The sequence below is a fragment of the Carassius auratus genome, chromosome 36, assembly GCF_003368295.1.
Source record: "Carassius auratus strain Wakin chromosome 36, ASM336829v1, whole genome shotgun sequence".
In the NCBI taxonomy this organism is placed as follows: Eukaryota; Metazoa; Chordata; class Actinopteri; order Cypriniformes; family Cyprinidae; genus Carassius; species Carassius auratus.
Window position 1 is genome coordinate 16,155,152 of NC_039278.1, and position 144,179 is coordinate 16,299,330.

At 37.0% G+C, this 144,179-nt stretch overlaps 5 protein-coding genes across 5 annotated transcripts in view; 2 read left to right on the forward strand and 3 right to left on the reverse strand.

The window, feature by feature from the left end:
* Nucleotides 1–3,498, reverse strand: part of LOC113055647 (mucin-5AC-like) — a 4,224-nt gene extending 726 nt beyond the window's left edge. The window contains exons 1-5 of the mRNA XM_026222054.1: nt 1,511–3,498; nt 987–1,108; nt 548–612; nt 255–457; nt 1–66 (exon numbers count right to left, since the gene is read on the reverse strand). The exon at nt 1–66 is cut by the window's left edge and continues 100 nt beyond it. Of these exons, the coding sequence (XP_026077839.1) occupies nt 1–66; nt 255–457; nt 548–612; nt 987–1,108; nt 1,511–3,182 (2,128 nt within the window). The 5' untranslated portion in view covers nt 3,183–3,498. The remainder of the gene's footprint in view (nt 67–254; nt 458–547; nt 613–986; nt 1,109–1,510) is intronic.
* Nucleotides 3,499–6,576: 3,078 nt separating this feature from the next.
* LOC113055648 (mucin-5AC-like) lies at nt 6,577–26,192 on the reverse strand (the record flags this gene model as incomplete). Its single annotated transcript, XM_026222055.1, has 5 exons — nt 6,577–6,610; nt 7,036–7,181; nt 13,482–13,682; nt 19,953–20,000; nt 26,082–26,192. Coding segments are annotated over 5 exons (540 nt in total), but the record flags the coding sequence as incomplete, so codon positions are not given.
* Nucleotides 26,193–34,505: 8,313 nt separating this feature from the next.
* On the reverse strand, nt 34,506–37,994 carry mrps16 (mitochondrial ribosomal protein S16). Its single transcript, XM_026222056.1, has 3 exons — nt 37,973–37,994; nt 34,753–35,013; nt 34,506–34,633 (listed from the first exon to the last, which is right to left on the reverse strand). The coding sequence occupies exons 1-3, from the start codon at nt 37,992–37,994 to the stop codon at nt 34,506–34,508; spliced, it is 411 nt and encodes a 136-aa protein (XP_026077841.1).
* An 8,761-nt stretch (nt 37,995–46,755) lies between these two features.
* Nucleotides 46,756–102,754, forward strand: LOC113055420 (paired box protein Pax-7). The gene is given in 11 exon segments (XM_074559843.1): nt 46,756–47,184; nt 48,208–48,443; nt 48,742–48,886; nt 49,084–49,212; nt 69,351–69,550; nt 78,117–78,282; nt 79,233–79,429; nt 97,027–97,185; nt 97,187–97,237; nt 97,239–97,278; nt 100,185–102,754. Coding segments are annotated over 11 exon segments (1,524 nt in total). The 5' UTR covers nt 46,756–47,099; the 3' UTR covers nt 100,301–102,754.
* An 18,319-nt stretch (nt 102,755–121,073) lies between these two features.
* Nucleotides 121,074–126,642, forward strand: LOC113055650 (uncharacterized). Its single transcript, XM_026222058.1, has 4 exons — nt 121,074–125,213; nt 125,463–125,523; nt 125,824–126,013; nt 126,637–126,642. The coding sequence occupies exons 1-4, from the start codon at nt 121,316–121,318 to the stop codon at nt 126,640–126,642; spliced, it is 4,155 nt and encodes a 1,384-aa protein (XP_026077843.1). The 5' UTR covers nt 121,074–121,315.
* The last annotated feature ends 17,537 nt before the right edge of the window (nt 126,643–144,179 follow it).

Below are 144,179 nucleotides of genomic sequence, written 5' to 3' on the forward strand. Positions count from 1 at the left end.
CAAGCTCTACAGTTAAGCTTGTAAAATTCACAGTGCATTGCACAAACTGATGTAGATCTGAAATATCTACATGCAACAAAGATAAAAAATAAATAAATCGGATTTTCAAATGAAAGATCTCTCTAAATCAATACAATAGTCATTTGAAGCCATATTACACATATTAATCCATGTGTCCCTTAAGTTAAGTCATGCTTTTTTGAAAATATATTAAATCAAGGTCATCTACCACCACCCTAAAAAAAGTAACTTACTTGATATTTCTACTGTCGCCATGATAATTTGGGCATTTTGGATGGAAGCATTGCCGAGAGCTATGCTGAGACTTTTTAACGAATCTGAGTCATTAAAGATTTTTTCCAGGGTGGGACCCAAATCGTTATTTAGAAACATTATTTGTGAGTTGTTGTTGGGATAGTTATACAATGCAATACTTTCAGCAATGACACTTCCTTGTCTAGATGAGAAAAATACATGCCACATATTAATTCGTTTTTTGCTTAGAAAATACTTTTAAATGTATGAAATTCAAGAGAAATCAACTTACCTTAGACTACGTATTTGCACATCCTTGAAATTTTTTGCATCTGCTCTTTTACAAAGGATTGAAAGCTGTCAGTAAAAGATAAATAAATACAATTTAGCAAATATGCAAATAAAAAATATAAAGTATTACAAAATAAGCTTCATGATGACATGAAACACTTTGATATATGTCTTGAATTAGATTACTAAGTAGGGTTGTCCAAGTTAACGTATGCATTATTGCAGTAAATACATTTATCTAATTTGTCTTCAGATATTTTTCACTTCTATTAAGTTTTAAATGCCTTTTAAAGTTGTCTACTGCAAATATCAGTGATACATTTTATAGTGTGGCTTAAGAGTCTGACTACTTCTGAGCCAACTAAAACACAATGTGAAATAATTGTGAGCAAATTTGTGATATTTAAAGTACTTCAGGAAAAGGAACTAGAAAACTTTACCTCACGTTTTAAGATGGAAATGAGTTTTTTTGATTCTGGAGAGTTCACATTTTCATACGCTTTAAGATATTCCATCATAATTCTGAGAGAGATATTTGCATTCCTTGTTGGTATGCTGTCAGCTGCAATTAAGTTGTAGATTTAAAAAAGATGTCAACATGAGTGTGCTAGAAATTTAGACAATTGTTGTGCTAAGTATTTTTGTGATAAAAAAAAAAAATGGATGTCTGTGGGTTGTATCATGTTTTAGCTCTAAAGCATATGCACAAATGGTTTAGCTAAAATGTGACACAACCCACAATACAACTAACTTAAATTGTCACACTTCACAACTTGTTAACATGTTGTTTCCAGTGTTGGGTGATAATCTAATCTAATATTGATTCAGTTACGCACAGCACAGTTAAAAAAAATAAAATACAATAATATATATATATTTACAATAAATATGTAAAACAAGAAAGAAATTAGAGAACACAAAGTGTATTAATGATCATTTATGAATAGTGTGATTAAATACTCACACAAAGTAACCGTAGTGTCATTTGCAAAATTGCAAGTATCTCCAAAAGTGAAATCTTTGCATTTACACTGACATTTCCGAGATGTGACATTGAAGATGCATGGGGACCCGTTGCACTGACAATACTCCAGACAGTTTGGAGTTGTTGAAACTGAGTTGACAGTTGTTATGGATGAATGAGGTTCTGTTGATGTTGATGAGGTTTTCTGGGTACTAGTTTGAGAAGAAGGGCTTGACTGAGCTGAAGTAAAATTGCTTAATGTTTGGGCTGTAACAGTTTGAGTTATTGTTTGATGTGAGATTGGATTGGGTGAAGCAGACGAGCCTGGAGATATTGATCCAGTGGTTTCAAGTGGTGCAAATGTTGAATTAATTGACTGTGTTGAATGTATTTCTGTGCTTGAAATTGAACTAGTTGATTGTGTCTGCTGACTTGTTTGTTCAGCAGGACTTGAAGATGGGATTGATGAGGTAAATGATGAAACAATTTGGCCTTCTGTGGTAGAAGATGATTTTGTAAATAGAGATTGAACCATTGTAGACGATGGTGAAGATGGAGTAGTATCTGTTGTGGATGATGTTAATTCCAATGTTGAATCACTTTCTCTTGTAGATGACTCTACAGTGGCTGTGCTCTTATGGGACACATCTGTTGTAAATGTTGTTGGAGCTGTTGCTGTAGATCCTGATTCTGTGTTAGAAGTATATTGAGTAGTGGGTTTTTGCTGGGTCATTGTTTGTTCTACACTAGATGAGGATATCGCTGTTGTAGATGGCGTGAATTCTGATGTACTTTGTCCTTTTGTTGTGGACGATGGTGAAGATGGAGAAGTACCTGTTGTGGATAATGTAGATTCCGCTGTTGCTCCACTTTCACTTGTAAACAACTTTATTGTGGATGTGCTCATAAGAGATACAGCTGTTGTAGACGATGTTGATGGAGAAAAGGTTGTAGATTCAGATTCAGTAGTAGAAGTATATTGAGTGGTTTCTGTCTGCTGGCTTGTTGTTTGCTCTAAACTAGAAGAAGATATCTCTGTAGATGAAGCAAGTTCTGCTGTTGTCTGTCCTTCAGTTGTAGCTGATGGTGAAGATGGTGTAGAATCTGTTGTAAATGATATTGTACCCAGTGTTGAATCAGTTTCACTTGTAGATGATTCCATTGTGGTTGTACTCATAGAAGATGCAGCTGTTGTAAATGTTGATGGAGCTGTTGTTGTAGATTCTATTTCAGGATTAGAAGTATATTTAGTGGTTGGTTTCTGCTGGCTTGTTGTTTGCTTTAAAGCAAATTCTGATGTTGTCGGGCCTTCTGTTGTAGACGATGATGTAGATGAATCTGTTGTGGATAATATAGATTCCGCAGTTGGTCCCCTTTCAAGTGTAGATAACTCCATTGTGGTTGTGCTCATAGGAGATACAACTGTTGTAAATGTTGATGGAGCTGTTGTTGTAGATTCTATTTCAGGATTAGAAGTATATTGAGTGGTTGGTGTCTGCTGGCTTGTTGTTTGTTCTACACTAGATGACGATATCTTTGTTGTAGATGAAATGTATTCTGACGTTGTCTGTCCTTCAGTTGTAGAAGATGGAGTAGAATCTGTTGGGAATGATGTCGTTCCAAGTGTTAAATCAATTTCACTTGTTGATGATTCAATTGTGGTAGTGCTCATAGAAGATACAGCTTTTGTAAATGTTGATGGAGCTGAAGATGTAGATTCTGTTTCAGTGGTGGAAGAATTTTGAGTAGATTCTGTCTCCTGGCTTGTTGTTTGTGCTGCAGTGGATGGAGATATTGCTGTTGTAGATGAAGTGAATTCTGCTGTTGTTTGTCTGATTGTTGTAGACGATGGTGAAGATGGCGTAGATTCTGTTGTGTATGAAGTTGTTCCAAGTGTCGAATCACTTTCAATTTTAGAAGAATCTACTGTGGTTGTAGTCCTAGAAGATACAGCTGTTGTAAATGTTGATGGAGCTGTTGTTGTAGGTTCTATTTCAGGATTAGAAGTATATTGAGTGGTTGGTGTCTGCTGGCTTGTTGTTTGTTCTACACTAGATGAGGATATCTCTGTTGTAGATGAAATGTATTCTAGCGTTGTTTGTCCTTCAGTTGTAGAAGATGGAGTAGAATCTGTTGGGAATGATGTCGTTCCAAGTGTTGAATCACTTTCACTTGTAGAAGAATCTACTGTGGTTGTAGTCATAGAAGATACAGCTGTTGTAAATGTTGATGGAGCTGTTGTTGTAGATTCTATTTCAGGATTAGAAGTATATTGAGTAGATTCTGTCTCTTGGCTTGTTATTTGAACTGCAGTGGATGGAGATATTGCTGTTGTAGATGAAGTGAATTCTGCTGTTGTTGGTCCGATTGTTGAAGACGATGGTGAAGATGGAGTAGATTCTGTTGTGTATGAAGTTGTTCCAATTGTCGAATCACTTTCACTTGTAGAAGAATCTACTGTGGTTGTAGTCATAGAAGATGCAGTTGTTGTAAATATTGATGGAGCTGTTGTTGTAGATTCTATTTCAGGATTAGAAGTATATTGTGTTGTTTGTGTCTGCTGGCTTGTTGTTTGTGCTGCAGTGGATGGAGATATTGCTGTTGTAGATGAAGAGAATTCAGCTGTTGTTTGTCTGATTGTTGTAGACGATGGTGAAGATGGCGTAGATTCTGTTGTGTATGAAGTTGTTCCAATTATCGAATCACTTTCACTTGTAGAAGAATCTACTGTGGTTGTAGTCATAGAAGATGCAGCTGTTGTAAATGTTGATGGAGCTGTTGTTTTAGATTCTATTTCAGGATTAGAAGTATATTGAGTGGTTGATGTCTGCTGGCTTGTTGTTTGTTCTACACTAGATGAGGATGTCTCTGTTGTAGATGAAATGTATTCTGACATTGTCTGTCCTTCAGTTGTAAAAGATGGTGAAGATGGAATAGAATCTGTTGGGAATGATGTTGTTCCCAGTGTTGAATCACTTTCACTTGTAGATGATTCTATTGTGGTTGTGCTCATAGAAGATACAGCTTTTGTAAATGTTGATGGAGCTGAAGATGTAGATTCTGTTTCGGTGGTAGAAGTATTTTGAGTAGATTCTGTCTCCTGGCTTGTTGTTTGTGCTGCAGTGGATGGAGATATTGCTGATGTAGATGAAGTGAATTCTGCTGTTGTTGGTTCGATTGTTGAAGACGATGGTGAAGATGGAGTAGATTCTGTTGCGTATGAAGTTGTTCCAATTGTCGAATCACTTTCACTTGTAGAAGAATCTACTGTGGTTGTAGTCATAGAAGATACAGCTGTTGTAAATGTTGATGGAGCTGTTGTTGTAGATTCTATTTCAGGATTAGAAGTATATTGAGTACTTGGTGTCTCCTGGCTTGTTGTTTGTTCTACACTAGATGAGGATATCTCTGATGTAGCTGAGGTGTATTCTGACGTTGTCTGTCCTGCAGTTGTAGAATATGGTGAAGATGGAATAGAATCTGTTGTGTATGAAGTTGCTCCAATTGTCGAATCACTTTCACTTGTAGAAGAATCTACTGTGGTTGTAGTCATAGAAGATGCAGTTGTTGTAAATATTGATGGAGCTGTTGTTGTAGATTCTATTTCAGGATTAGAAGTATATTGTGTTGTTTGTGTCTGCTGGCTTGTTGTTTGTGCTGCAGTGGATGGAGATATTGCTGTTGTAGATGAAGAGAATTCAGCTGTTGTTTGTCTGATTGTTGTAGACGATGGTGAAGATGGCGTAGATTCTGTTGTGTATGAAGTTGTTCCAATTATCGAATCACTTTCACTTGTAGAAGAATCTACTGTGGTTGTAGTCATAGAAGATGCAGCTGTTGTAAATGTTGATGGAGCTGTTGTTTTAGATTCTATTTCAGGATTAGAAGTATATTGAGTGGTTGATGTCTGCTGGCTTGTTGTTTGTTCTACACTAGATGAGGATATCTCTGATGTAGCTGAGGTGTATTCTGACGTTGTCTGTCCTTCAGTTGTAGAATATGGTGAAAATGGAATAGAATCTGTTGGGAATGAAGTTGTTCCAAATGTTGAATCACTTTCACTTGTAGAAGAATCTACTGTGGTTGTAGTCATAGAATATGCAGCTGTTGTAAATATTGATGGAGCTGTTGTTGTAGATACTATTTCAGGATTAGAAGTATATTGTGTTGTTTGTGTCTGCTGGCTTGTTGTTTGTGCTGCAGTGGATGGAGATATTGCTGTTGTAGATGAAGAGAATTCTGCTGTTGTTTGTCTGATTGTTGTAGACGATGGTGAAGATGGCGTAGATTCTGTTGTGTATGAAGTTGTTCCAATAGTCGAATCACTCTCACTTGTAGAAGAATCTACTGTGGTTGTAGTCATAGAAGATACAGCTGTTGTAAATGTTGATGGAGCTGTTGTTGTAGATTCTATTTCAGGATTAGAAGTATATTGAGTGGTTGGTGTCTGCTGGCTTGTTGTTTGTTCTACACTAGATGAGGAAGTCTCTGTTGTAGATGAAGTGTATTCTGACATTGTCTGTCCTTCAGTTGTAAAAGATGGTGAAGATGGAATAGAATCTGTTGGGAATGATGTTTTTCCCAGTGTTGAATCACTTTCACTTGTAGAAGACTCTACTGTGGTTGTAGTCATAGAAGATACAGCTTTTGTAAATGTTGATGGAGCTGAAGATGTAGATTCTGTTTCGGTGGTAGAAGTATTTTGAGTAGATTCTGTCTCCTGGCTTGTTGTTCGTGCTGCAGTGGATGGAGATATTGCTGTTGTAGATGAAGTGAATTCTGCTGTTGTTTGTCTGATTGTTGTAGACGATGGTGAAGATGGCATAGATTCTGTTGTGTATGAAGTTGTTCCAATTGTCGAATCACTTTCACTTGTAGAAGAATCTACTGTGGTTGTAGTCCTAGAAGATGCAGCTGTTGTAAATGTTGATGGAGCTGTTGTTTTAGATTCTATTTCAGGATTAGAAGTATATTGAGTGGTTGGTGTCTCATGGCTTGTTGTTTGTTCTACACTAGATGAGGATATCTCTGATGTAGCTGAGGTGTATTCTGACGTTGTCTGTCCTTCAGTTGTAGAATATGGTGAAGATGGAATAGAATCTGTTGGGAATGAAGTTGTTCCAAATGTTGAATCACTTTCACTTGTAGAAGAATCTACTGTGGTTGTAGTCATAGAATATGCAGCTGTTGTAAATATTGATGGAGCTGTTGTTGTAGATTCTATTTCAGGATTAGAAGTATATTGAGTGGTTGGTGTCTGCTGCCTTGTTGTTTGTTCTACACTAGATGAGGAAGTCTCTGTTGTAGATGAAGTGATTTCTGCTGTTGTTTGTCTGATTGTTGTAGACGATGGTGAAGATGGCGTAGATTCTGTTGTGTATGAAGTTGTTCCAATTGTCGAATCACTTTCACTTGTAGAAGAATCTACTGTGGTTGTAGTCATAGAAGATGCAGTTGTTGTAAATGTTGATGTAGCTGTTGTAGATTCTATTTCAGGATTAGAAGTATATTGAGTGGTTGGTGTCTGCTGCCTTGTTGTTTGTTCTACATTAGATGAGCAAGTCTCCGTTGTAAATGAAGTGATTTCTGCTGTTGTTTGTCTGATTGTTGTAGACGATGGTGAAGATGGCGTAGATTCTGTTGTGTATGAAGTTGTTCCAATTGTCGAATCACTTTCACTTGTAGAAGAATCTACTGTGGTTGTTGTCATAGAAGATACAGCTGTTGTAAATGTTGATGGAGCTGTTGTTGTAGATTCTATTTCAGGATTAGAAGTATATTGAGTGGTTGTAGTCTGCTGGCTTGTTGTTTGTGCTGCAGTGGATGGAGATACTGCTGTTGTAGATGAAGTGAATTCTGCTGTTGTTTGTCTGATTGTTGTAGACGATGGTGAAGATGGCGTAGATTCTGTTGTGTATGAAGTTGTTCCAATAGTCGAAGCACTTTCACTTGTAGAAGACTCTACTGTGGTTGTAGTCATAGAAGATACAGCTTTTGTAAATGTTGATGGAGCTGAAGATGTAGATTCTGTTTCGGTGGTAGAAGTATTTTGAGTAGATTCTGTCTCCTGGCTTGTTGTTTGTGCTGCAGTGGATGGAGATATTGCTGTTGTAGATGAAGTGAATTCTGCTGTTGTTTGTCTGATTGTTGTAGACGATGGTGAAGATGGCATAGATTCTGTTGTGTATGAAGTTGCTCCAATTGTCGAATCACTTTCACTTGTAGAAGACTCTACTGTGGTTGTAGTCATAGAAGATGCAGTTGTTGTAAATGTTGATGGAGCTGTTGTTGTAGATTCTATTTCAGGATTAGAAGTATATTGAGTGGTTGGTGTCTGCTGGCTTGTTGTTTGTTCTACACTAGATGAGGATTTCTCTGTTGTAGATGAAATGTATTCTGACGTTGTCTGTCCTTCAGTTGTAGAAGATGGAGTAGAATCTGTTAGGAATGATCTCGTTCCAAGTGTTGAATCACTTTCACTTGTAGATGATTCTATTGTGGTTGTGCTCATAGAAGATACAGCTTTTGTAAATGTAGATGGAGCTGAAGATGTAGATTCTGTTTCGATGGTAGAAGTATTTTGAGTAGATTCTGTCTCCTGGCTTGTTATTTGTACTGCAGTGGATGGAGATATTGCTGTTGTAGATAACGTGAATTCTGCTGTTGTTTGTCTGATTGTTGTAGACGATGGTGAAGATGGCATAGATTCTGTTGTGTATGAAGTTGCTCCAATTGTCGAATCACTTTCACTTGTAGAAGAATCTACTGTGGTTGTAGTCCTAGAAGATGCAGCTGTTGTAAATGTTGATGGAGCTGTTGTTTTAGATTCTATTTCAGGATTAGAAGTATATTGAGTACTTGGTGTCTCCTGGCTTGTTGTTTGTTCTGCACTAGATGAGGATATCTCTGATGTAGCTGAGGTGTATTCTGACGTTGTCTGTCCTTCAGTTGTAGAATATGGTGAAGATGGAATAGAATCTGTTGGGAATGAAGTCGTTCCAAATGTTGAATCACTTTCACTTGTAGAAGAATCTACTGTGGTTGTAGTCATAGAATATGCAGCTGTTGTAAATATTGATGGAGCTGTTGTTGTAGATACTATTTCAGGATTAGAAGTATATTGAGTGGTTGTAGTCTGCTGGCTTGTTGTTTGTGCTGCAGTGGATGGAGATATTGCTGATGTAGATGAAGAGAATTCTGCTGTTGTTTGTCTGATTGTTGTAGACGATGGTGAAGATTGCGTAGATTCTGTTGTGTATGAAGTTGTTCCAATTGTCGAATCACTTTCACTTGTAGAAGAATCTACTGTGGTTGTAGTCATAGAAGATGCAGTTGTTGTAAATGTTGATGTAGCTGTTGTAGATTCTATTTCAGGATTAGAAGTATATTGAGTGGTTGGTGTCTGCTGCCTTGTTGTTTGTTCTACACTAGATGAGGAAGTCTCTGTTGTAGATGAAGTGATTTCTGCTGTCGTTTGTTTGATTGTTGTAGACGATGGTGAAGATGGCATAGATTCTGTTGTGTATGAAGTTGTTCCAATAGTCAAATCACTTTCACTTGTAGAAGAATCTACTGTGGTTGTAGTCATAGAAGATGCAGCTGTTGTAAATGTTGATGGAGCTGTTGTTGTAGATTCTATTTCAGGATTAGAAGTATATTGAGTGGTTGGTGTCTGCTGGCTTGTTGTTTGTTCTACACTAGATGAGGAAGTCTCTGTTGTAGATGAAGTGTATTCTGACATTGTCTGTCCTTCAGTTGTAGAATATGGTGAAGATGGAATAGAATCTGTTGGGAATGATGTTTTTCCCAGTGTTGAATCACTTTCACTTGTAGAAGACTCTACTGTGGTTGTAGTCATAGAAGATACAGCTTTTGTAAATGTTGATGGAGCTGAAGATGTAGATTCTGTTTCGGTGGTAGAAGTATTTTGAGTAGATTCTGTCTCCTGGCTTGTTGTTTGCACTGTAGTGGATGGAGATATTGCTGATGTAGATGAAGTGAATTCTGCTGTTGTTGGTCCGATTGTTGAAGACGATGGTGAAGATGGAGTAGATTCTGTTGCGTATGAAGTTGCTCCAATTGTCGAATCACTTTCACTTGTAGAAGAATCTACTGTGGTTGTAGTCCTAGAAGATGCAGCTGTTGTAAATGTTGATGGAGCTGTTGTTGTAGATTCTATTTCAGGATTAGAAGTATATTGAGTACTTGGTGTCTCCTGGCTTGTTGTTTGTTCTACACTAGATGAGGATATCTCTGATGTAGCTGAGGTGTATTCTGACGTTGTCTGTCCTTCAGTTGTAGAATATGGTGAAGATGGAATAGAATCTGTTGGGAATGAAGTTGTTCCAAATGTTGAATCACTTTCACTTGTAGAAGAATCTACTGTGGTTGTAGTCATAGAATATGCAGCTGTTGTAAATATTGATGGAGCTGTTGTTGTAGATTCTATTTCAGGATTAGAAGTATATTGAGTGGTTGTAGTCTGCTGGCTTGTTGTTTGTGCTGCAGTGGATGGAGATATTGCTGTTGTAGATGAAGTGAATTCTGCTGTTGTTTGTCCGATTGTTGTAGACGATGGTGAAGATGGCGTAGATTCTGTTGTGTATGAAGTTGTTCCAATAGTCGAATCACTTTCACTTGTAGAAGAATCTACTGTGGTTGTAGTCATAGAAGATGCAGCTTTTGTAAATGTTGATGGAGCTGAAGATGTAGATTCTGTTTCGGTGGTAGAAGTATTTTGAGTAGATTCTGTCTCCTGGCTTGTTGTTCGTGCTGCAGTGGATGGAGATATTGCTGTTGTAGATGAAGTGAATTCTGCTGTTGTTTGTCTGATTGTTGTAGACGATGGTGAAGATGGCATAGATTCTGTTGTGTATGAAGTTGCTCCAATTGTCGAATCACTTTCACTTGTAGAAGAATCTACTGTGGTTGTAGTCCTAGAAGATGCAGCTGTTGTAAATGTTGATGGAGCTGTTGTTTTAGATTCTATTTCAGGATTAGAACTATATTGAGTACTTGGTGTCTCCTGGCTTGTTGTTTGTTCTACACTAGATGAGGATATCTCTGATGTAGCTGAGGTGTATTCTGACGTTGTCTGTCCTTCAGTTGTAGAATATGGTGAAGATGGAATAGAATCTGTTGGGAATGAAGTTGTTCCAATTGTCAAATCACTTTCACTTGTAGAAGACTCTACTGTGGTTGTAGTCATAGAAGATGCAGCTGTTGTAAATGTTGATGGAGCTGTTGTTGTAGATTCTATTTCAGGATTAGAAGTATATTGAGTGGTTGGTGTCTGCTGGCTTGTTGTTTGTTCTACACTAGATGAGGAAGTCTCTGTTGTAGATGAAATGTATTTTGACGTCGTCTGTCCTTCAGTTGTAAAAGATGGTGAAGATGGAATAGAATCTGTTGGGAATGATATTGTTCCAAGTGTTGAATCACTTTCACTTGTAGAAGAATCTACTGTGGTTGTAGTCATAGACGATGCAGCTGTTGTAAATGTTGATGGAGCTGTTGTTGTAGATTCTATTTCAGGATTAGAAGTATATTGAGTGGTTGGTGTCTGCTGGCTTGTTGTTTTTTCTACACTAGATGAGGAAGTCTCTGTTGTAGATGAAGTGAATTCTGCTGTTGTTGGTCCGATTGTTGAAGACGGTGGTGAAGATGGAGTAGATTCTGTTGTGTATGAAGTTGTTCCAATTGTCGAATCACTTTCACTTGTAGAAGAATCTACTGTGGTTGTAGTCATAGAAGATGCAGTTGTTGTAAATGTTGATGGAGCTGTTGTTGTAGATTCTATTTCAGAATTAGAAGTATATTGATTGGTTGTAGTCTGCTGGCTTGTTGTTTGTTCTACACTAGATGAGGATGTCTTTGTTGTAGATGAAGTGTATTCTGACATTGTCTGTCCTTCAGTTGTAAAAGATGTCGAAGATGGAGTAGAATCTGTTGGGAATGATGTTGTTCCCAGTGTTGAATCACTTTCACTTGTAGATGATTCTATTGTGGTTGTGCTCATAGAAGATGCAGTTGTTGTGAATGTTGATGGAGCTGTTGTTGTAGATTCTATTTCAGGATTAGAAGTATATTGAGTGGTTGGTGTCTGCTGGCTTGTTGTTTGTTCTACACTAGATGAGGATATCTCTGTTGTAGATGAAGTGTATTCTGATGTTGTCTGTCCTTCAGTTGTAGAAGAAGCAGTAGAATCTGTTAGGAATGATGTCGTTCCAAGTGTTGAATCACTTTCACTTGTAGATGATTCTATTGTGGTTGTGCTCATAGAAGATACAGCTTTTGTAAATGTTGATGGAGCTGAAGATGTAGATTCTGTTTCGGTGGTAGAAGTATTTTGAGTAGATTCTGTCTCCTGGCTTGTTGTTTGTGCTGCAGTGGATGGAGATATTGCTTTTGTAGATGAAGTGAATTCTGCTGTTGTTGGTCCGTTTGTTGTAGACGATGGTGAAGATGGCATAGATTCTGTTGTGTATGAAGTTGTTCCAATTGTCGAATCACTTTCACTTGTAGAAGACTCTACTGTGGTTGTAGTCATAGAATATGCAGTTGTTGTAAATGTTGATGGAGCTGTTGTTGTAGATTCTATTTCAGGATTAGAAGTATAATGAGTGGTTGGTGTCTGCTGGCTTGTTGTTTGTTCTACACTAGATGAGGATATCTCTGATGTAGCTGAGGTGTATTCTGACGTTGTCTGTCCTTCAGTTGTAGAATATGGTGAAGATGGAATAGAATCTGTTGGGAATGAAGTTGTTCCAAATGTTGAATCACTTTCACTTGTAGAAGAATCTACTGTGGTTGTAGTCATAGAATATGCAGCTGTTGTAAATATTGATGGAGCTGTTGTTGTAGATTCTATTTCATGATTAGAAGTATATTGTGTTGTTTGTGTCTGCTGGCTTGTTGTTTGTGCTGCAGTGGATGGAGATATTGCTGTTGTAGATGAAGAGAATTCTGCTGTTTGTCTGATTGTTGTAGACGATGGTGAAGATTGCGTAGATTCTGTTGTGTATGAAGTTGTTCCAATTGTCGAATCACTTTCACTTGTAGAAGAATCTACTGTGGTTGTAGTCATAGAAGATACAGTTGTTGTAAATGTTGATGGAGCTGTTGTTGTAGATTCTATTTCAGGATTAGAAGTATATTGAGTGGTTGGTGTCTGCTGGCTTGTTGTTTGTTCTGCACTAGATGAGGATATCTCTGTTGTAGATGAAGTGTATTCTGATGTTGTCTGTCCTTCAGTTGTAGAAGAAGGAGTAGAATCTGTTAGGAATGATGTCGTTCCAAGTGTTGAATCACTTTCACTTGTAGATGATTCTATTGTGGTTGTGCTCATAGAAGATACAGCTTTTGTAAATGTTGATGGAGCTGAAGATGTAGATTCTGTTTCGGTGGTAGAAGTATTTTGAGTAGATTCTGTCTCCTGGCTTGCTGTTTGTGCTGCAGTGGATGGAGATATTGCTGTTGTAGATGAAGTGAATTCTGCTGTTGTTTGTCTGATTGTTGTAGACGATGGTGAAGATGGCATAGATTCTGTTGTGTATGAAGTTGCTCCAATTGTCGAATCACTTTCACTTGTAGAAGAATCTACTGTGGTTGTAGTCCTAGAAGATGCAGCTGTTGTAAATGTTGATGGAGCTGTTGTTGTAGATTCTATTTCAGGATTAGAAGTATATTGAGTGGTTGGTGTCTGCTGGCTTGTTGTTTGTTCTACACTAGATGAGGAAGTCTCTGTTGTAGATGAAATGTATTTTGACGTCGTCTGTCCTTCAGTTGTAAAAGATGGTGAAGATGGAATAGAATCTGTTGGGAATGATATTGTTCCAAGTGTTGAATCACTTTCACTTGTAGAAGAATCTACTGTGGTTGTAGTCATAGACGATGCAGCTGTTGTAAATGTTGATGGAGCTGTTGTTGTAGATTCTATTTCAGGATTAGAAGTATATTGAGTAGTTGGTGTCTGCTGGCTTGTTGTTTGTTCTACACTAGATGAGGATATCTCTGATGTAGCTGAGGTGTATTCTGACGTTGTCTGTCCTTCAGTTGTAGAATATGGTGAAGATGGAATAGAATCTGTTGGGAATGAAGTTGTTCCAAATGTTGAATCACTTTCACTTGTAGAAGAATCTACTGTGGTTGTAGTCATAGAATATGCAGCTGTTGTAAATATTGATGGAGCTGTTGTTGTAGATTCTATTTCATGATTAGAAGTATATTGTGTTGTTTGTGTCTGCTGGCTTGTTGTTTGTGCTGCAGTGGATGGAGATATTGCTGTTGTAGATGAAGAGAATTCTGCTGTTGTTTGTCTGATTGTTGTAGACGATGGTGAAGATTGCGTAGATTCTGTTGTGTATGAAGTTGTTCCAATTGTCGAAGCACTTTCACTTGTAGAAGAATCTACTGTGGTTGTAGTCATAGAAGATGCAGCTGTTGTAAATGTTGATGGAGCTGTTGTTGTAGATTCTATTTCAGGATTAGAAGTATATTGAGTGGTTGGTGTCTGCTGGCTTGTTGTTTGTTCTACACTAGATGAGGAAGTCTCTGTTGTAGATGAAATGTATTTTGACGTCGTCTGTCCTTCAGTTGTAAAAGATGGTGAAGATGGAATAGAATCTGTTGGGAATGATATTGTTCCAAGTGTTGAATCACTTTCACTTGTAAAAGAATCTACTGTGGTTGTAGTCATAGAAGATGCAGTTGTTGTAAATGTTGATGGAGCTGTTGTTGTAGATTCTATTTCAGAATTAGAAGTATATTGAGTGGTTGTAGTCTGCTGGCTTGTTGTTCGTTCTACACTAGATGAGGAAGTCTCTGTTGTAGATGAAGTGTATTCTGACATTGTCTGTCCTTCAGTTGTAAAAGATGGCGAAGATGGAGTAGAATCTGTTGGGAATGATGTTGTTCCCAGTGTTGAATCACTTTCACTTGTAGATGATTCTATTGTGGTTGTGCTCATAGAAGATACAGCTTTTGTAAATGTTGATGGAGCTGAAGATTTAGATTCTGTTTCGGTGGTAGAAGTATTTTGAGTAGATTCTGTCTCCTGGCTTGTTGTTTGTGCTGCAGTGGATGGAGATATTGCTGTTGTAGATGAAGTGAATTCTGCTGTTGTTGGTCCGTTTGTTGTAGACGATGGTGAAGATGGCATAGATTCTGTTGTGTATGAAGTTGTTCCAATTGTCAAATCACTTTCACTTGTAGAAGAATCTACTGTGGTTGTAGTCATAGAAGATACAGCTGTTGTAAATGTTGATGGAGCTGTTGTTGTGGATTCTATTTCAGGATTAGAAGTATATTGAGTGGTTGGTGTCTGCTGGCTTGTTGTTTGTTCTACACTAGATGAGGATATCTCTGTTGTAGATGAAGTGATTTCTGCTGTTGTTTGTCTGATTGTTGTAGACGATGGTGAAGATGGCGTAGATTCTGTTGTGTATGAAGTTGTTCCAATTGTCGTATCACTTTCACTTGTAGAAGACTCTACTGTGGTTGTAGTCATAGAAGATGCAGCTGTTGTAAATGTTGATGGGGCTGTTGTTGTAGATTCTATTTCAGGATTAGAAGTATATTGAGTGGTTGGTGTCTGCTGGCTTGTAGATGAAGTGATTTCTGACGTTGTCTGTCCTTCAGTTGTAGAATATGGTGAAGATGGAATAGAATCTGTTGGGAATGGAGTTGTTCCAATTGTCAAATCACTTTCACTTGTAGAAGAATCTACTGTGGTTGTAGTCATAGAAGATGCAGCTGTTGTAAATGTTGATGGAGCTGTTGTTGTAGATTCTATTTCAGGATTAGAAGTATATTGAGTGGTTGGTGTCTGCTGGCTTGTTGTTTGTTCTACACTAGATGAGGAAGTCTCTGTTGTAGATGAAATGTATTCTGAAATTGTCTGTCCTTCAGTTGTAGAAGAAGGAGTAGAATCTGTTAGGAATGATGTCGTTCCAAGTGTTGAATCACTTTCACTTGTAGATGATTCTATTCTGGTTGTGCTCATAGAAGATACAGCTTTTGTAAATGTTGATGGAGCTGAAGATGTAGATTCCGTTTCGGTGGTAGAAGTATTTTGAGTAGATTCTGTCTCCTGGCTTGCTGTTTGTGCTGCAGTGGATGGAGATATTGCTGTTGTAGATGAAGTGAATTCTGCTGTTGTTTGTCTGATTGTTGTAGACGATGGTGAAGATGGCATAAATTCTGTTGTGTATGAAGTTGTTCCAATTGTCGAATCACTTTCACTTGTAGAAGACTCTACTGTGGTTGTAGTCATAGAAGTTGCAGTTGTTGTAAATGTTGATGGAGCTGTTGTTGTAGATTCTATTTCAGGATTAGAAGTATATTGAGTGGTTGATGTCTGCTGGCTTGTTGTTTGTTCTACACTAGATGAGGATTTCTCTGTTGTAGATGAAATGTATTCTGACGTTGTCTGTCCTTCAGTTGTAGAAGATGGAGAAGAATCTGTTGGGAATGATGTCATTCCAAGTGTTGAATCATTTTCACTTGTAGATGATTCTATTGTGGTTGTGCTCATAGAAGATACAGCTTTTGTAAATGTTGATGGAGCTGAAGATGTAGATTCTGTTTCGGTGGTAGAAGTATTTTGAGTAGATTCTGTCTCCTGGCTTGCTGTTTGTGCTGCAGTGGATGGAGATATTGCTGTTGTAGATGAAGTGAATTCTGCTGTTGTTTGTCTGATTGTTGTAGACGATGGTGAAGATGGCATAGATTCTGTTGTGTATGAAGTTGCTCCAATTGTCGAATCACTTTCACTTGTAGAAGAATCTACTGTGGTTGTAGTCCTAGAAGATGCAGCTGTTGTAAATGTTGATGGAGCTGTTGTTGTAGATTCTATTTCAGGATTAGAAGTATATTGAGTACTTGGTGTCTCCTGGCTTGTTGTTTGTTCTACACTAGATGAGGATATCTCTGATGTAGCTGAGGTGTATTCTGACGTTGTCTGTCCTTCAGTTGTAGAATATGGTGAAGATGGAATAGAATCTGTTGGGAATGAAGTTGTTCCAATTGTCAAATCACTTTCACTTGTAGAAGACTCTACTGTGGTTGTAGTCATAGAAGATGCAGCTGTTGTAAATGTTGATGGAGCTGTTGTTGTAGATTCTATTTCAGGATTAGAAGTATATTGAGTGGTTGGTGTCTGCTGGCTTGTTGTTTGTTCTACACTAGATGAGGAAGTCTCTGTTGTAGATGAAATGTATTTTGACGTCGTCTGTCCTTCAGTTGTAAAAGATGGTGAAGATGGAATAGAATCTGTTGGGAATGATATTGTTCCAAGTGTTGAATCACTTTCACTTGTAGAAGAATCTACTGTGGTTGTAGTCATAGACGATGCAGCTGTTGTAAATGTTGATGGAGCTGTTGTTGTAGATTCTATTTCAGGATTAGAAGTATATTGAGTAGTTGGTGTCTGCTGGCTTGTTGTTTGTTCTACACTAGATGAGGATATCTCTGATGTAGCTGAGGTGTATTCTGACGTTGTCTGTCCTTCAGTTGTAGAATATGGTGAAGATGGAATAGAATCTGTTGGGAATGAAGTTGTTCCAAATGTTGAATCACTTTCACTTGTAGAAGAATCTACTGTGGTTGTAGTCATAGAATATGCAGCTGTTGTAAATGTTGATGGAGCTGTTGTTGTAGATTCTATTTCAGGATTAGAAGTATATTGAGTAGTTTGTGTCTGCTGGCTTGTTGTTTGTGCTGCAGTGGATGGAGATATTGCTGTTGTGGATGAAGAGAATTCTGCTGTTGTTTGTCTGATTGTTGTAGACGATGGTGAAGATTGCGTAGATTCTGTTGTGTATGAAGTTGTTCCAATTGTCGAATCACTTTCACTTGTAGAAGAATCTACTGTGGTTGTAGTCATAGAAGATACAGTTGTTGTAAATGTTGATGGAGCTGTTGTTGTAGATTCTATTTCAGGATTAGAAGTATATTGAGTGGTTGGTGTCTGCTGGCTTGTTGTTTGTTCTGCACTAGATGAGGATATCTCTGTTGTAGATGAAGTGTATTCTGATGTTGTCTGTCCTTCAGTTGTAGAAGAAGGAGTAGAATCTGTTAGGAATGATGTCGTTCCAAGTGTTGAATCACTTTCACTTGTAGATGATTCTATTGTGGTTGTGCTCATAGAAGATACAGCTTTTGTAAATGTTGATGGAGCTGAAGATGTAGATTCTGTTTCGGTGGTAGAAGTATTTTGAGTAGATTCTGTCTCCTGGCTTGCTGTTTGTGCTGCAGTGGATGGAGATATTGCTGTTGTAGATGAAGTGAATTCTGCTGTTGTTTGTCTGATTGTTGTAGACGATGGTGAAGATGGCATAGATTCTGTTGTGTATGAAGTTGCTCCAATTGTCGAATCACTTTCACTTGTAGATGAATCTACTGTGGTTGTAGTCCTAGAAGATGCAGCTGTTGTAAATGTTGATGGAGCTGTTGTTGTAGATTCTATTTCAGGATTAGAAGTATATTGAGTACTTGGTGTCTCCTGGCTTGTTGTTTGTTCTACACTAGATGAGGATATCTCTGATGTAGCTGAGGTGTATTCTGACGTTGTCTGTCCTTCAGTTGTAGAATATGGTGAAGATGGAATAGAATCTGTTGGGAATGAAGTTGTTCCAATTGTCAAATCACTTTCACTTGTAGAAGACTCTACTGTGGTTGTAGTCATAGAAGATGCAGCTGTTGTAAATGTTGATGGAGCTGTTGTTGTAGATTCTATTTCAGGATTAGAAGTATATTGAGTGGTTGGTGTCTGCTGGCTTGTTGTTTGTTCTACACTAGATGAGGAAGTCTCTGTTGTAGATGAAATGTATTTTGACGTCGTCTGTCCTTCAGTTGTAAAAGATGGTGAAGATGGAATAGAATCTGTTGGGAATGATATTGTTCCAAGTGTTGAATCACTTTCACTTGTAAAAGAATCTACTGTGGTTGTAGTCATAGAAGATGCAGTTGTTGTAAATGTTGATGGAGCTGTTGTTGTAGATTCTATTTCAGAATTAGAAGTATATTGAGTGGTTGTAGTCTGCTGGCTTGTTGTTCGTTCTACACTAGATGAGGAAGTCTCTGTTGTAGATGAAGTGTATTCTGACATTGTCTGTCCTTCAGTTGTAAAAGATGGCGAAGATGGAGTAGAATCTGTTGGGAATGATGTTGTTCCCAGTGTTGAATCACTTTCACTTGTAGATGATTCTATTGTGGTTGTGCTCATAGAAGATACAGCTTTTGTAAATGTTGATGGAGCTGAAGATTTAGATTCTGTTTCGGTGGTAGAAGTATTTTGAGTAGATTCTGTCTCCTGGCTTGTTGTTTGTGCTGCAGTGGATGGAGATATTGCTGTTGTAGATGAAGTGAATTCTGCTGTTGTTGGTCCGTTTGTTGTAGACGATGGTGAAGATGGCATAGATTCTGTTGTGTATGAAGTTGTTCCAATTGTCAAATCACTTTCACTTGTAGAAGAATCTACTGTGGTTGTAGTCATAGAAGATACAGCTGTTGTAAATGTTGATGGAGCTGTTGTTTTAGATTCTATTTCAGGATTAGAAGTATATTGAGTGGTTGGTGTCTGCTGGCTTGTTGTTTGTTCTACACTAGATGAGGATATCTCTGTTGTAGATGAAGTGATTTCTGCTGTTGTTTGTCTGATTGTTGTAGACGATGGTGAAGATGGCGTAGATTCTGTTGTGTATGAAGTTGTTCCAATTGTCATATCACTTTCACTTGTAGAAGACTCTACTGTGGTTGTAGTCATAGAAGATGCAGCTGTTGTAAATGTTGATGGGGCTGTTGTTGTAGATTCTATTTCAGGATTAGAAGTATATTGAGTGGTTGGTGTCTGCTGGCTTGTAGATGAAGTGATTTCTGACGTTGTCTGTCCTTCAGTTGTAGAATATGGTGAAGATGGAATAGAATCTGTTGGGAATGGAGTTGTTCCAATTGTCAAATCACTTTCACTTGTAGAAGAATCTACTGTGGTTGTAGTCATAGAAGATGCAGTTGTTGTAAATGTTGATGGAGCTGTTGTTGTAGATTCTATTTCAGGATTAGAAGTATATTGAGTGGTTGGTGTCTGCTGGCTTGTTGTTTGTTCTACACTAGATGAGGAAGTCTCTGTTGTAGATGAAATGTATTCTGATGTTGTCTGTCCTTCAGTTGTAGAAGATGGAGTAGAATCTGTTAGGAATGATGTCGTTCCAAGTGTTGAATCACTTTCACTTGTAGATGATTCTATTCTGGTTGTGCTCATAGAAGATACAGCTTTTGTAAATGTTGATGGAGCTGAAGATGTAGATTCTGTTTCGGTGGTAGAAGTATTTTGAGTAGATTCTGTCTCCTGGCTTGTTGTTTGTGCTGCAGTGGATGGAGATATTGCTTTTGTAGATGAAGTGAATTCTGCTGTTGTTGGTCCGTTTGTTGTAGACGATGGTGAAGATGGCATAGATTCTGTTGTGTATGAAGTTGTTCCAATTGTCGAATCACTTTCACTTGTAGAAGACTCTACTGTGGTTGTAGTCCTAGAAGATGCAGCTGTTGTAAATGATGTTGATGGAGCTGTTGTTTTAGACTCTATTTCAGGATTAGAAGTATATTGAGTGGTTGGTTTCTGCTGGCTTGTTGTTTGTTCTACACTAGATGAGGATATCTCCGTTGTAGATGAAGTGATTTCTGCTGTTGTTTGTCTGATTGTTGTAGACGATGGTGAAGATGGCATAGATTCTGTCGTGTATGAAGTTGCTCCAATTGTCGAATCACTTTCACTTGTAGAAGAATCTACTGTGGTTGTAGTCCTAGAAGATGCAGCTGTTGTAAATGTTGATGGAGCTGTTGTTGTAGATTCTATTTCAGGATTAGAAGTATATTGAGTGGTTGGTGTCTGCTGGCTTGTTGTTTGTTCTACACTAGATGAGGAAGTCTCTGTTGTAGATGAAATGTATTTTGACGTCGTCTGTCCTTCAGTTGTAAAAGATGGTGAAGATGGAATAGAATCTGTTGGGAATGATATTGTTCCAAGTGTTGAATCACTTTCACTTGTAGAAGAATCTACTGTGGTTGTGCTCATAGAAGATGCAGCTGTTGTAAATGTTGATGGAGCTGTTGTTGTAGATTCTATTTCATGATTAGAAGTATATTGTGTTGTTTGTGTCTGCTGGCTTGTTGTTTGTGCTGCAGTGGATGGAGATATTGCTGTTGTAGATGAAGAGAATTCTGCTGTTGTTTGTCTGATTCTTGTAGACGATGGTGAAGATTGCGTAGATTCTGTTGTGTATGAAGTTGTTCCAATTGTCGAATCACTTTCACTTGTAGAAGAATCTACTGTGGTTGTAGTCATAGAAGATACAGTTGTTGTAAATGTTGATGGAGCTGTTGTTGTAGATTCTATTTCAGGATTAGAAGTATATTGAGTGGTTGGTGTCTGCTGGCTTGTTGTTTGTTCTGCACTAGATGAGGATATCTCTGTTGTAGATGAAGTGTATTCTGATGTTGTCTGTCCTTCAGTTGTAGAAGAAGGAGTAGAATCTGTTAGGAATGATGTCGTTCCAAGTGTTGAATCACTTTCACTTGTAGATGATTCTATTGTGGTTGTGCTCATAGAAGATACAGCTTTTGTAAATGTTGATGGAGCTGAAGATGTAGATTCTGTTTCGGTGGTAGAAGTATTTTGAGTAGATTCTGTCTCCTGGCTTGTTGTTTGTGCTGCAGTGGATGGAGATATTGCTGTTGTAGATGAAGTGAATTCTGCTGTTGTTGGTCCGTTTGTTGTAGACGATGGTGAAGATGGCATAGATTCTGTTGTGTATGAAGTTGTTCCAATTGTCGAATCACTTTCACTTGTAGAAGACTCTACTGTGGTTGTAGTCCTAGAAGATGCAGCTGTTGTAAATGTTGATGGAGCTGTTGTTTTAGACTCTATTTCAGGATTAGAAGTATATTGAGTGGTTGGTTTCTGCTGGCTTGTTGTTTGTTCTACACTAGATGAGGATATCTCCGTTGTAGATGAAGTGATTTCTGCTGTTGTTTGTCTGATTGTTGTAGACGATGGTGAAGATGGCATAGATTCTGTTGTGTATGAAGTTGTTCCAATTGTCGAATCACTTTCACTTGTAGAAGACTCTACTGTGGTTGTAGTCCTAGAAGATGCAGCTGTTGTAAATGTTGATGGAGCTGTTGTTTTAGATTCTATTTCAGGATTAGAAGTATATTGAGTGGTTGGTGTCTGCTGGCTTGTTGTTTGTTCTACACTAGATGAGGATATCTCTGTTGTAGATGAAGTGATTTCTGCTGTTGTTTGTCTGATTGTTATAGACGATGGTGAAGATGGCGTAGATTCTGTTGTGTATGAAGTTGTTCCAATTGTCGTATCACTTTCACTTGTAGAAGACTCTACTGTGGTTGTAGTCATAGAATATGCAGTTGTTGTAAATGTTGATGGGGCTGTTGTTGTAGATTCTATTTCAGGATTAGAAGTATATTGAGTGGTTGGTGTCTGCTGGCTTGTAGATGAAGTGATTTCTGACGTTGTCTGTCCTTCAGTTGTAGAATATGGTGAAGATGGAATAGAATCTGTTGGGAATGGAGTTGTTCCAATTGTCAAATCACTTTCACTTGTAGAAGAATCTACTGTGGTTGTAGTCATAGAAGATGCAGCTGTTGTAAATGTTGATGGAGCTGTTGTTGTAGATTCTATTTCAGGATTAGAAGTATATTGAGTGGTTGGTGTCTGCTGGCTTGTTGTTTGTTCTACACTAGATGAGGATATCTCTGATGTAGATGAAATGTATTCTGAAGTTCTCTGTCCTTCAGTTGTAGAAGAAGGAGTAGAATCTGTTAGGAATGATGTCGTTCCAAGTGTTGAATCACTTTCACTTGTAGATGATTCTATTCTGGTTGTGCTCATAGAAGATACAGCTTTTGTAAATGTTGATGGAGCTGAAGATGTAGATTCCGTTTCGGTGGTAGAAGTATTTTGAGTAGATTCTGTCTCCTGGCTTGCTTTTTGTGCTGCAGTGGATGGAGATATTGCTGTTTTAGATGAAGTGAATTCTGCTGTTGTTTGTCTGATTGTTGTAGACGATGGTGAAGATGGCATAGATTCTGTTGTGTATGAAGTTGTTCCAATTGTCGAATCACTTTCACTTGTAGAAGTCTCTACTGTGGTTGTAGTCATAGAAGTTGCAGTTGTTGTAAATGTTGATGGAGCTGTTGTTGTAGATTCTATTTCAGGATTAGAAGTATATTGAGTGGTTGATGTCTGTTGGCTTGTTGTTTGTTCTACACTAGATGAGGATTTCTCTGTTGTAGATGAAATGTATTCTGACGTTGTCTGTCCTTCAGTTGTAGAAGATGGAGAAGAATCTGTTGGGAATGATGTCATTCCAAGTGTTGAATCATTTTCACTTGTAGATGATTCTATTGTGGTTGTGCTCATAGAAGATACAGCTTTTGTAAATGTTGATGGAGCTGAAGATGTAGATTCTGTTTCGGTGGTAGAAGTATTTTGAGTAGATTCTGTCTCCTGGCTTGTTGTTTGTGCTGCAGTGGATGGAGATATTGCTGTTGTAGATGAAGTGAATTCTGCTGTTGTTGGTCCGTTTGTTGTAGACGATGGTGAAGATGGCATAGATTCTGTTGTGTATGAAGTTGTTCCAATTGTCGAATCACTTTCACTTGTAGAAGACTCTACTGTGGTTGTAGTCCTAGAAGATGCAGCTGTTGTAAATGTTGATGGAGCTGTTGTTTTAGATTCTATTTCAGGATTAGAAGTATATTGAGTGGTTGGTGTATGCTGGCTTGTTGTTTGTTCTACACTAGATGAGGATATCTCTGTTGTAGATGAAGTGATTTCTGCTGTTGTTTGTCTGATTGTTGTAGACGATGGTGAAGATGGCGTAGATTCTGTTGTGTATGAAGTTGTTCCAATTGTCATATCACTTTCACTTGTAGAAGACTCTACTGTGGTTGTGCTCATAGAAGATGCAGCTGTTGTAAATGTTGATGGAGCTGTTGTTGTAGATTCTATTTCAGGATTAGAAGTATATTGAGTGGTTGGTGTCTGCTGGCTTGTTGTTTGTTCTACACTAGATGAGGAAGTCTCTGTTGTAGATGAAATGTATTCTGATGTTGTCTGTCCTTCAGTTGTAGAAGAAGGAGTAGAATCTGTTAGGAATGATGTCGTTCCAAGTGTTGAATCACTTTCACTTGTAGATGATTCTATTCTGGTTGTGCTCATAGAAGATACAGCTTTTGTAAATGTTGATGGAGCTGAAGATGTAGATTCTGTTTCGGTGGTAGAAGTATTTTGAGTAGATTCTGTCTCCTGGCTTGTTGTTTGTGCTGCAGTGGATGGAGATATTGCTGTTGTAGATGAAGTGAATTCTGCTGTTGTTTGTCTGATTGTTGTAGACGATGGTGAAGATGGCATAGATTCTGTTGTGTATGAAGTTGTTCCAATTGTCGAATCACTTTCACTTGTAGAAGAATCTACTGTGGTTGTAGTCATAGAAGTTGCAGTTGTTGTAAATGTTGATGGAGCTGTTGTTGTAGATTCTATTTCAGGATTAGAAGTATATTGAGTGGTTGGTGTCTGCTGGCTTGTTGTTTGTTCTACACTAGATGAGGATTTCTCTGTTGTAGATGAAATGTATTCTGACGTTGTCTGTCCTTCAGTTGTAGAAGATGGAGAAGAATCTGTTGGGAATGATGTCGTTCCAAGTGTTGAATCATTTTCACTTGTAGATGATTCTATTGTGGTTGTGCTCATAGAAGATACAGCTTTTGTAAATGTTGATGGAGCTGAAGATGTAGATTCTGTTTCAGTGGTAGAAGTATATTGAGTAGTTGGTGTCTGCTGGCTTGTTGTTTGTTCTACACTAGATGAGGAAGTCTCTGTTGTAGATGAAGTGAATTCTGCTGTTGTTGGTCCGTTTGTTGTAGACGATGGTGAAGATGGCATAGATTCTGTTGTGTATGAAGTTGTTCCAATTGTCGAATCACTTTCACTTGTAGAAGACTCTACTGTGGTTGTAGTCCTAGAAGATGCAGCTGTTGTAAATGTTGATGGAGCTGTTGTTTTAGATTCTATTTCAGGATTAGAAGTATATTGAGTGGTTGGTGTATGCTGGCTTGTTGTTTGTTCTACACTAGATGAGGATATCTCTGTTGTAGATGAAGTGATTTCTGCTGTTGTTTGTCTGATTGTTGTAGACGATGGTGAAGATGGCGTAGATTCTGTTGTGTATGAAGTTGTTCCAATTGTCATATCACTTTCACTTGTAGAAGACTCTACTGTGGTTGTGCTCATAGAAGATGCAGCTGTTGTAAATGTTGATGGAGCTGTTGTTGTAGATTCTATTTCAGGATTAGAAGTATATTGAGTGGTTGGTGTCTGCTGGCTTGTTGTTTGTTCTACACTAGATGAGGAAGTCTCTGTTGTAGATGAAATGTATTCTGATGTTGTCTGTCCTTCAGTTGTAGAAGAAGGAGTAGAATCTGTTAGGAATGATGTCGTTCCAAGTGTTGAATCACTTTCACTTGTAGATGATTCTATTCTGGTTGTGCTCATAGAAGATACAGCTTTTGTAAATGTTGATGGAGCTGAAGATGTAGATTCTGTTTCGGTGGTAGAAGTATTTTGAGTAGATTCTGTCTCCTGGCTTGTTGTTTGTGCTGCAGTGGATGGAGATATTGCTGTTGTAGATGAAGTGAATTCTGCTGTTGTTTGTCTGATTGTTGTAGACGATGGTGAAGATGGCATAGATTCTGTTGTGTATGAAGTTGTTCCAATTGTCGAATCACTTTCACTTGTAGAAGAATCTACTGTGGTTGTAGTCATAGAAGTTGCAGTTGTTGTAAATGTTGATGGAGCTGTTGTTGTAGATTCTATTTCAGGATTAGAAGTATATTGAGTGGTTGGTGTCTGCTGGCTTGTTGTTTGTTCTACACTAGATGAGGATTTCTCTGTTGTAGATGAAATGTATTCTGACGTTGTCTGTCCTTCAGTTGTAGAAGATGGAGAAGAATCTGTTGGGAATGATGTCGTTCCAAGTGTTGAATCATTTTCACTTGTAGATGATTCTATTGTGGTTGTGCTCATAGAAGATACAGCTTTTGTAAATGTTGATGGAGCTGAAGATGTAGATTCTGTTTCAGTGGTAGAAGTATATTGAGTAGTTGGTGTCTGCTGGCTTGTTGTTTGTTCTACACTAGATGAGGAAGTCTCTGTTGTAGATGAAGTGAATTCTGCTGTTGTTTGTCTGATTGTTGAAGACGATGGTGAAGATGGAGTAGATTCTGTTGTGTATGAAGTTGTTCCAATTGTCGAATCACTTTCACTTGTAGAAGAATCTACTGAGGTTGTAGTCATAGAAGATGCAGTTGTTGTAAATGTTGATGGAGCTGTTGTTGTAGATTCTATTTCAGGATTAGAAGTATATTGAGTGGTTGTAGTCTGCTGGCTTGTTGTTTGTTCTACACTAGATGAGGATGTCTCTGTTGTAGATGAAGTGTATTCTGACATTGTCTGTCCTTCAGTTGTAAAAGATGGCGAAGATGGAGTAGAAACTGTTGGGAATGATGTTGTTCCCAGTGTTGAATCACTTTCACTTGTAGATGATTCTGTTGTGGTTGTGCTCATAGAAGATGCAGTTGTTGTAAATGTTGATGGAGCTGTTGTTGTAGATTCTATTTCAGGATTAGAAGTATATTGAGTGGTTGGTGTCTGCTGGCTTGTTGTTTGTTCTACACTAGATGAGGATGTCTCTGTTGTAGATGAAGTGTATTCTGACATTGTCTGTCCTTCAGTTGTAAAAGATGGCGAAGATGGAGTAGAATCTGTTAGGAATGATGTCGTTCCAAGTGTTGAATCACTTTCACTTGTAGATGATTCTATTGTGGTTGTGCTTATAGAAGATACAGCTTTTGTAAATGTTGATGGAGCTGAAGATGTAGATTCTGTTTCGGTGGTAGAAGTATTTTGAGTAGATTCTGTCTCCTGGCTTGCTGTTTGTGCTGCAGTGGATGGAGATATTGCTGTTGTAGATGAAGTGAATTCTGCTGTTGTTTGTCTGATTGTTGTAGACGATGGTGAAGATGGCATAGATTCTGTTGTGTATGAAGTTGTTCCAATTGTCGAATCACTTTCACTTGTAGAAGAATCTACTGTGGTTGTAGTCATAGAAGTTGCAGTTGTTGTAAATGTGATGGAGCTGTTGTTGTAGATTCTATTTCAGGATTAGAAGTATATTGAGTGGTTGATGTCTGCTGGCTTGTTGTTTGTTCTACACTAGATGAGGATTTCTCTGTTGTAGATGAAATGTATTCTGACGTTGTCTGTCCTTCAGTTGTAGAAGAAGGAGTAGAATCTGTTAGGAATGATGTCGTTCCAAGTGTTGAATCACTTTTCACTTGTAGATGATTCTATTGTGGTTGTGCTTATAGAAGATACAGCTTTTGTAAATGTTGATGGAGCTGAAGATGTAGATTCTGTTTCGGTGGTAGAAGTATTTTGAGTAGATTCTGTCTCCTGGCTTGCTGTTTGTGCTGCAGTGGATGGAGATATTGCTGTTGTAGATGAAGTGAATTCTGCTGTTGTTTGTCTGATTGTTGTAGACGATGGTGAAGATGGCATAGATTCTGTTGTGTATGAAGTTGTTCCAATTGTCGAATCACTTTCACTTGTAGAAGAATCTACTGTGGTTGTAGTCATAGAAGTTGCAGTTGTTGTAAATGTTGATGGAGCTGTTGTTGTAGATTCTATTTCAGGATTAGAAGTATATTGAGTGGTTGATGTCTGCTGGCTTGTTGTTTGTTCTACACTAGATGAGGATTTCTCTGTTGTAGATGAAATGTATTCTGACGTTGTCTGTCCTTCAGTTGTAGAAGAAGGAGTAGAATCTGTTAGGAATGATGTCGTTCCAAGTGTTGAATCACTTTCACTTGTAGATGATTCTATTGTGGTTGTGCTTATAGAAGATACAGTTGTTGTAAATGTTGATGGAGCTGTTGTTGTAGATTCTATTTCAGGATTAGAAGTATATTGAGTGGTTGTAGTCTGCTGGCTTGTTGTTTGTTCTACACTAGATGAGGAAGTCTCTGTTGTCGATGAAGTGAATTCTGCTGTTGTTTGTCTGATTGTTGAAGACGATGGTGAAGATGGAGTAGATTCTGTTGTGTATGAAGTTGTTCCAATTGTCGAATCACTTTCACTTGTAGAAGAATCTACTGAGGTTGTAGTCATAGAAGATGCAGTTGTTGTAAATGTTGATGGAGCTGTTGTTGTAGATTCTATTTCAGGATTAGAAGTATATTGAGTGGTTGTAGTCTGCTGGCTTGTTGTTTGTTCTACACTAGATGAGGATGTCTCTGTTGTAGATGAAGTGTTATTCTGACATTGTCTGTCCTTCAGTTGTAAAGATGGCGAAGATGGAGTAGAATCTGTTGGGAATGATGTTGTTCCCAGTGTTGAATCACTTTCACTTGTAGATGATTCTATTGTGGTTGTGCTCATAGAAGATGCAGTTGTTGTAAATGTTGATGGAGCTGTTGTTGTAGATTCTATTTCAGGATTAGAAGTATATTGAGTGGTTGATGTCTGCTGGCTTGTTGTTTGTTCTACACTAGATGAGGAAGTCTCTGTTGTAGATGAAATGTATTCTGACGTTGTCTGTCCTTCAGTTGTAGAAGAAGGAGTAGAATCTGTTGGGAATGATGTCATTCCAAGTGTTGAATCATTTTCACTTGTAGATGATTCTATTGTGGTTGTGCTCATAGAAGATACAGCTTTTGTAAATGTTGATGGAGCTGAAGATGTAGATTCTGTTTCGGTGGTAGAAGTATTTTGAGTAGATTCTGTCTCCTGGCTTGCTGTTTGTGCTGCAGTGGATGGAGATATTGCTGTTGTAGATGAAGTGAATTCTGCTGTTGTTTGTCTGATTGTTGTAGACGATGGTGAAGATGGCGTAGATTCTGTTGTGTATGAAGTTGTTCCAATTGTCGAATCACTTTCACTTGTAGAAGAATCTACTGTGGTTGTAGTCATAGAAGATGCAGTTGTTGTAAATGTTGATGGAGCTGTTGTTGTAGATTCTATTTCAGGATTAGAAGTATATTGAGTGGTTGGTGTCTGCTGGCTTGTTGTTTGTTCTACACTAGATGAGGATATCTCTGTTGTAGATGAAATGTATTCTGACGTTGTCTGTCCTTCAGTTGTAGAAGATGGAGAAGAATCTGTTGGGAATGATGTCGTTCCAAGTGTTGAATCATTTTCACTTGTAGATGATTCTATTGTGGTTGTGCTCATAGAAGATACAGCTTTTGTAAATGTTGATGGAGCTGAAGATGTAGATTCCGTTTCAGTGGTAGAAGTATTTTGAGTAGGTTCTGTCTCCTGGCTTGTTTTTTGATCAACACTAAATGAAGAAGTCTCTGTTGTATATGAAGTGAATTCTGCTGTTGTTTGTCTGATTGTTGTAGACGATGGTGAAGTTGGAGTAGATTTTGTTGTGTATGAAGTTGTTCCAATTGTCGAATCACTTTCACTTGTAGAAGAATCTATTGTGGTTGTAGTCATAGAAGATGCAGCTGTTGTAAATGTTGATAGAGCTGTTGTTGTAGATTCTATTGCAGTGGCAGAAGTAAATTGAGTTGTTGGTGTCTTCTGGCTTGTTGATTGCGCTGCAGTGGATGGAGATAATGCTGTTGTAGATGAACTGAATTCTGATACACAGACACAGTTAGACAGTGTCTGCTCTATTTACAAATAATTTATATATACAGTACATAAAAACACATAAACCAGTGGGATTACAAGATGGAAATATACCGTATTTTCCGGACTATAAGTCACACTTTTTTTTCATAGTTTGGCTGGTGCTGCGACTTATTGTCAGGTGCGACTTTTTTATCTGAATTAATTTGACATGAACCAAGAGAAAACATTACCGTCTACAGCCGCGAGAGGGCCTCTCTCGCGGCTGGAGATGGTAAGGTTTTCTCTTGGTTCTTGGTTCTAAATAAATGCTACTTATAGTCCAGTGCAACTTATATATGTTTTTCTCCTCGTCATGACGTATTTTTGGACTGATGCGACTTTTACTCAGGTGCGACTTATAGTCTGAAAAATACGGTAGACTAGAAAATATATTTACACTTGCTCTACCCTACGTCCATTACACTGACTCACTGCGGAGTTGCAAGTTTTAACCTTAACAGCTCTTAATTGAAATTTTTCTTAATCTAACCATCCAAGTGCGCCGATTGTGCACTTGGATGGTTAGATGCATGATTGGCTAGTATAACAGTAACTTAATGTCTTTCCAGCATTAAGATAAGTTGATTATTATATTGTATTTTTTTTAAGTAGGATTGTCTCTATTACAAATATGACCGGTCAATGATAAAGAATGATAGCTCCTTTTGTACTGTATTGCATATCAGGGATGACAGATTGATAAAAAGACATGCTAATTATGACTAGATGTAACTTTTATACTTTGCGGTAAATGTGGCTCTCAGTTTCACTTTGCCTTACCAGTGCGGCTAGCATGGAAAAAAAAAGTGAAGACCACTGACAGTCTTACAAACATTTATATACTGTATCCGGTATAAGAATGATATGTTACATTTTGTTATTATGTTACTTTTTCACGGTTTACAATGGCAGGGCCTGCCATGTTGACTTTTTGGCTTGTTGCTTCTGATTGCTCTTTAACCCCGAAGGGGGAAATCCAGATCAAATCCCAGAAGGCGAAATCAAAACAAAATAAATTTAAAAGTTGTTTTGAACAATTTCTTTGTCATCTGAATATTGATTTTAGGTGGGGGGTGGGGGGGGGGGGGTTTGATCAATCTTAAATCGTAAATATTTTTTGTGAAAAAATTTGGATTTTTTATTTTATTTTATTTTTATGCCATATCCACCAGCCCTACTTTGATCTGCTGTGTTGTTTTTTGAAGGATGTGCTTATGGGAAAAGTTAAAATAGTTGTTTGTGTAGATTATTATTGTTAAAGTGAGAATCAGTTTGGGAAGTTGTTGTAACTGCATCATTTTAAAAGTATATTTTTTGTTTAAATTTGACTTTATTTAATTTCCTTATTGACTTTTTAGTCTTGCATGGAGTGTTTACATGTCTTTCATAATTAAGATATTATATATATATATATATTTGTATTAACATTTGTCCAAATACACTAAATTTACATCACAGAGCTTTGTCAGTATTTGTATATTTGTCACATACCACTCTTTGAGTATTTATAGCATGGGTGCTATGAATAAATCGTCAGTGTTTGTGTACTACTTTACTTGATTAAATAACAATTTGACTGTTGACATGTCAAAGATTTTTTAGGCAATTTGTAAGTCAGAGACATTTCATAAAGATTTTGAAGTGCAGGAATATGTGAATAATATTTTTTTCCACATGTTATATACATGATATTTAATATCAATTAAGTTTTAATATCAATTAACTTTTAGCCAAAGCGACTTACAGTGCATTTTTTTTACATTTTAATATTTTTTACCCACAACCTGACACAATGCTCTACACTTGAGCCTCAGGAACTTCACAAAGTAATTAATTATGTTCTGTTATATATCATTATATATTTCAGTCAACTACAGAATATGAAGATGCAATCACATTTTTATTTTACTGCATTAAAATAATGCAGTGTCTTTCTTTTTTCCGTTTAATTTTCTTTTTTCTTCTTTTTTTTTGCCAGCTATTCACATTCTTTAACAAAATGCCAACATATTTGCTGCTTGTTTTTTTTATTATTATTAATCAATTTAATTTTAAACTAAATAATTAAAGCTTTAAATTCTTACCTGAAAATACCAGCAGGACTGAGGCAATAAAGTAATTATTTTTCCAGAAATACATGTTGAGATTGTTCCCGTAGATGGTTCTTTGTTTCAAAATGATTAAAAATAATAATAATAATAAAAATACTTTTGAAGTTTTCTCTTTCCAAAACAATTTGTTAGAAAATATTCAGCCAAATGCACCTGCCATCAGTGTTTCTCCTCTGTTAAATCTGAACATCAACCTGATGATGACGATGTGTGTGTGTTCCCTGCAAACAATAAATGTCATCAGGTATGGGCACTTTTGTGTAAAAAAAAAAAAACTAAGTTCACACCTTGAGTAAACCACACTGATTGGGAGTGAATGTAGTTTTGAAATGCCTGAACAGTTATATGACCTTCACCTGTTACACCCTTCCCAATAAATTCTTAGTACGACCATGCAATAAATCCAAGAGAAGAAAATAAACTTTCTCTTTCATTTATGTAAAACAGATATCAGGTAAAATTGTGTACATAATATAAAATATCCGTTTCAAGTGGCTATTCAAGTTCATGCATTGCAATTTGATTTAAAACTCTCTTTGTGCTTGTACTGTTATCTAACATTTTGTCACTCATGATAAATCTTTTAAGAAAGGGAATAAAACCTAATAATACCTAGTTTATCACTACAGACAAAGCCAAAGATTACCTGAAAGTTCTCAGATCCAACTCTCTCCAAAACGAAACAGGCAGGAGATGAAGCGGACTGGAAGCTGTGTTTTGAGTTGATGCCTTTCTTATTTTCTTAAGTTTTGTTATAGCCCATTAAGTGACGGAGTGGAAAACAATGGTTTTACACTATCATGTTCCATTCTTCATAAACGCATCAGTTTAACAGTTAAACTAAGTCCTGCTATGGAAACAGAAGCTAGTTGGCACCAGTCTTAATAAAAGAAATAAACAAATACTTTGCTATGAGGTTGCTAGGCTATGCATAAATATGGCTTGGGGCACTTCTTCTGTGTAGGTCTATAAGATTGTTTTCCACATGTTTTATCGTCTGCCAAAAAATGAGTCATACATCAGTTTGCTTAATAAATTAATGGCACACCTTTTGTCAACAAGCTGCATGATTTGAGAGATCAATCATGTCCATCACACAAACAATGAAGGACAAGTTATGTGCTGAAATTTAATACTTGAGGCTAGCAACCTTGGTTTGATTTGTTCACGTAACATTCTATAAATAGTGACTTTGTGTTAATCAATATTATATGGCAACCACATGAAAACAATGACTCTACAGTAGGTGTAGAATATGTTCTTGACCTTAGGTCATGTCTTCCACACCTGTTTCCTCAGAAAGATTTTTAAGTCATAGAGAATGTTCATATGCTTTACATAAAACCAAAGGGCACATCCATGAAAATGTCAAGCATAGCATGGAGAAAAAAAAAAAAAAAAACTTTCAAGCTGCACTACATTAGAGTGATATATATATATATATATATATATTTAAAGGAAATTAGATAATTCATCCACTACATACAATGTGTGCTCAAAAAGTTTAGTTAATTGTATTATTAGGCATTTTCAAGAAAGACATGTCTGATCTGGTTTGCTGGTTTTAACTGTAGCCACTAGTGTTTAACTGGTAAACTTAATTTAATTTAACTGGTAAACTTAATTTAATTTAGCTGAGCAGCAGACCAGTCTGAGACTATCTGGAGAGTTTCTTCCTTTTTTTCCAGCATGGTATACAGCAATTTTTATTATTCCAGTAATTGCTTTTTTAAAAAAAAAAGAAACTGGCCAGAGCAAAACCCAGACCTGAACAACTTTTAGCTGGTTTGAAACAGCGTGACTGATTGATGATTTTGACATTAAACTCATTTTTGTTGCATGGAAATCTCTAAAATGAAAAAAAATCACCCTGACTATTAAAAATGCACTATAAACCTGTTTTTAATACACCATCTTTTGTAGCCGGCTTTTATGAGGCATAATAAAAATGTTCTGTACAGATCTGCAGGGTGTTACACATCATATTAAACACAATCCTGAAAGTGTGTAGCAACTTTTGACATCCACTAAACACACACTACACTTACTTTAGTTTTTTTTTTTTTTTTTTTGTCGTGTATGAGACCTTTTCATAATTTCAAGTTTAGTTTGATTAGTTTAAGGCTCCAATGGATTTTATGTTTTAGTGGTCAAAACCTGCAGGTTTTAAAGCATTCTATATGTAGTGTGTTTTCAATAATCATCATCTTTTCTTTTTTCAATTATTAAGCCAAACTGACATCAATGAAGGGGAAAAAAAAGGATGGGTTGTTATAAATCTGATTCATGTTTCCTCATTCCATGTGGACGTGTTACTATGTGCTTAATTTTAATAAAGCAAGCGATTTTTAATAGTGCTTTTAGTTGAACAATGTAAAATTTTTAACTCTTTCAAAATTGTAAATAAAACATTATTGGACTGTTTTACAAGAAAATACTATTTTAATGTTTCTACTTCAAAATGTCATGTTTAATTCAATATGTTGCTTGCAGTTTCTTTGTAATTAGTTGCGAAACTTACCTCTAAACGGCCACATCACTAAATTCAAATAAAAGTATGTCAAGAATTGCTAAAAAAAACATTGATTAATTTTTTTAATCGTACACTGTATAACACAGCTCATCCATAAAACCTTCAGACACGCCATTGATACATTTAATTAAACTATACATAACTTTTACAGTAAAGGAGTTGCACAATTGTGTGTAAACTTTTATAGGTTCTGATCCATTGACCTGTAATGAAACGAGGAAGACTCTTCATTTAAACTCTCAGTGTAGTTTCCTGAGGCCAGATCATTTATTAATTTCTTTTGTTAGCTGATCATTGGTTCTCAGCGACAAATAGATTGAGATAAAGTGTGTTTACAGCAGATTTAATGATTAAAGAATTCACTTTCAATGTCTACATACCCTCATTCATCTTTCAAACTGTGCTCTATTGTATTGGGTAATAAGGAAATTTTAATCAAGTCTGGATGTGTCTGGATGTCTGGAGTTTCAACCTGTGCTGAAGCATATAGCCAAACACTTTTATAACATAAAAAAATCTCAGTTTAACAGAGAAGTACAATGCCATATTATCACTTCTGAGATGCACATAAATCATGAACACTTTATTTTGCATTTACAATGTTTCCTTCTGCTCCACTTGTTCTTGATTGTCTGTTGTCACTTCTTCTATCGAAGCTGCTTTCTGTCTCCGCTCCGCTTCTGTTATTGTCATTGGATGCAGTGGGAAAAATCCAGCCAATCCTATTCAGAGAACACAAGGATCAAAATGTGAGTTATGTGGTAAACCGGTGACTCGCTTACTGCTGTCATCATCTTATTAAAGGAAATAATGAGTAATAAATCTTTAGATTGATGCTCACCTAGAAGTTTGGCCACTGGTTTTGTCGTATGAGCCCCACATGCAATCCAGTACTTGATTCTTTCGTAATTGAAGGCGACAAGTTTTTCATTGTGTATGTTGGGGAGAGGGTCATATGAGCCCAGCTGCTCAATATATTTACTGTCTCTCGCCCGTTTATTATAAGCAGCCACAATGCGGTAGAAAGGTCTATTAGTGGCACCTCCTAATGCCAGCCTGATGACCACATGCCCACCATGATATTTTTTGAGCAGGAAAGATGCTGAGACAAATGCATGAACATGATGTAAGTTTCACACTGGCAATGTTTTTATTGTGGCTTTAATTCAATAACAGTCAGACTACTGGTCCTAGAGGCCTTAACTTATGTCTTCCTAATTTAAACAATTAAACTTGAGATGATGAGTTGAATCTTGTATGTTAAATTAAGAATCAAAATTACCAATAGCTACTTAATAAGAGTAAGAGTAATAAGTAAGTGCATCAAAAATACTTACATAAATGGACCATGATTGACAGATTCTCTGTTGACGACAAAATATAGCCTAGTGAGTAGAAAATATTTTTAGAATCGTCATATATAACCAAATCCTACACTTTAAAAAAAGTCAGTCTTTATAAGAGCATGAAGTTGCGTTCTAGCTATTAAACATATTTCGCGTAAAAATAAAATAAAATAAAATAAAAACCACATACCTTACAAATCCTGTAACTTCATGTAGAAACGGCTGTGATATTGTTTAATATAAGCGTAACGTGCTTGTAATAGGGCTCAAACACAAATAATTATCTACCAAAAGTCAACAACATGACATTCGCAAGGGCGCTGACATTTCTTTTCTACCTCACCGGAAACGTGTTGGATTTGCTCATGAATATTAAGTACGTTACGTCTGTACGTCATTAATATTCATGTGCTGCACTGCGTCAACAGTAGGTGTAATATAATCTTAGCCACTAGGTGGCGATTTTGTTCTATGAAGATCTATTTTGTGTTATGTTTTTTAAATACAAGAATTCACAAATTGTTTGTTTGTTGTTGTTGTTTCATATATATATTATTTTCACACTTTTCTGGCAACCAACTGCACTATATCAAACCAGATTAGACCAGCATGGGAATTCATGCTTCTCTAATTTAGTGTTTTATGATGAAAGCTATTACCATTTTACTTTTAAGGTTAATATTAAAAGTTATAATCATTAAACTTGCCCAGGAAAGCGGAAGTAAGTAAATAAATGAACAGACACATCACAGTGCTTTGATTCAGGGCAAACCAAATGCATCTTGTATGGTGAATCAGCAGAGAAAGTTGAGCTGAACACTCTCATTCTTTTCACTTGTTGGCTGAAGATCTTGTGAAGATCTCATGCTCCTGTGGACTGTAAGACAAGCTTTTACAGCCATAATCATCCGTGACTGTCCTGTCGAGCTTGCTTGGATGAGCAGATAAAATATCAGAAAAAATAGGATTCCCCACTTAAGGACAAAGTCCGTTTAAAACAAGCAAGATCTTGGTATTATAACTATAAGTTTATACATGACAAGGATATAAGCGACTGAACCAGTGCCAAATCATTAAGATATTATGTAATCTATGATCATCCTAGAGGTTCTTTGCTGGGTCATTCTACAGAAATGTCCATTTTAAAATAAAACAATGTGTTGTTTGAACAATTAGACATTCTTGCACCATAAATGTGGCAAAATTTGTTTGTAATTAATTATAAAGAATTCCAAGAACCACAAAACTGCTTCTCCCAACAGCTATGTACAGGGAAAGTGCTTTATTTTGCAGTCAAAATCAGGGTTTTCCATTTAAATTATAATCAAATATAACAACTATCAAATTTATGATATATATGGCATAATAAAATAAAATGCTCAATAAATATTATAAAATATATAATGAAAACAGTGGTCTCCAGGATTTGTGTCAATTGTGTTACCATTTGACAAAAATCTGTCATTTTGTAATAAAAATCATACTGATGACATCTCTTGACTTCCTCCTTCCTGTTTTATAAAGATCTATGAAAAAAGCCCATTTTAAATCCACTGTTTCTTTTCAATTGTCAGAAATTGTCTCATTTAACTCACGATTTCATATGAAGCTTTTAGTTGAGATCACTGGAATGACCTATTTATTGTTAGGGAATTGTAAAAAAAAAAAAAAACTATAATAAAAATGGATTAAACTACTTAATTTAGTAAGTGTGTGCAATGATTGACAACATATGGTTTGATACCTTACAGCAGACATCTCTTTATTTCTTGCATTTTCATTATTTTTCTGTAACTCTGACTACATGTGCTAAAAAAAATCAAGAAAAAATATTTAATAAAATATTTTTTATATTGATAAAGAAGGTAACACCAGTGAAAAAAAAAATGGTTCATGTGGTCTTGAAATAATTGCACAAAAAAGCTAAAGAGAAAAATAATGAAGCTGTCATTTATGTGTTTTCATAAAGTCAAAAGGTAATCTAATAATGTGGTCTAAGTCTAAATGTTAGAAAAATAAAAACATTTTAAGACATTTTGCCATACCAAAAGTGAACGTTTCTGTAGAATGACCCTGCTAATGATACCTCAGAAGAGATGGAAACTAATTTAAACATGCATCAGAAATTTGCTTAAATGAATATAAATACTTTTCAGACCTTCAGAATTAGTTTTAATGCTGATATAGAACTGCACGTTTTTTTTCTGTAGGCTACCAGTTAACTGCATCATTAAAAAACAAAAACGAGAATAAATAGAAACAAACTCAGTTTTGTGTTCAGAACTGTTTTAAATTATAGTTTAATATGTTGGTTAAACAAGTGAACACAGTGGGTCCTATTCAGAATGGAGGTTAAGGGAAAAATTTGAGTAAGTTGTTAACCCTGAAATGAGGGGAAACTCTGGGTTTTCCTTTTCAGAATGGGAGGTTTGTCAAACCCGAGAAAGTAGGTTATATCAAGCCCGTTTCTGAAAGAGAGGTAACTTAGAGATAACTTGGAAGTCATGGCCTAATCAGCGCCGCCGCTCCCACCACGCGCATCACGCACTGTGTATAATTATTTCATTAGCCTATAGAAATATTAGCCACATTTTAGCCATGTATATGTAACAAAAAAGGGGGAACAAAAAATATATTTAATAATATAATTTTGTAATAATATAATTACATATCTAGACTCTCTTATACTCAGAGTCAGTTAACATGATAACTTACTGGTATCTTTTGCCGAGCTCATTCTTCTCAATTTTTCCATCACATATAAAATTAGAAATTATTTTCAATAAAAATAAATAAAGTGTTCTTAAAGTGGAAGTAAAGTGCCTACGAGTGTTTAATAATAATAAAAGTAGTTAAAAGTAGTTACAATAAATATAATCATTTACAATCTGTTATTATAGCATGCTCTTAATGTGCTACAATACTGAGGTGCAAATAGTAGCCTATGTAGGCTATCTTAAAGTAAAAAGTATAATTAGCATCTAATTATTTTTTTAATTAGCCTATTGCAAAGAACTGCTACTTTTAGGCATACGTGGTAAATACAATGTATCATGATTTTCAGTGCAGGCCTAAATAGCATCTTCACTTCATCGTAGTTTTTGCAAAGGGTCCATTTTGTTGAAGTAGAGTCAAAAAACCTTGCTGATTGTTTGTAAAAAATGGTACATTTACTACACCAAAGTGATTTGAACACACCTGAAGCTGTTTAATTATGCCTGTGCAACTAATAATTACGAACTTCCCGGAGGATCTGATGGCAAGGGAAGATCGTATTGTGAAAACATAGGCCTGTATAGTCTTTGCTTTGATGGCAAAAACATGGAATAAGACAGTTTTGGTTACTGTTGTGACACTTCTCATGAATTCAACTGATGATAAATACCTTATTTCATTTTGTTACCTGTCTGTTTTACAGATTTAACTCTTTTAACTGTGTGTGTGTGTGTGTGTGTGTGTGTGTGTACTTGTTTTTCTATTCTGGTGGGGACTGAATACACACAGACTCATGGGGACTCGTGTAACGGTGGGGACCTTAATTGAGGTCCCCACGGGTAAACAAGCTAATAAATTACACAGAATGAAGTTTCTTGAAAATCTAAAAATGTAGAAAGTTTCCTGTGAGGGTTAGGTTTAGGGGTAGGGTTGGTGAAGGACGATAGAAAATACGGTCTGTACAGTATAAAAACCATTACACCTATGGAGAGTCCCCACAAGGATAGCTGACCAGACAAGTGTGTGTGTGTGTGTGTGTGTGTGTGTCTGTGTGTGTGATTTTGTTATTTCATGTAGGGTGAGACAGAGCTCTGGCCTCACATGTCAGGGATCAAATGATCTGTTTTATCTGTTATTGGGTTGTAGACAGATTCACTGAAACTAATTCAGACTGCATGCAAAATGTATCCTGCCACTTTCATCATGGGTAAACAGAGAGTTTCCTTCATTCTGATGAAAAGAGGGATGTCTTAACTGATTAAGACATGTCGGTATGTTTATCACATGCCATTAAGGTTTGTAAGAGTCTCATGACTGCTTTTTATTTTTATTATTATTATTTGAAAACAAAATATAAGCTTAGACTTTAATGTTTGAAAAATGTTTAAGATGTAAGGCCTACATTTCTATATCAAGGGTGCAAACTGAAAATTACATTATTACAGCATTTTGTACATTACACTGAAAAAAAGGTACATACAATTTTCACTCAGAAACTGCTAGTAAATTTCAAAAGTAATTATAAAGAAATGCTTAACATTGATTTAAACATGACATTTTTGAAGTATTAAGCCTTAAATAAAAAAAGTCTTTGTTTTTATATGCAACTTCGAAAATCCTTTTTCTTTCTTTCTTTCTTTCTTTCTTTCTTTCTTTCTTTCTTTCTTTCTTTCTTTTTATGTAGGCTAAGCAGGGGAGGATCTACCGGGGTGGCATGGTGGCAAGAAAGCCTTGCCACCCCTGCTTCCACCCCAGTTGGCAGCAACGAATTAAAGGTTAAGGGCCAATTTGAAAATTTACAAGCGCGAACCTTTCTTGATTCGTGATCCCGCTCCGAACTCCCGAACTGATTCAAATGATTCGTGATCCCGCTCTGAACTACCGAACTGATTCAAATGATTTGCGATTCCCAAACTGACTCAAATGATTCGCGATCACGCTTTGAACTCCCGAACTGACTCAAATGATTCGCGGACCCGCTACGAACTCCCGAACTGACTCAAATGATTCGCGAATCCGCTCCGAACTCTCGAACTGATTCAAATGATTCGCGATCCCCCTCTGAACTCCCGAACTGACTCAAATGATTCGCGAACCTGCTCCGAACTTCCGAACTGATTCAAATGATTTGCGATCCCCAAACTGACTCAAATGATTCGCGAACCCGCTCCGAACTCCCGAACTGACTCAAATGATTCGCGATCGGGCTCCGAACTCCCATACTGAATAAAATGATTCGCGATCCCCATAACTGATTCAAATGATTCGCGATCCCCAAACTGACTCAAATGATTCTCGATCCCGCTCCGAACTCCCGAACTGACTCAACCTGCCTAGGGCACCAACTCCCAGAGGGGGCACCATCCCAGTTGCTCAAAAAAAAAAAAAAAAACTTCCTCCATTCTCCCATCCGCGCTTGCGACCGCTCGCAACTTATGTTTGCGGCTGAATGTTCATAATTGATGGATGAATCCTTAACCCCTGAGGCTAAGTAAAGATTAAATATGAAGTGATGGCATGTAAACCAAGCAACTGTCATAAGAACATGAATGACCCCACAAAATGACACTTTTGTTTCTTTTTTAATTACACCCACAAAAACTCCTCAAATCCACTCAGTTGTGTGTGTGTGTGTGTGTGTGTGTGTGTGTGTGTGTGTGTTCCAAGTTCAAGTGTGACAAAAGTCACAAAGCCTCATGTTATTCCAATGGTCACTCGATTTTTAAACAATATAACTTTAAACAATGAGCTTTGTGACATTTTGACCCAAGGGATGGAAGAGAGTTTAAGCAATGTGCAGGTGACGTGAATTATATGTTGAAAGAAATGTAATACATGTTTTTGAGATGCCACATTTAGATAATTGTAAGTGGCCTTATACAGAGCTGCATAGATTTGTTCAGGAAGATGAGGGAAACAAATCATTCTCATTTACTTTATCAAACCAGTATCAAACCATTTAGATTTAATGCAATTAAAAGTCAATAATTAAAATATTCTAACAGAAAAAAGAAGCTAATAAGACTGTTGGTCTATTGTACTAATGGCAGCATCTTTGAAAAAGCTGTAATTTTGTAACATTACAATTAAAAAAAAATGTTTTATACTTATATAATATAAACAGTGTTAGTGGCCTTGTATTTTTTTCTTGGAGGATGATGGAAACATCTTTCTCATTCACTTCAATAAAGCAGTGTCAAACATTTAAGATTTATTGCAGTTATGAGTAAATTATGAAATTAATTAAGCTGTAATTAAGTCTTGATTAAGTCTTAAAGCTATAAGACTACTAAAATGTCAATGAAAATCATTACATTTGTAACATTTACTTAATAATCGCTGTTTCTCGTTATGTAACCATACATTTAACTTCATATGAACTTAAAAAATAGACTTTATCAAACAATGTTCATGCGAAAGATTCCTGAGAAGCCATGATCAGATCAGTGTAAGTGGCCTTATATACATAGATTTGTCCTGGAGGCTGATGGAAACAAATCATTCTCTTTGACTTTAAAGGGCTTTATGGATGTAAAAAGCTTTTTTTGAGTAAGGCAGATTAGATGAGCTCTCCGCTCCTCTTCATAATTGGCCTTTAGCTGAGAGGGGCGTTCAGGCCAGACAGTGGCAGCATAGGATAGTCACACTTCATTAAAGATAAGAGCTTTCACCCCGATGTTTAAGAAGGATTCTTAACTCACTGTGACCTCCCTGCTGGGTCGCGACCTGATCACACTCTGGAGTGTCCAGACCCTGCTTGAGCGAGCAAGTTCAAGAGGTCAGACTCCTGTTTGCAAGACGCAAGAGGATCTGGCGCGAGCCTGTCTGTTTGGTTGAAGTTTCTGAGATCACAAAGAAAGTTTTGTAGAAAACCAAGGTCGTATTCTTCAAAAACATGCATAAATCTAATGACTGGAGTGCTATAAATCTTTCTCATACCATGAGAAAAAGATGAAAAGAGCATCTATGGTTTGAAAAAGATTGAAAAGAAGTCTGCTTTTGCTTCTTTATCGTGCCACAGATTTCTTAGATTTTTAAATATCTGACAGTTTTTTTAAAACAGAATAGAGTGGGTTCATTTTAAAGAAAATTGCAATTTTATCCCACCACAAGGATGTCAAAAGGGGTAATCAGGAACCCAGCAGGATCTTAATTTGGGTCAATAGATCTTGATATCAAAATGTAATTAAAATATTCATGAGCATGTCGCAATGAAAACATGCATTTGGGTTGATTTTAGTATGCTTATTTATTTTTCTGAGAAAAAAAAAAAAAGTAAAAACAAAGCTACCAGACAAAGCTGGATTGTTCTGTTGGGCACTTCTGGTAATAGAAGTTTAATGTTGCGCCAATATGTCAATATCTGCACTTAATATATTTGCACATTTTGAAGATTATTAGTGCAGGGCATTGCCTTTCTGACTTTTTAAGCAATATTGGATTCTGCTGGTCTTATAGCACAAACAAGCTACTTTTCCATTGCTCACTCTAAACATGGTCTAAAGAAGCACCCTGACATTCCATATAGATTTATACATATTAAGCTAGATTCATTTGAAATATCTTTGTATTTAAATGACAAAGACAGGTGACACGTCTGCTTTCAGGTGATAAGGCATTTTGGCAATACAGAGGACTATCTTTTCAACTGCTGTTTACCAAGAAGTGTCTAAAATGTCTGCAGCTTGCCTTGATCAGCCCCCACATTCCTGTTCTCCTTAAGGAGTCCCCTCAAACACGAGGGGTTCTTCTCCACTACTCCAATCCATCTCTGCAATCCAGCAGGCCTCCTACTGCGCCTCCTCTAAAGCCTGTCAGAGGGGGTGTCTCCAGCTAGCTGCATGTGCTTGCAGGCATGTAAGTGTATACTTCTGCCTTCAATATAAACTCTGTTTGCTTAGGAATTGCAACATCTACTTTTTTTAAAACTGCACATGCTCCAAAACAATGTGAACGTGAGAAATGATGCATGTTGCAACATGGCAATGGCTTCACTTTCATAGAGAAGTCTGCAATACTTTTGTGAGCAAACTTGTAGTTTGACTCAAATTCATGGTGGATTAAGAAACAGGTTAAAAACAGAAAAGAAAAAAGGGATAGATTTAGCCTGAATTAGCCATCCTGTTGCTCAAACATTAGAGCATGTTGCCAGCCAGGGTCATGGGTTCGATTCTCATAACCCATGTCCCATTTTTCAAAACGCTTATAAATCATACAGAATGAGTTTTTTTGAGAAAGTAAAAATGCACAAAGTTTCCTGTGAGGGTTAGGGTTAGGTGTAGGGTTGGTAAAGGGCGATAAAATATACAGTTTGTACAGTATAAAAACCATTACGCCTACGGGATTAACACACTTTTCACCAAAAAAAAAAAATAATAATAATTGTGTGTGTGTGTGTATGTGTGTGTGTATATATATATATATATATATATATATATATATATATATATATATATATATATATATATATATATATATATATATATATATATATTTAAATATTATTAGCTTCTATTTTAAACCAATTTAGTTTTTATTTTAAAATATTCAGTTTTAGTTACCAAATGAAATATAGTTTTTAAATTTTATTTTATTGCAGTTAACGTTTATTTCAAGTAATGAAAATGCATTTGTATGGTTTTATATAACTGTAATAACTGTATTAAATTTAAAGTATTAAATTCAAATTATAGCTAGAAAAAGCTCTGTATGAACCATTGGATGGGGTGGCCATGCAAAATTCAGTTCGAGTACATTCTTTAGTTTTTGACATAGTTATCAGCTCAATCTTGCTTCTGTAATACTTGCATTCTTCCTTGAGTCTGTGTATGTGTGTGCATTTTCATGTGCCTCATTCCTCATAGAGAGAGAAACTGTGAAGTTAAACAAGCAGCAACCCTGTCCACACACCCAACTCCTAACACACTTTCGCTCTCTTCGTCTGATAAAATAATTCAGCTTGGGAAGCAATAACACATTGTGATAATTCTCAGCAGATGTGAGCATGCCATAGCAAGTTAACAAGAGTCTGTGGGGAGTGTGGACATGGTGAAGGAGAGAGGAAGAGGCCTACCAGGCTGCGGTTGTGTACCGGGTTCCCCAGTGCTTCTTAAACCTGGCAGCAAATACTGGAGCTCATCCAGTGTCTATATACACATTCACCTCAGATCCAGCACAGGTTCCTCAAATGTATGAAAGGCTGAAGATTCCTGGAGTTGAGAAAATGACCGCAAAACACAGAGCCAAAATAGCCTGTTCTAGTTCTGGTTTCTTTTGCCCATTGCTTGTGCTATTAAGAAACGTGCTTCAAGTATCAAGTATCACACATTATTTTTAAAGAAAATAGAAAATGTTTCCATTGCAAGCAGGATGTAAAACCGATTTGCACCATATTTTGTGACAGTTAAGCTATATCGCCTGCTAGTGGACATGCATTCATTTACACTATGCATTCTATCCAATAAGATTGTCAAAGATCACACATGTGATCTTGCTTTATTTCAGCATTTGAAAATTGTAACAATTAGGCCTAACGCATACATAATCCACAGTTGTTTAAAAGCTTTATTTCGATAAATTAGATAGTTTTGGTGGCCATACTTTATTTTGTTATCATGAGTTGCATCCTAGAAATATATATTTTTATTTTTATTTTTTTAGCTTTGTTCTTTTAGATTCATTTTGGCCTGTTTTCAATTGTCTTTCCACTTTACGTGATAGTAAGCTTCTTAAACGAGTTCATCCACTCTTTAGACAAAGATTTTTTTTTTTTTGAATGTTTAGATTATTGCAAAAATCTTCATACTCGTTTGAAAACGTATAACTTTTTTCTTTTCTTTTCAATTGTAGGAAATATTCCGGAATGGTATGTTTAAAATAATAACATTACAAATAGAGATTTGTAATGTTAAAGATAAAGCTAAAATATATCCTCTAAATAATCCACTCAAGGATTGCATATCAATTATCCACGCTCAGCTCTACCGGATATTAACTTTAAAGTTTCATGTTTTCCTAGCATTATCCATGACATCACAAAATCTGAGCATTTTCACCGGCATGTCATTGCTTTTACTTTTTCTAACTGTAGCCTATTCCAAACGAACTAACATCTGCATTCATAGCAGTGTCAAACATTGCAGCTACAACGTTTTTCTATGATCATATTTCGTTATATGTTGTCAAACAATTATTTTATTCGCTTTGGAGAGTTAAATAGCAACGCTTTAACAATATCATACAAGAAGAGATACATGCCAGTAAGTAGCTGTGTCATTTGTGAAAAGTTAACTTTTCTCAATCCAAATCCTGGAGTTCTGTTTTACAGTCATCAGTATGCTGCACCTAATCAGCAGTGCGTCTCTGACCCGCGCGCAGCTCACCAGACCCGGACACTGCGGGTCAGAGCTCCGCTGCTGGGCACCAGGTCCTTCCTTACCGGCGCATCTGCATGTGAAATCGCCATTTCACCCCGCCACACTCCCTAATTGTTGTAAAAATTATTTGTGAAATTGCTTTCCACCAGGAGTGTTCGCCACGGCAATTTCCACACAATCTGAGCGCGCGGCGGTCCCACAGAGCTGAACGCACGCACAGCCATTCAACCTAAAGAATCTGGAGGTGTTTGATCATATGTGCTGTTAAAAGACTCAGATCTCACGGGAATACAGGTGAAGCGACTCACACTCTTAAAATGAAGTTTTAATTAAGGGGTTTCTGACCATAAAGAACATGTTATTCTCACGCTCTTTAGAAAAAGCATTTGTTCTGGTGTTTCAAAGTGCCTAGAAACTAAAATACTGATCTATTCTTTATTCTTGCTATGGGAAGTGTGTTATTTGCTTCTAAAAAGAGCCACCTTTATTATGTGCGTTATTATTATCATTTAGTAATGCTACTATGACATTTTCTTTAATTAAACCCTGTCACGTGTTGATGATTAATTTCCACATTGAATATGTCAAATGTTTCAGCCCAAATTTCCTCCGTTTTTGTGCATAATCATGACTCTCTTTGACCTCAATCTCAGGTAGGTGTGCAGTTTTGGATCTTGTTCCTTCTGTTCTTTCTTCACTCAAACATAGCACAATTACCAGATCCTTTACTTATGACACAACACTGTAAATTGAAGGATTTCCGTCATGTTTCTCTGTATTTATGCACACAAAAATGACCTGACCTGACCTGACTAATTTAATGACGCTAAACAATTTCACACAACGAATCTAAAAAAATAAATAAATGTAAGTTATGGAATACGCACAAAGTCAAGTTGAAATACACGATGACAATCCTTTAAAAAAAAGATAACAAACATGTTTCAGGAGAACGTGTTTAGGATAACACCGAATCCCTTCCCACTTCAGTGAATTAATGTTATTTATTTTTTATTATTTTTTTGCCTTTTATGGCTCATATTAAAATTAGTATTATATTATATTATATTATATTATATTATATTATATTATATTATATTATATTATATTATATTATATTATATTATATTATATTATATTATATTATATTAAAGATAAATGCCAACGTTATTTATTCCTATGGTCCAGAGATTGTCCAAAGCATTAAACGGACGTTTCAGTTCAAGTGAGAGATGAATGAAAACTCTTTGTAACATTTTCTGTGTTGACTTAGAGAGAATGGGAGGGTGGTGCATGTGTGTGTTTTCGGCAAAGTTCCTCAGGATTGGACGGCAGGTCTTGGGCATTACCCTTTCTCTCCACGACGAATAAAAGAGCCTATCGTTACGCGCGCTTCCTCCTCCCACTGTGTGCGGCAAAGTTGGCCACTTAAACTCCTCTCCGGCAGCTAACAGGAGCTGTAATCAAAACTAGCAGAACCTCTCACTAATATTTTCTCACAGTTGCTTCAGAGCACATTTCAAGCTTTACTAGGCTCATCCTGCTGTTGGTTTTTGGTATCCACTGTAAGAACTTTTTCTTCTGCACACTTGGCATTGTGCTCTGGTGCGTGTCTATGTGTGTTTGGATTTCTTTTTAGATTCTTTTGGACCTGTTACAGTTTCCACGGCACAAGCAACACTGGAGCTTTCTGTGTGATTGATTACTTTTAAATTGTAAGTGAGAGTTTCAATTGTTTGGGAGTAGCTGGAATGGCTACTTTCCCAGGAACAGTTCCTCGAATGATGCGGCCAGCACCAGGCCAGAACTACCCACGAACCGGATTCCCATTAGAAGGTACCGAGACTTGTGCTTTTCTTCTCCTTCATCTTCTTAAAAACATCATTTTATCACATATTTGTAAATTAATTTGTAATTGATAAAAAAAATCAAAATCAAAAATAATTTTGGATATGCTGTCAAACGTGAAAGCGAAAAGAAAATAATTTAATAACTAAATTATATGACCGAACAAAAAACTTTAAAAATTGAAGAGACTGTTTTATAAAATTTGTGAAATTTTAATAATTGACAATAAACGTTCTTTTAAAATCTTGCAGCCTCAGGTGTAAAATGTTCTGAACTTGGTATTTGCGCGCGCATTAAATGGAGAACTCTTTCCTAGATCGAGTGAATTCGTGCTTAAGAGCAGTTTGACGAAAGCCTACCAACCCACGAATCCTGCAATCTGTGGGATTTGCTGAAGTGTCTCGCAGCAGTGAAGGGAAATAAAACACACAGCTGAGAGCTGGCTCAGAGCATCACACTAATATTTGTGTTGCATGACTGGGAATAATCGAGGTTTAAAGAGGCACGTCTTTAGTGCCTCTTGAATGGCAATTAGTGTCCTCAAGTGTTACATCCTCTCACAACACATCAGATAGACTGATAGTATAGAAGGATACAGGAAAGAAAATGTGTGAGGATGAGGTTTTTGGATTAATTCATTATTCGAATCTTCCAGTAGCTAAACACGAATAGTTTCAAAATCTTCCCTTACATATCACGAGATAAATTATACGATCTGATATGATTAATTAGAATGACAGCATGTAGATTTTTTGTGATAAATCCTGTAGAAAGCCTGGAGGACTCACTTACAGAATTTACCCCTCAAAACTCAAAGCCATCAAATTAAACACAAGTGAAGCGCACTTTATAATGTGTATTATTTTACATGCATAAAACTCGTGCGTAATCCCAAGGTGTTCAACCAAATTAATACGTAATATAATCCTATAGTTGACAAGGATGTTTAATCTCTGTCTGGTATGATATTGTTTCTTTTCTTCCATTTTTTTGGCCTGAATGTTTTTACAGTCTCGACGCCTCTGGGTCAAGGTCGAGTGAACCAGCTCGGTGGAGTTTTCATCAACGGAAGGCCTCTGCCAAATCATATTCGACACAAAATAGTGGAAATGGCCCATCACGGCATTCGACCGTGTGTGATCTCCAGACAGCTGCGGGTCTCACACGGCTGCGTGTCCAAAATCCTCTGTCGGTATCAGGAGACCGGTTCCATTCGTCCGGGGGCGATCGGTGGAAGTAAACCGAGGGTGAGTGAACGATTCCAGCTGCACGCTGTCGGTATTAAAGCCATGTTTAGATTTATAAACATCGTAACGGGGAGTTTATGAATAATATTTTTTTTACAAAAAAAAAAAAAAAAAAAAAAAATAATAATAATAATATATATATATATATATATATATATATATATATATATATATATATATATATATATATATATATATATATAAAATCTGTTTTGAATTTATAGTAAACAAAATGTCGTTTCTTGTGCTTTTTTCCCTACACGTGTTTTTTTTTTGTTTTTTTTGTTCTACACAAAAGCAAGTTGCAACACCCGATGTTGAAAAGAGAATCGAGGAATACAAACGCGAGAATCCAGGGATGTTCAGCTGGGAAATCCGGGATAAGTTGCTGAAGGACGGGGTGTGTGACAGAGGCACTGCTCCTTCAGGTGAGGCCTCTTCCGGTAAGCACCATTTCTTTCTTATTGACATAGAGAGGACGTTACGCGCTTCACTGCGTCTGCTTAAACATGGAAAAAAAAATATTTTGGAGTGTTAGTACTGACCTAAATTTAGATCTCTATCAAATATTACATTCACAATCACTTTAATGTTTATTGATATATTGGGTTAATACAGTGATTGTTGTCTCTCTTTATAGTTAGCTCCATTAGTCGGGTTTTGAGAACTCGTTTTGGCAAGAAAGATGACGATGACGAGTGTGATAAAAAAGATGAAGACGGAGAAAAGAAAACCAAGCACAGCATCGATGGGATTCTCGGGGATAAAGGTCAGACGCCGTTATATTTACGATTGTGTGCGAACAGATGCGAGGAAACGTGCTGCGTAAAAGTTGTGCATTATAACTCAAACTCTGATGGAAGATGGTTTTGAAGTGAACGTGTAACGTGATGGACTGGTGCTGTAATTGCTGCTGTTGTTGAAGTTGATATTTCATGAGCCATGTTATTTGAAAGAGACAGACGCTTCAGTCCTTCATTCTCGCCAGGGGGAATCTTTGCGCCCCCTTGGTAAAAAAAAAGAGAGGCACAAATAGCTCTCATTATTCATGCTGCTAGTTGTTCAGTACTTACTCAATTATTTATGTGAGCGCTGACGTCAGGTATTTAGCCGGGTAAATTAATTTGTGTGGCACATTCCATTTCCCTTGCGTTTTAACGACCCCCTAAACGACAACTGACAGGTTGACCCATTTGAGAACCCATGTCAGTTTAAACAACTACGAGACACGTGGACCCCGTGGACGTGACTATATTTTGGCAACGTTTATACGAATTATTATTATTATTATTAAGATCGTTCGATAGGCTAAATGATCATTTGAAAATTTTTGAATTTAATTGTATAAAGATTTATATACATTAGTATATCATCGGTTTATATATTGTGATATTTATAAATATATATATTTATATATATATATATATATATATATATGATTTATATATTATTTTAAATATATTAATGAAAAAAATAATTTTATTTAATTCTGCTAAATGAATAAAATTGTATTTATTTATTTGAAAGAAATTATATATATATTTTTACATCATTTGTATTTAAGGACATGTATTTTTGTTATCCATAATAGCCTGTAATTAAACATTATCGTGCTATTATAACTCGAAATATAATATTATAATTCGAAACGGTTATAGTAATACGAAATCGATATATATATTATTTTAAATTTACGGCAGATGACAATAAGTTTTTGCCTTTTTAAAACGCGGTTATGAACAATCTCGTTTTAAGCTTTTGTAACCTTTAGACTGAAATACAAAAGAGAAAGGGCTCTGGAGTCGGGCAGCAAAAAGGGTAACTGGACCGGTGACCCCCATTCAAAGATCCCAGAAAAGAGGGGAAAACTTTGTACAAAGGGTAGCAAAAAAAAAAAAGAAAGGCAGATAAATTATTCAGTGCTCCCTGCTGCTGAATAGTTTTGTAATATGAAGGAGCATTTACAATTGTAAGCTCAACATTTCATGGTGCAAAACGGCGCCTTCTGTGCGGGTTTAGTTGTGCGTAACTGCGCAGTTGCTTTCTGACAATTTAAAGATTTACACACATATATATATATATATATATATATTATATAATTGGTATAATGATAATTTGAGATGGATGAATCAATCATTGTGCTAAATAAAATTATCCGAATTATCCATAGTATTATTTATGTTTTCTCCAAATTATATGATCTAAATTATGCCAAAGTTATACACTCAGATTACCTCCCTCATAATTAATTTTACGTGCATTATACACGGGTCAAAACTGATATTCGTTATTAAAGAAATGCAAGAAAAACAATCTTTCTGTTGCTGTCCACTTGTAGTTGTTAATTTGTTGGGAATGTTGTGAGTGCGTCATCTCTGGGTTAATTATTCCATAAATCTGTCATTTATGGTGCTCATCTTCACCGAATTCAGTGTTACATTCTTTGAAGGGATTCTTTAAGTTTACCATCCGGATAACATTTAATGATGTTAAGACTTATTAGAGCTGCTGTGTGTTGAATGGGCGTCTGTGTTGCTGAGGAGTGTAATAGCTCGGAGGCACCAGTGAGAAACACACTGATCCTCCAGCAGCTCTCGCGCCGGGGTTTCGCGCACAAACGTAATGTAGAAGAGCTTTTAAGCCCTGATTAAACTGAGCCCCTTTATTTCTTTTCACTTTCATCTCTAAACGGCTCACAGTGACTCGCCCACGGCGTAAATTCATGAGGTTTGGAGTTTAGTTTACATGATATTTATTTATTTATTTATTTATTTGGCGATTACATTTATGGGGTGTACACAATACATAATATATTCATTTCTTATTGCATGTATTTTAAGGTGGTAAATTGATTACTATGCAGTTAATCAAAAAAGGCTGACCTCATATTTTTATTGACTTGTTTTGGCATACATAATGCAAATGTATTTATTTATTTATTGCTTGCGTTAATTTAAATAATTAAGTTAATTAATTAAATAAGTCAGACCTCAGGTTTGGTTGACTTGTTTTGTCACAAATGGTTTTGGTCTTAAAATATATTAGACTTCATATGTATATATATATTATTTCTAGCCATACTTAACTTATTTATTTATTGATTTATTTATTTATTTATTATGCAGTCGACTGTTTATTTAATAAAAATGTCAGACCTCAGATTTTTGTTGACTTTGTTTTGCCATACAAAAATTATTTATTTATTTATTTATTTATTTATTTGTGGCATGTGTTTATTTGGTCGACTGATTACACAGTTAGAATCTGGTAGATTGTTATGTATTTGTTTGTCGATTTATGACATAATGTTAAACATTTTGAAAACAAACAAACGTCATAAACGTTGTCTGTGTCTCCTACGCCCTGAGCAGATCCCCAAGTGCCTAACCTTAATAGCCTTAACTATGACTTCCGCTTTTGGTTGAGTGGCCATTACAATAATAATAATCTTGTGCACCTGCCGTCCTCGTTACGGAAATAAAACATATGATGAGCGACAGCAGAGTTAGCACAAACCTGCCAAACTTCATTAGTGTTTAATGGGTCCCAGCCCTGCGTCTGACAGCTCACCTGGTGCTCTGTTTGTCTGGAGGAGCATCAGTGAAACGCGACCACACGTGTGGCACTGGACACTTCAGCAAATCTCTGGATTACCTGAGCTTTTCAGACCAATCAAACAGACTTCAGTCGGGGGTTTGAGAGAGTGTTGTTATGGGATAATATTAATAATAAATAAATAAAAAAATAAAAAACAGTAGGCGAGACGGATGTGAGCGATGCGCATTCTCGGTTTTACTGTACAAACGACCTCAGTGATATTTAAACAAAGCACAAATATATACTTCTATAATGGATCATTTCACATAAGATATAGCATGTGCGTATAATTGTGTCGCCCTGGACGCGCAGCATGCATTTTCGATCTTGCTTCACATTTATATGAAAATAAAGCAGATACTTTCGAGCCTTAAGCCGCACTGAAAGAGAAGCATAGGGAGATATTTAAAAGAAATCCATCTGAAATAGAATATGTTACAGACACACACACACACACGCAAACACAGAGGAAGATTAAGTGAAAGTAAGGGGAAGTTATTTAGCTATTAATATTTTTTTCTCCTCAGGCGTCGAGAGTGACTCCATCTGCACTTTCTTGCAGCTATTTTGGCTGGGCTGAAATTGTGGGAGACCCAAATGTTGGGCAGAGATAACATAACCATCAGAGTGTGCACCATCACTGCATTAAACACGGATTAACCTCTTCTCTCCCGTCACCCTGTCTCAACACAACTCTAGAATGTGACTGGCGAGGGATTTTCTGAGTGTATAGAGTCCAGGGTTTTATACATGAACACAAACACAACACTATATAGACTAAATAAATATATTATTATCATTATTTATAATTGTTCTTTTTATGCTCTGTTGTTATCCATTTTTGTTGACAGGGATAATAAGTTGAACAGATAAGCTCTTAATAATGTTACACTGCTGCTGCTTATTATACAATTTTCGCCATTCCAGTGCTCCTTACTTAAAATCCGCATAAAGACCCTTTTAATTCCTGGAACCAATCAAATTTGACCGAACCAGATATCATGATTTGCATTCAAGCATTGATGATGGTGACATTGTTTGTTTTTGTTTTTTCAGGCGTGCATTCATTAGTTCATTTATTCATTTATTTGTTTGTGTCATAATAACAACAATAATAATTGATATCCTGTAAAAAAAAAAAAAAAAAAAAAATATATATATATATATATATATATATATATATAGCCTATATATTATGTCTTTCTATTTGTGTAAAATAAAATAAGTTTTTTTGGTAGGCTAGTTTTTGGGAAGGGAACTGCTGGGAAGGTAACAAGCCCCAATGGCACGGGTATATATTTAATGATAGGTGAGGAAGTGAAAACTATTCATGATCCAGCTTATATTAGCTATTGAATTGAACTGGCTATTTTTAATGGCTTTTATAGACTAGTTTATAATAATGTCGTTTTTAGACCGCGGATGACCTGTGAACTCGAAACAGGGCCTGCATTTGAAGATCTGAGATTTGATGTGTTTCAGAGAAGTTTAAAAATAACCAAAACTGGTAAGGATGATGTGAATGAGGGCTCGGGTAGTTCAGGGAAATTGAGGAGCTTATGATCTTTGATCCGTGAATGTCTTCTGCTTATCAGAAACACTTGAGACGACTGCAGAACAAAGCGACTTCATATTACTGCTCGACTATGTTCATTAAATGCGCTTTGCCATCTGGGACAGTGTAAATCTCTGCACAGATGTTATGGAGAATATCATTCTCTTATATCTGAGAGAATTCTTGTAATAGTGCGGTTTCAACACTCCCCAGCTGTTAACAGAGCGCGCAGCAGACTTTTACGCACATAACGCTTTTATTATCTGCTCCCGCTAATAACCAGAGAGGATTTCATTTTTCAACTTTTAAAGGGCTTTGGAACCCAAATGTAATGTATGAATCACACATAATATATCTGCGTAGATGTGTGCTCGGTTCTTTGTGCGTAATTCCCTCTCCATGCGAGCAATGGATATTTGGTGCGTTCGTATCTGGTTAATGTTTGCAATGGGGGCTTAAATGCACAATTGATTTTGACATGTAAATTGTCATTTCCGTTTTAGCCATTTGATTTGTGAAGGCGGGACACACACAAGCTGTGATACAGGCCTCATTAAACTGTGTGTGTGTGTGGGATTTTGGGAGGGCATTAAATTTTTAAACTAAAATTTGTGCTTTTATTTGCTAAAATATTGTATTTTATGGCAGCTGAATTGTAATTAATAACACATGGATAGCCTATTACAGACGGAGTGCGCGCAACATTCTCAAGTGCAGTGTAAAAATAATTATTTATGTGATGGAAACCGTGGTGTTTATGCCAAATGATGTGTCAGAAGACATGCCTCCTGAGATTATAATTTAAGAACCTTATGCCCACATCGATGATTAGATTTAGGATTATTATCCAGACATTTAATTTATATGTATGCCTTCGAGAATATAAAAGGGCGTAATAATTGTTCATTCATTATTTGTAGTATGTATAGTTAATATTGCTGTCTGTTCCGTTGTCTACTTTACGTATTTGTCTCCAATCCTTACGCACTCTTTTCCTGCGCGGGCGTGTGGATTTAACTAATGGAGCGTTTCGGTCTCGTTGGTCGGTGTTTTAGAGATCCGTTCAAGTGGCTTTCAAGGAACAATAGTGGATCCCGGGACGCGGTAAATGGCAGTGACCGGTAACCTCTCTCACACTCGGGCAGGTCATCGCGCTTCACTAAACACAGTTTATAGAGCTGAGAAAGTCATCTCAGCAACAAGTGATTCGCAGAATTTATAGAATTCTACATCCGAAACTCAAATCGCCCGGATCGAACATTTACTGGAATTACCCTACTAGTACTGAATAATAATTATTTTTTTGGTTACATTTAAATGCATCTGCAGCAATGTAACATACACAAACATGAAATACAAACTAAAACAAAACAAAAAGAATACAATTCTATAATTGTATTTAACTACAGCAAATATTTTATTATGTAACATTTTATCCTTTCATTCGTAATATGTATTATTATTATAATTATTATTATCACCATCATCATCATCATCATCATCATTATCATTATTAGTAGTAGTATTTTTAATAAGCTGAGGGGGGCACGTTGTGTTTGACTCGGAACTCAAAACTTGACCAGAGACCGAAACGAACGCTTTGAACTTGTCAGATCAAATTAAACGCTTCCTTCACAAACAGCACAAACAGACAAAAACGATTATGTATTTTATTGCATTTTCTCTCCTGTATTATTATTTTTATTCGTTATTTTGTTTATATATGCAGATATCTAAATTTAATATAGCCTATATATATATATTGTTGTATTATTTAAAATTCGTTGCTTATTATTATTATTAGTAATATTAATTTATATTATTCATTATTTTTTTAATCGGAGGACGAAAAGCGCAGCAGTCAGTAGTTTTGCACCTTGCATTTAATGGGTGTGCGCCCTGTTAACTTAGCAAGCAAGTTTGTGAATTTTTTGGAGTTGTTCCGGACCCCACAGGAGAGAAGGGAAGACCCAGCTTGGACTGTGGCGATCTGTTCTAATTGGCGATGAAATTCATTAGAAAATACTTTGTTTTCCACCCATTTTCAGAATGGTTAATGGCTTATAGCCAATACTGAAATGTATTGCCTTTTTAAAATTTGTCCTGCCTGTCTAAGGGGTGTCAAAGGAAGCACTTAGAAAAATGAACAAATAAAGTGTACTGTAAAGTGCATGCAGCCATGCATGAATGAAGCAGGTGATGGTTTATTCATCTTTTTTGTTTTTATAGGCTAATGTAATTTGATATGATCTCTTTCCAAATATAGTAAGCTCATTTATAATGATATCCTTTTTAAAAAAGAAGAAAAGTCTGCTCTTTGTGCATTGTGAACATATATTTACTCTCTGTTTGTATTCTCACACTTTGTGTGCGTTTGAATGTGTGTTTTCTCTTTTGGAATAAGATATGAAGCGATGCTCGGATCATCCTCTCACTTTTGAATGGAAGAGAAATCAATTGTCCCCTTCCCCTTTATGGAAAGCATTTTGTTCTTTTAATTGAATGCTGCCTTTTTTCCTTGTGTTGGGCCTAAGACTCCTCTGAAGTCTAACAGCCTTCTCTTTCCATTGTCAGAGAAACCGCTCCTAAAAAGGAAAAAAAGAAAGAAAAGAGCAGAAGTAAATAGAACTCTGTTATTTTCTGTCTTGAGATTCAGTGCACAGGCTATTCAGGCCAGTTGATGAACTCCTTCAAAAAGTTTATTAAGGGTATGAAAACAATGTGAACTAAAGCCTTTGGGCTCGCGGGCAGACAGTTTATAAACTAGCGGCCATTGTGCCTCGAAGGCAGATGCATGAATACTTTTGAATGGGGGCTTCAAACTGACACGATGGGGCTGGACAGCAGCCTGTTTAGTGAAGAGGGCCCAGTGTGTTGTCTGCATTAATGTACATCTGTAGGGACTGGGGGTGAATCCCCACTCCAACACACTGAGATGGAGAGCCAGCGAGAGCTGCTTCTGCTTGGGTCCCTTTGGGAATTTGTGCTGTGCTACATTTAGGTTTACTCAGGAGAGTAAAATCAGCCAGCTTAAATATTCTAGATGTTTTCTGTGTAGATGCATGGGAATGAACGCTGATGTAACGATGACACTACAAAGAACGTTATACGTGAGGTGGGATCAGAGACTTCTAGTGGAGATGCATCTATTTTGCATTATTTTCTATTTAATTTTATATGTTGCATACTTTTCCAAACTGATGATCATGTTCTTGGAAAAATTGACAAATAAGTACAGATTCCTCAATCAGAATACATTTCAAAGTGATTTTAATAGATTCAAATCTTTTGTAGTTATGGTGCATCAATATCTGTGAATGAATGTGAGGTCCAAAAGACTGAGACTACTAGTGAAAATGCATCCATTACGCATTATATTCTAATTCAAGCATATTTTATATTATATTGCAGAATTTCTTAGTGTTTGACAAAACCTCAGCAAATGAGTACAAATTCATATTCATATTATATATGAGGTGAGGTCCAAAGCTCTGATCACTTGCATCTAATTTGCATTATCTTCTAATTAGTTTAACAATGTTTAAATTGCAGAATGTCTTAGTATTCGCTATGACAATACGCACATCATGACAAAACCTGATAAATTATGTTCTTGAGCATGATTCCAAAATACATGTTGTGCTTTAATTAAAGAAAATCAGTCCGTATATACAAAGTCACATGTTACTCATTTGCTTATTTAATTAAAGATTTGTAAATAGTGCAGAAAGTTAAATGTCATGCGCTTATCTAGGTTTCAATGAAACCAGCATTTAAAGGTGGCCTCAGATTTTGTACCTGTCTGAACATTTATGTCACATAGCTTTATTAGTCACATTTATTAATGTTGTCATGTTTCCAAGCCTCCAATATGAAATAATAGATACAAAATAGCCTTCCAAAGTCCTTTTCAACTTTTTGTGTGGTTATGTGGTTGGTTCCCATAAAGTATTTGTAATCGTCCTGAAGAGATCCCGTTTTTCGAGGTGATTTGCATCAGGCTGCAGCAGGCACAAACAATCCTCACTCCTCTGGCAAGTGTCAACATTAGCAACACAATTGGCTCTTGGAGCCTCACTGTAGAGAGACGGCTAACTTTAACTGTGTGAGACGCCATGAAAAGAGGGCCATGAAGAGGTTGTGGAGGGAGATTATACTTTGAGACAGCTATTAGTGGGGATGAGGCTTTTCTAAACAAACAGCCGAGAGAAAGAAACCCAAGAAAAGATCAATAGTGTGTTAGTTTTGTAGGCTAAGCCATGATGGATCTGAAGTACCCATTTTTTCTTTTTTATTATTATTATAATTTTTTTCATTCTTCTTAGAGATATTTTTCTTGATATTATAGGTATTGGCAATCCAATTTGGGTGCAAATCATAAGAGGCGTTTTGTGAAATTCGGCTGATTATTTGAACATGCTCTGCGTGTTGCATGTGTATTTCCAACGCTATCTCACGACCAATTCGTACGTATTTTACGAGGTTTCTTATTCGTACGAATTTGTATGACCTCACTCGTACGATTTTATACGACCCCATTGACGGTTAGGTTTAGGGGCGGGGTTAGGTGTAGGTCATTAGTACAAATTCATACGAATTGTGCAAATCGTAAAATACGTACAATTTGGCAACAATCGTATGAATTTGTACGAGGGTGGTCGTACGAATTCGTACGAATAAGCCACCTTGTGAAAAATGTACGAATTGCCGTGAGATCGGGTTGGTATTTCTGACACATGTAGGGTGAATAAATTGTTGGAAAGGTTTTTTTTCAGGTTTTGGGCTCAGAAGCCTTCTCAGTTAACTTTGTTTTGTTAAAATATACAGAAAGAAGTCAATCACTGGCACACAGTTAGAAAGCTATAAAATTAATGTGAATAGCAGATCAGATCATTGACTCATTGAGAAATGAGTTCATAATGAATTTTCTGGAAGAATCTGAGAAGCTGGAGACACAAGTAAAGGTCTCCATTATGGTTTTTTTATATAATCTCATTGATGTCCAGGTTTAAAAAAATATGATATCATCTATCTACATGTATATTCATCTGACTGTAATGTCTTTTTTCTGCAGCGCAGGACTTTTTGAAAACTTTGACAGTTTCCATAATCGTAGGCAGTATTCGTTCTCGGTCATGTGTCAAGATGGTGTCTGCAGGTCTCCTCTATCTTTTGACGAAGGTAGGAGGAGACATTGGTAAAGGAATGAGTTGACATCCGGGTTGCATTTTTTTGTAAGTGCTTGTGTTGACGAAAAACAAGCTTTCCAAAAGTCATTTATCTATCTTTCTATCTGTGCTCGTCTGGTAGATCTTGACAGTGCCATTGGAAAGGACAAGAGCGCTCTATAGTAGGTCCCATGGGGCTTTGACTCAATGTTTTTCCTAGAGCGAAGGCAATTTTGCTTTAATTGGTTGTTTTAGACTCCTTTCTTGTCACACACTCAGGATGGCTCTCCAAAAACAAATAGAAAGGAAAAGTGTCTCTTGTTTTCTCCAGGGTTTTATGTGAAGCACATCGTCCAAAGTGAGGATGTTGATTGAATTGTCTGGTTTCTGCTTTAAATATCCATTTCAACACAGATAAAACAGATGAATCCATTCACATTTAGTCTTGAGAAAAAAATAAATGTTCTTTGTTTTGTAACTGGCTCTTTTTTTATTCAATTTTCACAACTGCTTATTGCAATAGTCTGTTTATCAGTTGGTGAAAACATGACTTCATTCACATTGCAGACCCGCATCAAGTTTTCAGTGCACTTAAAGTCTTTTTTAATTTGCTGCATTGTTAAAATAAAGACCCAACAGTGAATGTTTAGTCTATTTTACTCATACTATATGAAGAGTAAAATTTGGATTGCAAATACGTGTGTAAAAGTGGTAGATATATGACATTTATAATTCGTCAGTAAAATCCTACAATCACTGAAAATTCCTATCTAAATATTAAACAGCGATTTTGTAACGAAGTCACTAAGATAAAACTAGAACGCCTAAACATCTTTTCACCCATCCTCCATCTGTCATCATCATATCACTTTTACCCTTGTAAACAAAGCAGTATTTTTTAAAGATGGGCTAGTTTGGCTTTGTTTTGATTGGATCTGGTGTCTCCTAAGATCTGTGTGGTCTATTATATTGTGGTATATTTATTTTTATCCACTGCTTAGGAAAACATTCAGCACATTATGATTCCTTGACTGATAAATCAGAAGGGATTCGCTTGAAATGCATGCCATATTCAGTGACAGACATAACATCAGAGTTCTGTTTTCTTCACAACCCATGTTTAAAGAAAACACAGGATCATAACAGAGCTAAATGTCTAAATGTTAAATGTCCCGTTCTTCCTGCCTGCCATAGATGTTAAAGTTTTTGACAGTTGGCACAGACACCACCGGATTATTGTCATCCTCCGTTACACCAAGGCGTGTTAGAAAGTACAGCAAGCATTCCACTAATTTTATTACAATGGAGAAAATACCACACATAATGTGCAACACTAATTAAGTTTAGAGCCGCGTGCCCAGTCGGAGAGCTGATGAATTAGAGCCATTCACACCATGCTCGACTGCTTTAAAATCACCATTAGCCCATGCTACTTATGCCCATAACATCACTCATTTTATGCCTTTGACCTGCTTTGCAAATGGATTCTTCATTATTTTCGTGTACGTATACGTGTGGCCGCTCGTTTCTAAAGCTGTACAGAAAGACAATAAACACGTTCACAGACTGTTGCAAATCAGAAATTTGTTTCGTCTTTCCACCAAGTTAAAAAATATGCAGTCGTTAACTGGTGAGCGTAGAGAGACAGCGAGCATTGCAAAGTGAGCAATCCCTGTAACATCAAAGGAAAAAGCAGAGCCTTCCATTTTTAACTAATGGGTTTATTTAAGGCGTCCCCTGTCAGACCCTCCCTAGGGAATGTACACTCTAATTTGAAATGCCCTTACGGTCCAAAGACACAATATAGAGTGCTGATCTCTAACTTTACCGTCCTCTGCTGTGAGCGCGAGCTAATGTAAACTCAGAAAACAGGAAATTTTAAAGACTTCTTGAAGTCCATGAAGTGTCTACTGGATCAAAAGCGGTATGACTCTATAGTTAGGGACTGATGTTTTTTTTAAATAGTTTTCAATCTTTTCAATATCTCGTATCAGTAATTAGAAATTGTATTTCAGATAGAAATGTGGGGAAAAAAAATCAGATTTTCACTGGACTCTCCTGCTTCTCATATAGTGCTATGAAAAAGACTTGATTCTGCAATTAAAATGTGAGAGATCTCAATATGAACATTCCTCGTTCAGTTGTTCTGAACTCTGTACTTTTCTTATTTCTATTCATTCTCTTTTTTTCTGTTTTTTGTAGAATTTCAGGAGGAATAGGAAAAAATTTAAGGTACATAGGCTCTTAAAAATAAAGTTTTTCTCTAGCATTGATAAAATCCATGAATCCATTGAACTTTTCAATGCACAAAAGGTTCATTTTATTGAAAGTGGTTCTTTATATTTCAAAAATATTCTTTATGCTAAGAAAAAAAAGTGTTATTTTACGAATGGTTCAAAATGGTTCTTCTAGCCCCACTTTTGGAAACATTTCTTTTTAAGAATGTAGAAGAAGCGTAACAGTGCATCTCCAGCAGATCTCCTGTACATCTTCTGGGCTTTGAAAGAGCAAGCAATGGGTCATGCATGCAAGTTTTGTACCTTATAGTACTCCGATAAGCCACGAACACCATCTTTTGATAAGGTAAACCCAGCAGTTGGTTTAGAAATAAAATAAAAAAATCCCAGAATGCTGCCCCCAAAAAGTATGGCGATAACCAGTTTTGTCTGTACTATATAACCACTTTATGATGAAAGAATTATATGCCTTGACTCCGGAGCCGTCCTTCAGGCACATATCTCAATTCTTGAGTGCATTCCGTCTCCTACCTAAACTTCTTCCTTTTACAGTCTGGATAAAATAAACAGGCGCTTCTTAGCTCAGAGTTAGTATTTGATTTCCTGCATTGCTTTTTCCTTTCAAGCCTTCTGAAGGGGCTTCTGCACTACTGGCACAGACCCCATGGGTTCCCTTTTGCTTTGTGGTCCTTCTTAATTTCATTACTTTAGCTGTGACCTTAATTAGCAGGGACCCAACCCCAGGAAACGAAATCCCATTTTGGCAAAAAGGAAGGTTGTAGAAAACTAAGCCCTGCTCCCTCGGAACAGAGGTAGGTAGGGTGACCCTCAAGAAAACGGCTCAGGGAGGCATCCTCCATTTCTCATTTCTTTTGCTCCCTATGGTGACAGGAATTCAAAAGGATTCTCTTGAAAATATTCCTGCTTGGACGGTGCTTATGTGAGTACGTATAGAGTCATAAATGGCATTCTCTTAATTTTTTTCCCTAAAGGATTAATGAAAAAATCGAAATGCAATTTCAACATCAACCACTAAAGTAAGGTGGTCATTAAGGGAATATTTTAAAGAATTTATTCCCCATTTTTTAAGGGGCTAAAAAAGTGTGAGAGTTATTGTTTAAACGATTAGTAGTAAATTTAGCAAATAATTACAACGAACCAACAAATAGCACATTGAATTAAACATGACATTTTGTGGAACTTTTATTTAACACAATTTTTTTTGACTTCTAAAATACTATTTTTTGAATAGAATTAACATTTTAGGATTTTTAAAAAAAAAAAAAGCCATGTAAAATTAAGGGGAATTTTTTTAAAAATTTAATCAAATGTAATATAACGTGGATTAAAATTGATCATGTGACACCTTGCTGAAGTTACTATGATGATAATATAAATTGCAATGAAACAATAAATGTAAAAGAGTTGTGTTTTTTTTTTCTTGGTCTCAATCAGATTTTGAACACCACTGTATATTGTAGCAATGTTTATGTATAAAATACATACCTACCCAGTTTTGCAAACAATTCCAAAGAATCAACAATTAACGCTTAAATTAGTTAAACATGAAATTTTGTAGAACTTCAAATAAATTTTTTTTTATTTTTATGACTTACAGTGTGGAAATAAATAATAAATAAGTTTAAGGATATTTACAATTTTTTAAAACAAAAAAAAATTGTAGAATAAAATTAAGAAAATATATTTAGTCACTAATTTAAATGTCAGTTAGTAAAACTCCTCACTGAAATTCTATAAATGCTGATAAAATGTGATGGGGAAAAAAATCAATTTAAAAGAGCTGCAGTTTTTCAATTGGTTTTGATCAGACTTTTGAACACTGCTGTATATTTATATCAATGTTTATGTATAAAATCCCACCATTCAAGTCCTTCACGCTCTCATATTTCGGCACGCCTGTCCCCTGGCGCTGGGGCATAGGGAGTCAATATGTCAGCATTTATCGATACCCCACTGTGCTACGCGGGGTTGTCAGGGACCTATTCAGGCTCTAATGGCCCCCTGAGGTGCAGCGTCTATGCAGGCTGAAAGCGAAAGAGGCCCGGGCCCAGCCTGTTGTTGGACGTTAAGCGTGTGTTCCTATGGCCGCCCTGTGCCTTCACGCACATGACAAGAGCTATAAAGAACAACGCCTTTGCTGCTTCTTCTGCCCTCTCTTAAACTGCTTTTTTCAAAATCTTCTTGAAAGAAAAAAGGTCTAATTGTTTGTTGTGGGAGCCAAAGATTAGACCCTCCCCTCCTTTTGCACTTTTTTTTCCCCTTTCGTCTGTTTTCTTTGGGCTCGTCTTTCTCTCCGGCGTTCTCGGTCATTTCTAAAGGATGTAATTTTTATCCCAAATGTTGTGAAAAGGGCAGCAAAAGAAGAAAGATGCTGTGAGACTGCTTTTGACAATGGCAATGAGACACAAGAGACTGTTCAACTAAAGTGGAATCGTTGGCTTCCATTGGTTACTTTGTATTAATATATACTTTTAACTCTTATTTGCAAATTTCTTTTTGCAAAACATAAAAAACCGTATGCTGAGTTACGAGTTACAGTATGTTAGCATTTGGTTATGTTTGGTTTGGAGTCTTTTTGACTCAATAAGAAAATAGAGCAACATAATGTTTTTGCATGCATGTTTTTGAGTAGTCAAATATTTGAAGCAAGCACGCAATTTAGACGTGCATATATGCTGGATTAAGCTGACCTACATTATCTAGGTCGGTTATTCTGACTTGCACAGATTTCAGTCAGACTAATGCATCTACATGACATTTTCAGACACTTTTCTGACTGAAAGTGCATGAAAATGTATTGATGACATCGACTAGAGGCCAAATGATCTTAGTCGCTTTCCAGATTCATTTTGGAGCACTATACTCTTAATATATGTAACTTGCATTAATCATTAAACTTTTTAGGAGAACCTTTAGCTGAAACTAATGAGCTACGAATGAGAACTTCCTCCAAATACTCTTTTCACTGTCAACATGCAATATTGCATCATAGTTGTGTATATATAAGCATATGTAATTGTTAATCCAAGCCTTTTCATAGACTTTTATTTAAATGTTGCTGTTTGAACATTTCGTCAGATTGGCTTAACCCTGTGGGGACAGGACCGGAAAAGTACGTTCAAGTTCCATCTTCAACAATGTCCCCCCGATCCTCCACCTCCCTCTCCACCGTAGGCACACCACTATCAAAGGATCAATCCCTTAACAGACCTGAGGAAACACTCTGAGTTTTATATTCAGGCCGCGAGCCAGAGAGATAGCAAAGAGAGGCAGATGGATGTCAGAGATATTAAATCAGATCGCACGGCGAAAACCCAGCACATTATGGGCTGTTCGGCATTATGATTCTCCTCTCCTCCTCCAAGAGTGACAAAAAAGTATAATTGCTCCAGTGACTCTTACAAAGGGTATGTACAAAATAAACATGTAAACAAAAATTAAGCAGGGACGCTGTTATTTTTGTCCTGTGGGAATATGGGGTGCGGTGGGGGTGGGGGGAGGTAGGAAGATGCCAAAGGAAGAAAAAAAAAGGGAAAGATGTGTTGTCAGTTAAACTCAACTGGTGTCATTTGCAGCTTCGAGGCTGGTCCTATTGAATGCCTGTAAAAATAGCAAGCGTAAGACTTGATTGTAATTATGCTGGAACTAATATGCTTTTCAGAATAAGCCATTATGAGCTAATGCCGCACTGCAAAAAGCCCTGTCTGTTTTTGTCACTCTGTCTTGGGTAGTTTGCAAGGTACAGCTGATATTGAGGACATTGGTTACGGTATTAAAAAAAAAAAATGCTGCATTGAATTTTACCGTAATGTTGAGCTAATACTGATTCAAAGGCAATCTTAGCAGATGAGGCTGGAGATGCCTCTCTACCTCCTTCTCACTGTGTCATGGAGGCTTTTTATTATCCGCCATCCCTGACTAATTCCAGGGATTCTGATGATGTCAAAAGCTGCACTTTAAATTCTGGCTCAATCGTGCTTTTCAATTGTCTTTTTTATTTTTTTTATTATAAGGATCTTTGCTATCTTTTTAGGCTCTTAGGTTTGGTAATGGTATATCGAACTCTATTTTCAGATGAGCTGCGCAAATCACTTTGATGCTGTTGGGAGATATAATTAAAACCATAAAGATAGATCAGGCAGACAGACAAAGAGACTGTTTTAACTGGGAGTTTTAGCCGTTAGTTATTCACCATTACTTGGATGTGTTCCACTAACAAATGCTGCTGTATAGCATGGTACAGTGATGGTATCATACCATGCTACTAAATAACCATGGTACTTTGTTACAATTTTGTATAAACTCTCTTTTTAGCAGAAATATTTATATTTTTTATTTAGCTATATGACAGTTTGTAACATACTCAACATGCTTCTTTTATAGCCTTAGAGAAGAAAAGAGACTTTGCTGTTAGCATTAAAGTTTTTAGACTCTTAAGTTCCTTATTGCCAATGATGGCTCCATTAAGAAACACAAAATGTTTTTTTTTTTTTTAAATGTTCTTTTAAGAACTTTGCATTAAAATATTCTCTGAGTAACCCAACATGGCTCTTTATGGCATGCAAGCCCCTGAAAAAGGGAAATATAATCATGAAAAAAAAAATTGCACGAGGTCATTTCAGAACTGTCTTTAATTCACTGTTAACCATCTAGGATTTTGTAAGATGATCACATTTCTGATAAAGATAGTTTTTCCTATCAAACACCAAAGAGGGTATTTTGAATAAATTTTTTTCCACAATGAAGGTCAGTCAGGTCCAATGTTGTTTGGAAGTCAACGTTCTTTAAAATACATCTGTTCTGCAGAAGAAAGAAAGTCATACAAGTTTTGAGCATCATAGGATGAGTAAATAATTATAGAACCTTCATTTTAGGGTGAACTATCCCTTAAAGCCCATGTAAGCTAACGTGAACTAACTGTTATATTGAGCTAAATGTGTATGTTAGCTTAATTCTTGCAGATAATAGGTCCAAAATGCATGAGATTTTGCTATAGTGATTCACGCATCCAAGAAGCAAAGAACTTACTCGTAACAGTTTATCTTCTTCTACCCCTCTGTTCCACAAGGGTTTGGTTTTTAAATGAAATACGATCTAAAATTCATCAGAGCATTCTGTTCAACCCTAATTTTGTTGCAAATTAAGTACTCGGCACAAAGTCAACATTTCGTTAAAGATCACGTTGGGCCCTGGAGGAAAAAACATTCAGGCTGTAGCACAGAATGAATGGAACATAATTAGGCTTTAATTGGCTGATAAGTGAGCAGAGGAGTTTATCAATATCCCCAGAACCCTCAAATAGAATTACAGCTTGGTTATTGTGAGGTGGATTAGTCAGGATGTACCTTATTGTTTTAAAACAGGGAACAGTTCTTGTGAATTGACCTCACATCTTCTTGGCCTTAATAGTGTTTAAAGAGCAAATTAACTGCTGCTTTTTTTTTGGTCCCCCGATTAATGTGGTTAAATGTACTGCATTTTAAACAAGCAATGAGAGCTATATATATATTCCAGAATAATGGCAATGATTTAGTTTATAATATGCTTAAAAAGTCAGCTAAGTCACTCCATGCTCACCTTAGAAAGCTAGGAGAGACCGTATGCTTGTAGCATATAACATGTCTACCGTAACCTATCTGAACCCATTTGGGGCTTCTGTTCCCTTGATAAAAGCCAGCATCCCAATCAGTGGATCTCTTCGGGATGGAGACGAGGCCTGTATCATGCCACTCTCACTGCTCTATCTCTGCCAGCATCTGTTTCATTACCATAATCCTTTGCTGTTGTCAGGGAGCCTGTTGACCTTCAGTCTTGGGCTCACAAGACAGCTGAGCTAGAGCTTGTGAGACGGCAACAACAACCTGAGTTTTGTTTCTAAGTTTTGCCCATTGATTACCTGTGCTTTGTGACATATTTCAACACAAAAGACCTGTGGCAGGATTTGATATGGTTACAGTACTTTTGCAATTAAAAACGAAAAAGCTTTGATGCGTCAAGAGACGCAAGTGCGGGATATGCTGACAGAATCTTGCCTCATGAATCATGTGGTGAAACTGTGCAATGAAACAAAAACCACAGCGGCGCTTCTTCCCTCTGCCTCAGGACGCCGAGGTGACTTTGGAAATTGATCCGTAGACCACTGCTCCAGTCTCAAGTGTTGTCATGGTTTGTTAGCAACAAATCGCTCTGGCGCATCCTCATGAAAACCAACAAAGGGATATCCAGGATATGTGCATATTAAACTTTGTATATTCAAGATTTTGTTCATGTGCTGGAGTGCCAGGCAGTGTTGTGAAAAAAAAATATCTATGTTTTATTAAAAGGGGGAAGATGGAGGAATTGATTTAATGAATGCGGACTCATGTCCTGCGGCCGCATGTAATCCATTGAGAATCATTGAGCCAGAGCTTGGGGAGACAAAAAGACATTCTGTGAAGATGCTCGAGTGGTCTGTAATGATAGTCTCCATATAATCCGCTAATTCCTTGTTTAATTAAACTCCAGAGCTGGTCTGGAGACTTCAGCAGTTTGGTTCGTCTTGAAGCAGTTGCATTGCAGAAGGGGGTCTTTCTTCTATTGTTGATGTATTTGCACCAAATACTTGCATATGCACCAACAAGAATGTATTCGTTAATGCGCACTAACATAATTGCATGGCCAGAGTTTGGTTCTTTTTATTGATAATTTGCAGTTTTTTCTGCTGTTGTGCAAGTATTTGGTGCACCAGAATTATATGCACCAATAAGAATGAATGCATGAATACACAAGACAATAGTTTTATTTTGTCTTTTTCATGGACTTCAACATACATCGATGAAGATGCATTTGTTGATAGCCAACATACTTGCATACCTAGAGTCTGTTTCTTTTTAATGATAATTTGCAGTTAAATTTCTTCTATTATGCAAGTATTTTGTTCACCAAAATTGACATGCACTAAGAAGAATGCGTGTATGGATACACAAGCATGCACAAACATACTTGCACGCCTGCAGTTTGGTTCTTTTTGTTGTTGGAAGTTGCATTTCACTGGAGAGGTGTGTGGGGGGGGGTTGTTTTTCCCTCATTGTCAGTTTCAAGTGCACCCAATACTTGCACATGCACCAAGAAAAATACATTCGCCAATACCCATGGACATTCTCGCACGCCCATGCACATACGGACATACACACTTGCGCACTCCCACAGGCCTTTTTGTAACCTCTTTTCCTGGCAGCCTATCAGCCATAGAAAAGGCCTGGCAAATGGGGGTTTGAGGGAGATGATCAAGCTCCGCTCTGGCAGAAGAAAACGGAGATGCAGGAAAACTCTTGTGAAGTGGTCCAGGGTGCAGGAACCTGCTGATCAGCAGTGGGCAAAGAGTGCGTATGATGGCTCAAAGGAGATTTGTCTCCACCGTGGCAGCTGTGGCGTTGCGGGGGAAGGAGATCGGAGCCCTTCTTTCTGTCTTTCCCCCGTGGATGATGCAAGACCAAAGGGCCTGGAGCAAGAATCATGCTACGCTGCTTGTTAGCACTCATGCGTTTTAAGAAAGCAAATGTAAAAGTGTGATTTTTGTGACAGGACCTTTTCTATTCACTGCTGCCTTGAATAGATATACAGAGGTGGCTCACAAATAAAGTATGATGCAATTTTAGAATCAATTATCATGGTAATGTATTTTGGTAATATATCTTAACGCACTGCATATCTCTCCTTACAAACGCTTCTCTTGGCTCGGTCATAGTAGTGTTCATCTTTGTGCCGGGGAAATACTCCTCTGGCTAAAATGCAAACTGCCAACTGCGATCTGCACTTGTCTTTGACTGCACGTCTGAAAAAAAGTAATGTAAAATATGTTGTAATATATTTCGAACACTAGCTTGAAACACAAAGAGAGGGATTCAATGGCCCAGAAGTCTCATGCATTCTTATTTCAAACACTTGCTCTTAGGAGCTAGCCCCAGGCCTCTTCAGAGAGAATAAGGCGGACGTGCTAGAGCAAGGTGTCTGGTGTAGATTACTCTAACCCTCACAGTTACGTCCCCCAGGCCTCTCTAGGGCTCAGTGGCAGGATTATGTGTCTGAAGACTTCTCACATATGAATAAGACCCAATAAAATGGTATCTAGGGCTCCATTGACACGTCGAGATAACGGAAGCATTAATATCGCCGTGATAGCTGGTCTCGACTTTCCGGATCATTTTTCTCTTGACAAATTTGTGGTATGTTATGGTACTGCTGTTCATATCAAAATTTAAAAAAATAAAATGCAATTTTTGTAAGCCTCAGAGACTTGGTGCTGATGTTCAAAGCCTCTCAAAGACTTATTTCCAAACTGTGTATGCAGGTAACCGTACGGACGATGGTTCGGATGTGGAGTCAGAGCCCGACCTGCCCCTGAAAAGGAAACAGAGACGCAGCCGCACCACCTTCACGGCGGAGCAGCTGGAGGAGCTCGAGAAGGCCTTCGAGAGGACACACTACCCTGACATCTACACTAGAGAGGAGCTCGCACAGAGGACCAAACTGACCGAGGCTCGTGTACAGGTGGGATAAGCTCTCTTGCACAGATAACAGTACTTCCCCTGTACGGTTTTGCAACTGAATGTATTGCTTTCAACTATCTGATTGGCTTTTAGAACTCCTTTTGGAGTGGTTTCTTCTCTTGTCATCCAGATGCCTCGGTTTATTGCTGGTGTTTGTTATATTTATTTATTCAGCGGAGACTAATTGTTTGACCTCTCCTCCCCTCCGGGAATACATCACTCTCAGTCATATGACAGTTGGAGCCCTGCCCTACTACTTTCACCCCGAGTCTTTGGAACGCTTTGTGAACCCTGAAGTTTTATGTAACATCACAAAACAAATACAGTAGAATTATAGCAGCAGCTGCACTCTGAGCTAGTGTGAGACAAAAAGAGGGATAGGGGAAAAGAGAGGGGAAGAAAGAAGAACAGACAAAATGCATTCCTGATGGATTTCTCATCTCTTCCCTTGGCCAGCGATCCCTTCCCAGCACTTGAAAGCTTGGCGCTACTTGTAAATCCCTCTACATATCAGAAAGGATCCCTCTGGTTCTCTCTGGGGACTCTGTTCCCTGACAACAACATTCATCAATCAAGTGCTTGTAAAAGACTCTGCAAGGTGGGTGTAGGGGGGTCTAGGTTTCTCCAAACTCTCATCCTCATGTCACCCTCTTTAGATTCTGGGTACCTATGCTTAGGTTCCTCACCAGAACATACACATCAGCAGGGTAACTGATTTAACATATGTCTTTGTCTGTCTCGGAGAATTCAAGAAAGAAGACATATGTGTCTAAATGGTTGCTTCCTCACTCTTGGGAGAATTTTGAGAGATTTATGCTATGCTTGCTTTCTCACAATATTTCAAACATGATGAATTTAGGAGACCGATTTGCATTGATTGCAGGTTTATGCATGCTAAGCTACGGTGTTTGTAAATTGTAAAAGCATTCATTATTACTTAAACAGCATTACAAAAGATAGAGGTGACTTGGGGATTTTGAAAGGGAGAAAGGGGATGCCCCGAGTTAAACAACTAGAACTCGACCATCCATATTAACTGTGATAATAATAAGCATAAGACCAAGGCTGTGAAAAAAACACTTCTAATTGTTCAATGAAAAGCAACATGGTTGTCAAACACAAGCATCTTCTGTTCCAGGATGTTATGGCAGCCAATGAGCCATATTTGTAGGTCAATTGTGCATTTCTTGGCTGCAAGAATCCCCTGGGGGTGCTTGACGTATTTATGGTAACTGATGTAAATGACAAGAGATAGGACCAGAAGAAAAACCTTGAACAAGGCTGAATAACCAAAAGGACATATCTCCCCCTCTCGCGTAATAGGGCTAAAGGGATATCATGTGAAAAGCTGAGGTCTTCGAGACATTGATATAATTTGTTAATGCAATTTTTCTCATAATCTAATTCTGGAACACTTTGAAAATTTCCAAAGGTCAACTCAAACTGAATCTTCCAAAAAGGTCACCCTTAGAAAGTGACTCTGCTTAATCACAGTAAATATTGGTCATAGGTTTTCAGTGTTGTTCGCTGCTCAGTCCAGTGTTGAGGGGGGATTGTGGCATTTCTCTGTAGAGTCTATTGTGAAAGTTGTTCCCCTTCCCAAAGCAGCCCCCTCCAAATTTGGATTTCATGTGTGGTTTTGCCATTTACTTTTAACTGTTTAAGGAGTCAGTCTGGTATAGTACTCATATAGATTTACTCATAAAATTGCAGTTCATCTTAGCTCACACTTTGACCTCCCATTGGACTGACATTAAAGGGTACTTGATGATGCACTTAACCCGCACAAAACCTTTTTTCAAAAAGGTTTCCGAGTTTGGCATGAGACTCAACAAGACATTCCATGCCTGGTATATGCCAATTTATGGCAGCTGTTTTGGCAGAGACTTATTCAAGTGTTCTCATAAAATACGGCATGGTGTTTGATTTCAAGAATTCAGGACTTTTTCATACAGCTACCATAAGGGGCGTTTCACAGAAGTTCCCACTGGTTTGGCTTAACGTATGACGGTAGGTTTCAGTACAGAGATTCCTCCCAGGCCAGAGTGAGATCAGACCTTTGGCCCGGTTGGTGACCTGCTCCGCCACAGCTGTGCAGACTCATCCGGCAGATGTCAGTTTAGTGGAGAGTGGAAAAGAGGGCACTGGGGTGAGACAGGGGCCAAAAGAAGGGCCTCTCCTCCTCTGGATCATCAACTCCAGAGAGTGTTAGACAGCCCTCCTTCTGCAGTCTTGGGGCAATGATATGCATGGCAAGTAACATAGAGAGCAGGGTTGTAACCAAATGAAATTCAACTGAGAATGCCTAATAAATTCCAGAATTGGAATTGAATTTGAACTGATGTAGCAAACATGTTGCAGGGTTAAAAAAAAAAACAACACATTTAAAATTCCTTGAAATTTGAAGGTATATATATTAGATGGATGGATTGTGTTTGTATTATGAATGATAGATTGATGGTTGCAGGGATGTTGAAGGGTGGTGACAGGGTTATGTATTCTTGCAGATGTTCTCCTTGTGGCTTCATAGTCCTGCTGCTTTACTTCCACGAGGTGAATGAGCACCACATAAATGCCATGTGACATCTGAGGAAGTTGAGCCACCACTCAGACCATTAGTGTAATGAGAAATGTTTGCAGGACGTTCTAAGTGTCAGCTTGGTAAAACAAAGAGAGAATTTACAGAAAGAGTAGCGGAGAGCAGCAGAAAGTCTGGTGGTTGTTATAAATCATTCCCTATGAATTGAATTGCATTCTGTTCTTATTCATTTTGAAGTTTTTAAGAGGTTATGGCAGGCTCCATTTCAGTTAGCAGTCATAAGAGAGCCACGCCGCTGGCTCATGTTCCTCCTTTCTGACATTGATCCTCTTTCACAAGCAGTGTGCATTTAGCATGCAGCTATTATAGTTAGCAGAATCTAATAAAGTGTAGATATGTCCCTTTTATGAAGCGTAGAAATCAATTTGGCAGGAAGTTAGCCGTTCTGTACCTGGGAGTTGTGTTTTACTCCTAGCGTTGTAATGCTAGCTTTAAAGTAGAGGTTCATGAAGATATTTAGGATATAAAATGCATTGAATGTATTTATGAAAAATAAATTGACTAATTAAATGGGAAAGACAGGACAATTAACTATTAAAGCACTTTGTAAAAATATTATGTTTTGATGTAGTCTCTTTATGATTTCTCTACAGTTTTTATAATGCATAATCGTTATGCAAACTATTTCTATGGCAATATTCCATATAATATTGCAGCAATTCTTTGCACTCCGTGACCAAAAAATGCTAGCAAGAAAATCCCATCCAGCCCAACAGGCAACCCTGTTCCTGAGAGTCTTAGCTTGTGCACCATAAAAGAATAAATAGGATTTATGAAGACTGCAGAGAGCAAAATTGTTGCAATGCATCAGTGAGAATGTTCTAACAGTTTCACATTATTAGAATTTAAATGACTTTCTTTTTGACGCTTTGTGTTTGTTGATTCTTATCTAAGTAATCCCAGACTCCTTTTTGCAATTCACATTCCCAGTAATGTTAATTAGCATAGCGACAGACAGAGAGAAAAAGAGCAGCAAGAGAATTCAAGCGGGCCACAGAAGAAAAGATTTGATTGATGTAGTCAACACATTGCTTGTTAGTCTGAAGTTGGTTAAATCGCATTTATTGGTATAAAAACAGATGTCGCCCTTGTTTAATGTTCATTCCTATGAAACACGAGGTGAATGGCCTCAAACCTTTTAAAAGTATCCGTTAACAACATTTTCCTTAAGAAGAAACAGGTTTGAGTGGAGACTGTTGTTGTATCCAACACTATCTTGGATTTACGGGCGACTGCTTGCAGTGACTTATTAAGTGCACACGTGTGGTTGTGTTTTGGTGTACACTGCGGTCTCACAAACATGGGACTTGTGGGGCAGGAAACATCCCGTAAAAGACAGGAATAAGAAACATTGTGCATGTGCACACAGGTTTATCCCATTTATCCGTGACAGGTGTGTGCAGTAAACACAAATCTCCATAGATTCCTGCATTGGACACAGGGACAGCCCTGAGCCCAGACAATGCTCTGTCTCTGGGTTTAAAATCTAATGATTGAAACAAATGCACACATGATCAGCTAAACACACAGTTTCTCATACACTTTACAATTTGAGGTGTGCAGAAGCTTTTTATTGAACTTTGATTGATTAATGGATTAAATGGAGCTATGCACTCAAAAATAATAATTTACTCGCCAATTACTTTCTTCTGCCGTACCAACAGAAGAAACAACATTGGGTCCCAATGACTTTCATTGACACTGGTGTTTAAAAGACAAGTAATATTCAGTGATATCACTGCTTTAACTGAAGTTAAACAATTGGATGAGAATAACATTTGAACTGGACAATGACAGTATTGTCTTCTGTAGAGCTGCTTTAGAGCTGAAGTGAATTTGTTTCATTATTGCTGAACTTTGCAACACTGACAGTTATTGGAGTAAATTGAAACAACAAAACTTGAACTAACTTGAGCTGAATAATTAAATTGTCTTCTTTAGAGTTGCTTTACACCTGAAATATCATTTGTTTCATAGTTGTTGAATTTTACAACATTCGCACTGTTATTTTCCTGTTTTTAATGTGAAGCTGCTTGAAAGAATAAGCATTATATAAAGTGCTATATGTATAACGCTTTATATAATACTTATTAAATGAATGTGACTTGAGTTTCACTGTAAGGAATGTCAGAAAAAGTACAGAAAATACACAATTTCAAAATATATTTTTTTGAGTGTGTGTCCACAGAATGAGAGTCATACAGCTTTAGAATGAAATAAAGGAGAATAAAATACAATTTTAGAATTTTTGAGTGAAAAATCCCTTAAAAAAAAAAAAGCAGAAAAAAGCAAAAGTATTCAAATGCATAATCCAACATTAACTGATTTTTTTCCCTCATTTTTTATTTATTTATTTATCATTATTTCAAACTGTTTATCCTGTATCGGCCTCATTGTTTCAGCTTTCTCCCTAAAAACTGCTGTCTGTGGACGGCGCTGAAGTTCTTCCTCGTTTGGTTTTGGTGTGGGCTGGATGAAAACCGTCTCAGTGGAGGAATTAGACTGGATTGCAGACAGCAAGGGGGGAATCTGGGACTGTTCAAGGTGACTTTGTGATTGGGTTCCAAATCCAGCTCAGAGGGTACGACTGGAGCGACCCAGAAAACACACACATAATAATCTCAGCAAGGCGCTATGATGACGCATCCTTCTGTGCTATAAAACAGAACCGTATTTATTTAGGCATATTGGGCTTAATATTTAACTTGATAGAGTTAACTCGTGCACCTCTGTGACGCCACGTTGCTTTCAAAAGCAGCAAATTCACTTAGACAGATATGCTTCATGGGCTGCTGGTGTGATTAAGGTAGACAGGAGTCTTCACCGAGCACATGGTAAAGCCACAAGATCTGCTGGCTGCATCGTAAGTGCTCTGACCACAGGGATGCAGGCAGCTCGCTGAGAAAGATGCATCCCAAATCTCTTTATGAATTGCCATAGCATTTCACAGATTGTGTTGTAATGCATGTGCATAGTTCATGTGCGAGGATGAAAGATGAAGCAAAAAGCCAGATTTTAAATCAATAAAAGTTTGCTTTTCTATGGTACTGTAGAAAAATCACAACCAAACTGTTGTGAAGTGACGAGAGTAAGGCAAGAATCCACAGGCAAAAACACTTTTTCATGCACTGGTCAGTTTTGAGATTTTGGGCTATTTTGCCTCTATAATGTTTTCTTTCATATCGATGAAAAGAAAAAGTTTTAAATACACTTTAAAGTATTTTATTACAAATTATGTTTGCCTGCAGATTTAATTTAAAGTACTAATCTTTAAAGTTTTCTCAAAATGAGTTTTTTTTTTCTCCTGCACTGAGCAGGTTTTTACAGAGGGGTTTGTTCATTTATAATTTGATTTATTGATTTATATTACATTTTATTCCAAAAAAACATGGAGTGATAAAAAGAAATGAAAATTATTTCTGTAAAGATTTAGGTAACACTTGAGTATAGAGACCAATTCTCATTAGTAACTAGTTGCTTATTAGCATGCCTATTACTAACATATTGGCTGTTTATAAGTATTTATAAAGCAGCATATATTCTACAACTACCTTATTAACTATTAATAAGCAGTAATTAGGAGGTTATTAAGGCAAAATAGTTATTGGTGAGGACTTTGAAATAAAGTGTGACCAAACTTTAATATGTGAACAAAATGAAACAAGTATTTTGAACTTGACTTTATCTAATATTCATATTTCTGTTCTGGAAATGTACGCATATTAGTGCATATTTAGTTAAACAATGCATTATTTTTATATAATTGCATTATAATTAACGGGAAACTATGGTGATTCTTATTATTTTAACCTATTCACCTGTTGTGTCATATTAAAGGGGGGACTTTGTATATCTCTTTTTACCATGTCATAAATCAGAAATCTGTCAAAAGACAGAAATATTTTTAAGAATGAAATGCTATATAAATCAGACAAATATTATATGAACAAACTCTTCTGTAAAAACATTGGCAATATTAATAAGAATAAATCTGTATTTGGTGTAAGTGTTGTATAGAGTATGTATTATGCTTAAAACTTACAGATGCATATACAGAAACTAAACACTTACAAGTGTACTTTGGGTGTTTCATGTCCACACAAAAAGAAAACATGATTATGGAAGAGAAATCTGAAAATTGAGCAGTGCGTGAAAAAAACAATGATTTTGTCTTGAATGAAACTGTTCCTTGCTGATGCCAGAGAAATAAGTATCTGAACTTTGTAGCAGAAGAAAGGAGGTGGAGGCTATCAGGATGAAAGGATGAAGGGGTGGAGAGTGGGGTTCAGAGGTCAAGGGTCAGGAGGCACAGCAGAGCTGGACACTTTTGGGTAGGTGGGGGAAGGACTCAGCCTTCTTCCATTCTTCATAACCTGTTTGTCCAATTCCAAGTCCGTTCGAATCCCAGCACATGAATTTCCCGAGCTTCTTCTGGACGCGAGACCATCCTTTATCTGTCTGCTACACCAGGTTCAGGCTCAAGACAGGGAGAGGGGGTGAAGCGTCTCCTCCTAAACCCTTTGAGAGGATGACGGTCGGGTGGGGGTTTCACTTTCTGAGAGCGTAGGAAAGAAAGATTTGAATCCGACGCATGACAGATGGTTAAGAGTCATCTTTAGTTGCATCAAAAGTTGGCGAGCCATTGAAGTCTTCTGAATGAGATGCTAGCTGTTAGTAGCCTGACAGTTTTGCACATGGACAATGTAAGCAACGCTTTATAAGAAAAAGCCAGCGAGTGTGTTTTGTAGAGTGTGTCTACGGTGTCGTTGCATCAGAATAGACTGTGTCCTTGTGTGCATACCATGAAAGTGGAGCTCTTAAAGGCACATTTAAAAAGGGACGCCCACTCTTTGTGGACACTTTTCAGCTTGGTGTATTGAGAGGCCTTTGTCTCCACCTTTCATCTGGACGCACAATGGACCGGCCCGTTTTAAACACAACGCTAGATGAACTGCCTTGACAGTGTATTAAACGTGGATGAATTGCCAGTGCATGGCATAGATCAATGTCCTCCAACCTTTCACATACGCAGGGCTCCAGTCTAGTTCCTCTGGAATAGAGCCGGCTGCTTTCAGAGACGCTAATTATATTCATGTTTTAATGGTGGAGAAGCTGGTTAAAAATGTGCAAATTGTCATCATTTTAAGACGACTGTCTGAAATCAGTCTGAATAAAAACATAAAATAAAAAAATTGTAAAAAAAAAAGACACATTTTGCCTTTTAAGTAACAAAGCCATTTGAAGAGTAACTTCATGAATAATGTAAACTAAGAATTTTTCTTTCTCATTTTCTTTGTGCCTGTAATGATGAAAAATTACCCACTTTACCTTTAATCCTGCTATTAATAAAACAGGTCATCCATTATATCTGATATTGGATATTTGGATATGCATTTCCAATTTTGCAATTTGTCCGTTTTTTTTTTTTTTTTTTTTTTTTTTTGCATCACTCTTCATGATGATTTTTGATGAATTGATCAATTGTCCATATATTTTATTAATGTAGTAAAACCAAACCAAGTATTATAGCTTGATATGAAGCAGTATATTAAAGATGTGTCAGATCTCTGTGTGTGTGTTTCAGACAACACCGCTGCAGTAAAAGTCCTCTAGACTCTCTTTAAAGTGTCCGACAGGTAGATAAACATACTCAAGATGTCTGTGGAGGAGATGTGTGGGCTACCTCTGACCTGTTTACGACCTCTGGTCTCTGATGGCAGCTCAGATCACCCTGTTTATACAGATCACAGCTTTAGCCACTTAACTAGAACAACAGGGACCTCGGCATATGCTTAGAGGCAGTTTCCCATGAGGACACACTCTCTGCCACACATAACCATGAACCTGTCTGGAAGACTGCTGATTGCGTTCATGTTATGTGGATGAAATCTTGCTTAGAAATGGGTATCTGTGTTCTACAATTGTCAGTCTCCTTTTTAAAAAAAAATGCATTTCCATCTTTTATTAGGTCTGGTTCAGCAACCGAAGAGCAAGGTGGCGCAAACAAGCGGGAGCAAATCAGTTGGCAGCGTTCAACCACTTGTTGCCTGGAGGCTTTCCACCAACCGGCATGCCAACCTTACCCACCTATCAGCTTCCAGAGTCAGCGTATCCCACCACCACTCTCTCACAAGGTAGTACACAGTGATAATACATAAACCTCTAAACATACACACTAACGCTCAAAAGGTTTTTTATTTTTTTGCAAGGATGTATTGATCAACACTGATAGTAAAGACATTCATAATGTTCCAGAAGAATTTTTTATTTCTAATAAATGCTGTTCTTTTGAACTCTCTGTTTTACAAAATATCGTGAATTTTTTTTTTTCACAATTTCCACAAAAATATTGAGCAGCACAACTGTTTTCGGCATTTTTTATAATAAATTGTTAATAATAAACTCCAGAATACTGGAGTAATGATGCTGTAAATTCAGCTTTAAATCACAGAAATATAATATAATATAATATAATATAATATAATATAATATAATATAATATAATATAATATAATATAATATAATATAATAAGACATTTAACTATATTAAATAGAAAAATAATGTTTCTATTTAATATAGTTAAATGTATATATAAGTATATAATGTCTCACAGTATTTGTACTATAAATTTTTAATAAAATAAATGTAACCTTGGTGAGCCTAAGAGACATATTTCAAAGACATCAAATAAAATCTTACCAACTCTTTTGAACGTTATATAACCCTGCAAAAAGAATGTGCTTATAACTATATAATATAGGTATAATGTGTACCATATTCATTGTAATACCATGGTGCATATCCAAAACAATATGGTGTTGCCACAGTACCAGATGTAAAAATATAATATAATAGCATGCATATTACTAGCATTTTGGGTGTTTATTATTACTTAAAAAGCACATATTAATGCATGACCATATTCTAGATCCCTTAAACATATCCAATACACAACTATTACTTCAGCTACCTAACTTACTATTAATAAACAGCAAATTAGTTATTTTATTGAGGGAAAACTGGTTTTCAATAGTCAGTATGTGTTTCCGAATCTAAAGTATGGTGTCTGTGTTTGTGTTTCAGATGGTAGCAGTACTTTGCACCGGCCGCAGCCTCTGCCGCCCTCCTCCATGCACCAGGGTGGGCTCTCGGCTGACAGTAGCTCTGCCTACGGCCTCTCATCCAACCGCCACACCTTCTCCAGCTATTCAGAAACTTTTATGAGCCCGTCAGCTTCAAGCAACCACATGAATCCGGTGAGCAACGGCCTTTCACCACAGGTTAGTGCAGAGGCCTCTTTCCAGGGTGAGAATGATGAAAGGCACGCTGAATGAACGCCAGCATGGTTCACAGATCAAGAACGTTGTCGAGTTAAGCTAGCATTCGCTGCTTGTGTGGAAACAGATCATTTTTGCACTGATAAGTAGAAACGAAAGTGTGTTTTTTTCTAAGTTTGCTCAGTTTGTCCTAGTCTGAAAACAATATTAGAATTATTCCCAAACCTTTGTTGTTTTTATAACAGAAACCGTCAGCATGAAATGGCTTTTACTTCAATGTGACGTGATTCAGAACAAAAGCAGATAATTAGCAAGAAAAGTGACATTTATGTTGCTTTAGTCAATTTTATCTGAGTAAAGAATAGCAGAATATATATTTGATATATATATATTTATTGAGAGTGAGTTGGTGCCATTTGACAGGAATTGCTTTCTTTTTGCACTCATTTCTTATAGTGTGCAGATCTCGTTTCTCAGGTATCCTCTTTAGACCTCATTAATCAGAATTTAGGGTGCTGTCTTAAATACACAGCATTAAAAAATAATGTGTATTGATGCAAATCGCATGTAAGGAGTGAATTATACACAATTATCCATCAATACTGGGCAGTCTTGCGGACCCTCACCAACAAGATGTGGCTAACAAGCATAAAATAAGATTGAAATGGTGTGTAAAGAGTTGAAAATGAATTTCAATGCTGCATTTGTCCACAATTACCCTTTCGTTCACACATGTTTTATTGGGGGTTTCCTTTTCTCTCCCCTGCTCTCTCAAAGCAGATTGAGAAACATTCTCTGTATTACCCTCTTTTTTTCCAGAGAAGAAAGAATAAAGGATTTGGTGACAAAAAAGAGCTTTTCCCCTCGTAACTACAACGTCTGAAGGATAACATGGGCGTCTTACAGTGAGAGAGATTGTTAATCGTGGCACAGGGGCTTTGAGCACTAATGCCTTCGCTCCAAACCTTCCTAAATACCAGCAGACATGGAGGTCTTTTTTCTATTAATGGGAGCATTTAACACTGGTGACGGAGACGCTGCCTCTTGATTCCTTCTCAGCTGTGCTTAAACACTTTCTCCTAATAAATGATATTTTTTTATTTGTATTATTTTTTTTATTTAATGAGTTGGATCAGGTCTACAGGCTTTAAATTGAAGAACAATTTTCTACAATTGCTATGTTTTGATTTTTTTATCAGTGTATTTCTATATACTAAAACTTTAAAGTTTGAATGCTTGTTTTTATAGTTTTGTAGATTCATATAAATTGGTTTGACATATGAAATTCTTTACAAAAGCAATTTTATTAAAAAAAAAAATTTTTTTCAAAAATGTATGAGTTTGACTATATAGTGAAGGAAAAGTGTGAAAAATACTGGTTATGTTTTATTTCTTAGCTGCAAAAAATATTATTTTATATAATAATAATAATTATTATTAGTAGTAGTAGTAGTAGGAGCATTTTCCAGCCAAAATGTCAGTGTTTTTGATCACAATAACTGATATATTTTGATATACTATAATATTTTGACAAAAGTGGACTTTTCTATTTTCTTAACCTTTCTGATCTAGCACCTCTCACTCTTGTCCATATGGGAGTCATTGTGAGGAGATAAATGCCGTTTCTGACAGGAGAGACAGAGTTCAGTCACAATTCACACTGTCTGTGCAGCCATAGCAGCATTCATACGGAAAATCCTCATCTCTGTTTCACAGTGTGCAAGAGCATCTGCTGGGGTCATATCAGACATCACTTGACCCGACCTCAACTCTGATCGTTTAGTACAACACGGCTGGCTCTTCTGATCAGTGAAAAGAAACTGCAGGAAACCTTGTCCTTCTACAAAACATCAGATGTCACCTTGCCTCCTGTGACACCTTCTAAAAAAATTCTTATTTTTTAGATCGAAGATAACTGCTTTTTATTGAAACTTCACAGACAACACCTGTCTGGAGGAGATAGACGCATGTGTTCGGAGCTATTTCTCCAAGCGTTTGCTTCTGATGGGCTACTGGTTGCTGGTAAAGATTGACCAAAATGTGGCTGTAAATGGGTTGTGGTGGCCGAGTGGTGAGCGGTAATGGACTCCTGCTGATCTCAGCACAGGTGTTGGTGTAACCCATCCAGACAGAGCGTATTTTCCCATTACAGGCCAGTAGAAAAGCCATCCACCAGTGGTTGTAGTTGTCGTAGTCCCTGATTATACGTTTAGGCTGGTCTGGGAGTGACGCAGTGTCAGATGGGGTCTATTAGACATTGCTCGGCTGGTCTGCAGGTATGTTTTTGGGTTGAGGTGAGCCATATCTCCCCATTTCATTTTGTCGCACAGCAGGTGATGGATAAGTATGCGTACTCTGGAAGATATCGGGGAAATTTCACTCTTTTTCCTTTCCTTCCTTTGGACAGAATACATTTTTGTCGCTGGAAGACAAGTTTCCAGTAGAGAAAAAAATCTCCAGCTGTGTTTGTTTTACAAACAAGTTACATAATTATATATTTTGTCCCGATGACCCCTCAAATATCCATACTGAGACAGCTAATGTCCCATAACCAAGCAGAAAATCTCTAAATGATGTTATCGAGAGGAAATAAAGCAGAAGTTTCCTGTCTCTCTGCAGATGGGAATAAACAGAGACTATCAGAGCCAGAGATGGATCTAGAGCTGCTCAACCACAAAGAACGAGATGTCAGGTGCTCGTGCTGGCTATTACGCCTTTCTAAATGGGTTTTTAAGAGTGGTCCTGGGAAATGTGTTTCTTGGCTGAAGCGTTTCAGGTGGATTCCACTGCTCTGCCTGACAGGGACACCTGCTGGGAGAGCGAGGAAAACAACATGCACCTGCAGAACCACAGACAGCTTTCCTTTCCTTTAATTAGTCTGTTCATTTAATTTCAATGTAATTATTTAACTATAATAACACTGATTAATTGTTGGCCTAGGATAAGAGGGTCCCTTAAACATCAAAGATTAGAGATACTGTGGTACAGTATAGGATGGAAAATTATGATACTTTGACATTCATATATATATATATATATATATATATATATATATATATATATATATATATATATATATGAATGTCAAAGTATCATAATTGCAATTGCATTGCATAATTGTAATGCATTTTTAAAAAGTACAGTATAGGATGGAAATACTGTGATGCTTTGTCATGAAGCGTGACCAGATTTACAGTGTTAATAAACACAATCAAACACCAAGATATTTACATCAGAGACAGTATATCTAAGAAATACCATGCTATTATCAAAATGCTTGTCCAAGGTAGCCCACGTGGTATTGCCAGCAGTTGCAGAGAGAATTTTAATGTGATTAAATCATAACTATAACATAACAACAGGAAGGAAAAGTGGTTGTTGCACGTGCGCGCGCGTGTGTGTGTGTGTGTGCGTTTGTGCTGTGGAATGAGGCTTTCCTCACGGACGGGCTGATGGATGAGTGCGTAAGGCAGCGCACGGCCGGGGTTGGGTCTCGCTACCGGAGGGATCAGAGAGAAAAACGGCGCTCACCCGTGCCTCCCTTTGATCCGTGTCCCCGGGCCTGCTCGCCTGCACCGTACCGCACAGCAGCGCGCGCTAACAGCAGCCCTCGCCAAGCGCTGCTCGCGACTGTCAGACAGAGATAAGCGCGGAGAAGCTTCAACCCTCTCCCTCTTCCATTAGTCCTTCTCGGAAAAAAAGGGGATGAATTACGTCTAAGAACCCTGTGCTGGCGTCGACTAAAAAGGAAAGAAACCTACCTCAGAAATTTCAAGTGCTCGCTTCTCTTGCCGTCTCCCTCGCCTCGCAGTTTTGACAAGACATTAGGCACGTGAATATCAATGAGCCGCGGAGACTCATGTAGTCCCACACATTATTAAAAACTCGCGTTAAGCCGCAGACTGGGCACCGTGTCAGCTGGCACGCTCTCCCGACGAACGAATCAAAGCGGATGAGCGCGCGGCATTCATCCGTACCCCGTGCGCTCGCGCCGCGAGAGAGGGAAATGATACTTAATAATTAGACGCCATATTAAAACAGATACTGTTTATATTTGGCAGTAATGGAAAAGACCTATAAGAGGCTTTAAAAAAAAAACAAGACCTGCTTGGCAGCTGCCAAGAACATCAGACAGACAAAATCTTCGCCACAGGCAAAAAATAAATAAATAAACTGGTTTTGGTGTAAGTAACTTTAGTCTTAGGCCTGATGACAATGGAAAGTAACTGTGCAAGTGTCAGACCTGTCTACCTTAACTTTTCTAAACCTTTTCATGGACACTAGTTTGGGCTGCATATGACATTTGTGTTGCTGTATATGGTTTCTCACACTGTAAAAAACTTTATTTGCATCTTTGGTTCCATGGAGAACCTTTAACATTCATGGAACTTTTACATTGCACAGAATGTTCTTTATAATGGGGAAAAAATATTATTTTGGAAGCTTTATTTTAAGAATGTATAACACACATTGAAGGTTTTATCATATTATTCTGGTCAGTAGATGTTGGTTTTTATAAAGCATCAGTGCAGTGCTAGAAAAATAAATAAATAAATAAATATATATATATATATATATATATATATATATATATATATATATATATATATATATATACACATTATTATTATTATCATTATTATTATTATTATTATTTTGTGGAATCTAAAAAAAATTTCCAATGAAGTAAAACCATTTTAAAATTATAACCTTTTCAGATTGAGATCAATGTTATAGTTTCTAATTCTTTGTTTTTTTTTTTTCCAGATTAATAATTTAAACTATTAAAATTTACCATATGCACTAAAAGTTTGGGGTCAGAATTATTTTTTAAAGAAATCAATACTTTTATTCAGCAAAGGTGCATAAAACTAATAATAAATGTGACAAAGGCTTTTATATTGTTACGAAAGATGTCTATTTCAAATATACTTTTTTCAAACTAATTATCAATGAATCCAGAAAACAATTAAGCAGCACAAAAATATGAAGCAGTGCAACTGTTTTTAGAAAATTTTCTTAGGTATCAAATCTGCATATTAGAACGATTTCTGAAGGATCATGTGACACTGAAGACTGGAGTAATGATGCTGAAAATTCAGCATTAAATCACAGGAATAAATTACATTTTAAAATATATTCATATAGAAAACAGCTGTTTTAAATTGAAATAATGTTTATAGTATTGACTGTGTTTTAGATCAAATAAATGCAGCTTTGGTAATCATAAGATATTTTTTCCCAAACTTCTGAATATAAAAAATGCTCAAATAATTAACATTTTTGCTTGATAGACAATAATAAATAAAAAAATCTATTAGATTACCATTGATGGTGGGACCTGAATATCATGGAAACTTGAGAGCAGAACTCTTGAGCTGGACCAGAAAGCAGCATTGTGACATGTGAGTTTTGCACAGGAAACCATTTCCTTTATAAGGATAAAGAATTTGAAGCATAAAGGTCTAGTTTTGGGAGATTCTAGTTCAGAAAAGAAGTCTTTGTATGATGCAACACACACAGACTCTCAGGTGTTTTGAGAGGTGGTCAGTCTCATCATGAGATCAGGTCATAGATGCTCCACGCCTGTCTGTGTTCTTTAACCTCCATCTTTGGCTTCCCAGCAGTCACCCGTTGAGCCCAATAGCAACATCCTCTCTCATCTCATAGAAAAAGAATTTCATTTATTTATTTCGCTGCACTTTTTTCCTCCTTTAAGACTGCTCAAGACGACTGTGTGCTGGTCTCTCTTTTCCCCTCCCTCTCCTTCCCCTGGAGAGGAAGATGCTTTTCCCGCCGTTCAGATGAAAGGCTACGGCGGACAATAAAAATGCTATTTAAATGCAAGACTGTTTGTATGCGGGTGAGAGATATTTTCCCCTGCCGAAAGTGAGCTGGCGCATCCTGATAAATAGCAAATATAAGGGAATGCGATTTACATTTATCTTGCAGAGGCAGCCAATATAAATTTCAGCAAATCCTAGGAGATAGGGATTTAAAGAGGGAACGACTGAGACCAATTCATATGCTGTGTGTCCCACACAACTGGAAATTTCTATAATGTGGAGAATGGCGAGCGTATACGCGCACACACAACGATTGTATCTTGTATGTCAACTACTTAGAGACCACAACACGCTGGACGACTTATTTATTGTTTTACCAGAGGCCATGATTTTTTTTTTATGTCGTGTAATCGAACTTGTGGTTTTATCCCATATAGTGACCCGAAGAGATATTTGAACACTGAAGTCACTTGGATATCTGAATGCAATTTCATTAGATTAAATATCAAACTGTGTTTTATTTTACATTTTACTTGGTTTGAGATTCTAAAATGATGCAGTGTTGAGTCAGTGTTGTGTCTGTTTGTGGTTATTGGATCATGGACTTCACACATCCACTAAAAACATAGACATTGTGCAAAAATAGTGAAGAAAAGTGACAATAATGAAGATAAAAACCTGCATTGTACAGTATGTAATGCAATGACTTTCAGACATTTTTACAGGTAAAACAAATTTTAGGCAATTTGAATGTCAATGCATTTGATAAAACATCCAAGCAAGTGACTTTCATTGATGTAGTGATGAAAAATAAAACTGTCTGTCGTTGTCGGATCATGTTTTAAATACCTTTGTAACTACAAGATTAAACGTTATTTAGGAAAATAACTTAGGAGTATCAAGTTCAGAGGCATTTTTCAGGTTCTTTTTGCTTGCTGCTGCTTCAATTTATTGTCATTGTCATAAAAGAGGAGTTTTAACACCTATTAGCAGGTGAAGGCATTTTTCCAGGTAACCTAGGCCCTCATAATCATGAGTTCACAGGTTAAGGGTTTGTAGGGTCACTGTGGGGTCGTGTTGGCTTTTTGGATGTCGTCTTTGTGAAATGTGTGTTCTGTTAGTTCCACATGCCACTCTGACAGGTGCACCGTCGTGATTAATACTCCAATGAGCAGCGCTTCTCTAACTTTACCGAACTCAACCCCCCAACCACACACATCTACAGCCAAACACCAGCAACCTGCTGTCTGATGTCTCGGGTTGTCTTCGGCCTGACCCGCTCTGGCTGAGCCCGTGTGACTGCAGCATCACGGGACAGCTGTCGTCTGTCTCATGTGCATCATGATTCTGGTCTCACTCTCACTCAATGCAAGCTATATTTCACCTGTTTTATCTTCCGCCATATAATAGTTGTCTGTGTGGTTTAAAAAAGTAATTATTTGGAAAGTAGTTTAATGCATGCACGTAGCACAAACAGCCTGATATATGAAATAATAGTCAGAAAAATCTGTTGATTTTTGTTTGTTTTTTAATGGAGCAATTAATTGAACTTTTAGGCAAAATATATATTAAAAAAAAGTGCAAAAGGGTTTTTTGTTGTGTATTGTATTTGATACATCAGGCTTTATGTTGCATGATGTAGTGAGAATATATATCTCAAATGGCACAAAATATGCAATATGGTGCAAATGCTGATACTTATATGGGCCAGAAAGTAAGATGAAATTCTGATTCTTTGTCTCTATATATTGCGATAATGTGTCCTGGTAAGATATTTAAATGCTTTGTTTACGATCAAAGATCTGTAGTTTCAGAACATATAATGCAATGCAATGCAATACAATGCATTCTTGTATATATGTGTATATATGTATATATATATATATATATATATATATATATATATATATATATATATATATATATATATATATATATATATATATATATATATATATATATACAAGCATGCATTAGACTGTGTATAACAGGTTTTCAGCAATGTTTTGATCATGCTAATCATCATTTAAAGGAAATTTGTGTCAAATGCGAAACAGTTTAAGATTCATCAGATTAATATAGTATTTGTGGTTTGTTCAAATCACTAACTCTGAATATAAGCAATAATAATAGGGATGCTTGTGTTAGCAAACACCACACTGAGTTGAGTTTCTCTGTCTAGTTCATTCACTTTCTGTAAAATGATCTGTGTAAGCGGTTAGAGTCTCAGCTGGCTGTCTCACACAAGCAGTTTCTTCCTCTTAGACTCCAGCTGAGCACTATTTCGCTGTTTATTTACATGTAATTATTGCTGTGAGGTGCAGATATTAACACTGTCAAGAACAATTTGACCTGACATTTTTCACTGTGCTGATCCCCTGCTGATTTTGGCAAACAAACCTCCTTCTCTCCTTCTCTCTCGCTCTCGCTCTCTCTCTCTCTCTCTCTCTCTCTCTCTCGCTCTCGCTCTCGCTCTCTCTCTCTCTGTTGAGGCAGCAGTGCAGAGTGAGAGGAGCTTTGCCGTGTGCTCCTGTGTGTGTGTGTGTGTGTGTGTGTGTGATTTGAGTTTCACTTGTTTCTGGTGGCCGATTGCATCCCATACTCACTCAGGCATATCAGTGGAGGAGAATAGATGATTAAGCCTCCACACATTCTCCAAATGCAACAGAATCCAAGGCATATAAACCTTCGTTTAGCTGACAGACTGCGGACAAGATCTGTGGAAACAAATATGAACTTCAAGGGTTATTTCATGATTATTTAGGGTAATATAATAAATATGAAAGTCTCTTGACATTCTGTCAGTTATTGAATTAATTGTTTTATATCCTTTATATGAGGGAAAAATAATAATTTAAGACATATCTGCATCAATGTAGAAATACAGAAATTTGAGGCAATAAAATATGTAAAAAAAAAATAAAAAATTAAATAAAAGTGATTAATTTTACTTTATTTTATCTAATTTTAGCCGTTAATGTAAACGTATGTCGTTTTGACATTCAATTATTGAATGATAAGTTATTAACCAATTACTGAATTAAGCATAAGAGTGAATGACCAGCTCTTGGCCACACTTTCTGTATATTCACACTAAAAATTTGATTTGTTTTTCACATGCGTATATGTTTAGATATAAAAATATTGTAGTGATTGAACTGAAACAAGTCCATACATTGCAAGCTTCCAATTTCAGCCTAACCAGCTGATGATTTTAAACAGTAATCCTAGTTGATATGATCACCAGTATATGGTGTCTGTCTATATTAGATGCTTTTTCGAGAAGTGTTTGTCCGCAGCTGCTAGTGTGTTTGCTGACGTGAGGTGTGACTGACCAGAGAAGAGAGGTAGAGAGCATACGCACACTATTTAGTACAGTAAACATCCTCTTTGAGAAGTGACAGCCTGTTTCAGCGGCTGATAATGGCTTTCATCTGTGTCCTGTATGTCAGTGCCCAGATTCTGTCAGTGTCAATCAGAATATAATTGAGCGCGATTATCACACGCTCCTCCAGAGCACCTACTGCCCTGCTGGAAACTAGCTCTGTTCCAAACTAGTGAACTGCCTACCTATACAGCATTTAGACATCATAAGTAGGTCAATTCAAAGGTAGCATTCCCAGAATGCACTGTGGAAAAATTGATCAAGGTGTTAACAATAAAATAGGTAAAAAAAACCAGGCAATTTTTTTTTCTCGCACATTTCTGCCTGTATTTATAACTGTTAGATATACATTCAGAATTGCAAGATATAAACTTTATAAATATTCCAATTCTGATAAAAAAGTCAGAATTCCAAGATGTTGACTTGCCGTTAGAAATGTATAACTCGCTATTGTAAGATATAAATATGCAATTTTGGAAAGTCCAAATTGTGAGTTATAAATGTGCAATTACGAGAAATAAAAGTCTGAACTGTGCGATAAAAATTTGCAATTAACCTTTTTATTAATTATTTTTTTATTGAATAGCAGAACTAAGCTTCCATACATTTTTGCAACTTCTTGTCTCACAATTCTGGGTTAATATTTCACAATTTGATATACACTCTGAGAAGAAAAGTCTTAATTGTGAGATAAAAAGTAGCATTTCTGTATTAATATCTCACAATTTCACATGAATCTGATAAGAAAACCCTGGACCACAAAACCTTAATAAATTGAGATTTATACATCATATGAAAGCTGAAGAAATCTTTCCATTGATGTATTGTCTGTTGTGATTGGGCAATATTTGGCTGATACACAACTATTTGAAAATCTGAAAAAAAAAAAAAAAATCTACATACTGAGAAAATCGCCTTTAAAGTTGTCCAAATGAAGTCTTAGTAATGCATATTACTAATCAAAAATTATGTTAAAATATACCTAACGATTTAAGACTGTTTTGTGCTCCAGGGTCACATATAACTTGTGAAATGTATTTTTTTTAATTTATTTAATTACCAAATTATTCCATGGTGGAAATAAATTTCCATACTAATTAATGTACACTGAGAAAAAAAAAGCAAATAAAGAATTTTCACTCAAAAATTGCTAGTAAATATCACAATTATAAAGGCAAGTAACACATCAAGTTAAACAGAAAGGCTGTTGTATTCTCTTGCAAATCATCCTCCAAAAATCCTATCTTTGAAAGAATGCTCCTGTGAAACACTATTGAAATCAGTTGTGAGTGTCTCATGCAGGGGTTCAAAATCAGTCACTTGTGATGTTCTGTCGTGGTTATGCTGTCTTATAATGCTACTCAATATTAAGGCAGCTGCACTATATTTTGGAAACCAGCAATGCAGAAACTAGAATGCTTAATGTATTGTAACAGGACTGTTGTAGTTGTATTGCATTGCATCGCTCCTCAGTGTCTTCACATGAGGTCCATCTGTATTCTTCTCCTTCATTGCCTCACCTCTCTCTGTCTATCTCTCTGTGTCTCTGTTCATTTACTCATTTTACTTTCACCCCTATTTCTCTTCCTCGTCTCTCTCTCTCTCCTTCTCTTTTCTATTTGGAAGTCCCTTTTCAGTTTTGATTAATATGCTTTGGCCAATTACGGCTGTGACACAGCGAGCGGCCCCCGTCATCTGTTCTGTGTCAGCAGTCGGGCTGGTTAATTGGCCCGCGCTCCCCTTCCACCGTGACCAAAAGCCTCTAATTGAATCTATGCAACCACTGTTAGTTTTAAATAGTCATTTTGTCTCAGTTGAGCACCACTATGGGAAGTGGAGGAGAGTCATTAAACCATAGTCGTCTTTAAAAAGCATCTGATTACCAGCCAATCTGTGCGGATTCATATAAAATTTGGTGTGTGTGTGTATATATATTTATATATTTATATATATGTATGTATTTATATTTGAATTATTATACATATATTTATTATTATAAATATACTCTAATTATATATGTATACACTATATGTTCTATATTTTTAACCAATTTTTTAATTATTATTATTAATATTTGTATGATTTTTTTTCTCTAAATAATTTCTATTTCTTTAATTGTATTTATAAAGCAGGATGGCCAGTAAATTTATTTTTATATTTTTATTTACAATGTTTTAATATTTAATATTTACAAATGCTTTGTGAACGTTGTTATTTTCATTTAAACAATGTGTTTAAATGTAATTAAATTTAATGTGTTTAATTTAGTAAAAAAAAAATATTTGTAATTTTTATTTTATTATTTGTCAGTTTATTAAAAAGTCTTTATACAGATTTTCTTTTATAGAATTTTAAATAAATTTTAAGTGATAAAATTCTTCAATATTCTCTCTATAAACTCCTTTAAAATTCTCTGAAAAATATTTTTTAAATTAATATTATCGTTTGACATGGCTCTTGATAAATTTTGTAAGTAACACAAGAAAGAGTTAACATTTCTGCAATGATTATCGGTTGATGATGAATATATCAAAATGGCCTATTCATTGAGGTCGCCGTGATTTTGCCAATTAGACATCTTTGATGATCCTGGATCAACATTATTGTCCAAAAATATAAATTTAACCCAATCCCTACCCCTAAACCTAACCTTACCCATAATTTATTCCTAAAATCAGTGGGAAATTATAGTTGATTAACAAGAGTGTAGAAGCACCTAACTCTGGTTGTAAGCCTAAAAGAGATATTTCCTGAAAAGTTCTATCTCAATTCTGATTGGTTGATTGGAATGTTGATCCAGGAAACATGTTGTACTTGGTGAAATCACGCTCGTCTATTACTTGTTCTAACCAATTTATCAGTCCATTCTTAGTCACATTATTAGACAATATATCAGTCTAAAACAACTGCAGTAATAAGCGAAATTGTTTTTGTCCAAAATATTTGTCATAATTGTACTCCACTGATTGCTGCAGTTTTCCCAAGATTCTCTGTTCCACGTTACTGTGCAGTAATCCTGAATGGGCATCAGTCGAAGGGGTTGATGAATTACAGCAAGCGTTATTTGCCGTAATCTTGGCCCCAGGACTGTCCTTTGAAATCCAGACAAACAATCGACAGCAGGAGTGTGAAAAAGCGCTCACAATTTCCAGTAGAGACGACTATCAGCCGCGCAGATCAGTGAAGGGAAGAGATGATATTCTGTGGCTCTCAGATAACTCACACACACTGAGTGAGCTGATTCCCCTCCGTCTGCCCTCCTGACCTGCACTAAACTTGAAGGTTGCACTGGAGGGCATTGGGTTGGGGTGGTGAGAGGAACTGTCTAATCCACTCTGGGCTAGATTAAGAGTAGTGTGTGTGTTGGCCGAGAGCCTGGCGAGGGTGCAGAGGCCTGTGCTATCTGCTCTGTTGGCAGGCTGGCCTGAAGGCAAACTCAGTCCTGCTGGAGTCTTTGTACTCTTAAAAGCCCCCTGTCTGACTCTCTCTGCACCCCAACCCCTTCCTCAAATCCTCTCGATCTGTCTGCCATCCCTTCATTTCACTGCTTTTCTTCATTTATCTTTAGTTTGTTTCATTTTGAGATGTTGTTTACCTGTATTTTAGCTCTGTGTTCAGATATAAACAGACATTAGTCGAAGTAGATGTCATGTTTAATTTGATGTATGAACGAGGTCTTGAAAGAGCATATTGTTTGTAATAATGAACACCTTCTAGCATCATAATAGAGGTCAGAAAGTGACTGGAAGTTAATATTTGTGGATTTGTATGTGCTTAAAAAAAATCAGAAAAAATAATTACAAAAATAATTTAAAATAAAACAGCATAGATAAATAAATACAAATGAAAGGAAAAGCTCATTTCTAATATTTTGACTCTGTTTTTAATTTAATATTTTCCATTTAGTGAAAGTTTGAATAATTCTGTTGTTTTTGCCATTTCAGTAGTTTTTATCTATGTACAGTCTCATTTTATTTGTAGCTATTTTAGTTTTATTTTATTCAAGTTATTCATACTAAAATAAATGAGAAGACTTGAAATAAAATAAATGTTAAATGAATTATATATATATACTGTGTAAGTAACAATAATGCTTTTTTAATGGTTTTAGTTTTAGTTTCAGTTTTAGTGATCTATAATAATGACCTAATGACCAAAATATTATATTGACTCCAATTTTTGCAAAATGATTTTTAATATTTACCTCATCCAGTAATCACAAACAACTGTAAAAGTTATGAAAATGAATCGGTCTAATGCTGAGTGTAAGTAACAGTGATTTGTTGTCTGTTCCAGTATTGCAACAATTAGAGGTTAAAGCAATTTTAATTTGCATAGAAACACTATTTTTAATGCTTAATATAGATGAAGTAAGAATTGTTTGCTGTTCCATCTTTCCAATACAAGTTATATATATATTATATATATATGGTGAAAATGTAAAATTAAGTGCATGTGCAGCACGAGCTTAATGTTTGGTTTTTGGGAAAATTTCCTCTTGAAATGTTGTCATCTGCACCCAACAGATTCCTTTTAACTCCTTAGTTGCCGAGCTGTTTCTCCAGAGCTTGACTAAACACGAAAAGACTCGTCGTACATTTAAGCAGACAAAAAAAAAAAAAAGGATATAATTTGTCTGTTGAGGAAATTTGAGTGGTATGAAAGAATCCCTTTTAGTGTGTTGCACGTACACTTTTTGTTTATCTGAAAGGATGCACATTGGATCAATTTACAATTCTGCGTTTGTGCAGCCTCAGGCTGGTGGGTCTCAGAAGTTGGAGAATTAATTAGTTTTGTATTATTATTTATGGAGTAATCTATTTGGAGAGAGGAAGGCATTGCCTCTGGGCTGTGTCCTTTAAACACTGGAGCCATGACTTCCATTATCTACCGAGCACACGACACACAACAAACCAGAAAAGCACTGCTGAAGATATAGTCGAAAACAAAGGAAAGAAATGTATAGTCTACTTGGGGGAGAAGAGAACTCAAGTATGTGAAATGAAGGTTTATTTCGTTTGTGAGCTGTATTATCAGCCAGCGTTTGCCGGAGGTGCTTGTTTTGTGCAGATATGTCACACGCTCCCGTATCAGATTAATAGTCTGAATGATATTGATTTTTGTTTATTTAGCTGCGTTAATGTTCGGGGTGGGTAGATTTGTAATACGATCTCAGCTGGGCTTAATCTTTCCCCTGCAGCGAAGTTCAGCTGCTACGCCACTTTTGGTCAAGGTCACGATGCTCCTGAACGATGTGAAACTATGACAGCTTTTGGAAAGCTGTTGAACTCAGAATAACTCAATTGTGCTCGTATGAATCCTACACTTCTGAATTTGGTCATAACTATACCTTTCTAAAAGGACAGTTCACCCAAAAGTGAATATTCTACCATCATCTACTCAAATTGTTCCAAACCTGTATGAGTTTATTTCTTCTGTTGAGTACAAATGAAGTTATTTTGAATAATGTTGGTTACCAAACATTTGATGATAGCCATTAGCCGCGTTTGTGCTAGTGCAAGCCAGGGCTACTCGTGTTTCCACTTCCAGGGCTTGATAATGCCTTGTCTGGGCTTCCTCGGGCTTTCCCCATTTTTTTTCTGCTAAAAAAATTTGGGCCAAAGCATTTCAGCTCGGGCTTGAGAAGTGGAGTCTAAATGCTATCACTTTAGTCTCGTGTCTTTATACCTGACTGTCTGATGTTCCTATTTAGCTCTGCGTATGTTTACTGCCAAATGTACTTTATGGTAAACTACTTCAAAGTGCACTTAAGTGTGAAACAATCATGGCAGTGTACTTCCTTTAACAGCCTTTTATTTCATAATATTATGTAATGTTATATTAATAATTTTGAGAAAGCATATTGTTTCAGACTTAAATGTGCATTTATATTAAGGGTAAATTAGGAGATGTGAAACATTTCTACAATGTGCCTTGCATTATAGCAGTTCTTCATCTTAAAGAAACCAGTAGTGTAACATTAGAAAATTCCTAGTGAAGGTCCAGAGATTTCCAAAGGAGGTTCTGTTGAGGAAAGCGCTGCTGGAATTTGGCGCTTTATAATTAGAAGCGCTGATAGAGGAGTCAGTCCTGATTGTCTGCTGCTTTAATTTAATGTGCATATAAAGAAGGAAGCAGTGTAATCAAGCTTCAATTAACCGTTGACTAAATCTCTCCCACCCCTGCAGCTGCCATCCGCCCCCATCCCACCCCACGGCCCACTCGTGTGGCCACCAACAAGGGCTACTTGTGCTTTCTATTCCCATAATCTGCTGTAATCAGGAAACGTATGAATCTTCCAGCCATATGGCCACATCACATGTGTCTCTTATAAAGACACGGCAATGAATCTCCTACTTATGTGGATGCGTGTCACATGTGCACAGAACGGGCTTCCATACTGACAGAATTAGCATGAGGAAACCGCTAACCAGCGTTATGTGTCTGAGGCGCCTCAAGTGCTCCATATTTCCTGCGAGAAAATTTAGGGAGTATTAATCATAATGTGATTCATTTTCCCCGTCCGCTTGTGCACTCCTCTCCATGTTTTGGCGGTTTGTGCTGATGTCGCCATGTGAACTGTGTTTAAACTCACACGGATACGAGTTTGTGTGTGTCACGTCTGTGTGTGTTTAAGCAGCTCTGGATGCTCTAATTGGTTTAGCAGCCAAAGGGAGTCAAAGGGCAGCATAGCGTATCGAGACTCAATGTGAACCTGATGCTGGGAAGGATGCTTTCCTTCGACGGAGAGGGAAGACCATGTGTGGGGCTTCCTGGAAAAACTCTTCTCAAGCCCCAAACACTATATTTCTTCCTTTCGTTCTTATTCGTTTCTTTATCTGTTTTCCTGTTTTTTGACCTTTTCATCAGACCTCCTGCTCCTTGTTGTTTAATGGTGTAAAATAATTAATTTTAAGGTAGAATAGTTTAATTTTATATATATATATATATATATATATATATATATATATATATATATATGTGTGTGTGTGTGTGTGTGTGTGTGTGTGTGTGTGTGTGTGTGTGTGTGTGTGTGTGAGATCAATTGTCATGTCGATACACAAAGTGCATCTTGTGTTTCATGCTGGGCGCCGTGTGTGAAATCGTATACAGTAAATGTTTCAAATAGTAGTCTTCTACGTTATTGTCACATGACCTTACTTGGTCTAAGTTGTTTAATTTTTTAATGATGTGGGTAATTTTTTAATTGTGGTTCTGTTTCATTCCTCAAACTAGGAATGGAGGGTCAAGTCAAGTGCACTGCATTTTGGGATACAACATTGTGCATTGTACTCAGATTGCATTCACATTGTGATTAACTTATTTGGTCTTTCGAGGCACAGTTTATGCATTTATATTGCAAAAATAGTATGAGTAGTATGCAAATATTTGAGCAGTCATTAATTGAGCCAATGATTGTAAATGCCACAAATAATGCAGAACTCCACCATCAAAACCAAAGAGATAAACGAGCAGCTTGTGCTCACATTAATGTTAGTTTAAGAGCTGGGCCTGAGATCACATACTTGGCTCTGTTGAGGCCGCTGCTCATTATATTCATGAGCGTGGGGGTGTTTCTGGGGCCTGGGGGCGGGATTATCTTCTCCCTCAGTGCTTGTTGTGCTGAAGGCCTCAGGACAGGGGTCTGTTTGGCACTGCCGCTGGGGTCTGATGGGTCTGGCCTCGCTCCCCCATCTCTGTCTTTTGCTGTATCACTCTCTCTGGCCTCTGCTAATCACTCTGGGACGCTGGCTGCGCTCTGTGCCTGTCACGAATACACTCTCTTCCCTCGCTTTGCACTGAGAATGACCAGGCATGTGAGAAGAACTCTTGCTATTATACTGTTTGATAACTGAGAACAATAAATACCTGCAAAAAAAAAATAAGTGACGTGACATTCAGCCAAGTATGGTGACCCATACTCAGAATTCGTGCTCTGCATTTAACCCATCCAAAGTGCGTGTGTGTGTGTGTGTGTGTGTGGAGAAAGTGGAAATCAGGGTTAAGCATAAATTAATGTTAGAATCATTCATGCATGTGAAAGTTGACAACATATCAATGTAAACTCAGGTGATGAAGGATAAATTCAAGACTTCTTAGCCTTAGAAATGGTTACAGAAAGAAAAAATGCTACAAAATGCAACATTTTGTGAGAAAGTGTGACATGCTTAAGAAAAACAAGCAGTGTTTTCTGCAGTCAGCATCCTAAAATATGAAGAAACAAGTACTGTATTTCATTCAGCAAATACGATTATGTATTCACAAGATTTATTTGAGACACTAGAGGGTGAATGCGATATTCCTCTATAATCTTCTAAAGGTTGCATAAAAAGCAAACTGTGTTTTATTGGTAATTTTACATGCAAGTTGGTTATTCTTGGTTAGAATTAAATTTCTAAACAGCTGCTTCTGTCTCTGTGTCTCTCTAGGTGATGAGTATTTTGAGTAACCCCAGTGCCGTCTCGTCCCAGACTCAGCATGATTTCTCCATCTCTCCTCTCCACGGCAGTCTGGATGTGTCTAACCCCATCTCAGCGAGCTGCAGCCAGCGTTCAGACCCCATTAAAGGTGTGGACAGTCTGGCCTCCCTCTCAGTCCTACTGTCCCCCCACATACAGCGCCACCAGCTACAGCATGGACCCCCGTCACTGCTGGATACCAGTACAGCCAGTACGGCCAGAGTACGTAAAGCCCCTCCATTATACACTCTGCATGTGTGTTTACATGTCTCTGATGTGGAAAATGTTATAGTAAGTCTCGCCAAGTTTGCACTTCATTGAATAAAAATACAGTAAAAACAGTAAATATGATTACGACTTCAAATAACTGTTTTATGTTAATATATTTGAAAATGCATTTATTCCTGTGATGCGCAGATTAATTTTCACCATCATTCCTCCAGTCTTCAGTGTCACATGATCTTCAGAAATCATTCTAATATAGAAACATTTAGAAACGTTTCACATTTTTATTCATGTTGAAAACATTTTTGCATTTTGCATTTTTGTGCGCCAGGATTGCTGTAATAAAGTAACAAACATCAAAATGCTGGTCTTGGTTCTGGACAGACAACCCAAAATGACCTACAATTTGTTTTGTATTTTATATAATTGTAGTTTATAGCTTGCTTTTGGTGCAAAAGCCATTTACAGTAGCTCAAATTAGTCAATTTAATTGTTTTCCATAAACTGCTGTCAGAAATTATGTTTAAAAGAATTTACTAATTGTATTCAGCAAGGAAGCATTACATTTATCAAATGTGACTGTAAATATTACAAAAGATTTCTATTTCAAATAAATGCTGTTCTTTTGAACTTTCTATTCATCAAAGATTCCTGATTTTTTTTTATTATGATTTCCACAAAAAATATATATTTAGATGTAATAAGCACCATTATTAATAACTGAATACCCAAAATAACTGATAATAACTGAGCAGCAAATAAGCATATTGGAATGATTTCTGAATGATCATGTGACGATGAAGATGCTGAAAATGTACCTTTGATCAAATGAATAAATAATACTAAAAAATGTATTATTTAAAATTGTAATAATATTTCACAATGTGAGTGTTTTGGCTGTATTTTTGATCAAATAATTGCAAGCACAGCACATGCTGATCTTTTCAGTGGGGAAGCCATTACAGTTTAGTCACACTGATGCTGTGTGATTATTGGCAGTTATAGTTCATTTCCTCTCTGAGGGTGAGCCGAGCCCCTCGCTGACCATCTCAGGATGCTTTGACCCCTTTGCCCATCAGAGCAGGGCAGACACATGCTCCTGATAAACCCCAGCACCGGCCCCGGGCTCCTCTGTTAGTCACAGTACTCTTCCCTCGACTGGGAAACGGTTACTTCAAAGCCCACTTTAACACCCCCAGGGTCCTAATGTCCTTCACCTCACACACACAAACACACACGAGCTTCAGGGCAGGAAAGAATTGATTGATTGATTGAATTAACATAATCAGAGGCTGATGTTGTCACAAAAGTCACTGGCTTCCATCTACATGTATACGTCTCACACACCTTCAGATATTGTGTCCAAACTTTTAAATGGTAGTTTGAGAATAAAATCATTCCGATAACTGTAGGTTATCTAAATCAAACAAAACTCTCTTTAAGGATGTCTTCAAAGGTTAAAATGGTGTGTTTATGGTGTGTCTGCAGTGAGATGTGTGTGTGGGAGTGTGAAGTAGTGTCAGGTCCATCAGAGGGTGCAGGAGGGTTGATTGAAGAGATCTGACGAGCGAATGTCAGGTTAATTATGAGTAAGATTGAGAGGACTGATCTGTTTAATGAGTCAGATGAGAGAGCTGCTGAAATTGAGGCCAGTATGAAGCATGAAATCTCAAATGCTCAGAGTAATAAAGACTGGCACACACACACACACACATACAGAGAGAGAGACAGAAGCTGAATGAATGACACCAGGCATTCTCCTCTCTCTGCCTTCCCTTTATAGCTTATATTTTATCTTCTCTTAATCTTTATTTGTGTAATTTGTTGAATACTTTTAAAGGTTAGAAGTTTAAAGAAGTGACTAGTGACTATTAAACATGTGATACTGTGCTACACTTGTGAGGGATTGTGTCAGAAGTATACAGTGATGTTTGAATCACAAATGATTCATTCATATGAGTCAGTTCAGTGAGTCAGTTCAGTTCTGTTAATGATTTGTTTAAATCAGTGTTGTTGTCCCTGTTATCTAAAACTATAAAAAATTGTTTTGCCTATTGAACTTTAGCTGAAATAAATTAAAATCCAAATATAACTAATTTAATATAAGCTTTCAATTAAACTTGTTTATTTCAGCTTGTTACCAAAGCAACATTTCTAATTTTCTTTTGAAGCTTAAGTTGAAGTTTTAAAATGAATGAAAAATAAATAAATTATATATATATATAAATATATTGTTAATATATATAATAACAACTTATTTATGAAAAAAATAAACACACACACACACACACACACACACACACACACACACACACACACACACACATATATATATATATATATATATATATATATATATATATATATATATTTATATATATATATATATTATTATTATTATTATTATTATTATTTTTTTTTTTTTTTTGAAAATATACAAATAAAAACTGCTTTAAAATAACTACTACTATAATAGGATATAAATATTAATAAAATAAAATGAATACATGAACTGATTCAAGTGCACAGGAGTATGTTTGGGAGTAAACCATGCTGAAACCATAAATAAGTATTTTTTTAACTCCATTGTTTATGGAACTGTTTCTTAAAATCACAATAAAGTCTTATTTATGGTAAATGCAACTAATGTAAATAAAAATACACCGAAAAAGCCATTTTGACCACACAGTCTTCAGGACCAGCATGTTCTATTTTATAAAACATTAGTAAATAAAAGTGCAATGCATGTACATTTTAATAAGTTTTTGAACCAGTTCATAGAAACAAACCATTTTGAACAACGAATGCATTTCCGAATGCTTTATTAATGCTTAAATTGGTGTGAGATTGCTTTCATGTGGAATGTCCTGCTCATGAGAATGTGTTTGTGTCGTTTCCTCCAGCTGCTGTGGACTATCTGGCCAAGAACGTGAGTCTGTCGACTCAGAGAAGGATGAAGCTGGGCGATCATTCGGCAGTGCTGGGACTTCTGCAGGTGGAGACGGGACAGGCTTACTGAGTTTGACCACTACAAACACCCCTTCACACGCTCTCAGATGCACAACCAGCTGGAGCTCTTTGCTGCATCTTCTCTGATTTTCAAGAAACTCTTGCCATTCCATCTGACGTGACCTTCTCATGATTTTGAGCTCTCACGTGGACAAGAGGACCATGAAATAGATACAGGCACATCGTCGGATGCCCCGTACTGCAAAAATGCATTCCGAGCCATTTCCAAAATGTCCTTTCACCCCACTGTGCATAATCTTGTATGAATCTCAGTGTAATTATAACAGATTGTTTTCTATCGATATTGTTATTACCATTGCCCTTACAGTTGTTGTAATTCTGATTATCGTAACTATTGTTTCGTTTCGTTGTTTCAAGATCCACACGTAGCATTTTTTTACAAATTCAAACCCGAAGTTTTTTACGTGAAACGCTAGCAGTGAGCTAAAAAAGGTGGATCGAGTGTGTGTGTTGAAAGTGTGACTGCTGGTTTTTCACTTTCAAGCCGTAACGTTCCTGAGCGATTTGACCTTCTCTACCTTCATATTTCACTTGATATTCCATGCAAACTCGGCCAATCTGTGGAAAGTCTGGCTTTCTGCTGGGAATTAGTGTTTTTAGAGGACCAGTGATTTCTCCTTCACTCAGATGCCTGTTGTAACTCAGCGATCATCTGGGGGAAAGAAAACGGCATTGTTTTCGATAGAGGATTTAGAAAGTAATTTTCTAGAGAGAAGCAACACTTTGCCCTCAAACTAGAGGACAAAAAAATTAAAGTTTCAAACATTCATATTATATGTTATTGAGTTAGGAAATGCAAACATTTTTACCATTCCATATAGATAATACAGTTTACTTTTATGAACTAAGTAAAATGTTAAAAAGTGCACGTGAATTTTAGACCAAGTACAAAAGTGTTTTAAAAGTCTGGGGTCAGTATGATTTTTTTTATATATATTTCTGAAAACGTATTTTTAATCAAAACTGCAATAAAAAGCAGTTAATATTATTATAATTAAAAAACCATTTTTTTAAAAGGTTTAATTTATTCCCATGATGCAAAGCTGTATTTTCAGCATCATTCCTCCAGTCTTCAGTGTCACATGATCCTTCAGAAATCATTCTAATATGCTCAAGAAACATTTTCGATTATCATCCATGTTTAAAATACATGTCGTGCTGCTTAATACTTTTGAGGAAACCATGAAACAATTTTTTCAGGATTCTTTGATGAAAAGAAAGTTCAAAAGAACAGCATTTATTTAATATTATAAATGTCTTTACTTCATGTCAATTTATTGCATTTTTGCTAAATAAAAAATCAGACTGACCCTATACTTTTTACATTTTATGATAATTTTGACAACATTCCATACGTTTATGCCTATGACCAGATAACAGAGGTGACCAGTCAAATAATCCATCTCTGCCTCTTTCTTACTTTCTCTCTGGTTTTCATTTTCTTTCATTTTCAAAAACACATGCCAGGGCTCATGTATTTAACATCTTGTGCATTTACAAGTTTGTACAAAAAAAATAAAAAATACCTTGTGAAATTGCAACATTTGTGTAGCACTCCCAGGTCACATTTTGACACATAGATGGAACTGTACAGTAGATGAAGCAGATTGTTTATTGTTTGTTTATTAAGAATATGTTTTATACTAAAACAGCAGAGGTGTTGTGTGGTAGATTAAGCAGGGGATATGTATAAGTCTTATATTGTAATTTTGTGTTTATATTTACTGCTTTTGTTTCTTGCTTTCACTAGTTATTATGTATCATTTTTCTTAGGATTCAATGTGAGAAGCTCTCGGTGAAAGACAGCCACGCTTAAAACTGAATGAAAGGTGAATCATACTGCTTATGAATCCTAGCTTCAGATTTGCTCTGCTTAAGAAAGATTACATTCGTGGATCCGTAATAAAGATCAAAGTGACTGATGGCTCATTTAACGGACTGTGGGAAACACAGCAGTGTTTGGTGCTATAACGGACTGCTTCGGACTCAATAGATTCCTCAACGAATCTTCGAGTGAACGTTTCACTGGATGCATTTAAGGCAAAACGGACTCTAAAACAAAACACTTGACCCAAACCCGGTCCTCTTCCCTTTCAACTGTCGATATCTTCATCGAATGAGCAATGAAAACACTTCTAGTAGCCTATAGATCATCCATGGCTAACACCTTTGTTAATCAACATTTGGATATTAAAAATATTCCCCTCCGGGACGTCAAACTGGGCACCTGCTTTCGTTAGCATTTGTGTTTATGCTTTCCTCCCATTTCCTTTCAGCATGTGTGTATGTTACCATGGTATAATTTATTCTGTTGTATGAAGTAGTAGCTTTAGTGGGAACCTTGTATTTGGTATTTACTACCTTCAGCCTGTTGGTGTCTTTACTGTAACACTGGCGTAAATGTTATCAATTAAAGATCTAAAACTGACATGAGGCTCAAACGCCCAGTTTCCAGAGTTTGTCTTTTATAGTAGCCATACTTTTTATTGATTTGACAAAATAATGAAAGGTTTGACTACAGTTTGAAAGCTGGACTTTTTATACCTTTTTAAATGTGTCAAGCTTTCCTATGATGCAGTTTATAGAGTGAAAGGAAAGTTGGTACTGAGGAGAACTTTGAAATGGTACAAGATGCAAAACATTTCTATGATAAGGGTTCTTAGTTTTGTTTTGTTACTGTATGTTTATAATAACTGAAACACAGAAGATACCTAGGCTGTGTCTCCCAAAAACCTAACTAGATTATAAAAACTATTTCCAAACCAATGGTCTCTACTATTTGAAGTCTCAATCCGAATCAAATGATTCGCTATTCGATTCGAGGGCTTCGAAACAGTGAATCATTTTGCGACGCAATCGTTTAACTGATTATGAGTTTCGAAAAGCTCTTTTTCAACTATCATTTTACCTGCTTTTTAAAATCATTACAAGCATGCTGATATTCAAAAATGAATGGCTCCTTTGATATTTTATGGAATCGCTTGAACTGAATAATCGAAGTAACGAATTTGAATCAATCCAGCATAAATGACTCACTTAATCGAATCAGTTTGTCTGTTCCTCTTTCCTCGTCTTCAGTTTACACGACCCTCAGCACTACTACTGGCTTAGCTCGATAGTTTTAGAAAATTAACTGAAATAAAGCATTCTTCTACTACTGAAACACCATTAATATGACACGCTGCAGCTCAAAATGCATGTTAGATGGAAACTGTGCATTATGATCGAGGTTTGTAGCTTAAGTGACTATATTTGAAATACTTTGAGCACTATAGTTCAGTTGGTGGCAGTTCAATAGGAAATCAGCTGAAAGCATCCAGTAAATGTTGAATTTATCAGTTTAGCCTATATTATAAATAAATATTTAAGAAATTATTATTGTATCTGATTGTATTGCAGTGATAGTTGATGTAAAAAGAGCAAATGGGAGAGGCAGATGAACACAAAACTTTATCACTAAACTTTAACATTCAGCTGAACTGTGCTCGAAATCTAAGAAACAGTTCTGCAATAATACAGTATATGTTATTACGGCACACTTATTAAATACACAATTAAATGTGTGCAGTTTTCTAATGCATTCTCCATTAACTTCTCAGGTAATATCAATATTATTTCGGATGCGGACGAAATTACAACAACAACAAGAATTATATTAACATATGTGACCCTGGAGCACAAAACCAGTCTTAAGTCACTGGGGTATAATTGTAGCAAAAGCCAAAAATACATTGTATGGGTAAAAATAATAGATTTTTCTTTTATGCCAAAAATCATTAGGACGTTAAGTAAAGATCATGTTCCATGAAGATATTTTGTAAATTTCCTACTGTAAATATATTAAAACTTTAAAGGTGATTTTCCCGTATTTAGATTAATTCCAGATTTTCTATACATCAATGGAAAGCGTATTTATTCAGCTTTCAGATGATGTATAATATCAGTTTTGAAAAATAGACACTTAAGATTTTGTGGTCCAGGGTGACATATACTTAATTATTTGATCAAAATTATAGATATCATAGCGTCCCTACTAAATTCTAGACCCTTAACATACAGTGTACTCTTTTTGGGAAATACAGCCCAGGTCAAACATCTTTAGCATGTACTAGCAGTTTAACAATCAAATATTTACCTTAATATCTTGAATTATCAGATCTAGCTCCTTGTACAGGGTCACAAAAGTGGGTAAGTCAAGACTGGAAGGAATTGATGAGGTGTGCATTCTCTGTTCTTTTTGGAAAATATAATATTATGAGAAGATTGCACTATTCCTTTTAGAAAATATCAGATTATAAGATTCTCTTAGATCTGTTTTTAAAACCAGCTACTTTTTACTTCAGTTGTTTTTTTCAGCGGTTGCCAATTAGTCTTCTGCACCAGTATTTTATATATACTTTTTGTCACATTTTTGATTCCCCAAAGAACCTTTTTGTGTGAAGAACGTTTTGTTAATCGAAATAACCTTTTACACTTTAAAGAATCTTCTGTGCAATGGAAAGTTCCCATGGGTGTTAAACGTTCTTCATTAACCCAGTCAATGCCAATAAAGTAAAAAAAAAAAAATTACATCTTAGAACACATTGTTTTTATTCGTCACGTTTCTCCTTTTGTTTGTTGTGTTCAGAACATCTTGATAAGTCTGTTAGTGATCCTCCATCCATCAGTCTATGTTTTTCTCTGTGACCATTTACAGCAAGTGAAAGTCCTCAGTTACTCAATACTTTGTTCAGATTAATGCATGTGGTCACAAACCAAAATGTTCATATAATAAAATCTTTTCAAGATATATTATTTTTGCTGTGCAAAATAAATCAGCTGTAAGTGAAAGTAAATGATCTGCAAAGCTGTAAAGCCAAAAGTGCACAATAAATAAAGTTATTGTCTCCGAAAAGAAAGAATCGACTCTGAACAGTCTAAAGTCATCACTATTCAAACAAGTCATCAGTTGAATCTGGACTGGGCAGGGGGCAACTTTTGGTTTCATACTCTCAGCAACCAATAATTCATTGCACAAAAACACATTTTATATCCATGATGTAAACCAATATTCCTTGTTTATTTGTAGCTGCAGAAATCATATGTATTAACGTATCTCTAAAGTACCTTGTAGAACGTCAGTCCTTTGTGATTCATTTGGTTTTGCAGAGCATAAATCTTTAGGGTGAGCAGGTTTTTTATCCTCTTGACATGATTGTGTTAAGGTCTTTATACTTCACAATATGCTTTTCATCCTATATGATTTGTCGTCAACCTTTCTTGGATGCAAGTGTGAGAGTTGTTCAAGTCTCTTCTGGATTAAGCTAAATCCGATCCTCGGACCTCCACCTCTGTCACTGTTCTCTCTTCACCTTTCTCCCTCCACGAGGCTCCACCCAGTCGACCGTGTGTCCTCGTCTTTGTTACCCTCTCCTCTCTCGCCTTTTGATCCCGTAATTGATTGACTACAGGAGGAGGATTCGACGAGACCCACAAGAGCCAATTCCCCTCGCTTCTCTGGAGAGGTTCTGATAAAGTGCTGGCTGTATATGTGGTCCCTTCACCAGACGTATGGTCATTGAAGGTGGCTATGAGCCACGGTGGCTTAGCCGCAAGCTTTCTCAAGGGGGCCACGAACTTGTGTCCTGCCGGTAATGGGCTTGTTTAGATCAGAGGGATGGAAATGAAACTCTTGAGCCGTGGAGAGGAGGATGCCGGTGGACTCCTATCTCCCAGGAGGCAGGCCTCACGGTGAGAGGCATCTGCATAGGCCGAGCGGGCCGTGCTAGAGGAGGGACGATAGATTCGGATCTCATTTAAGAGAGCTAGCGGTGAGGAAGCAGGACCAGACAGGCATGGAGAATGAGGAGATTGATGGACCTGGCCCAGCGACAGCCAACAAACAGAGTAAAGGACAGTTTAATGAAGCCATTTTTGCCCCACTTCCAAGACACTTCAGGAAAATAAAGACCATCAAAATATAACCAACATCAGCAAAACATTTCAAAGTTTACTCTCGGCTCATAGACATTGTTATGTTTTATTTAAGTACTTTTGTCAAAAATAATATAATCTCTTTCACAGACTTTTGACTACATAATATATAAAGTTTTAGATGTCTTGAGACTTTCACTTAAGTATGAACTTTGTCTCAGAAGTTTCTCCTAATATTCCTGTTTTTTAGCTCATTTTGAAATCAGTTGATTTTGATTTCTTGCCTTTTCAAAATGTTTAGACTTCTACAACAAGACGAGTACAAGATCATTCGAACAAAAGTTCTTGTGTATTACAAACCTTGCTGAATGAAGTAATCTCCGATATATGACTAAAAGTAATGCAAATAAATATTTTACTGTTGGCCAAATTCTCATAAAAAAAAAAAATCTGTCACTTTTGTACCTTTAAGATACTAATATGCAGATTTAATATTCAACATGGACCCTTAAGCTACAAAGATAAACCTTTTAAAAAGGTACCACCAGTCCCATATACTAAAACTGTCATAATGCTGCTCACAACTTAAGCTCCACTCTTTGGCATGTGTGTGTGTGTGTGTGTGTGTGTGTGTGTGTGTGTGTGTGTGTGTGTGTGTGTGCGTGCGCGTGCGTGCGTGCGTGCATGTGTGTGTAAAACCCATTTAATTATACTTAATTGCAACATTTACTTTCCAAATCCAGTTCCGTCCAATGCTGGGAACTAAATAATCCATGGTCCAGTTTCAGTTTTTAAACAAATATAATTTGCTTGAATTTAAATGAGTGAATGCAAAACAATTATTGAACATTTTGTCAAAGTGATGTGGTATTTTATGTGTTTTCAAGCAAGTTGAATGAAGGGGGAGACTTGTTCATGTTTAAACTGCAGTTTAATTGGGATTTTGAAATGTTTGTTAGGGGTACTTTTAGTTTGCCGAGTGAAGATTGTGGGTTTTGGACAGGTAGAAGTTTGCTTTTGTGTTTGTTAAGAATAACACTGTTTATTATAGCTATTCCTACTCATTTGTGTTGCTTTAATCTTCACGTATATTGAGTACAATGGTGCATACAACTAGTAATTCAAATACAGTAGTTGCCTTTTTTTGACAATAGCTATATTTATCTTTCAAGCTGGTACTTTGGCAAATCTGAGCACAGCTTGAGGTCTTTTCTAAAACTCTCCTTATGCTCTCCATTTAATCTCATTGCTGTTTAGACCATGATAGCCTCCCAAAGAGATCTCATTTGTGATTTTTCCCCTATAGGATGCAAAAAAACAACAACAAATCAGCATGGTATATTTCTTGGCCGTGTCTCTTTATATATACATATATATGTAAGAAAACGAGGGTTTAAAGAGCCACAGAGGACCTGATCCTGGCAGATCACACTGGAGGTGTTCTTCTCTGAGGCTTATGTGTCTTAAGAGAGCTGCGCTGTTTCTGACTGTCATGGCTGTCACAGTGAAAGCTCTTACGGAGACCCGTAATTCTCTAAATCCTGTAATTATTCTGAGATACATAATGTACCTGCGCCGTGGCCCGTCTGACGGCCTACTTTGACTCCGGCTTTGCACAGACAGAGGCCTCTGTAAGCTGGGATTTCAGTCTCATCTTTGGCAGCGGGAGATCTCCTAAAGAACATCTTCCAATATTGCTTTTTTATGCAAGGCCTTAAATTTGCAAAAGCAAGTCGAATTAAGATATTTCAAGTCGATTCGTTTTGAATGTGTCATTGTCATCTCAGGATAATTCTTCGGGAGACCCGCCGCTGTCTTACTTTGTCCCATCGTTGAAGTCGAGTGCATCTTCAACTTCTAAAGCAGAGCTTGAAGAAGTTCTCCACTTCCTGTGCGCCTCAGCTCGAGTTCAGCACGTCACGTATCACATATGCATGTCGGGATTGTTTATTTCTCCTATTCTGTTCTTCACACGGATGGCATCACACACCTCTCTCCTCTGTAGATAAGCGGTTAGCACAAGAATAAAGCGCCACTGAAGTTGGGAATCTGAGAGATGGTTCGCCGCGATAAGGCCGCTGTGAAGCCAGGTTTGATTTACATATAAAAATCTGTGCACGCTTGGCTTTCAGACTAATTAATATTAATAGCTAAAATGCAAATGAGCTCAGACAGAGGAGGCCCGAACGGTAGAACAAACCGGGGTTTTGTTCGGGATTCACACATAAGCCTCTTCTGAACGTAAGAGGGCCGCTAACAGCCGTAACGCCGGGGCATAGAGCGCAATACACTGAGACAATTTTTCTAGATAATAGCCTATCACGCAGGATACAATTTAAATTAAAAAATGCAATTTTCACCTTGAAATGAACAAATGATTACAATTTCTATACAAATTAAGGCATCCAGGCTGTGGCTCAGTGCAGCGCCAGGGCCATGAAACTTGACATAATTGCCATGAAATACATTTTCAAATATTTGTATTTTGTCCAGCGCTTTAAAACATGCCACTCTTGGCTTCTGTGGGTGTGTGATCTTACCTTCTGGTGGAGAAAAAAACATAAAAACATAAAAAAGAAGAGAAAATCATCAGAGATAAAAAGCTCTTCAACGGGGAAGATAAAATGTGTAGAAGTGGAGCAAAGCACACACACACACACACACACACACACTGAATAAGTCTCTGCAACCCCTGTGGCTATCTCTAAAAGCCAAATTATGGTTTCTTATCAAGGCAATCATATCTAGCAGTTATCTGCCGCGATGATAGACACCCTCTCCTCCCGATATTTCATTCTCTCTCAATGTTTCTGTCTGAGCACTTATTTATTTGTGATCAGGGACAGCATTTGGAAAAGAAATAATTGTGGAGGACAGCCAGAAGTTTCTCTGGATCTTGAACTTTAGAGGCTCTTTCAGATGACGGCAGATAAGTTTCTTAAAGCAGATCTACAGAGTAACGGGGCCAAAATCACAATATCTCTAGTCTTTCTTTCTGTCTTGTTTTTTTTCTCTAATTTTCTTTTATTTGTTAGTGTATGCATCATGGTTAATTTTTCATCAGATTTCTTCAATGCATTTTTTTTTTCAGAATTAACTAAATGTGAGCAAAAAACATTATAAATAAAACAAAATATGCTTCATGAAATCATATACACCTTATTTTTAACATAAAAATGGGTGCTGTCCGTTGTAACAGGAACCGGGAGTTTTGCACATGAACAGAAAACAGGGTGGATAGAGAACGTCATCATACTGGTTTATAGGAATAGTCCATCCCAAATAATTTCGTCTTGTAGTCATTTCAAACAGATCTGACTTTATTTATTTTGTGAAAAACAAAAGTAGATGTTAGGTAAAATGTTCATGCTGCTCTTTTCCGTACAATAAAAGCATGACGTGCAAGGTATTTAAAGCCATGCAGTAGCTTTGTGTTAGAAAAAGACTTAATTTTAAGTTGCTAATTGATGCAAAATCTCTTAAATCCAACTTAAATTCCATCAATATTTGAACTCCTTGCAGCCGACATGGAATAGAATAAAATAAACGACAAATTAAAAAAAATACAAACTGAAAATGTATTTACAAAGAAGATTACACAGATATATTTAAATGGTCTGCAATGAAAAAAATATGCTTTTTGCAGCCAAATGATGTAGTTACAAGAGTCTAATTAGATCATACTAACCAGCCAAAGCATGATGCTTTAATTTTCATGTCTTGTAACTAATGAAGAAATAATGCAGAAATATAAATGATATTTCATAGCTGTGTGGCATAAAACAGTCAGGCCAGTATTTCATTTTGTTTCTCTGCTTTGAAACAACACAAGCGTATGATCACAGATTTGTAGTTTTTTTGGGTGAATTAATCTTTAGCGCTTTTGTATTTATTGAGTCTGTGTTGTTGTTTATTATATCTAAAATAATGAAAATAAACTTGATTTAGTAGACTGCTTCTTCATTCACTGCTGAGATGGTGAATCTCCGGGAGTTGTTTCTATCTCCCCTCCTCCTCTTCCTTATCACATGCTTGGACAAAATCGACTAAACTCTGACAGTGATGTGGACAGCGGGCCCATTAAATCCCGCTCTGCTCCCTCCCTCCTCTTTTCTATTCTCCTCGTGAAGAAGATTCTGTCATCCAGAGATGCACATCAGATTTCAATAGCTGACCTCTTAATGCCCGGGGTCAGCAACGCACCGGCAACAATTTCACACAGAAGATGAAAGGGGAAATGAACAGGCAGGACGCCGGGCTGACCGAGAGGCCCTGACCGGGCGGAGAAGTGAGGTCCGAGCTGCTCCAGTGCACTCAGAGCTGAGGATGGAGGGGCGAAGGGTGCTGACCTCCATGATGCTAACACCAGGACAGGAGAGAGCAACTGATGGGCCTTTGAGAGCCACAGCAGGGGAACAAACCTCAGTATGGTGAAAATCAGCTTTACTGCTGAACTGAAACATTTTAAAGTCCTTATCATATCTCATACAGCTTTCCTATAGCTCAGACAGTAATGTTGGGTGCTAACAATACCAAGGTCATGGGTTCAATTCTCAGGGAAAACAAAAACTGGTCAAATATATATATACTGTATATGTAAATGTGTTTTAGGATAAACACTTTTTTAAAGATGGAAAATATTTTCTCTTGTTACCACAATGTATTTGTCTCGTATAAAAATCATGATATAATTCGATTAGTTTTCAGTATCACTTTCCATCCTCTTAGTCTCTGGTTGCATCCTCAGTTGAAAAGTTACAAACAAATTAAAATAGACGGCCAATTTCTGACAAGTACAGATTATAAAAATAAATAAATAAATACATAATTAACATATCAATTACATATTCTGAAAACTAAGAGAGAAATGTGGGAAAACGTCATCCTTTTATTCTCTGGTTGCATCCTCAGTTGAAGTTACAAACAAGTTAAAATAGACGGCCAATTTCTGACAAGTACAGATTATATATAAAAAATAAAATAATACAATATTAACATATCAAGTTACATATTCTGAAAACAAAGAGAGAAATTTGGGAAAACATCGGTAGTATTCCTTTAACAAAAGTCAGTTCCTTAATCACATCATCATCCAGGAAGTGACACCATTTTGGAGGGAAAACAACCACACAAACTAAACAGTAAGTATGTGCAATATTATGAATTCTCTGCTGTTTTTTGGTGTTAATTTTGGATCAATTAAACATTTCATCCTGCTTGATAAATATGTACTGAATGGCTGTGATGACATCACACACACAAAAAATAGATGAATATATCCAAATTAATTTCAAGTTGATTATAAGCAGTCAGCACTTCATTTAAAATTGTGTTAAGTCTTAGAAGTTGAGTCTGCAAAAAATATTGCAGTGCTTTCATTATTGCATTTTTCACACTGGAAATCAAAAGTGGATTGTGTGAATTGCATTGTGTGATATGAAATGTCATGCAAGGAGCTCTAAACATGTACTGCACATTCTGGCGAATGCAATCCAGTTTTTTGTATGATAGGTATTCATATGTATCAAGAAGTCTGAATCACTTTAGTGATGTGGTTCATTCAGACGAGTCATTTAAGTTGACTCAAATGAACTGAATCATCACACGACATGTTTTTACACAGTGTTTTTCATGTGTATTTATTTTGAAATAAATGTTAAGTTTATAGTACATTAAGAAGATTTATTTAAATAATGTGCATAGATGATTTCCTCACAAAGAGCAATAGTAATATTGATGCATGATGTAGAAAGTAAAAAGCAAATAGTGCATTAGATAAAATATTAAAAGTAACAATCACTAAACTGAATACTAGAAAATAAAGCAACTAATCATTAAGAATATAGTTTTATTAAGTGTTTTTACCCTACAAAGACAGTCATTGTGAAGCAACATGGGTTTAAATGCCTTACTCATTGGAACTTTACTGATAACTTGTGGTTCACTTTGTGTGAGAACTGAATCATTAACCTTACCTTATGAATTCAAATTAAATCCTTGTTCTGACTTAAACTCATATTAAAGTAGACTCAAGTATGGACATTTTTTCAATTTTCTTATATTATACATTTTATTTCTAATTTCATATGTCATTTGGAAAAACTGTCTTTAAAATGTGTGTGTGAATGGTCAGGTGAATTGTTGGCATGCAGACTGTCATGTAATGCCTGTGACATCCCTGATTCTCCACAGATGCTGAGGCAGGGGATCCATTCACACGTTTAAAGCCACACGGAGGGGGTCTTGAGAGCTGTCAGGGGGCATTTAGCTTGTGATCTGCCCACAACAGTGAGGTCAGTTGATTGCTTGTGGCTGGGTTGTTTTACTGGATCTGAAGCTTGTGGAATTGCTGCAGTGGTTGTTAACAGTGTTAGGGAGCTAGTTTAAAATTATGGCTTACCTAACAACTCCTTAGCACATTTAAAAAAAAAAAAAAAATTAACCTACAGTATTTAAAATAAATCTTTATTGGCATTGATGGTTCCATGTGCCAAATTCCTTGTAGCAGAAAAGGTTTTTAAAAATATTTAAATGTTCTTCAAAATAATAATAATAATAATAATAAAAAGGTTGTTTTAGAAACGGTTCACTGAAATGTTCTTCGGGGAACCAAAAGTGAATGGCATTGATGCAAAAATATTCCCTTTGGAATTTTTATTTTTAAAGCAATAGTTCATAAAAAAATTACATTTGCTGAAAAGGTACTCACCCACAGGCCATTCAAGATGTAGATGTGTTTGTTTTTGTTTTTGAGATTTGTAGAAATGTAGCATTCCATCACTTGCTCACCAGAAGATGCTCTGCAGTGAATGGGTGCCGTCAGAATGAGTCCAAACAGCTGATTAAAAACATCACAATAATCCACAAGTGATCCATAAATCCATAATGCTTCCTTGAGTGAAAAAGTCCTCTCACATAAAAATCGGTTTTCACTTGTAAATGATGCTTGGTCTGTGCATATTTCTCTCCTGGTTCAGGAGAGATAACTTTTTCATTGGAGAAAGCAGTATTATTCAAAGAGGACTCATTTTTATCAGGACCCAAAGGTTTGAACTTGAAAACATCTGAATGATGTATCTGTTTCTTTCAAAGATGCATCTTTTCTCTTCTAAAGACTTTAACTGATGGACTGGAGTGCTGTGGATTATTGTGATGTTTTATCAGCTGTTTGTACTCTCATTCTGACGGCACCCATTCACGGCAGAGCATCCATTGCAGAAGAAAGTGATGGAATGCTACATTTCTCCAAATCAGTTATTGATTTGATTTTGACAATCCTTAACCCTTAATCCTTAACGTTTGTGTGTAACTTGCACTGCCGTGTTTGTACTATATCCATGAAGTCCGAGATGTGTGTTATGTATATATGTGTGTATTTTTTTTTATTATTTGTGTTTTTAGCAGCTCTACAGTCATTTCCCTACAGTATTTGATGTTCCCTGCATTCTGGTCACCATAAGCAGTCATTCAAAAGGCCATGAGTGCTGTCTCTCTCTCTCTCTCTCTCTCTCTCTCTTTCTCTCTCCAGGGGGGAAGCCACAGAGAGACTCCTTATGCATTCATGAGGAGAGTGGAGGATAAATAAAAAGGTTCATTACCACGCTAAAGTGTTACTAATGATATGTACCTGCCACCCAGCACCTCCGAAAATCTAATGTGACACAGTAGAATGGAAAATCTATTCCGCCGCAGTGAGCCACCAGTGGTGCCGCAGCGGGCTGTATGGAAATTTCCCACAGCCCTCCCCTCCGTTTGTGTCTGTCTCTAACCAATATTTACAATTCCGCTACTATAATGTCCTACCAGGCCTTTTATGCCGCTGTCACGACCTTCATATTAGCTGAAAATTGGTCTTTTCAAACTTAGCAGGGAGCGTCTCTCCCGACCGTGGATGCAATGCTTGGGTGCACAGCATGGGGGCATCATGGGAAGGTTCCTCGACCCCCTGGCCAAGCCTTGCTCTTTAGAGGTGTCTGTTTCTGTTCATCTGATATAGAAGGAATAGATCTGCTCTATTCCTGTTTTAATGAGAAAAACTCCTAGTTAAAGGAACACTCTGACTTTTTGGGACTTTAGCTTATTCACAGTATCCCCCAGAGTTAGATAAGTCCATACGTACCTTTTTCATTTCTGTGCGTTCTGTAAGTGTTATTTGAGGCACCCACCGCTAGCCTAGCTTAGCACAAAGACTGGATGTAAATGGATAATGGTAGCATAGTAATCCCAATAAGTGACAAAATAAAGCAAACATTTTCCTATTTACATGTTGTGATCTGTATAGTCACAGCGTGTACAAATAACAAGGCTATATGAGACAGAGACCATTTTTAATCGTATAAATACTGGGAACTATATTCTCACGAGGCGTAGGAGCACAGCTAACGTTACTTGGGCGGAGTGATTAGCGCAGTGTTCCTTTAAGAATATACACGTATGCATTTAAAGAAACAAATCCTAGACACATGATGACATGCAACATAGCAGCTTATTGATTTTAAATGATAATCGCCACATTTATGAATTTCAATAACAATAGTGCTTTGCTTTTATGGTTACTTAGTAAAATAGTTATGTTTCAAGTCTGTGTGATAATCTGGGTTCTAGATTTGAATTTGTTTGGAATCAGTCAAGACTTTAATTAAAATTATTACATTTTACAATTATTATTATTATTATTACAGTAAAAGTTTTCTAGTATAATATATTTTAATATGCAGTTTTTCTGTGATGATTTTCAGGATCTTAGAAGTAAAAAAATAGCATTTATTTCAAATACCAGTTTTTTGTAAAATCATAAATGTCACTTTTGTTCAAATTAATGCATCCTTGCTGAATGAAAGTATTCATTTCTTTATTAATTAGCCTTTAGTAACCTAGTGTGTCACGGTTTCCACCAAAATATTAAACAGCACGGCTGTTTTCAACACTGATAATAATCAGAAATGTTTCTTGAGCAGCAAATCAGCACATAAGAATGATTTCTGAAGATCATGTGACACTGAAGACTGGAGGAATGATGCTGAAAATTCAGCTGCACGTTTTATAATAAAAAAAAAAAGGAACATTTAAATGACCATTTTAAAGGGCAAATTTCCCATTTAGATGCTTAACACTTCTTCATCACAGCTGTATTAAATGCAACAGCTATTCAGTATTCGGGATTCTCAGCTTCACTCAGGTTGAGCGCTTTACAGAGGCACAAACAAACTGAGGCATTGACTTCTCAGTTTGTCGTAATTAACTTATGTAAATAGGCATCGTTATCCAGTGTTTCTAAACAGCAGTCAGTATGTATGCTCGTGTAATTATCTCATTAATACAGTAGACACGGATGGCGAAGAAACAGCCTGTTAAAAGCCTCTGTGCAGTTGCCATGGAAACCAGGCTTAAGTGGCTTATTGGTCGCTCAAGTGAGCTCGAAGCTTCACGCGAAGGTGAATCACTGTGTGTGTGTGACAGCTGCAAAAGGCCATCACATTGCAACAATCATCACATTAATAAATATGTAAATTTGCCAGAGTTCAATTATAGATGGCAAAAGTGTGTTTGTACGCAGATCTGCAAGAGTGGCATTGTAAATAGATAGTGTGTACACAAGATTCACCACACCAAACATGTAAGTCCATTATACTTATATTTATACATAATATACATATTTATATTGTGAATAGATTCTCAACTTATGGGCTGAAATTAAACCTATTTGATATATTTGCACTATTATTATTTAATATTTTGATTAATACTTTTAGGAATATTATTTTATGTTATCGTATATTGCAGTCGTATTATGACATATACACAAATCCTCCATTGATGCTTCAGAAATGTACTAAACATTACATGTCGTTAAGGGTTTTAATTTTATTTTTGGTTCATATTGATCCCTGGTGTTACACAAAGTTAGATACGGTTGGGTAGAATTATTCCATCCAGAATGACACCAATGATGTTTAGATTCATAACTGAGCCCAATGCTGAATGAAACAGGCATCATTAATGTAAATGAGCTGAATAATGAACTTGCCCTTTGGTCTGAGAGCAGCTCATATTTAAACCAAGATCACTTTTCCTCATTTATTGATTTATGTTGGGAAACGAAACGTATTACATCAGGGTCAGTGATTTGTAGGAGGAGAGATTCCTGAGGGATCATTTCAGTTACTTTAGGATATTTTGACAGAATTACACTGTTAGTCACAGTGTTATTTTTAGAGCGATTTATATAGTTTTATAAATATTTGAATGCATATATTAATAGTTTTCATTTTAGTTTACATTTGAGTCATTTTGTTATGTTCTTTTGTCATTTTTATAAGTTTTTGTTCTTATTAGGTTTAATTAGCTTTTATTCCAGTTTTAGATTTTATTTATTTCCAGTTAATAATCTTAGTGCCTAAAATTTAGTTTACTTCGCATTTTCTTTTAGTTTTCATATAATATTTATATTTTATTTTATTTCAGCTTTATTTAATAATATAAAAAAAGGCTTTAAAAGTTTTAGTTAATGATAATAACCCTGGTTACTCAAGATGGAAAAGCTCAAATTAGTTTCCTGTGCAAAAAAACATATATCATAACATCCTTAAGTGGTTACTTTCAGTTATTGATACATAATCGAATTTTCTTTCATTTAATGAACAGTTAATAAACAGTGATCAATTAGTAAAGTATTCTGAGCAAGCCACATGATTTAAGGAATCGTTCACCTTAAGCAATGATGGACTGAATCTGAGTCGTTTGCTTTTGCTTTAATTGGATTAGTCTAATTCACAAATTAATCATTTGATGCAATTTGTGATTTATTTTTTATTTTTTTATCGGTTCATTGAACGATTCGCTTATGAATCAGAAATCGCTTTTGTGTCTTTCTTTATATCAAAACAACAAGGAACAACATGTTTTTTTTTCTAAAAATGCTGTGGTATAACTCATAAAAACTCATGGTAACACTTAGTTTAGACACCATTTCTCATTATTAACTAGCATGCATATCACTAGCACAGTGGATGGCTGTTTACTAGTGCCTAAAAAAGCATAGCCTTATTCTGCATGACTGTATTTTAGATATGGTCCTACCCCATACCACACAAACCTTACTAACTATTAATAATCAGGAAATTAGGAGTTTATTTAGGCAAAAGTCAACCAAACTCATATATTATGTGGGGGAAAATACTATGCAAGTAATTGGGGACCAACAACTGTTTGGTTACCCACATTCTTCAAAATATCTTCTTTTATGTTTAACAGAAGAAAGAAACTACAGATTTGGAACAACTTGAGGGTGATTAAATGATGTCAGAACTTTTCTTTTTGTGTGAACTATCCCTTTTAATGCATTAGCAAATGATTACCTTCATACATGCATTTGTGTGTGTGTGTGTGTGTGTGTGGTCAAGCAGATGCAGCTGTTGTGTGTGTGTCAGTAATTAGGTAATTAGTGCGGTTCTGAGTGGGGTCTGAGCCCCTCCAGACGATCTGCCTGTCAGCCTGCATTCAACTCTTTCAAAAACCTCTCTGTTGCCCCCCTCAGACGTGCTGCTGAAGAGCTCCCTAATTTAATCACGAGCCTCATCAGTCCCCAGGAATGAATCAAACGTCTGTAAGCCCAACATGTCCACCGCTGTTTGACTGATTAATTCATACGACGCCAAACGGAATGTTCTGGCTTGTTTGTCATATTACGGCGGCCCAGAGCTCTGCCTCTCTCCGTTAATTGAACACTTTCTGGGCCTCCGGTTGGTTCCACCCGACACCCTGTGAGCGCATGACTTCAAAAGCCTCTTTTCATGATGCTGGCAGCGTGAGTTTCTAATTATGACTGTAATAAAAGGTAACTGTGCTCTGGCTGGAAGCTGCTGCCAACTAGCCAAATCTGGCTATGGATGTCTCTCTCTCTCTCTCTCTCTCTTTCACTCTTTCTCTCTGTCTCTTTCTCCAGCTTACGGCATCAGTGCCCCTCCTTGGCCAAGCGTCACACAATAGGAAGATAATTAGGAGAAAGGGAAATCCGCCTTGTGTATATTTATAATTGTAAGATCATATAACTCATGACTTCCACAATAGCTGGCACAACAGGGCTCCCAAAGGCCCCATAAAACCTATTAGTCACTCTAACAGCGGCAGAGATGTCCTGTGATCTGTAATTGTGTGAGAGTCCTTCAGGGAAGGGCTGGAGAACAGGCGACATTGGCACAACAAACATCACGCCATGCTTATAACCTCAGACTTGGCGTGATGTTCCTCAGAGGTTTAGTGTGTGTTTTTGTCATTTGGCAGTTTAAAACAGTAAGTCTGATTGCTTAGAAACATAACAGCACAAATTATTCTCATTCCAGACAATTTGCAAGAATAAGAAAATGAAAACACAAAAGACCTTCAGGATAACTATCATAGTTGATAAAAGGGTGGAAGACTTTATAAATGTATAAAATCGGTACAGTTTTAGAAAGGAAAATTTAAAGGTGCCATAGAATGCAAAAATCACTTTTATACAGTGTTTGAACACAGTTGTGTGGCCGTAGTGTGTGAAAAAAAAATCAACCCACTTATTGTTTTATAATCCCAATAATTCATAAACATTCTCTCCACACTACTATGATGACATAGTCAGTGAAAGTCCTGCCCATTTGTGACGCTTTCTGGCCTATAAGCATATACACACACTTGAATGAGTAGCAGCAGTCCGCCATTACTGTTCTCTTTCTGTAACTGCTGGAGATACAATGTCAGCGCCAAAGAGCGATTAAAAGTGTTGTGTGTTGGGATACACCAACGAACATAGGAGTCTCCATAAACCAGTGAGGACATGAGGGTTAACTTTAATTTTTGAAAACAAATGGAAAGTCCTATGCATTTGTGCCAACATTTTACACCTGACTGCCTCACAAACGAGGGTCAGTGCAGCGCTGGAGCTGTGCAAATATTGCTTCTGAAAGAAGGATCGATACCAACGCTTCATGCACAAAAATCCAGACTGCAGACAAAGTAAACATCAACCATCATATTTTGTTTTCCAAAAGATCTTCTTGGCTCTCTGTAAGGCTAAGGTTGCTAAAGCTACCATTGGCTCTGCCTGTTTTCACTAATGCTACTTTTATGTGCTACCAAAATGATCGTAAATAGGAATGTGATAGTTAAAAATTGCATTTGGAAGCAATGTAAAGTCAGTTAAACCGTAACACCGGTAGTCTGCCCGTGAGCCCGAGCTCCGCACTAGTCAGAAAAGGGAGGCATGAGCAGCAGCTCATTTTCATTTAAAGGGGACAACATAAATAACAGCATGTTTTGGCTCATACCCTAAAAGTGGCAATTTCAACAAGCTTTAAAAAAAAACGATCTGTGGGGTATTTTGACATAAAACTTCATATACACACTCCGGGGACATCAGAGAACAATTAAAAATATTGTATCTGTAACGGATATATTATTTTGAAAGAAGTTTATTTTTGGGATACTTTTATTTTGGCGAGTGGTCCGCTTTTTGCGCATGCTGTAATTGCAGCAGGTGTAGACGAAGAAGAGCGTGATGTATGGGTGTGTCGCACACAGAAGTGAGTGCAGCGTTGTGATCGAGAAGCTCGTTCGATAAAGTTGATTCAACGGAAGATTATCGAGGCTTACGTCGAGTAAAATACAACTGCACTAAGTGAAGGTGTGGAAAGTGACCCGCGGCTCATAGAAGTAAATAGATTTTTTTTCTCGTGATGTGTGTTGGCTGTTAGAGTGACGCAGTTACGTAACGTGAAGGCCACTGAGATTGTGAGTAAGCTTAGAGTGAAAACCCTGTTTGCTTGTATTTTTTTTATATATTTTATGTGTTTTTGCTGCATTTTGCACTCGTGTTTTGATTGAAACGCATCGGCGAGATCTAACATGTCAACGAGACTGTTCACGTGTAATTAAGCTTCCCACACGTATTAGCGCACGTGAGACCGAGACCGCTGTGAAATGCAATCAACTTTTCCTCCGATCAGAGTTTGAAGATTGAGTTGTTACCCTGCCATCCAAGGGACATCTCCAGTTGATTCATCGCAGTTTGAACCTTTTTGAGGCAGTTTATCTGTGGGATATTTTTTTTTTATTTATTTTTTTTTTACAAGACTGAGTGATTTTTTTTTTTTTTTATTAAACTGTGATGTTCAGTTTATTTCAACGCACCCTACGTCCAGACAACGCACTCTAATTCATCGTTCTACGAACTGGTATTTTACTCATTTTTTTTCCATTTTATTCAGTGACTGAACTGATAAACAGTGAACTGTGATAATTCAAGTGCACTACAGAACAGAAGATACTGTGAGTAAACCTTTCAAAGGACATTTCTTATAAGTGCTCATTCTAAAGTAAGATTTAATTGTGTATTGTTTTCTTCAAATGTGATTGTTTAAAAGTGATCATTTGAGAAGGGTGAGAATTTGTGGGTCTACCAATTGAAAATTGTATGTGATTTCATTTTGAAGTTTCATTAGGTATTTGTTAAATCACAAGTGAAAGTTGACAAGTGAAAGTTTTTCTTTCAACTGATATGTTGAAGGTGATTATGTAAATTTGTAACAACGGCACAAATACTGTAAATTCTTTATATTTTCATTTAATTGCTTTCTTAATCAGACAAAAAAATAAAAATCATAGGAAGAAGAAATCTAGAATAAATAGTTTAATTTCTAAACTTGGAACGTGTACTCTTCTCTTGGGAGCTGTCAGGGAGTGGGGAAGTCTCACTTACTTTATTAGATCTGGGGAGGGAGGAGCATATAACACTGCACTGTCATATATGCAATTTCACTTCAGGAAGCCACCGTGTATCACTACTATAACTGAAGCCTACCCTTGTCTATCAGTAGTGTTCTAACACAATAGAGTAAGAAACCACATACCCACATTAGTGTGTAACGAGACTAAAAGGTTGGGGAACGGGGACCAAGATCCTTTCGTTGTCCAAACTTCCAGGGCAGCCATAATCCATTTCCCCTACACAACGGGCTTAATACCCCCGTTACAAAAGTGGCGTCACGAACAGGATCGAATTAGGCACATTTAGATAGTCACACGTCTCCAGGCCCACAAATTTTTGTCAAGTAAGAAAATGTCTGAGCTGGAGGAACTAAAGAGAGAGATGGCAGAGATGCAGAGGAGGTTTGCGGAGCAGGCGGGGGCACTTGACCAAGCCAGGACAGAGCAGAGAGAAGCCCTATCCTTAGCAAAGGTCGTAATTGAGAGCCAGGCCTCTGCCCAAGCGACCCCAGCTGCCATTTATATCCCTAGGGACCGGAAGCTCCCTGATTTCACTGGTTGCGTTTCAAAACCAGGTGACCTGAGTATTGAAGAATGGGTGGCATCAATGAAGTCTGCATTTCAAGTCATGAGGGTGCCCACTGAGGATCGGGTTGAGCTGGTGAAACAGCACCTAAAAGATGAGGCCAGAGCCACAGTGAAGTTCATGATGGATGGAAAAGAGGAGTCTGTTGACAACATCTTCACTGTTCTCCTTGACACCTATGGAGATAAAGTGCCCATTGGTACAAGGCTGAAGGACTTCTATGATCGTGCTCAGAATACAGGAGAAACAATACGTTCCTATGCATATGACCTTCGGGAAAGACTTAATTGTGTTCAGCGCCGAGAGCCAGCTAGAGTAGCAGATGCTGAAAAGGTTTTGAAAGAGCAACTGGTGCTAGGCCTAAAAGATGACTTCTTGCGCCGAGAGATGAAACGCAGAATTAAGGCTGAGCCAGATTTGAGTTTTGTGGAGTTGATGCAAGCGGCAATTACCTGGTCAGAGGAGGAAGAAGCACAGTCTTCTAGTAATCTCAGGCCCAGTATCCGTGCTAGAGGGGTAGTAAATGCTGCTGCAGCACAGGATGCTCCCTCCACTCTGTCTTTAGAGAAGTTGCATGAAGCAATTCAGAAAATAGCTGCTCGTCAAGAGGAATTATATCAAATCGTTCATGCAAAAGAAAGGGATAGACCACAGCAGAACCATCCAAAGAAACAACCGTTAAAAGACAGTGAAGGACGTTATATTTGTTATTCATGTGGTGAACCTGGACACACCAGCCGCTATTGTCCACAAGGAGGCAAGTCTGGGAGGGGACCAGCCCCACCACAGTGTATAGTGGAGTCTGCTGAAGTAACAGAGAAAGACTCAGGAGGTGCAGTACAGAAAAGCCCAGGGCCCTCATTGATTAGATGTCACACAGCAGAATGGCTGGCGGATGAGGCTGCTGATAAACTGAAGGATAGTGCTTTTGGGGATTGTCTTGCAGTTGATGTGAAGATAGCCGGTGTCAGGACCAAGTGCCTCTTAGATACAGGGTCAGAGGTGTCCACCATCTCCGAATCCCACTTCAGACAGCATTTTGGGGAGCAAAAGCTAAAGTTGTCCTCTGCATGTTGGGTTAAACTGACAGCGGCCAATGGACTAGACATTCCTGTCTTAGGTTGCTTACAGGCTGATGTCGAATGTATGGGAAAAGTGTTTCCTAGGAAGTGCATATTCGTTTTGACTGACACAAGTCCTGATGTCAAGGAAATGAAAGGAGTGTCTGGGATCATCGGTATGAATATACTCAATGAAGTGCAGTCTTTGTTCATCTCAGCAGAGGGGATGGAAAAGGTAGACAAGTATAGTCAGCGAGATGAAGCTCAAGTCCGGAGGGTACTTGCAAGAGTTGAGAAGGAAGCAGGACATCTAGGGCCTGGCGGAAGGATTGGGTATGTTAAGATTGCTGGAAGACAAGCTGTCACTATTCCTCCCCGCTGTGAGAAGGTACTTGAGGGCCTCTGTGGAGTGTCACCTAGGGTGAAATGTAATGTGCTGGTAGAACCTGCAGATGGCACTAGTTTGCCAAAAGGACTCTTAGTGGCTCATGTTCTTGCTAAAACAAACTGTGGAAAGGTTCCTGTGCGTATGCTGAACTTGAGTGGAAAGACTGTTAGAATTGCACCCCGATCTAGAGTGGCTTCTATTTTTAAGCCAAAAGAGGTGGTCACAAAGGATGTTCTTGAATTGGAGGAAGATGACGGTGTACTTCATGTCAAAGGATTAAAGGAAGATAATGTTCATGCTGATAATAACTTACTTCTGCAGCCGCCAGTTCCGGTTGAAGTAAATTATGAGGGTCTCACACCAACACAATGTGAAAGGCTCGTTGAGTTGTTATCAAAAAACAGAGATGTCTTCTCCAGAGATGACCGAGATTATGGTTACACCACAGCTGTAGTGCATGATATCCCTACTGGCGAAGCACCACCGATAAAACAGCGTCATCGTAGAGTACCACCACAGATATTTCAAGAAGTCAAGAGGCATGTCCAAAACCTGGTGTCTCAGGGAATCCTCAAAGAAAGCAGTAGCCCCTGGGCATCACCGGCAGTTATCGTAATGAAGAAAGATGGCAGTGTGCGTTTTTGCTGCGATTATCGAAAGCTGAACCAAGTGACGTATAAGGACGCTTATCCGCTTCCACGGGTGGACGAGTCCTTGGATGCATTGGGCAACGCTAAACTGTTCTCTACACTGGATTTGACTGCTGGGTATTTCCAGGTGGCTGTGAGTGAGAAAGATAGGGAGAAGACAGCCGTCACCACCCCATTTGGGCTGTTTGAGTGGACCAGGATGCCGTTCGGGTTGTGCAACGCTCCGGCCACCTTTCAGCGTCTGATGGGTGTGGTGCTAGGTGACTTGGCCTTTGATGTTCTTCTGGTCTATCTGGATGATGTCATTATCTTCTCCAGAGATTTTGAAAGTCACTGTGAGAGGTTAGAACTTGTCTTTGACCGGCTAAGAAAACATGGTCTGAAGTTAAAGCCAAGCAAGTGCTTCTTTCTAAGGCCTGAAGTAAAGTTTTTAGGGCACCAGATTTGCTCAGAAGGCATAAAAGTAGATAACGAGAAAGTTAAAGCTTTGGACACCTGGCCAGTTCCCAGAAATGTGAGAGAAGTCAGGCAAGTGCTCGGTTTTATGAGTTATTATCGAAGATTCGTCCCAAGGTTTGCTCAAATGGCCAAACCACTACATGCGCTGGTAAGTGGAGGAAAGAGAAGCAAGACGCCAGTAACATTCACTTGGACTCAAGACTGCCAGACCGCATTGGATGATTTGAAAGGGTGTTTAATGTCTCCACCAATTCTGGCATACCCTGACTTCAGTGAGCCCTTTACACTTACCACGGATGGAAGTCATCACGGACTGGGAGCAGTCCTTAGCCAGAAGCAGGAGGGGATTGAGCGTGTGGTGGCATATGCAAGCAGAGGACTAAGAGGTTCAGAGAAGAATGATAAAAACTATAGTGCATTCAAGTTGGAGCTGCTTGCATTAAAGTGGGCGATCACAGAAAAATTTAGAGAATACCTCATGTATTCAAAATTCACGGTGATTACTGACCATAACCCACTACGGTACCTTTACTCCGCTAATCTTGGTGCAGTTGAGCAGCGCTGGGTAGCACAGCTGGCAGAGTATGACTTTGAGGTATGTTATAAACCTGGCCGACACAACACAAATGCAGACGCCTTGTCAAGGATCCCCTCAAGGGAGGAACCAGAGGAGGACGATGATGGAAAGGATTTCATCAGACTAGGAGCTGACGAGGTGAGAGCATGCTTGTGGCCAGGCAGGAGAATTGACCGAGAGGAACTTGAAGGTAAAGCTGCGGTTCAAGCATCAATAAGAGGAGAAATAAATGGGTATAGCTGGAGCGAGATAGGAAAGCAGCAGAAGAACGATCCTTTGATCGGCCCCATTTATAAAGCAGTATCTGAGAACAAGAGACCAAGTAGAATGAATCTCAATTGTATGGAGTTTAAAATGAAAAAGCTTGCCAAGGAGTTTGACCGTCTTAAGTTGCGTCAGGGAGTGCTGTTCAGACGCATCCTGGATCCTAGGGATGGGGAAGAGATCTGGCAGATGGTCGTTCCTGAGCCTCTACAGCATGGAGTGTATGAGGGACAACATGAACACGGAGGTCATTTCGGTGAAAGAAGTACATTAACTCGAATGAGACGCAGTTATTACTGGCCTACCATGTCTGCAGATGTTCCATGCTGGATAAGGCAGTGCAAGAGATGTACACTGGCCAAAGATGTTTTCCCCAGGCTTCGAGCTCCTATGACATGCAGTAATGTTTCAGCTCCATTAGAGGTCCTAGCCATGGATTATACACAGCTTGAACAATCTTCTGGAGGGTATGAAAATGTGCTCGTTCTCACTGATATGTTTACCAGATTCACAGTCGCTGTTGCTACCAGGAATCAGACTGCAAATACAACTGCAAAGGCCCTGCTCAAGCACTGGTTTGTTTATTATGGCTGTCCGGCTCGTTTGCATTCTGACCAGGGCAGATGTTTCGAGGCCAATGTGATCAAAGAGCTTTGCAAGATCTATGGTATAGGTAAAAGTCGTACGAGCCCATACCATCCACAGGGAAACTCTCAGTGTGAGAGATTTAATCGTACCATGCACGACTTGTTAAGAACTTTGCCTCCAGAGAAGAAGAGAGATTGGAAGACTCATCTGCCAGAGCTGGTAATGGCCTACAACAGTAATGTCCATTCATCTACTGGTTATTCTCCGTTCTATTTAATGTTCGGAAGGGATGCACGTTTACCAATGGATGTCCTTGGAGAAAAGGATCTAAAAGAGGATGAGGTGGATAACCTAGATGACTGGGTGAAAGCTCATCATGCAAGACTGAAGACGGCTGTGGAAGTTGCAAACGCAGCATCTCAAGAGGCTTCCAGAAAGAGAAAGAGGATTTATGATCGCAAGACATTTGGAGCTCTTGTGAGGCCTGGAGATCGGGTGCTACTGCGCAATCACAAACACAGGGGTAGAAATAAAATTCAGGACAAATGGGAAGACACACCTTATTTAGTGATAAAGCAAAACCACTCAGACATACCTGTGTTTACCATCAAACCAGAAAAGGGGGGTCCTACAAAAGTAGTACACCGAGATCAGCTTCGGCACTGTTCGTTCCCATCACCTACAACACCGCGTACATGCCGGCATCGTGTGAGAGATAAAACAGAGACAGTCACAGACATATCGGACTTTGTCTGCTATCCTGAAGCTCCGCAACACTCCACTTACCATGCACACACAAGGGTGGGTCAAGGGGAGTCAGAGGAAATACGACAGTGTGACAACTACGAGAATCATAATGTAATAGCAGAATCAGAGTTGAGGGTACAAGGTGACTCAGATGATGCTGATGTTTCCGAAACTGAAAGGGAAAGTATTTCTGAGCCTAGGCGTTCTCAGAGGCAAAACAAGGGTATCTTACCTGTGAAGTACAGAAGTGACTATGTTGTGAAATAAGAGTTCAGAGTCTTCTGAAACTTTGGGTAATAATAAGTTATTAATCTATAATGCCATGTTTCTTAACATGTTGTTTTGTGTTTCAGAGATGAATCTGCCGGAGATGTCAATGGAGTGGCAGGGTCTAGCAGGGGGGAATGTAACGGATATATTATTTTGAAAGAAGTTTATTTTTGGGATACTTTTATTTTGGCGAGTGGTCCGCTTTTTGCGCATGCTGTAATTGCAGCAGGTGTAGACGAAGAAGAGCGTGATGTATGGGTGTGTCGCACACAGAAGTGAGTGCAGCGTTGTGATCGAGAAGCTCGTTCGATAAAGTTGATTCAACGGAAGATTATCGAGGCTTACGTCGAGTAAAATACAACTGCACTAAGTGAAGGTGTGGAAAGTGACCCGCGGCTCATAGAAGTAAATAGATTTTTTTTCTCGTGATGTGTGTTGGCTGTTAGAGTGACGCAGTTACGTAACGTGAAGGCCACTGAGATTGTGAGTAAGCTTAGAGTGAAAACCCTGTTTGCTTGTATTTTTTTTATATATTTTATGTGTTTTTGCTGCATTTTGCACTCGTGTTTTGATTGAAACGCATCGGCGAGATCTAACATGTCAACGAGACTGTTCACGTGTAATTAAGCTTCCCACACGTATTAGCGCACGTGAGACCGAGACCGCTGTGAAATGCAATCAACTTTTCCTCCGATCAGAGTTTGAAGATTGAGTTGTTACCCTGCCATCCAAGGGACATCTCCAGTTGATTCATCGCAGTTTGAACCTTTTTGAGGCAGTTTATCTGTGGGATATTTTTTTTTTATTTATTTTTTTTTTACAAGACTGAGTGATTTTTTTTTTTTTTTTATTAAACTGTGATGTTCAGTTTATTTCAACGCACCCTACGTCCAGACAACGCACTCTAATTCATCGTTCTACGAACTGGTATTTTACTCATTTTTTTCCATTTTATTCAGTGACTGAACTGATAAACAGTGAACTGTGATAATTCAAGTGCACTACAGAACAGAAGATACTGTGAGTAAACCTTTCAAAGGACATTTCTTATAAGTGCTCATTCTAAAGTAAGATTTAATTGTGTATTGTTTTCTTCAAATGTGATTGTTTAAAAGTGATCATTTGAGAAGGGTGAGAATTTGTGGGTCTACCAATTGAAAATTGTATGTGATTTCATTTTGAAGTTTCATTAGGTATTTGTTAAATCACAAGTGAAAGTTGACAAGTGAAAGTTTTTCTTTCAACTGATATGTTGAAGGTGATTATGTAAATTTGTAACAACGGCACAAATACTGTAAATTCTTTATATTTTCATTTAATTGCTTTCTTAATCAGACAAAAAAATAAAAATCATAGGAAGAAGAAATCTAGAATAAATAGTTTAATTTCTAAACTTGGAACGTGTACTCTTCTCTTGGGAGCTGTCAGGGAGTGGGGAAGTCTCACTTACTTTATTAGATCTGGGGAGGGAGGAGCATATAACACTGCACTGTCATATATGCAATTTCACTTCAGGAAGCCACCGTGTATCACTACTATAACTGAAGCCTACCCTTGTCTATCAGTAGTGTTCTAACACAATAGAGTAAGAAACCACATACCCACATTAGTGTGTAACGAGACTAAAAGGTTGGGGAACGGGGACCAAGATCCTTTCGTTGTCCAAACTTCCAGGGCAGCCATAATCCATTTCCCCTACACAACGGGCTTAATACCCCCGTTACATATCAATGCATTCTATAGCATCCTTTAAGAGAGAGAAAGTCAAATTATGAATAATTTACTGCCATTGCGTCAATTATATGTACAGTAATCATGCAATCTTAAAGTGAATGTAATCTAATTCTGAGCATTTTAACATGTAATCTAGTTGGAAGTGCTTAATTTTTGTAATATGATTATGTAATCGAGATTACTTGTATTATGTTACTACCCAGACTGTTATGATAATATTTTATTATGCTTTGTTGTTCTTTTAGGAGCTTGCATCATCGTATGTATCTGTGTTACGTAAAAGAGCAATAAAACTTCTCTTTTGTGTTCAATGAAAGAAATGTTGTTTGAAATAACATGAGGGTGAGTAAATGATGCCCACGTTTTTATTGGTAGGTGAGCTATCCCTTTAAATTCATCCTATCCGACACTGTCTTCTCTTACAAGGAGCATGTGCAGAGGAGGCTTGGCATGTGCTTGTTAACAGTATTCTCTTCTCTTCAGCCTCACAAAGCAAAGGTCATCTGGACACTTAGGATAGGAAGTCAACCTCTCGCAATCAGGTCAGAGTGACAATCCCCTCTCCTTCCCAAATAAAGCCAGAGAGCTTAAACCTGTTACTGTCAGCTTCTCACCTGGATCACAATCTTTCCAGCACTCCACGTGCAAACCAATCGCCTTTATGTGCTTTTTTCCCACCACTTACTGAGAGCTCCCAGGTAAAGGGGATGGCCAATGTAGCCTATAGAGTTACCTACGGCTAAGCCGGGTTGATGATCAGCACAATAGCGGCAGGTAATATGTCCTCGGCCTTTTCCCCAGGCTTCATTTCCGAACAGCGACTGCTATTTCACAGCTGTTAAGTGCTGCCTCTCTCTTTGTTGTGATTAGGGGTAAATTAATAGATGCCTCCCGGTAATCAGCTTCCATTAGTGCTGTCACATCCTCGCTGTCAGGACGCTGGCTGCAGTGGACAGGGAATGTTCACCCTGTCAACAAGAAGCACATTAGCGGCGTCTTTAGCACTAGAAAGGGAAAAGGCAGCAGTTAGTGTTGCAGCACGATGCCAGTCATTGTGGGAAATGCTTATAAAGTGGTCTTTAATTCACCCCACAGTGTTGAGCTGTGAAATGGACAGGGGGTCGAATAATTGATTTTTCCTCTTAATGCAGAATCCAGCATTGGGTCGTTTTGCATCTTCGGTAGATGCCGAGATGATCTAACCTGAAACCTCTGAGGTGACTGACTGCCAATAAACACACACACACACCTCACCTTACTCCGCTTTCACATCATGCCGTTTTCACTCGAGGAGGAGTTCAGTTGATGCAAGCTATTGATAAACTAATTATTTTTAAGGCAAGACACTAGGATAAAACTGAAGTCACCATACTTTACCAGTTTTAACAGCATGTTTTCTAAACTGTCATGTTTCAATATGCAAAGGAGGTATTATCTAATTGAATATGCACTCATTTGCATACATTTCCAGAGCAGAAATCTGAACATTGGATAAGGCCAGGATAAAATATTTTATCATTTTGCTAACAAATTTGGGATGTGACTTTTTATTATTCCATAAATTAGAAAAAACATTCCACACAGTAAAATTAAATACATTTTCAACGTGTTTTGGGGAATAAAATTTAATTTAAATCAGACATTTGATACACTAACAAATATCTACAGAATATCCAGTAGATAGGAATAAAACCTAACTTAAACTTTTCACTTTAACTTAAAACAGTTTAACAAACTAGATTTGTACACTTTCTTAAGAAAATGTTAGAGGTGTTTGATCATGCACAAATCATTTAATACATTTAAAATTGTATTTTGTAAATAAATGAATAAATCAAATGTACTTATGCCTCTCGTAATCTTGTTTGCATAAGAAGTTGTTGCGTGACAAATCTTCATTTTGTTCATTGTTATTTAATGTTAGTTAATTCATTGTCTAACATTAACTGATGGGACCATACTGTAAATGGAAGTGAAATGAGGAGATTTGGTTTTTTTTTTCTTTTAGGTCGATATTTTAACAATCAAAACCAGTTTCAAATTCTTTCAATTTCTATTTACTTTAAAACACTAATTACTAAAGATGCAAATAGATGCAGGTTTATGGAATAAACAAAAGGCAGTTCTGACCACATGCGCTGGCTGAAAACACAGGAAATGAGAACATTAATCAATAGGAAGTGGTTTTCATGCTGAGTTTAAACCTGTAGAGATGCTGTAGTGTGAGTGGGTCGGTATAATCTAATTTGTGAGGCCGGAGCAGCCAAAAAATGACACAGTTGTTCACAGTTGGTAGAATACACATGAAACGAGCCATTTCTGAGAAAGGTTGCGGCAGACCTTGCAGATAATTGTGAAGAAAATCAGTTTCTTTTCCAATTCTGAAGGCAGTGGAGCAGCATTAACAATTTGAAATGTTGTTGGTATTCTGGGAAAATCATTATTGACTGTATCTTGAGATTTACACTTAGGATTTTGAGATGAAACAAAGAAATTTACGCATATGAACAACAAACGTGTTTACTTTCTGCACTGTTTGGGTTCACTACTTCTTTTCTGAATAATATAGCACACCTCTGAGAAGCATATAATGAACTGCATTAAATCCATGCGTCAATATTTATGGAAATACAGATGACTTTATTTAAAAAAAATAGGTGGCTGACACAGTGCATCTGTTTGTATTATAGGTAATTACAGAAGGATTGGATGTTCTGCTGAGTTTTAGCAGGGATGCCGATATAAGGGATTGACTTTGCCGTTCCTCATTACGGCCACATATGGGAAACCCAGCTGGGATCTGAATTGGTGAGAGGGAGAGAGAGAATCGATTTCATTTGCAGGATTATTGAAGCCACTGAGATGCAGCGTTTATGAAACATAAAGTCTCATTTTCAAGTCCTCCGCAGAAGCAGGAGAATGAAAACGTATGGCTGTTAGTGAGTTATTTTCATGCCGTGGAACAATAAGGAAATTGTGAAGTTTACGAACTTCAGGAGAAGTGGCCGACTTGTCTGTCTTGGATGCTAATTGTGTTCTATCAAGAGGCAACTAGTTTATCTGAGCTGCAAAACACGCTTGAGATGAGAATGTGTCTCATAGTAAAGGGACTCCAAATATGAAAGAGAAATATTTGATTTGAAAGGAAAGGGAGAGACTTCAGACTCTGAGTAGGAGAAGTCGGTATAATCTTATGAAAGATTTCAGTTTTAACTAAATGCTGTTCTATGACAAAACATTCTATTCATCACATAATCTTTAAAACAAATGTATCACAGTTTATATATATATATATATATATATATATATATATATATATATATATATAGCAGCACAACTGTTTTCAGTATTAATAATAGTGGGTTTCAAAGGGGCCCGTGTTTTAGAAATTTAGCTTCGCCTCACAGGAATAAACTACATTTTACATTATATTAACATAGAAAACAGTTGTTTTAAATTGTAGTAATGTTTCATAATATTGCTGTTTTACTGTATTTTTAATCAAATAATTGCAGCCTTGGCAAGAGACCAAAATAATAATAATCATCATCATCATCTTACAAACCTCAAACTATAATGTATATAATACATTTTAGATTTATATAACAAAAAAATAAAATAAAAGCCTTTTATCAATTATTTGTTTATTCACTTTACAGCTCAGGACAGTTTTAGTGATCATTTTTTTGACAGTGAGTAATTCTTATTATTTATTTGTAACATATGATACATTTTATTAATCAGAGTAAACAACCCGATCTCACGGCAATTCATACATTTTTCACAAGGTTTATTCGTACGAATTCGTACGACCACACTAGTACAAATTCATACGATTGTTGCCAAATCGTACGTATTTAACGATTTGCATAATTCGTATGAATTTGTACGAATGACCTACACCTAACCCCGCCCCTAAACCTAACCGTCAATGGGGTTGTATAAAATCGTACGAATAAGCCACCTCGTAAAAAATACATACGAATTGGTCATGAGATAGCGTTGGAGTAAACACTGACTAATAAATACTTTTGATCAGCTGTGAATGGAGAATGTTGTAGTTCCAGCATCTGCCAGCAGGTGCCAACTGATGAGACTAAACTAGCCAAACCTGGACCCGTTAGCGTCAAATATACTAAAGAAAAAGGAACTGATATGGATCTGAAATGTATTGTACACTTTGTTTCGAAACTGTAAAATACCATTAACATGAGAAGCAGAGAGAAGGCTATTAGGATTTTTTCATGATGCTTTCACACTAACAGCTGGATCTTCATCTGTGCATAACCCTCAGATTCTGCCATAAAAGCCTGACCCAAAGCTATCAGAGTGTTCTGGTGTAGGTTTATGTCACACACAGACCCAGCTGGGGCAGGAAATGATGTCATAGAGGCGCAGCTGAGAGCATTAGTGAGTGTGATCAGAATGGCATGATGATGTAAGAAGTGGGCGGCCACACAGATCTTTCTGGAACAACGCCTGTTCCCAATGAGCTCCCGTGGTCCGAATCACAGGCATGGTGTTGCACATTCCTCTGTGTGTGTGTGTGTGTGTGTGTGTGTGTGGTCAGCAGCTCATTGCAAACGCATGTGTGTGTGAGTGAGCAAGTGTGTTTTCTGGTCAGCTCATTGTGTGTCTAGAGACAGAGTCTGTGCTAAAATGTTTTCAGTTGTAATGATTATAAGTGCTAAGTTGAGCATTACTGTTTTTTTTTCAGATTTTTTCTTTTATCTCACAATTTGGAATTTTTCTCACTGTGAATCGTGAGATGCAAACTCAGCATATCAGAATGATTTCTGAAGGATCATGTGACACTGAACACTGGAATACTGATGCTGAAAATTCAGCTTTACATCACAGGAATAAATTACATCTTAGCATATTTTCAAATAGTAAACAGTTATTTTAATTTTAAATAATAATTCACAATATTACAGTTTTTACTGCATTTTTACCAAATAAATGCAGCCTTAGTGAGCAGAAGAGACTTCTTTCAAGAATATTAAAAAATCTTACCAACCTCACTACTGAACATTAGCTTAAATTATATTTTTCCCCCTAAAACATATTTATAACATACATATTTTGTTAATTTCTAAGTGATATTTTCACTAAATATAACACATAGGAAAAGGGATTATCATAGAGACCCAGTCCCAAAACACCCTTACATTGACAAACACATCCACATTTTATTCTGAAAATAAAGATCTAGCTGGTTCAACAACCATAAAAAATAGCTAAAAACACTGATTCATAATGGAAATGACTATATTACCAAGATATTTGGTTTCTATTGTAGGATGAGGCTAGAGAAAGAGAGAGAGAGAGAGAGAGAGAGAACTTTGCTGTGGGTTTCAAAGGGGCCCGTGTTTTGATACAGGCGGTCCTGTGGGGGGACGGGGTCCTCTGTCTGGGAGGATCACTACAGCACCGTTATGGAGCTTAAGTCTCGATTCAATCTAATAAAATCTAAAGACTCAAACCAAACAGGCCCTAAATTCACACGGGCATGGGAGCTACCTGCGGCCCTTCAGCCATGCTTATTTAATAAGAGATGCTGCTGAGCGCGGGAGCCTGAGGAACACCACTTGTGCACTAGTGAGGGAATGACTTAAGAAATGATCATTAGCTCTAATGTCTATGGTGGCCCAAAAGGTATTTTGGCATTTAAGACATGATTTAAAGTATTTGAATATCATTGCATCAGATAACAAATTAAAGCAAATATAATTTATTGTAAAGAATATGTTATTTCATAATAAAAGGTTTGAAGTGGTAAAACAATAAAAAGATAATAGTTTGTTTGATATTTTGTTATTCAGTACCATGCCGTTCATGATTTCTCAGTGTGATTTTAACTTTGTTTGTATACAACTTTAAGTTTTATTAATGTTTTGATTTAGCATTCATTTTGTTGAATTTTTAGCAATTTATCAGATTTTGACATCTCTTGCTTTTTTTAGTCAGTGTCATTTTAGTATTATTTAAACCGTATATTATTACAGGTTTTATTTATATTTTGAATTCGCTTTTATTTTGTTATTTCTTTGCTTAAAATCTCTTGTAATTTTATGTGTGTTTCACATTTCTTTAGCTTTTTACATATGGCAGTGTGAGTTTTGCTATTATATATTTTATTAATGTTTTGAGTTATTTTTTTTGTATTTGTCTAAAGTTTAATTTTTAGTTCCAAGGTTTTTTTTTGTTTTTTATAGAAGTTAGTATTTTTTGTTTTATTTGTTTGTTTGTTTGTTTTGGATGTACTATTATATACATTTGTTTTGTTTTTCTATGTTTTGAATACGCTTTTTTTCAGTTACATTTGTAATAAATTTCTGTGCTTTGGATTTTTTGGAATATAAGAAATATTAAATATTAGGGTTTAAATTATTATTATTATTTTTTTAGATGTAATTTTAGTTATAAGCCTATGTATTTTCAGTTAGTAATTTTAGTGTTTGTGTGTGTGTGTATATTTGTGTGTGTGTATATATTATATATATATATATATGTGTGTGCAGTGCTTTAAGTGGGCGGGTACACACAGGTACTCAGTAGCCACTTCCAAATATAGCTCTTGAGCATACCGCCACCTCTCCGTGGCCCAGAACGTGATTTTAGCATACGTATGGAACTTGAATCATTTGAACCAGTTTTGGAGTTCGAAGCGGGATCGCGAATCATTTGAGTCAGTTCGGGAGTTCGTAGCGGGTTTCGCGAATCATTTGAATCAGTTCGAGGAATCGGAGTGGGTTCGCGAATCATTTGAGTCAGGTCGGGAGTTCGTAGCGGGTTCGCGAATCATTGGAGTCAATTTGGGGATCGCGAATCATTTGAGTCAGTTTGGGAGTTCGGAGCGGGATCGCGAATCATTTGAGTCAGTTTGGGGATCGCAAATCATTTGAATCAGTTCGGGAGTACGGAGCGGCTTCGCGGATCATTTGAATCAATTCGAGGAATCGGAGAGGGTTTGCGAATCATTTGAGTCAGGTCGGGAGTTCGTAGCGGGTTCGCGAATCATTTGAGTCAATTTGGGGATCGCGAATCATTTGAGTCAGTTTGGGGATCTCAAATCATTTGAATCAATTCGAGAGTTCGTAGCGGGTTCGCGAATCATTTGAGTCAGTTCGGGAGTTCGTAGCGGGTTCGCGAATCATTTGAGTCAGTTCGGGAGTTATTAAAAATCATTTTGCACATTTTATTTATGTTCAGTATAGTTCTTTCTAGCTCAAGTAAATCCACAAACTAATAGAAGGATTTATTATTAAGGGCACCTGTTGACTGCTGTATATAAAACCCCTTCAATATAGTTGTTGTTACCTCAGGGGATGAGGAGAGTCATCAAAAACAAAGAGAAAACAAAAAATCATTTTTTTTTTACTATAATAGAGTACCGGCACCTCTTTTGGGTCACTTAAAGCACTTTATATATGTCTAATAAATAATATATTTTTATTTAATTTTAGCTTTATTACAATTAACAAGAATGTTTTGAATAGTTTTATTCATAGTCAACAGTAATAACCCAGGCTTAAGTGTCCAAAGTCGTTTTGGGGCTATTCTATATTCAGTTTGTCTGTGTTTACCAGGTTTAATCTCCTCTGTTCAGTCACTTCTCTGTGAGATAGACAGACATACAGAAAGAAAGAAAGAGAGAGAGGCAACTTGAAAGACTTGTGTTTTCCCTGTATGTAAAACAGAATGAAAAGTAACATTTGTTTTGCTGCCTGTTCATTTCCCCCTGTAATGCGCAAAATCAAGGCCACAGAAGAGGCTAAATGCATTATACATTACCAAGTGGCACCACGCACTTGGCCGTGATCCTGCCGCTGTTGTCACTTTAGGTTATTTGAGGAGGAAAGTGCTTTTCTCTCTCTTTTGCATATGAAGTGGAGGCAGAAGCAGAGCTTAAACTGCTTTCCTACTGAGAGTGAGCTCTTCTGCAACTTTGCCTTCACACACTGGGTGTCAATAGACTTACAACACAAACCAAAACACTGGCGAGATAGAGACAATTGTGCAATATGTGTGACAAGCATGTCTAACTGAGAAGTATCATTAGAAATAAAGGACATCTGAGGTACTACTGCAGGTTTTCCCAATCATTATTTTTTTCAATAACTGTTTTAACATCATTTGTTTTATTTTTATTTCAACATTATAATTTATATATAATTTTTTTAAGGCATTGGGATGAATATTTTTTTATTTAATGCATATTTTATTATTATTATTAATACATGACCTTCCACGTAGTCATGGTATAATTTTAAAAAGTAAAATTTGATTAAAACGGGCTATATTATGGCTGCTGTGTGGTTTTAAATTACAGTATTACATTGTTAGCTTAGTAACATGTTAACATCAAAAATAGAAATATGAAATTGTTGTCTTGAAGTGACAATTATTTAAATAAACTTAAAATGTTACCTTTTGTGACAAGAATATTCATCTATAAATAAATGACTTATTTTTGCCAATAATCTCTCATTAATTGATTTCAGTATAATTTATTTATTTTATTATTTGACAATATATTTTAAAATGTGATTTGTTTCCTGTGGTGTACAGCTGAATTTTCAGTTCTCTCTTACCCAAGATTATTTTGACAAGTTTTAAATGAGACTTTTTGTAATAGTGCCACCTGCAGGTCAAACAATGAATCTCACTCTACTTAGTTTGTGTAATGAGTTTAACATCACTAGTAATATTAGTCATACTTGATTTGAGGTTCTTTTGACTCTGAGGCGTTTTTATCTTAAAATTATTATTTAATTTAAAATAATGTAAATTGTAATTTATTTTAATTTTTGCTGAAAAGTGTTGAAAGTTCAGTGTTTCCATTATTCTCTGTATTCCAGAGCTACATATACTGTACATCAAGAGCTGTTAAACTTCAGGGATGTCAAATCAATACACCCATCCATGCAAGTTTGTACTAAAAAAAGCAAGTTCAGCCGCATTCTGTTTTCTTTAAGGCGAGAAATGTGAGTTTTATTCCATTTCTGAGCCAGTGAGACCCACACAAACAATCTCTGGCATGGATGTACCATTGATTTCACATTCACCCGTCCAAACTTGAAGAGGCGATGGGATTGTGTGTGGATCCTCAAACCTGTGTGCACCCCGACTCTGTCAAGCTGACACCAGCTCCTCTCTCTGTAAACTGCCCAGATTATTCACTCAACAGGATCTTTCTCCTTTTATCCGCTGAAGCGCAGGCCAATCCTTGTGCTGACAGCCCTGTGATAGTATACAGATGGAAATAAGGAGAACGAGTGGCTCTGTTTGTTGATAGACGGTTGGCATTCGTCGCTTCTCAACATAATTCACCTGACCAGAGTATAAAGATCCAAACATCAGACATCTAAAGAAGTGTTTAGAGAATCTGATCTATTTCAGTCAGATGAATCATAAATGTCACATTTTTGATATTCATTTTGATTTTAAACCCCACAGGAAAGTAAAACATTCCTCTGTACACTAACCTTCAAACATTTTTTTTTTTCAAAGTATACTTGAAATTGTGAAGTATTATTACAATTTAAAATAGCTGGTTTGCATTTGATTTATGTTTTCAAATGTAATTTATTTCTGTGATCAAATCTGAATTTACAGCATCATTACTCCAGTCTTCATTGTCACATGATCCTTCGTTTGTATTAATATTTTGAATGAGTTTTCATTTGAGATTTTCTGTTTGTTGTTATTTTTAAAGTTTAATTATTTTTAATTTCATTACATTTTATTTAGTTGTTTTCATGCATTAAATTGAATTAAATGAAAATGAGAAATGTTGCTTAGCTACATGAAATAAAAAGTTTTTTGTCTTTATTTCAGTTTATTACATTCCAAGTAACTCAAGTATTAGTTTTAACTATAAGTTCACTGGATATTTCAGATATCATTCCTAAAATGCTGATTTGCTGCTCAAGAAATGTCTTATTTTTTATCATTATCAGTGTTGGTGCTTAACATTTTTGTGAAAACTGATATATTTTTGATGAATACAGTGTATTTATTCGATAATAAATTTATTAGATAATAAATAGATTAGATTTGGGATGGTAGAGTTTGTTAGTGATATGTAGTATTTTTGATGTAAATGAAGGAGTTTTGATATCTCTCCCCTCTTTACCTTAAGTTCCCTGCGTTCTGCCTTATCAGACCTTTTCTCTTTTCCAGAATAAATAATGTCCTCCTCTTAAAAAAATGAGGGTGGTGAGGAGGTCCGGTCGTGCCTGATTCATGTCGTACACACTAGCAGGCCATTACGCATGGAGAATTGATTGCTGAAGCGCCGTGGCCGGTGTTGGATCTTGATGGTGCCGCTGAAATGTCACCTTACTGATGTTACAGTGCGGGAGATATTAAAGCCAGCCATATTCAAAGACTTCTATTTGTTTCTGATCCACTCCCACTGTGTGCTTGAGGACAGCGCTGATCATCTGAGTTTATTTTTTTATTTCTGATGGCTGGTCTCTTATCTGCTCAAGACAGTGGAGGAGCTTCTGTCCCCGCATTGAACATTTCCAATCGGCCACTTGTATCGTCCTCGTCTTTTAAAGTGGAAATCCAAATATAGAGTAGTTTTGCTTTCTTCATTTCTACTTTTGAAGACATAATTAAGATTGTGTGTAGACATTTATGCGATCGAGGGAATATTTAACACCGCAGGCCTTAAGTTTGTCCTGTTGATGATAAGTTTTAGCCCCGGAGCGTTAATTATAGGCCTACATACGTTACAACAGAGTTAAAAGCATTCAGACTAGACGTAGAGAATAATAGTTGAGGATTTTATTACATACGTTCATTGTGGTGACAATATGTTTTGTTCTTGTACACTTAAACCACTTAAACTGTTATATTAAAAGGGTTAGTTTGCACAAATTCAAATTGTGTCATCATTTACTCACCCTCAAGTTTCAGACCGGTAACACTTTAGTATAGGGTCCAATTCACACTAATAACTACTTGCTTATTAGCATGTCTATTATTAACATATTGGCTGCTTATAAAGTACATATAATGCATGACACCCATAATCCTACCCAATACCCTAAATTTAACAACTACCTTATAAACTATTAATAAGCAGCAAATCAGGGGTTAATTGAGGCTAAAGTCATAGTTAATGGTTAGTTAATAGTGAGAATTGGACCCTAAAATAAAGTATGACCAAATTTTCCCATTGACTTGCGTGGTATGAAAAAAACATACTATGTTAGTCAATGGCTAACATCAACTGTTTGGTTACCAGCGATCTTCAAAATGTATTTTTTGTTCAACAGAAGAAAGAAACTCATACAGGTTTGCAACAACTTGTGAGTAAATGATGACAGAAGTTTATTTTTTGTCTGAACTATCCCTTTAATATAATAAGGTGGATTAAACAATGGAACTCAATGCTTTGAATGAACATGCAAAATGATCTTTCACCCTATCAAATCAACACTGAAAGAAAACCGAAAACAGATTTTAGTGAGAAAGAAACACCATGTTGACCCACAGTGACGACGGCCACTGATGCACACCATGTGTGTTTAGGTTGGGAGTTTTACAGTAAATGATATTAGTCTTAACACAACATGAGGCAAGAGAAGCCAGCGCGTTACATGCATCGGGACAGCTACCGTGTGATGGGCGTCTGTGTGTGGGAGGCTGATGATCTGTCACGCATTTCGTTTCAGGACAATGGGGGCGGCAGCTGCTCGCCTCACCTGCCACATCCCCTACACAGCTGTCTCCCACCACCACCATCCAAAAACATATCAACATCTGAGCACTTTCCTTTTGGCCTTTTGCCACTTTGATTATTTTGAGAGTGGATCGAAAACAACACACACCAGACTCAAACCTGCATCGCCCACATGAGCACCAGAACCCAGCATGTCAGAACACAAATGGCACAGGTTGATGTGTAATAATTAAAAGTTATTTTAAAGTGAATAATTAGAAGAATTAGAATTAGAATTTAAAAAAAAAAAACAGAATTTGGCATTTTAGCTTTTAAAACCATTTGTAAGGTAAGGAAGTTTTCCTGTCATCCCTTAATCACCAGACAAACTGCCACGAAGACATGGTTCCTGTCTTCTTTGGAGCCAAATCAGAACTAGTTGTCCATTTCTCAGCCCATTTCCACATGTATGATTGATTCTGAAGAAGTTATTTTATGCTAATCCTGATTTCCACGTCCTCCAGTCCTTTGCAGATTGTAAGTTAAATTACATATTTTGAATCCTCCTTTTTGAAAGTAAAACCTTTATCATTCAAACTTTGATATTTGACTTTTTTTTGTTTACTTTGATAAGTGCATTAAAGTTTGTATATATATATATATATATATATATATATATATATATATATATATATATATATATATATACATGTGAGAAATCCTGTTTTATGAAAAATAGCATTATAAAAATAGCATTTTAAATTTATTAATATATTTATTAATTATATTTTGCAAATAATCCGATTATTTTATTTATTTCCAGAATGACACATCACTTAAAGAAACACCACTAATAGAAGATTATATAGTCTTTGAAGAAATGATTGTGAATTTTTTTTATGAGTTCAGAAAGATCTTTGATATTCATGCTGAGATCTCTGTAAAATCTGAAAAGCAGGACAATGAAGCAGTGGCGGCTCTAGACAGATTTTACTAGGGGGGCCAAGGAGGGGGCGGGGCCAGTGTTTAACCAGAGGGGCACATTAAAAATGGCAACATATTTTATTTAAATGTAATGCAAATAAATACAAAAAGTAATTCTTGAAAAAATCTACACAGTAATTTTACACAATCTAAACATGTTAATAAAAACAAATTACTATTAGTACTCTTATAAAGTTTAATCAGGCAATCATACATTTCACAATTTAATATTTATATATGAATGTCAAGAATTCAGAAGTTTATATATTTATAATGCTTACACTACACTACACAGAAATAATATACAATTGAATTATGCTTATTTTAAATGTATTGTGCAGGCTAAAAATATAATAAGCTTTTAATAATTTTTCAGTGAGCAAAACCATGATAATATGAAACGCTTCAAAACTGAGCTCACAAAGTGATTTTAAGCATTCATAGTCAAATCCATGTTGAAGTGTTCAATGGATTTTTGTTGCAGTGTGTCTTTCCAGTAAAACAAAAAAAGATGCAAAAAAGTCCTCGACACATTGAACCAGATGAGTTGGGCTTTTTGCTCCAAGACTGTTTATTCACAGCACAGCAGACAAATGTGAACCACACACCAAACAAGGTATTGTAAGTACATGGCCATACGTTCTGAATTTAACTGACACAATGATCGGAAATGTTTGCTTTTCTGCAGATCAAGAAAAAAATTACTATAAAATTAGAGGTGTCTTTCAGAGAGAGATAATACCAATTCCTTACATAATACCTAATTGGAATAGCATTGTGGAGAATATACCTTGGGAGAAAGTATGGACCTTGCCTCATAGATATCTGCTGACCAACAAAGTAAAAGAAATAACATTTAAGTTAATTCACAAATGTTACCCAACTAAAGTTAGACATTGACGTGAGTTGCTGTTTTTGTCATTCTTCTGAAGAAGTCTTCATTCATTTATTTTGCCAATGCTCCTACACTGAAAGATTTCAGACTTTTTGGCATTTATTCAGTGTTATTTTGTAAGTGACTTCTCTTTTTGTTTTCATTTGGATTGTTTGACCATTCAAAATAGAATACTGGAAAATATTACATAATTAATTTATGTTTCCTGTTAGCTAAATTTCACATTTATAAAAAAAAGTTTACTGGCTATAAACCTCTTTTTTCTTTATTCAAATTGGACTTAGACAAGTATGTGGAAACTATACCACATCCCGACTTCAGAGCGGGTTCGGGAATCATTTGAGTCAGATCGCTACTTCAGAGCGGGTTCGCAAATCATTTGAGTCAGATCGCTACTTCAGAGCTGATTCGCGAATCATTTGAGTCATATCACGACTTCAGAACGGGTTCGCGAATCATTTGAGTCAGATCGCTACTTCAGAGCGGGTTCGCGAATCATTTGAGTCAGATCGCGACTTCAGAGCGGGTTCGGGAATCATTTGAGTCAGATCGCGACTTCAGAGCGGGTTCACGAATCATTTGAGTCAGATCGCTACTTCAGAGCTGATTCTCGAATCATTTGAGTCATATCACGACTTCAGAACGGGTTCGCGAATCATTTGAGTCAGATCGCTACTTCAGAGCTGATTCGCGAATCATTTGAGTCATATCACGACTTCAGAACGGGTTCGCGAATCATTTGAGTCAGATCGCTACGTCAGAGCGGGTTCGCGAATCATTTGAGTCAGATCGCTACTTCAGAGTTGATTCGCGAATCATTTGAGTCAGATCGCGACTTCAGAGCGGGTTCGGGAATCATTTGAGTCAGATCGCGACTTCAGAGCGGGTTCACGAATCATTTGAGTCAGATCGCTACTTCAGAGCTGATTCTCGAATCATTTGAGTCATATCACGACTTCAGAGCGGGTTCGCGAATCATTTGAGTCAGATCGCGACTTCAGAGCGGGTTCGCGAATCATTTGAGTCAGATCGCGACTTCAGAGCGGGTTCACGAATCATTTGAGTCAGATCGCTGCTTCAGAGCGGGTTCACGAATCATTTGAGTCAGATCGCTACTTCAGAGCTGATTCTCGAATCATTTGAGTCATATCACGACTTCAGAACGGGTTCGCGAATCATTTGAGTCAGATCGCTACTTCAGAGCTGATTCGCGAATCATTTGAGTCATATCACGACTTCAGAACGGGTTCGCGAATCATTTGAGTCAGATCGCTACGTCAGAGCGGGTTCGCGAATCATTTGAGTCAGATCGCTACTTCAGAGTTGATTCGCGAATCATTTGAGTCAGATCGCGACTTCAGAGCGGGTTCGGGAATCATTTGAGTCAGATCGCGACTTCAGAGCTGATTCGCGAATCATTTGAGTCATATCGCGACTTCAGAGCGGGTTCGCGAATCATTTGAGTCAGATCGCGACTTCAGAGCGGGTTCGCGAATCATTTGAGTCAGATCGCTACTTCAGAGCGGTTTCTGGAATCATTTGAGTCATTTGAAGAAAACTCTCCATTAAACTCATTTAATTGATCTTGCTGAAGACTAGGAGACATGATTGAGATATTAAACACATTAGGACTATTCTCTGTGGATATCTCCCGTATGGCTTTAATAAGGATTTTATTTATACAGGGATAAATATTCCCGGTGATATAGATATGCACTCTTCTGCAATTAGTAGCATGTTCTCCCTGTAGCTGTGGATTATCCCACTTTCTGTTGGCTCCAAAAACCAATAGAAAATCATTAAACAGTTAAATAGGTACTCAAGCAAAAGCCTTGGCATATTCTACACCTCAAGCTGGTTGAACCTGAGGGGCCAGGTTTCTGTAGATAAGCTGAGAGGATCGGCCCAGCTGGTGGGCACCACCGTCCCGCTGTATTTGATACACCCGCCTCGAAGCGCCAGCCCTTATAGGGCCCTGCTTCAGGTCTGCATGTCATAAGCATGCTGTGTTTGAAGATAGGCCCTGTGTGTTATTATGATCTAATGAAAGCAAAGGAGAGTGGAACCTTTAAATCCCACCGGGCTGCGCACGTAGCCTATCTCTGGGCACCCGAATGTCCTGGAAGCGGCGGATGCATTTGAAATCATGTCATGTGCTCGTGAGAAAGCCATAGGAATGTATGCATGGGACCGACTTGCAAATGCAAATCAAATTTAATGCAATGCATTTTTTTGGAGCTGGTTTTGTCTGATATAAAGTGTTGACATTTCCCAACACCACAGCAGTAATGACTTTATGAACTACTTTACTTCTAAAATCGATACTATTAGAG

What these genes read in the sequence shown, in the direction of transcription:
- mrps16 (XM_026222056.1), bottom strand. Translation starts at nt 37,994, where the DNA reads ATGAGCTCGGCAAAAGATACCA. An exon ending in GAGCTCGGCAAAAGATACCA is followed by an intron (nt 35,014 to 37,972) that starts GTAAGTTATCAT and finishes CATTTGTCTCAG; the next exon opens with CATCTTTCCTGCTCAAAAAA. An exon ending in ACCAGTGGCCAAACTTCTAG is followed by an intron (nt 34,634 to 34,752) that starts GTGAGCATCAAT and finishes TTCTCTGAATAG; the next exon opens with GATTGGCTGGATTTTTCCCA.
- LOC113055650 (XM_026222058.1), top strand. Translation starts at nt 121,316, where the DNA reads ATGTCTGAGCTGGAGGAACTAAAGAGAGAGATGGCAGAGATGCAGAGG. An exon ending in AGGTCATTTCGGTGAAAGAA is followed by an intron (nt 125,214 to 125,462) that starts GTACATTAACTC and finishes CCAGATTCACAG; the next exon opens with TCGCTGTTGCTACCAGGAAT. An exon ending in AAGGCCCTGCTCAAGCACTG is followed by an intron (nt 125,524 to 125,823) that starts GTTTGTTTATTA and finishes AATGTTCGGAAG; the next exon opens with GGATGCACGTTTACCAATGG.